Genomic DNA, 123,722 nt, shown 5'->3' on the forward strand with positions numbered 1-123,722 from the left:
CAGAGGCCGATGGCAGCAAATGCCCAGCCCGGTCCGTGGGGCAGCAGCAGCAGCAGGGAGGGACAGGGATCCCCAGCCCAGTTAAACTGGAAACGCTGGGAAATGCAGCAGCTCCCGGGAGTCCCCTCCCGGTGCCCCAGCAATGCTCCACTGCCCGAGGAACCGGGAACATCCCTGCTTCCAGGGGCCTGGGTTAGGGATCTGGCTCGTTTTCCCAAATTGTTGCTCCAGAGAAGAACTTTCACCCTTTTGTGTCCCAGCACGAAGGACCCCAGGGCACTGCAGGAACCAGGACGGCCACTCTAGGGTCACCAGAGCGTCCCATTCCCTGTCCCCTGAGCTTTTGTCAGAGCTGGGGGTGCAGTTTGGGTGGTGGCACGGAGCCGTGCAGGGGCACACAGAGCCCCCCAGGACAGGAGCTGCTATCTCGTGGCCCCAGGACCCGCAGAACCTCCGTGCTGGCAGAGATATCTGCACTCTGAAAAGAAAATACCAACCCCCCTGCCGGAGGGCAAAAAAAGGAGAGCAAATTCCAGGAAAGAAGGCAGCAGATAATGGCAGCTCAGGCTCCTGGAGCATTTGGTCCATCCTGCAGGAATGACCTGCCTGGGCCCCTTCCCAGCCACGGAGTGGGACACAGGACGTGTCCCCTGTGCTGGCACACGAGGCACATCCGTCCATGGGCTACAAAGCAGTTTGAAATTTAACTGAAATGTAATTGAAGCTAAATAACTGGAGTTGAGAAATGTTTTTTCACACCTGCACGAACCTGTGGAAAAAAGGAGATTGTTCTCCTCCCCCTTTAATTAATTTTTTCAGCTGATTTGGCACTTGAGGGGAGGGGCCTTGCAGTGCCATGGAGCAGTTCAGTGGTTTGCCAAAGGGAACATTCCCTGTTTATAATGCTGAGTCCATTCCATGCTTCCATGCCCTCAGGGAAGCTTTGTGGGGTTTATTAAAATGGCCAGAAATTCCCACAGATGTTTGCTCCGTGTCCCAAGGATCTCTCCCTGTGGAACAGCCACAAACCAGGGAGCAGCAGCTCCCCAAATCCCTCAGGAGCCACAGCAGCAGATCCTGGACACCTGCCCTGGAGGAGGGGCAGGAGGGAACTGCCTGAGTCCCAGGGAAAGGTAAATCCATAAATCCATGCTCAGATCCATGCTGGGAATGGCCCCAGTGGGAAAGGTGGGCAACTGGAAATGCTGTGGGTGCTCCAGGTGAGGGTGCAGTGACAGGAGCAGGACAGTGGCAGCCAGCAGAAGGAGGGGCTGGGGGATGCTGCCACCTCCCACACTGCAGGAAAGTCAGAAGGAACAGCAGGATCAAGTTCTAATCCACAGGGAAACTTCACCCTCCGGGTGGTTATGAAGCAAAGCTTCCAGAATCAGAAGTGTGTGACACTAACAGGAAAAAAAGCACAAGGATTTGGCAGGAATTGTGCCCCAGAAAAAATCTCCTTGTTCTAGTCCAGTCCGTCAGCTCCAAATTCTTTTGAATTAATTTCAGCTTTAATGTTTATCAACACTGAAATGTTGAATGAAATTAATTTCTGGAATAGAAATCTAAACTTGATCCTTAAGAAAAAACCAAAACAAATTTAGGACCCAGAAAGCAACACTTCAGTACAAGAATCTGTTTTATTTTTACAGTGCAGTGATTGAAACAATGTAGAAATTCAACTTGCAAAACTGAATTTGTATCACAACGTCTCTCAGAAGGCAATGCAGATGTGTTGCTTCGAATCACAAAATATTCCTCTGGACACCAAAAATTACAAACTCCCAGCACTATACACCGGGCTTCCTTTAGAGACCGATTCCTCATAATTTAAATCTATCTTATAAACAATTTCTCTTTTAAAAAGAACACATGGAAGATAAAAACAACTCCGGTACAAAGCGCGAGGCGTTGCTGGTTGATCAGCTCGGGCTCAGCAGGGCTGTGTCCCTAGTCGGGCTCGGTGACGCACTGCTCCACGATCTCGCGCAGGTTCGGGTTCTCCATGGCTGCTGCCACCCTCTCCTTGTCATTGATCTGCTTGTTGACTGCAAAACACAGCACGGGGCTCAGGGGCTCAGCAGGAAAGGGCATTTTGAGGGGCATTGCTGGGAAATGGGGAACCAGGCAGAGACAAGAGCAGTCACCACAAAGCAACCACGGGAAATCATAATTCCTGTCACTTTTCCAGCTCAGGAAAAGGGTGTGAGGTGTTCCAGTGGCGTGTCCCAAACCTAAGAGTGAAATTCAGGGTAAATGAGTGGGCCAGGTTCAGTGTGCAGCTCCTTAACCACAACATCCCATTTCTGGCAGGCACTGAATGCTCTGGGCACTGCTGGGCTCTGGCTGGGCAGAACACCCAGGTAGGTCATGCCAGCTTTCCTGCAAAACCTGCCTGAGAAACCTCCAGACTTGGTGTGGGGAGCTGAGGACAGTGGGGCCAAGAGCTGAGGCAGCTCCTCATGTCAATTACTCAATTTTTGTTACAAACACCTGCCAGAACTGGGGGGGTTTGTTATGAATCCAAAGCAGCAGCCAGCAGGTGGTCACAGAGCCACCACAGCCCTGGGGACACCGTGATGCCACTGGGTGTGCAGGCTCTGACAGGGGATTAGTTCCTGGGGAGGCAGGGCAGCACAGGACAGGGCACAGGAGGCTGAAGCAGCAGCATGCACAGGCTGTACTCACTGTCCTCCTCCGTGGAATGTGTGCCCTCAGAAATGTAGATTTCCAGCTGCAGGAGAGATCAGCAGTGTTAGGGGCAGCACAGCAGTGGGACACTTCCCTCCTGGCAGGAAAACCCCGTCCCCACTCACACAGGGCTGTCACCCTGCTGCCCCAGGAGGGGACAGCTGCCAGGAGCTCCCTTTGCAGTGCTCGGCCGGGAGCCTGGAGCAGCTACAAAACCGGAACCACCACCCAAAAACCAACTGCAGCCATCCTCGGCTAATTACTGTGTTCTTTACATTATTGGGGTCAAGTCTCTAAAGGTCTGTGTTTAATTTAGGGAGGCTGCCATTCACTGATGGAATTTAACACAGGCTTCAAACCAGGCACTTTACCTTGTGTCTAAAAGGCAAACATCTCTGAAGTTTTATTCTTAAACAAAGGCCTGTTCAAAGAGAACACAAAAGAGATTTTCCTGTAAAATTGAAGGTCTGAGGAGCATTTTCAGAGAATCCATGTTTAATAACCAGTGTAACTAACAGTGTCCTTTTGTACTTTGAGCAGCACAAGCCACAGAGGGAAAGGGGACAAGCAGAAATTGTATTTTTTTTTCTTTTTAAAAGTTTAAGAGTTGACAAATTCAATTAATAACATTACTGAAGTAACTTGGAGAATACACAGAAGGAATCCTGTATCACTTCCCAGCAGAGTTTTGAGAGATTCTCTTTGAAGAGATTCCCTAACATGACACAAACACATGGGAGTCCCCATTTCTCTGGATTTGGGGTTTTTTTGCTCGGTTTGGTTTTTGGTTTGGTTGCACTGGTGTTGGGTTCTTAAGCTGCAATTCCTGATCAAACCAACACAGGCAGGCAAGACTGAACCTGCACTGGGACTGGTGGCATCCAGACAGCCCCCAAGGACCCCGAGCTCTTAGTCTGCGATCTCATTAAGGGATCTCACCGATGAGAGTGGCCAAGGAGCAATGAGGTACTGTTGGTGTAAACCTGATGATGACCAGATATTCATCCTCCCCTATCTCCTGCACTTCCACGCAGTTTTCCGTCACCACTTCCAGTTCTTCCAAAGTGTTTGGCTTCTCCGGGTCCCGGATAGTCCGGATTATATCTGAGACAAGGGGCACAGTAAGGAATCTTCCCTGGGATTCAAACAAGGGATTTCCACGAGCACCCCTTCCAGCACTGCTGATGCTGCACTCTTTGGCAGCCACGAGCGATCCCGAAGAGCCAAGCGGGCCCCTTCTCCCTGCCCAGCCCCTCGGGGCCCCCTCAGCGCTCCGAGCCCCTCAGGACCCCGCGCGTTCCCCCTCAGCCCCCCAAGGGCAAACCGGCACCGCTCCCGGGGCTCCCCCGCGGCCCCCGCGCCCCCCGGCAGTCACCGTAGACCTCGATGGCCCTGTCGTGCTCCATGGCGCGGCTCGGGGGCGCATGGCGGGCGCTACTGGCGGGGCTCCGCCACACCCGGCCCAGCGCCTGCCACAGCAGCGCCAGCGCCAGCGCCATGGCCGCGCTCCGCCATCGGCCCGCGGGCCGCCGCGCTTCCGCCTGGGCGGGGCGGCGCCGGCCAATGGCAGCCGGGGGCGGGGCCGGCGCCGGCCAATGGGCGGGGAGGTACCGGGAACGACGCCCATGGGGGCGTGGCCTCGCGTCCGGGGTGGGGCCACAGGGAGCTCTCGGGACACGGAGAGACCCCGGGACAGCGAGTGGGGACACGGAGGGACCCCGGGACACGGAGAAGGGACCCAGAACACGGAGTGGGGACACAAAGGGACCATCCCGCGACACGGAGTGACCCCGGGATAGCTGCGGTACACAGAGTGGGGGCACAAAAGGACCCCTCGGGACACAGGGAGACAGCTCCGGGACATAGAGGGACCCCCGAGACAGCCGCTGCCGCAGAGTGGGGACAGAAATGCCATGGGGATCCATCTGCAACAGACATCAGAGAAAAGACACGGAGAATTCTACTTAAAGATAAAGAAAACTCCGCTGCAGTTGCCAGTCGGGGAAAACTACAGCTCCCAGCGCGCATTGCTGCGCCGCGATGCCTGCTGGGGGCTGTAGTCGGGCCCGGCGGTGCCCAGCTGACCGGAACGAGGGGCGGCCCCGCGGGGATGGCGGCGGCTCGGGCCGGGCGCGTCGGGCGGCGCTGAGGCCGGGCCGGAGGATGGCGGCGGCCGGGACCCCGGCGGAGCTGCGGGTGCTGCTGATGCCCCGCTCGGAGCAGCCGCGGGGCGCGGCGCGGGTGCGGCTGAGCAGGGCCCGGCACGCCCTGGGCACCGTGCTGCTGGCCGGCGGCATCCGCCTGGAGTCACTGGGGGCCGGCGGGACCGGGCAGCGGGGCAGCGTGCTGCCGGGAGCCTGGGCTGAGTGAGTGCGGGCCGGGGCAGTGGGGCAGGGTCCTGCCGGGAGCCTGGGCTCAGTGAGAGCGGGCCGGGGCGGCGGGACCGCAACGGGAGCGCTCCCGGAGCCGCGGCGGGGCCGGGTGGTTTCTGTCTGTCCATCCTGCCGGGTCGTGTGTGTCTGTCTGGCCGGGTGGTGTCTGTCCGTCCGGCCGGGTGTGCTCGCGGCAGCTGATCCCAGAGCAAACAAGAAGGGTTTGTCTGTCTGTCTGTCTGTCTGTCGCGCCGTTGCTTCACGCCCCAGAGCCTCCCCCGCAGCCCGGGGCCAGCCCGGGTGACACTCGGCGGTCACATGGTGGCTTTAACACGTGGTGGCTTTAGCGCGTGGTGGCTCCAACATCTGCCTCGGCAGCCTCCGTGCCGAGCCAAAAGCACGCCTTAGTTCTGAGCATCTGCGGTGTCCGGCAGCAGCAGCCGGACGTCCTGTGTCACGCAGAATCCCCAGCTGTTTCGGCTGTAAGGGACATTAAATCCCACCCAGTGCCGCCCCGGCCGTGCCAGGGACACTGCCCCTGTCCCACGCTGCTGCCAGCCCCGGTGCCCAGCCTGGCCTGGGGCATTCCGGGGCTGGGCAGTGTGTCAGTGCTGTCGCAGGGCTCTGCTCTCTGGTTTGCCCTGCCCCGTGCTGAGCTGGTCGCTCTGTCCCCTCCCCATCACCGCGGAGCCGATGTGACACACCTGGAGGGGTTCTCAGCCCAAAAACCAGGGGAAGGTCTGGAATGGACTGTGTGTTCTGCTCTCCCTTGTGCTGGTGCTCTCCTGAGGCAGAGCATCCCTGGTGTCCTGGCTGCAGTGGAGAATGCGGAGGGTGGAACCCCTTTATCCTGGAGAGGAGGAGGAGGAAGAGGAGCTGGGCTTCCTCAGGCTCTGCCCTGCCAGGGATGAAGCAGCTCAGTGCTGGGGGCCCAGGGTGGCAGCAGGGGTTTCAATGATGAAGTGAAGGTGGTGTCCCCAGTCAGTGCACACCCAGAATGGTCAGCCTGGGAAACGGGGACAGGGAATAAAGCCATAACCTCCCTGAATGTTTCCCCTTCAGCTTCCTGTGGGACAGCTCGGAAGATGATGGTTCCCAGTCCAACAAGACAAAGCTCCTGGCTCTTGCTCAAAGCCATGACCTGTTTGTCTATGAGTTCAACGTAGAAGATGGGAAACACAACCCCAATTCCCTGCACAGCTGTGAGGCAGAGACGCTGAAAAGGCTCCTTGAAGATAAAAACATCAGTGAGTAAATTGCAATGTGTGGCATGTGTGAAATACTGCAGCTCTGGTTCTGCTGCTCCTGGTGGGATGGAGCACCAGGGAATTTCAGGTACCTCCCCACTGCTCCAATGGGATCAGCAGGATTCACGGGCTTGAAAAATAATGGCGACATTTCTGTGTTCAAAGGTGACATTGTCAGAAGGAGTTAAACTCTTGTAGGGTCGTGTTTGAGTGATACGAAGTTAAAAATGAATTTTAATAAGATATATGCGACCCTGCTCTCTCAATTTTGAACTTTAATATTGGGACTAATGGAAAGAAAAGGGAGACAAGGCTCATCAATCACCCTGCAAAGACTAATTAAACATTTTACCATGTATTTTATGATTAGCAAACATAGTGTGCAGTTAGAGTGAGCCTTTGGTGTTTTACATGTTCCTAAACAGTCTCCCTTCCTAAAATATTTTATTTCCAAAGTTTGTAGCTTTTCTTCTCAGTGCTGACTGAAATACTATTTTGTGTTGATTTTTTTAATGTTCTTCACAGCCACATAAAAAATTTTGGGAAATGGTTGTAGAATTAGTGCCCCTGGCACAGAAAGTGAGATTTAAAACCAACCACCTCAACTTCTGTTAGGATGGGAATTGGGGCAATGAATTTGAGCTGTCATTTTCTTGGGATTCCTTTACGAATCAAAAGTCTGTCTGGATGTAATCTGAAATTTAAATATCTTTAAATTTACAGGTCTGCCTTCAATTTCTTCTGTGAAGATTCTGTCTTTTGGAAACAACAAGTGCAAACTTCTGCTCAACCGGTTTCTCCTTGTGCACCTGGCCTTTCCTGGGGAAGGCTCGCCCCCAGAGCCCTGTGGCTGCTTCCCCCTGGCCCTGCCTGCAGGAGCTGTGGGGAGGATTGCAGACTCCCACTTCTGCAGGGGGATCCTGTTCCTGTTGGACAGTGCTGGCTGGATTTGTATCCTTTGCAGGAGAGATCAGGGAAGATCATCTGGAAGAGCAAAGTTGCTTTTCTCTGCTGTCAGGGCTGAGCAGAAATTTCTTTACAGGCATTTAAGTGGTGCCTGCAGAGAAGGTTGTGCAGCCAAATCCTGGTTATTGTAGAGAAGTGCCACAGCTGTGTGTGCAGGGTTCCCCACTGCATATCTGGATTTATGGCTTGGATTCATGGGTCTGTGTGTAACAGGCTGACTTCTGCTGTCACCTCGTGGCTGAATTAAAACAGAAATGATCTGCAGGCTCCCAGGGAGCCTGGTGTTGGGATGAGCAGGGGCTCAGGCCCGTCAGCTCCACCAGCTGCTGGCATTGACCTGTCCCTGCTCATCTCCCCTGGCACATTAGAGCACAGGGAAGCCAGCTTGCCTTCCCTGCTCCTGGAGCCCAAACTCAGCACCTTGCCCTGCTGTGTCACTGCTCTGTTGTTCCCTCCAGGCCTGGCCTTTTCCTTGATGCTGTTTGCAGACATATTTGACTGCTGTGATGGTGCCAGCCTGGGGAAGGTGGGTGTAGCCCTGGGGGCTGGGCAGGGGCCGGGCCCGGCCCCTGTGTCCCCCCTGGCTGCCCTGGCAGTGTCCCCTGACCTCAGCACGGCCGTGGTGACCAACAGCTGCCACCGGGCCCTGGCTGTGCAGCTCAACACCTACTTCAGGTACAGCTTGGGGCTCTGGGCTCCCTGAGCCTCCCGGCTCCTGAATTCTGGGCCTGTCCTCACCGGGGTGCTGGCAGCTTTTCACTCTGGCTTCTGTGCTAGAGCAGAAATTCCCTCTTTGTTTAAATATTGTCCTTGCATTGCTTGCTTTAATTTATTCTCTGTCACAAAGGATGCTGTGTCTATAACATCTCTTTATTTTAATCTGTCTGTTAACAAGCAGATAAATAGTCTTGCCCTTCATGTTGTTTCCAGGAAGATGAGGTGCTCTCAGTGCCAGGGGTATTTAGAAATACCGTAGGATGTGGAATTATCAAACTGTGCTGGTACAGCTGTACTGATTTAGCTTGATGAATTAGGGCCAGCTGGTAATTAAGAGGTAGAATCCACCTCACAGGAAAGAGCATCAGGTTTTGATGGCTCACCTGTTACCCTGAGAGAAAACTGCACCCAGAGCTGCTGGAGGAGTTAAACATGAAAAAAAAACATCTCAAATCATCAGCAAGGTGAAATTTCATGTTTATTTCTTTACAGACACTTCCCTGAACATTTGTTCTGTAAGAGAGATCCTGAAAATCTGCCAGTGAAGCCTGCAGAGGGGCTGGATGAGGATGAGCTGGCCAGTTCTGAGCACAGCATGGAGCTCCTGCCGCTGCCCTTCCGCACAGACAGGTACGGGGGGAAGAGCTCCTGACACAGGCTGGCCTTTGCCTCCTTTGCATCACTGGGAATAAACTGCTGGGCTGTGTTTTCACTTGTAGTTGGGACAGGTAAAATCAGCCATTCTGCTGTAAATGTTTTGAATTTGGGGTGGACCAAGACAGCTTTAGGTGTGGCATTGGACAGCTTCCAAACAGGAATTGCTGCTTGGGGGTTACCTGTGAGTCTTAGAGCATTGCTACTAATAAAGCATGTCAGTTATAGCTTGGTGTATAGATGAGAAAGGTTCAGTTCCAGAGTTAATTCTGTTAGATGGTTGTTTAATTAATAACTATTTGTTATCAATTAAAATGTAGTAGAACATTTATATATAACTATCTATAACTATAATCTATATATAACTATCTATAACTGCCTGTTCTGCTATTTTTTACTTGGCATTTTCTGTGAGGAAAAGAAAACTTTTCATTAAAAATGCTGGACGTGGATGTTGTCAGCTGATCCAGCTGTGGTCACTCAGCTTGGCTGCAGGTGGTATTTAAATACAAATAAAGAGGCTGTGCTAAGGTTAAAATGCAGGATGCTGGATGGATTTTATGAGGTCTAAGTGCATTTTGTCTAACTGAGAAAGCTTTGCCTGCCTTGTTCCTGGGGTAATACCTGGTGTTAAGGTGACTCTGTCCCCTTGGCAGGTCCTGGAAGGCACACCTGTCCTCACTGTGGGACAGAGTCAGGAGGAGAAGAACACCAGGCTCTGCAAATTTGGTGAACGACCTGAATTTGCCTTGGTATCAGTTTTTGACCCATCTGGAAGATCACGATCCTGAAGTTTGCGAGGATCCAGAGAGGATGGTGGCCTTTGTCCCCCGGGCTGTCACTTGGGCAGCTTCCCCAGCACTCCAAGGGCAGCCTGGGGGTGCAGGACAGCAGTGGGCACAAATCCCCGTGGGAGCAGCCCAGGGCATGGTGAAACTGGAGTGCAAGCTGGTGACTGGAGCCAAGGCAGTGTTCGTGGTGCAGGCACAGCACACGGGGCTGTCTGTGGCGCTCTGGGATTTTGAGTCCCAGCAGGTGACGTGTTCCCACTTTGGCAGGAGCAGTGCCTATGTGGAGTGCGGTGCAGAGCTGCCACTGTGTCTGCTGCTGGCAGGTGAGGGCCCATAAACTGTTCTGAGAGCTGCTTTGGGGGTTTTAGTGTTTTACCTGGCTGCTGGTGGGTGACTTCCATTGCATTCCTGCTTGGGGAAATCCAAAGGGAGCTGCTGCAGCCTTGCCTTGCTCTTCTGGAAGCAGCAGTGGGTAGAAATGCTGCTGCCAGAAAGGGGCTGCTCTGTCTTTAATAATGCCTTGGTCGTGTCCTTCAGAGCGTGGTCTGTCCCTGGTGCTGTTTGGGGTCACTCAGGAGGAGTTCCTGACCAGGCTGATGATGTTTGGCAGTGCTGGGGTTGTGGATTCCCTGTGCCACCTCAATGGCTGGGAGAGGTGCTCCATTCCCATCCATGCCCTCGAGGTGAGGAAAGCTGCCTGTCGTTTGCAAGCTGTCCTGCAAATAACAAATCCTGTATTTCAAACATTGAATGCTGTTTAGCAATGCCAGTGTGGGTTTAGACACAATTAAAAGCGTGCCTCAAACCTAGGGGCAAAAGAAAGTGGTTTAGTTATTGAATAAACAGCAAAACCCCAAGCAGATGAGTAACCCAAAGGAAGAAGTACAGCAGCAAAGTGAATGCACATTAATAAAATAAGAGAACAAAGCAGTGCTCAAAATTCCCTCTTAATTGGACTCAAAAGCAATTTTGCCAGCAGTTTTTGTCCCCTTGCAAAATGTTAAATATGAAAAGAAATCCTTGTATCTAGATTTCTGTGTTTATTGTGCTGTTCTTATAAAACAGCATCCTGATTCTCACAGTATTTACTTCATACTGCTGCAATAACATTTTGTGTGTGGAGATCCAGGGCAGGGCTGGAGCAGAGGCTCTGTGCAGGTCCCCTTGTTACTGCAGGCTGCACACAGAGTTTAAATCCCCTCTGGTTTCTGTGTCACTGAGGCTGGAGTAAGTGCATGGTGTATGGGTGTAAATCCATGCTTAATTGTTGTGTTTGTGTTTGTCCAGGCAGGTTTGGAGAATCGCCAGCTGGACACGGTGGACTTGTTTTTGAAAAGCAAAGAAAGTGTTTTCAGTCTGTCTGCAGCCTGCCCTGGGGCTGCTGCCTCGCAGTCCTACCTGAGAAGTGAGTGAGGAACCTCAGGGGTTCATTTCATCCCTCTGTCCATGGCTCAGTGCAGGATGCTGATGTGTGAGCTGTTTCTGGAACCATTGCAGGTCTGGAGGAGCTCAGGCCAGCTCTGAACTTGCTCTGCTCAGCAATCCAAGACAATGATATGGAGCCCCACAGCAAACCCTTCTCTGAGCAGCTCCTGAACCTCGCCCTGGCTTTCCTCACCAAGCAGCTGGAGGAAATCTTTGTGCACACAGAGGGTAAGAGCACTCCTGCTGGTCATACCTAGTCGTGTGTCATCATTTAAGTAAGTAAGAACTGCTAATTCTTTTAATTAAAAGCTTGAATTTGCTTGGGATTAACATAAAGATACTAGAATTAAGTGAGTGAAAGATGTTCATCCCTGTGTTTTAGATTGGACTTACCTAATGAATAATTGGTGGGATTAATAGAAAATTTCAGTTCTCCTTTACTGGTCCCTGGGCAGGAAAACCCCTCAGTGAGGGCAGGGAGCTCTGTGGGGCTGGGGCTGTGTCCTGACAGGGTGCTGAGAATGCTGGGCTGTCACTGCCTGCACAGGGGACAGAGTTATGTGCTCTTCCCTCTGAGGGGTGTCTGCTTATTAATCATAACCAGCACATTTGTTAATTCAGCATTGCTAAGCATTAAAATCCTGCCTGTTCATTCCCATTTAACTGAAATCTTGGATGCTTTTGGCAGAGCCTGATGAGTTCCTGCAGAAGGCTGCAGATATTTTAACTGATTACATCATTAAGCTGAGGAAGTTCCTGAGGAGATACCCTCACCCAGCAGTGACCCCAGGGCAGGGAGCTGAGCTGGATGAGGACCTGCCTGAGATAGAGGAGAGCCAAGAATGGGAAAAACTGACTCCAGAGGTAAAAACCAGCAACCCAGGTTTTGCTACTGTGATGAAGTTTATATAAGGAGATCATTTATGTGGAAATATCTTTAAGTACTGGGGAAGAAAATCAGCACAGGGATGATCTAGTTTGTTCCATGTTTTTCCCTTTAGGAAGTCATTGCTGAGGCCATCCTAAGCAACAAAATACCCGAGGCCCAGATCTTCTTCAGAAGGCAGAAACACCCTGCTGAGAGTCTGCAGGAGTTTCTGCAGACAGGCTTGAGCCTGGTCTATGACTGCCTGCTGAGGGGCAGCACCAGGGAGGCCTCAGAGCTGCTGAGGAACATGGTGAGAGGTGTTTGGGGTGCTCACTCTGCTTTGGGACTGTGCAGGGCGTGGGGAGCCTCAGGTTATGCCCCAGAAACAGGGGGGATTGCAGTGGGAATGGCTGCTTTGGGGGAGCCTGGCTGGGGCTGTGTGCTGGCTGAGCAGCAGAGAAAGGGTGGCTCTGGAGAGGGGTGACAGGGTTTGGGGACAGCAGGGACATCCCTGGGATGGGGCCACAGGGTTTGGGGACAGCGGGGACATCCCTGGGATGGGGACACAGGGTTTGGGGACAGCGGGGACATCCCTGGGATGGGGCCACAGGGTTTGGGGACAGCGGGGACATCCCTGGGATGGGGCCACAGGGTTTGGGGACAGCGGGGACATCCCTGGGATGGGGACACAGGGTTTGGGGACAGCGGGGACATCCCTGGGATGGGGACAGCGGGGACATCCCTGGGATGGGGACAGCAGGGACATCCCTGGGTTTGGGGACAGCAGGGACATCCCAGGGATGGGGACAGCAGGGACATCCCAGGGATGGAGACACAGGGTTTGGGGACAGCAGGGACATCCCTGGGTTTGGGGACAGCGGGGACATCCCTGGGATGGGGACACAGGGTTTGGGGACAGCAGGGACATCCCAGGGATGGGGACACAGGGTTTGGGGACAGCAGGGACATCCCTGGGATGGGGACAGCAGGGACAGCCCTGGGTTTGGGGACAGCAGGGACATCCCTGGGATGGGGACAGCAGGGACATCCCTGGGATGGGGACAGCAGGGACATCCCTGGGTTTGGGGACAGCAGGGACATCCCTGGGTTTGGGGACAGCAGGGACATCCCTGCAGGAGCTGGGGCAGGGCTGGCACAAGCCTGCTGTCAGGGCTGTGTGCTTTGGGGGAAAGCTGCTGCGTTCATCACTGTGTGCTTGATGTGAGCAGTGCATTCGTGGGCCCCTGCTGCAGTGGGTGTCTCTCTGTGGCAGGGCTTGGACGTGGAGCAGGAGCTGCACAAGATCTGCTTGCACACACAGGACAGGCACGTCAGGGAGCTCCTGGTGAGTGCGGCGAGGGCTGCCTGGCTCCAGCCCTGCACCCTTGCCTGCCTTTGTGCTGAGGGAAGCTCTGGGAAATAGAAAATTATAGAAAATTTTCAAAGTTTCATGGAAGGCTCACGTGGTGTGCGTTTGTATGTAAACTTTGAGATAAGGAATGCTGGCTTAGAGATGTTATAGAACAGGACAGACATTGTTGAGAGAGAAACGGAACTAAAAACAAGTTTCAAAGGATAGTCTTATAAATAAGACTAGATGTTTTAGAGAAATGGAGCTATGAAAGATGTATTGCAGTAGGACTTACAAGGGGTAATTTTAGATTATTTACTTTAAGGTATTTACAGTATACTGCGGTAAAAGCTGATAGGCCAAGAAACGCTTCTAGTGTCATTAGGAAATAGTTGGCTTCTGATTGGGATAGCATGAATTATAACATCTGTATTGTCTCATCCTTCACATGAGACTGAAAATGGATTAAAAGTTATTGAACACCTCTCAGTTGCCCCATCTCTGGGTCAGAAAAAAGCTTAATCTGACAGTAAACCCTGACTGCTGTGACCTTCAGAGCAGAGACAGCCAGGGCTTGTACCTGCACCCTCCTGATGGCATTCCTGCAGCATCCCTGTCCCTTTGCACCTGCAGTTCAACCACAGAGCTGGTACAGTGTCATTCATTGCTCTGGTCTGCTGCTCTCACACCATCTGAGTCCTCTTGTCATTTAAGTGCATTGCCCTCTGCTTCCAGAATTATCTCCCTACAGTTGGTTAATTGTTTGCACTTGCAGGATCATTTACAACTTGAATAGATTAAAGATAGATAAAGACTGGGGGGAATTGGAGGTAATATTTTAACAGGTGGAGGTAACGCTTTAATTTGAATTAAAGGTGAAAGTCTTACAAGAAGAAAATTACTTTTCTGAAAAAGAGAAGAAAATTATTGACTTTGTGCATCAGGTTGAAAGCTTCTACTCAGAATCCTTCCAGGAAAACAAAGAGACTCAGTCTCTTTCCAGGTAATGTGGTTTATTAATTTTAATTATTAATCAATAGTATTAACGCGGTTTAAAATGTGCTGGATTCTACATTCGGAGAGATTTACTGCACTAACAAATACAGTCTTTGATTAATTTCACACTGGTGTTCACTTGCAGAAATCAGAGTCAGTGTGCGGACTGAGTCATTTTCTCGTTTCTGTGGCAGTTGCTGTCATGTTCTCTCGTGACACACTGCTGTGTGAGTCGTGACAAACCATTGTGGGGGTGACAGCTCTCCTGCTTCAAAGGAAGCATTTTTAATAATAATATTAGAATTACCACTCAATTATTCACGTTCAGGTGTTTGCTCTGGTTTTGATCTATGATGTCTTTAATACAGCAGGCCAAATAACCTAGAAAATAATGTTACAGCTAAGTGATGGTAAAACTGTTATGATACCGATAATTTGTTGGAAAAACAGGCAGTTCTTTCTGAAGCCTTGAGCTCAGCTCAGTCCCTGTGGCACGCTGTGCTGGGGGCTTTGCTGAGCCCTCCCAGGTGCTGTTGGCTGTGCCGAGCGCCCTGAGCCCAGGCCGGTGTTGCAGGTGCAGCAGCTGGAGGAGGCAGCAGGAGCTGGCTGGGCCCTGGGCAGTGCTGGGCTCCCAGCTGGGCTGGGGCAGCCCCGGGGCCCCCCGGCTCACCCTGAGCTTCAGCTGGGCCCTCTGCTGGGAGCCCCTGCTGCAGGACATGGTGCTGCTGCCCTGGAGAGCACAGCAAGGCAAGTGCTGGGCCACGGGGAGCACTGGCACCGGGGCACGGCCACTGTGTGTGTCACTCACAGGGGGTGCCAGGGGGCCTCACCCTGTTCCACCCTGGAGGGGCTCACCCTGTTCCATCCTGATGGGGTTTCACCCTGTTCCATCCTGATGGGGCTCACTCTGTTCCATCCTGATGGGCCTCACCCTATTCCATCCTGATGGGGCTCACCCTGTTCCATCCTGATGGGGTTTCACCCTGTTCCATCCTGGTGGGGCTCACCCTGTTCCATCCTGGTGGGGCTCACCCTGTTCCATCCTGATGGGGTCTCCCCCTGTTCCATCCTGATGGGGTCTCCCCCTGTTCCACCCCTATGGGGCTCACCCTGTTCCATCCTGATGGGTTTTCACCCTGTTCCATCCTGATGGGGCTCACCCTGTTCCATCCTGATGGGGTTTCACCCTGTTCCATCCTGGTGGGGCTCACCCTGTTCCACCCTGGTGGGGCTCACCCTGTTCCATCCTGATGGGCTTTCACCCTGTTCCATCCTGATGGGGTTTCACCCTGTTCCACCCTGATGGGCTTTCACCCTGTTCCATCCTGGTGGGGCTCACCCTGTTCCATCCTGATGGGGTTTCACCCTGTTCCATCCTGATGGGGTTTCACCCTGTTCCATCCTGGTGGGACTCACTCTGTTCCACCCTGGTGGGGCTCACCCTGTTCCATCCTGATGGGGCTCACCCTGTTCCATCCTGATGGGGTTTCACCCTGTTCCATCCTGGTGGGGCTCACTCTGTTCCACCTTGGTGGGGCTCACCCTGTTCCATCCTGGTGGGGTTTCACCCTGTTCCATCCTGGCTCTGGGCTCCTCCTGTGGAGAGGGGTTTGGAGTCAGCTGGAAGGGACTTGCCAGGTGTGAATGCCACCCTCTGCCACCCTCTGCCACATCCTGTCCCACTCCCTGCCCTGGGGAACTGCGTCCAGCTCTGCCAACGTGAGGCTCCAAAACCTGGAACAACACCCTTGATTCCATGGCTACTGTTCATTGAAAATAGATACCTGGAGGGGCAGGACACAGGGAATGGCTCCCAGTGCCAGAGGGCAGGGATAGATGGGATATTGGGAATTGGGAATTTTTCCCTGGGAGGGTGGGCAGGCCCTGGCACAAGTGCCCAGAGCAGCTGGGATGGGGTTTGGATCCCTGGCAGTGCCCAAGGCCAGCTTGGATGGGGTTTGGAGCCACCTGGGACAGTGGGAGGTGTCCCTGCCCATGGCACTGGATGCTCTTTAAGTTCCCAGCCCAAACCATTGCACAGTTCTGTGTAAGAAAACACCAGCATTTCCCTCAGAAGTGTTTGTGTGTGCTGGTTCCATCCATTTGCCTTTTGCAAACACAGAGCTCAAGAGCTGCAGTGCTGAGGCGCTCTGGATGCACGCGACAGCCCAGCATGACTGGCTGAGGATTTGTTCCTGGATTGAGGAGTCAGAGCCCAGCCAGGCTCCGTGTGGCAGCGCTGCCTGGCCCCCCCTGAGCCCTGGCATCGTGGACAGGAGCACTCTGTGCAGCCCCTACATGAGACAGGACATCCTCAACAAGCTGGCCAGGTAGGACCCCCAAGGCTTCACACTCTCTCTCCTTCCTGTGTGAAACCAAAATCAGAGATAAAATCCTTGATAAATATTAGCTTTTATACTGCTCTTTTTGGAAGCAGCATGAATCCATTGATAAATGTGATTTTAGTCTCCTGCTTTCAGTTATCTGCCAACAGTAAAAGCCAGGAGCACTCCTCCCTCAGCCCTTGGATGTGTCAGGGGTTATATTCCTGCTGCCCACTTTAATGCCAGGGAGGGAATGCTGAGCATTTCCCTGCTCTGGGCAGTGCCCTGCAGTAGCCACAGTGTTGTGGGGTGCAGGCAGGTGGATTTTGGCACTCTGTGTTTGCCTCTGCAGGAAATTAATCCCTGCTCTAATTCTGAGCTGGAAACACCCATCAGGACTTGTCAAAGAGAGCTGTGTGATCAGTGTCTGTGCTTTTTCCTGACAGAAAGGGAATTTTTGTCCCTTCTGAGCTGGAAGATTTCGAGCTGCTGCTCCAGAGGCTGTCGTGCCTGGGGGGAGTCCTGCAGAATCCTCACCCTGTTCCAAAGTACAGCTCTGCCAGTGGCCTGGACTTCCATGCTCAGTTTGTCCTGCACTGCCTGGAGCACAGCCTGCAGTACCTGCTCTACACTTACCTGGACTATTACAGGTAGGAATGCTTCCCATCCCTCAAACCCCACAAGGGATCCCAGATTTAAAGAAGGAAACACAATTTGAACAGTTGGTGGGGAGAGTTTTCCTCAGCCCTGGCAGTGTCATTCCCCAGAAACTCTGGGGCAATATGTGAGATTTTAAGCTGTATTTTGAAGCTTTATTCAGATTGTCTTAATATTAATTTGTGTGTCAGTCATGAAAGGAAACAATTCCATCTGTAATTAGTATAGTGCTGTAAGCAGTACAATCCTAAATGAGCCAAGTTAAGTTACTCTTCAGAAACTCAGAATTTACAGAATTCAGAAACTCTCTTGAGCACAAGTGTGAGCTGACTCCTGATATGTTCACAGATAAGGAAATTGCTGATTTCCACCTAATCTAGGGTTAGTTGGGGTTTGAAGGTGGTACCAGCAGTAGCTGTTGGAGCTATGTGAATGCTTCCCACTTAATGGATACTTGGCAATTAAAATTTCTGAGCTGTAACTCCAGTCTAACACTGGAATTAGCAGAGATGTAGAAGTCGACCAGAAGGAAAGCCAGTACATCATTTCCTGGTTGTTTGTCTAACCACTTTTATTTGGCACTAACACCCATGAGATGCTCCAGTCTTTAATGCTGTGTCACAGCAGTGGTTACCAACGCTGTATTTTCACCATGCTGCTCATTTATTTGCAGTTTAACCCCTGCAAACTGCCCTGTGCTGGGTAACAAGGAGCTGCAGGAAGCACATCCCTGGTTTGAGTTCCTGGTGCAGTGCAGAGGGGTTGCCAGCAATCCCCGAGGTAGGAATTGCTCAGAGGGGGCTGATGTTCCTGCCCTGCCCAGGGCTGGGCACAGCTGGATTGAACCTCTGCTCTGCTGCAAAGCCCCTGTCCATCCATCACCTCCTCATCTCTGAAATCTGGTGTAGTTCCTGCTGGAACTGTGCTTGCAGACCTGGAGACTGCTCAGGAGTGAGAATCACTCTGTGTGTGACCATCCTTCCCTCCAGCTCAGTTACATTGCCAACAGCTTGAGCAGAAGGAGAATTCATAGGAAAACACACATCCCATTAAAATGAAACCTTCCTCTAGTCCCTGTGGTGCATTTTGATTTCCCTGCCCTTGGATTGTGTGTTTGCTTCACTGAAAACCAAGAGAGTTTGTGGCCCTAACTCCTTGCACTTTTGAAACATTTCATCTTCTGCAGAGTCACACATCAACAAAAGACAAAACTAATCCCAAGTGAAAGCATGCTCAGTGTAGGATAAAGAATTAAACCACTGCAGTGCTAAACTGTGGGGCTCAAGCCCAGCCTATCTGTGTGGGCAAAGCTTGGTAAACCTGAGCTTATCTTCTCTGTGTTTATAGGCAAAGTGAGGGAAACCAGTATGGACAACAAAAAGTAGAAAATTCAGCATTCTTCCCAGTCGGAGGACAGCTGTAACGTGTGATTGATGGTTTAACACTGGTTTTACATGGAATTAAATGTCACTTTTTTTTCCTTTTAAGATCCCAAGATGATTTTCCAGGCCAGCCTGGCCAACGCTCAGATGCTGATCCCCAGCAGCCAGGGGGGTGTGAGCAGCATCCTGCTGGAGGGCAGGACCCTGCTGGCCCTGGCCACCACAGTCTATGGGCCTGGGGGCATTGACCAGGTACTGCCCGACCCCCTGTCCTGCTGCTGCACTCCTGGCTGTGACAGAAAAGTGTCCCCTTTGATAGAAAACTGCTGGAGCAGAGGGGGTGACCGGAGTGTCACGATCCACAGCACAGTCTCTGCAGCATCAGGTGCTGGGAACGTGGCTCTGATGCAACTTAAAAGCATTTTACAGGAAAAAAGATGATACTTTCTGTGTTGTCAAATTGGGGTAGATTGGGACACCCCAAAATTGGTTTGTTGCTATTGAATGCAGTTTCCTCCTAATTATTTTTGCTTGCTTGCAATGTAGGTCCTTCAGAATGAAGATACAGAAAAACCTCTAAAGAAAGTTGATCCACAGCTCTTGAAGATGGCCTTGACCCCTTACCCCAAGCTCAAGGCTGCTCTCTTTCCCTCCTGCACTGCTCATGGGATTTTGCCTCCTGACATCTCTCTGTACCACCTCCTGCAGGTGCACAGGGTGCTTTTGGCAGGGCACCAGGACAGAGGGGTTTGTTGGCAGCTAAAGCTGGGCAGGGGGGGCAGGGGTTGCTTCTTTGGGATCCTGGATGTGCAGCTGAAGTTCACAGCTTCGTCCTGAGCTGCTTTTTCAGGTGGTCTCTGCACCCTGTGGGTTTGCAGTGCTGGAATGTCAGAGAGGGATGTTCTTGCAGTGTTCAGTGGGCAAGGTGTTTAATAGTGCAGAAATTGCAACATTTCAATTTTATGATGTTTGTAATGGTAAGATAATTAGAAATTGAGAGTTTCAGGACAGTGATGTGAAATTCTTAAGCTGCCTCAATTAATTTTGTTTCTGATCTTTCAGTCATTAATGCCCTTTGATCCCAGAAAATTGTTTGGCTGGCAGTCAACAAACACTCTGGCTGTGTCAGGTATGTCCCTTGCCAAGGTCTACATGCTTTCCTAGCCTGAGCACCTAAAGTAAATTACTTTCCAGGGGAATTGTTTGGCAGATAAATTTACTCTAAATGTCATTTCTTTCACAAAAAAAATAGCGTAATCTACTGAAATTCTGTTTTGAACTAGAATTCTAGATTTTCGCGTTAAGCTCTTCGCAGGCAGAACTTTTTCTAAATATAGAAAAATTATCTGAAGTATAAGATAGAAAATTATCGAAATATAAGCTAGAAAACCATTGTTTTCTTTTCCAAGCAGGCTGAGGTGATGGAGCTCTGTTTTCCCAGGGAGGAGTGGGATTTCAGAGTGGTTTTGGGTGTGACCTAGAGCCCGAGGAGCGCGGTTGGCTCTCCCCTGAGGCTCTGTAGCTGAGCCCTGCTGCTGCTGTGCCCTCAGAGTGTCCCTGACCGTGCTGCTCTGTGTCCCCAGATGCCTGGAGCCAGCTGCCCCACTTCTCCAGCCCCGGGCTGGTGAGCAGGCACGCCGTGCAGGAGAGGCTGCATTTCCTGTTCTACCTGCGCCACGGCCGGCCCGCCTTCGCCTTCGGCACCTTCCTGGGCCAGCAGCTGGCCAGGAGCAAAGCCCCCAGGCTGCTGTGAGTGTGCCCAGCGGGGCAGGGAGCCCCTGCATCCTCCCCAGCAGCACAGGGAGAGTGTCCCCAGCAGGGAACCGGGGGTCCCAAGGGTTAGAAATCAGATAGCGCTGAAAGGAGGCGAGCTTGGTTTGGAGTTACCTCAAGAAATCCGCACAAGAGAAGTGAAGAAAAGATCCCTAGTTTGATCAAACATGGGTGGGCTCTTCTTTTAGGAAATTGAGCCTCTAGTTGAGTTTGTAGGAGCATGATGCCCCTTTTCTGTGACATTTCCTAGTGGTGATACTTCTTCAGTTTAACTAGTAAGGCAAGAAATGCCCTGGGGGTTGATGGAATTAAATGTCCTGGCTGAAGCTTCGAAATCAGGTGTTCAGTCAACTGACACATCTTGCTTGAATACTGAAATTTGCTGTTTAGTGTGGGAATTAGAACAAATCACTTTGTTTCTGTCTGGTTTGTGTATTAGTCACTGTTTGTTTCTCTCCATCATTTCCACACAGATTGGTTTCTCTTGTGTAAACAGGTAAAACTGGGGCAAAAAGGGAAACACATTAATGTGAAGCGATGGTTTAACAGACAGTCAGGGATGCAGGGTCATTGCAGTGACTGCTGTGGGAAAACCCTTTGGGTACATTTTTCTCTTAGCACCATCTGCAGGTCAGACTCAGGTTCCTGGTGCTGCAGTGGGCTGCAAACTCTGCAAGGGCTCTTTCTGCCTTTCTCAGCTGCTGAGGGGGTGTTTGTTAATTATAGCACAAATTCCACTACTTTTAGTTTTGATAAAGGTACTGAATTGCAAACTGTGCTTGTCACGTGTGAGCCTTCATTCTCATCCCCACGTTTTTCACAAATAACTTTAGGCTCACAGTTACCTCCGGTGCTGATGGCTCAGAGTTCAGCAAACCCCACAGTGCTTGTTTGCCCGGGAGGGAGTTTGGGGGGTGGTCTGGGGAAGGGAGGCTGGCTCCCCTCACCCAGGGAGTGCCAGCTGTGTGTGCCCCTTGCAGGATGCAGCGGGCGGCTCGGGAGGCCCAGCTGCTGGCTCTGAGCTGCTTTGGTGTCCCGTCGGTGGCTGCAGCCTGCGTGTGCTTCCTGGAGCTGCTGGGCCAGGACAGCCTGGGGCTGCGGGTGGCCCTCAGGGCTGCCAGCCTCGTCTCCAGCCACAGCCCCACCAGGGACTCGCTGGGTAAGGCTGTGCCTGTCTGCCCTGCCTGGGTGCCTGGGGAGGGAGGGCGCGGGGTGCTGCCCGGGGCTCGGCAGTGCTCTAAAAGCGTGGAAGAGCTTTTTGTTGTTTTGTTCCTGTTGCTTTACTCATTCTGAAAGGTGCATTTTGATCCTGTAGTGTGAAATAAGGCAGGAGGGCTGATATAGGCTGTATCAGGATCTAACAGGCACTGTCCAGCAGCTGCCTGAGACTGATATTAGTGAGGCTCAGCTGTAATAATATTACAGGGAGTTAAACAAAGTCCATTGCCAAATCTCCTCTCTCCTTCCTGTCGTATACCTGCAGGGAGATCAGGTGTTAAAACCTGTAGGGAAATTCAATTTATCCTAGAAATAACTTGAGAAAGTTGAATTTCTAACTCCAGGGCCACAGGTATCTGCTTTCCCAGCTAGGGAGCTGCTCCTGAAAGTGCTGCCCTGGCTCTGATCCCCATAGCACCTCGGGAATGTGTTGTTCTTTTAACCAGTGGAGAAGTTAACAAGGTTGGCTGATGGTGACAAGGCAGCAGCAGCAGCAGTTCTGACCTCCTTGGAAGAGGCCTTCTGGGATAACATTGAGCAGCAAGGCATAAAGAGGTGAGAGCAGCCCGGTGTGAGGGCTTGCCTGGGCAATGAGGCTGAGCACTGCCTTCTGCTGTGTGTGTGTCAGATAAGCCCAGGAGGGCACACGGGACAGTGACCTGGTGCAGGGATTCCTGGTGCTGTGTGCAGGCAGCCCCAGGCTCCCCTCAGAGCTGAGCTCTGCTGCCAGCACTGCAGCCCTCTGCGTTCCGTGCAGGACATCCAGTGACTGCAGCAGGCAGTGGTCCCTGGTCGTGCAGTTCTGCAAGCTGCACGGCCTGGAGCTGAGCACGTCCTTCCTGAGGGAATGTGCCAAAGCCAACGAGTGGCTGCAGTTCCTGATCCAGAGCCAGCTCCACGGCCACCAGCCTGCCCAGGTGAGCTCCCTGTGCTCTAAACTGGGTCCTGAAGCAAGGGAATGCCCCAGTGTGCAGGCAGCGGGAGCCTCAGCAGTGCTGGGGTTTGGTTCTCTTGGGATCTCCATACCCTGGGGCTGTGGGAGCCCTTCCCTTGTAAATTTAATTGAAACTCAAGTAGTTACTGCTTTTTTTTTAATTGGAGACTTGCCAGATGTTCCGTGTAAGTTATAATAAAGCCGCTCATCTGTCCTTTCAAAACTCAAATTGATTTTTTAGTAAAGATACTTAAACTTTTGAGAATCCAAATTTTCCATCTTTGGTTCTGAATGTGATTTAAAAATGAATAAAACACTCCAATAAAAGCAATTGGGAGAAGTCATGTGAAGAAGCTAAGTGGGAAATTCCAGGTGAGATGGTGCTTAGCAGGGCAGGATTTTAACTTGGATCTGCCTGTTGTTTTGTAGAATCTATACCTCCACAAAAGCACCCGAGTAGACTCTTTTCAGCTCTGTTGTACAAGAGAGAGCAGAGCTGAGGCTCCCTAGGAGACATTTGAGCTTTGTGGAAAAGGATGAGCTCTCATTACAATAATTCACACCTACAGAACCCCTTTTCCTCTCCAGGTCTCCAAAGCTGTTCTAAAACTGAATTTGGGGAGCGTTTTGTCTCTGTGTGTTCAGTGCCTCCACCCCGCCCTGTCCGTGTGGCCTCACCAGGTTCTGCGCTGTTCCCCGCAGGTCATTCCCCTGCTGCAGGATTTCCCTGCCGTGCTCCAGGATCACCTGCAGCTGGCCCTGGGGCGGCTGCTGGCAGCTGGGGCCGGTGCTGCTGCCAGGGCCCGTGCGGGGAGCCTGTTCCACACCCTGCTGCAGTGCCAGGAGCAGCCCAGCCCCTGCGGGTTCCTGCTGGCCGAGGGGCTCAGGGCACGGGCGCCCATCCTCGGCGTGCTGGCAGCCTGCTGCCCCGTGAGTGAAATTCTGTGGGGATGGGTGGTGGCACAGCTGGCCGTGCCCCAGGGCTGTGCCAGGCTCTGCTGCCCTGTGAGTGTGTGTTTCTTGTTCTGTTTGGATGGGTGGTGGCACAGCTGGCTGTGCCAGGCTCTGCTGCCCTGTGAGTCTGCACTGCTGGGCATTTGGGGGTGGGTGGTGGCACTGCTGGCTCTGCCACAGGGCTGTCTGCAGTGACATCGCAGCTGCTCCTGTGTTTCTGTGATGCTGTGCCCACCATGCCCCCTTCCAGCAGGAGGGGAGGTGCAAACCCCTCCTTTTGGCATTTCCAGGGTGCCAACCTCATCTCCTGCCTCTGTGTGTGGATGATCACTTCTGTGGATGATGCCACCAGGGCTGAGGCCACTGCCCACACGCAGGGCAGGGCAGAGGGTCCCCAGTGGGACCTGCAGGACCTTGCTGTCATCTGGAAAGTCTTCCTGAGGAAGCAGAAGAGTAAAACACTTCTGAATGGCTTCCAGCTCTTTTTAAAGGTGAGGCTTTGTGGTTTCAGGGGTGTATTTGATGTGTCTCACCCTTCTGGGCCTGTAAATCCCCCTCTGTCTTGCTTTGTGCCAAGGATAACCTGGCTATCCACTAAAATTCCCAGTCAAAGTGGAAATTTTCCAATTATCACAGATTTTTAGATCCTACATCAACCTTGCATGCAATTTTAATAAATTAAAGCTTCATTGTTCTGCTGGTGAGGGGGACAAATTCTGCATTTATTGAATGAAATAATAGATTATTTTTAAAAGTATGATTTATTTATTGGGTACTTCTGGGAATTTATTATGATCTGGTTTTGTGTCTTAAAGGATTCCCCTTTGCTGCACATCCTGGAGATGTATGAACTCTGCATGAACTGTAAGAAGTACAACGAGGCTAAAACCAAACTGGACAAATTTCAGGAAAGCCTCACAAACGTAAGGAAATCAATTTTCTCTGAATGTCCTTGCTGGGATTGGGCAGCTGGGCCAAGAGGAGCAGTGTGTGCAAACACTCTGTCTCTCAATGCAGATGCTTTAACAATTCTTCCCTTTCCATCCCAGTTTCTGTTTCCCTGCTGACATTATTCCCTGTCATTCATGGTATTCTCTCCTGGACACTGGGCTCAGGTAGCTCAGTTCCCTTCCCCAGCAGTGCCAGGGCTGTTTGTGTAACAATTAATCGTACCTGGTCCTTGCCCTGCTCAGCCCTCCCACCTCCCCGTGGCTCTGAGCAGCACCTGCAGTGCGATGTCCTAGCTCAGCTCAGCACACCTTGGGGCTGGCAGCTCCCTGTGCCCTGAGCAGGGGCACAGCTGCTGCCCCTTCCATCCCCCCAGGAAAGCCCCCCCTGATCCTGAACCCCTTGTTTTGTTTCCCCAGCTGGGGGCTGCAGGGGGAGCGCCCCCCTGATCCTGAACCCCTTGTTTTGTTTCCCCAGCTGGGGGCTGCAGGGGGAGCGGCCCCCGCGGTGCCGCTGCCGTGGCTGCGCTCGCAGGCCCTGTTCCTCCTGGAGCTGATGCTGCAGCAGTGCCGCACCGACTACGAGCTGGGCAAGCTCCTGCAGCTCCTGGCTGCGGCAGCGAGCCTGCTGCTGGATGGTGAGCACGGCCTGAACCCCAGCCCCGGCAGGGCTGGCTCCTGAGGGAGCCCCGGCCTGCCCTGGGCCGCAGCCCCGGCTTTGCTGAGCTTGGTTCTCTCTGCCAGGTCCCCACCTGAGGAGGCTCCGTGCCCTCAGCGAGGCCCTGAGGGACTCCTCCGTCCCCATCAGCCGCTCCATCCTGACCCCCTGCAGCCTGGAGGCCTTCCAGGGGCAGTGCAGCTCCATCCTGGAGCAGCTGCAGGAGAAGGGAATGTTCAGCCTGGCTCGGGAGGTGGCAGCCCTGGCTGAGCTGCCCGTGGACAGCGTGGTCATACACGAGGTACGGTGCACGTGGCGGCAGTCACCTCTTCCTGCTGCTGCCAGGATGGAGGATGCGACTTCTCAGCCTTCCTGAAACATTAATTTTTTTATTAAGTAATTTTTTACTTTAAATGCAAGTGCACCCAACACACAGGCTGTAAGTGCTGAGCTGCAGAGTGCAGGACAGCTGTCCTCATTCTCTTCCTGGTTTTATTTTTTATTTGGGGACGGAAATAGATGGGTTTGTCCATCAGGGAGTGTAAACAGATGATCTTTAAGACCCCTTCCAACTCAAATCAGTTCTGTGACTGGTTGCATGTTGGGGCACTTCCCTAAATCCAGTATTTCAGTGCTGCCCATCCTGTGTGAGCTGGAGTTTTCTTTCTTGGAATGAGCATTGTGATGAAACCTCTGTGGATTTTACAGGTTCTGAGGGATCTACATCATTTAAGAGACAGTGGCCAGTGGCATCAGAGCCAGAGCAGAGCAGAGTTCTGGCAGAAGTGCAACGACACCTTCAGTAGACGTTGCATCTGCAGCCGAGCCGCAGCACAGTTCTTCCTGCAGCAGGCTGACAGCGTGTGGGACGCCTCGGGGCAGGAGAGGACGGCCAGCCTGATGGAGAGGCAGCTGCTGCTCACGCTGGCCGGGCACTGGCTGGCCAAGGAGCCCGGGGTGGCCGTGCAGGAGCTGCAGGAGGTGGAGAAGCAGCTGTGGCAGTGCCGCGTGGCACAGCGGGCGCTGCTGCCCGAGGGCTCGCGGCCGTGCCCCGGGGCACGGTGCTTGGGCAGGCTGGCTCAGCAGTTCTCCTTTGCCAGGCTGGCAGCCCTGGAGGCGGCCGAGCCCCGCGGGCTGCGGGCGCTGCCAGCCCGGGCGGCACCGGGGGTGGCACCGGGGGCCGCGGAGCGGGCGGCGCTGGGGACCCTGCTGGGCACCCTGCTGGAGCAGGGCAGCGTGCACGAGGCCGCCCGCGTGTGCCGCTACTTCCAGCTGTGGCACCGGGACGTGGCCCTGGTGCTGCTCTGCAGGGCCCTGGCCCTGGGCGAGGCGGGGCTGGAGCAGCTGCAGCCCGAGGTGCAGAGCCTGCTGTCGGCCGAGGCCAGCGCGGAGCCGGGCGGTGAGTGGCTGCTGAGCCCTGTCTGCCCTCCCTGCAGCTCCCCTCAGCTCTGCAGAAACATCTCCTGCTGCCTCCTGTCCTGCAGCTCCCCTCAGCTCTGCAGAAACATCTCCTGCTGCCTCCTGTCCTGCAGCTCCCCTCAGCTCTGCAGACACTCAGCTCCTCCTGCCCTCTCTCCCTGCTGCAGAACTGCTCCTCTGAGGGCAGTCTGTGGCCTTGCCATGCGCGTGTCCCTGTGTGCTCCTGGCAGTGTTTTCTGTGTACAGTTTCCATCAATCCTGAACCCTTCATTTGTCATAGCTCTCAGTTCTGGCCCAGTAAGCAGCACTGTGCTTTATCCCTCTAATTCTAACACTCCACTAATTTTTTTCCTGTAGCTGAATCAAGGAAATGCCTTAGTTAATACATTTTTCTGACACCTTTGTGCATTATGAAGGTTTTGGTGTTTCTTGCTTAGTAGCAAGGCTAAGGCTGAGAATGTTTATCTGTAAAGTTCTCTGCATGTCTGTGAAGTCTGAGTGAGCAAGTTTCAGCTGGAACATCCCTTTCTAATACTGATGTGTAAAGCTGAATAGATTCAGAAAAGCATAAATGAATCCTAACCCATCAGGAAGGCTGCAGAACCCCTACTTAATCTTATGCTTAGAAATTTTATACATGAGATCTTATCAAGGATATTTGAGTTCTGTTGCGTTGTTTGTACCCTGAAACAAGTGTAAGATTTGAAAAATGACAAGAGCTCAGTTTTCAGAGTCTGAGGAAGTGTTACAGAATTGCTGCAGGTTTTGGGAGCCTTGCCCAGGTGTAAGGGAGTTGTCTGCCTTTATGAGATGGGAATTGATGTTTTTTTGTTTCCAGCATCCAGCCTGGAGGACTGGACCCCTCTGGGGTGTGGGGATGATGCCGTGGTGGCAGCACTGAAGGCCCTGGCAGAGGAATGTGTCCATGGCAGGGGTTACTGCAGGCAGGTCCTGTGCCTCTACGAGCTCTCCAAGGTAAGCCAGGGGCCGGGGCCTTGGGCCAGCCCTGCTGGGGCTGGGCAGGGCAGGGTGAGGGGGTGAAGGTCTCAGCAGGAGCTGCAGAGGGTGGAATTCCAGCTCTTTGTGTGGGAAAAGGGCAGAGGCTTCCTGGGCGTGAGGTGCTGAGCTGAGCTTGAGCACAGCTGATCCAATTCCAGCTCCAGGTGATGCAGTCCCACCCTCCCAGGTTGCTCTCCTCAGTTCCCTGTTGCTTGCACTTTTTGGGCCTGAAGATTTAATGCTGTCCTTGGTTCTGGGGCTGGAAAAGGATTGTTTGGTGTGACTGAGCTGTGAGGAGAACTGCTAATGCTGTATATGAAGTTCAGTTATACATCAGTGCAGTACAGAATCTGGAAAATAGGAAAGCTGAAACTTAAGGAATCACCTGGGGTTAAGGGGAGGTGCCGTGGGTGGGGATGCCCTGATGGGTTTGGGTGCTGCTCCTTCGGGGAGGTGCCACGGGTGGGGATGCCCTGATGGGTTTCGTGCTGCTCCTTCGGGGAGATGCTGTGGGTTAGGGATGCCCTGATGGGTTTGTGTCCCCAGGAGCTGAGCTGCTCCTTCGCGGAGGTGTCGGCGCGGGAGCCTCGCGAGGTGCTCGGGGCCATCCTGGCGCGGCGGGGGCCGGAGCGGGGCCGCAGGGCCCAGGCCTTCATCACCTGCCAGGGGCTGCCCCCTGCCACCGTGGCACCGCTGCTGGCACAGCAGATCACCCACGAGCTGCTGGCCTCCGCCCAGGGAAAAGGTGGGCACAGGGGAAACGTGGGGACACGCCTGGGCTGTGCTGGGGTTTGGTCCCTGCACAGGGAACACACCTGGGCCGTGCTGGGGTTTGGTCTCTGCACAGGGGACACACCTGGGCTGTGCTGGGGTTTGGTCTCTGCACAGGGGACACACCTGGGCCGTGCTGGGGTTTGGTCTCTGCACAGGGGACACACCTGGGCTGTGCTGGGGTTTGGTCTCTGTGCAGGGGACACACCTGGGCCGTGCTGGGGTTTGGTCTCTGTGCAGGGAACACACCTGGGCTGTGCTGGGGTTTGGTCTCTGCACAGGGGACACACCTGGGCTGTGCTGGGGTTTGGTCTCTGCACAGGGGACACACCTGGGCCGTGCTGGGGTTTGGTCTCTGTGCAGGGAACACACCTGGGCTGTGCTGGGGTTTGGTCTCTGGGGGGATTTGTGTGTCCCAAAGCAGCCCCTGCACTCTATCCCTGAGGGCTCAGCTTTGCTCTGTGAGCATTGTCTGCCTTGTGTGAAGTTCTGTATTCATTTGCAATTATTCCTGTGCCCAGTGTGGTGTTGCAGTAGCTAAGGTTGCATTTTTGTGGACATAATTTTTTAAAAAGGATTTTTAACCTTGCTGCCCCACATAACCTGATTTGCAAATATCATGTGCATTTCCCTGTGTGAAGCATGACAACAGGTTCTCCCCTTCCTTTTTTCCTTTGGGAAATGAGGGCAGCTGTATGGTTGTCCACTAGGATTTTGTTGGGTTGAACTGGCAAAAAAGTACTTTCTGATCGTTATTAAGCAATAACACCCTAAGTGTCTTTAGGGTTGTAGTCCCACGTCCTTAGTCAGTCTGGAAGATACCAGATTGGTTTGTTTGGGGTTTGTTAATTAATGATAAGAAATAACAGGAGTTCTCTCATGCACAATCAGCAGTGGTGACAGAATTCTCTCTCTGGCCACAGGGCAGAAGCAGGCTTGGAACCCTGCAGTGGAGAGCCAGGAGCTCCTGCAGCTTGCCAAGCTGTGCCAGGATCACACCTTGGTTGGGATGAAGTTGCTGGAAAAAATCTCCTCAGTCCCCTGTGGGGAGCTGTCGTGCAGTGAGTAAATGGCAAATCCTGCCTGGTGTAACCTGTGTGTAACTAACGTGGCATTGTTGGCTTCAACTCACAGCTCAAAGGAGAGGCTCTGCTGCTGATCTCAAATGTGATATTCAGTTAGTAGGGCTGAGGATGTGCACAGTAGATAGGGGTGTTGCTTAAGGGTTTATTTTCCAAACAAAATTCAGATTTTTGTGCTAAGCAAGAAGTGGGAAATGCAGCCAGGGAGTGACCTGAACTGTTGTGGTGGTTTGTTACAGAAGGGGCATTGTGACTTTGTTCATTTTACCACAGTTACAAACTGAATGTTTCAAACCCAAATGGAAAACTCGTGCCCTTCCTTTCGCAGTGCAGGGCTGGCAGGCAGGGCAGTGATGATGTGTTACACATTTGTCAGCCTTGGCTGGGGGGGGCTGCAGCTTCTGTGCTTGTGTGCTCTGTGTTTTCTGGAGAGAGGCAACAATTCACGATTTCCTCAGCCCTTGAACTGAAGTGCCAGAGCCCTTCTGCTCCTCAGTTACAGAGCTGCTGATCCTGGCCCACAGCCTCTTCAGCCTGACGTGTCACATGGAGGGCATCGCTCGGGTGCTGCAGGCAGCTCGGCTGCTCACCGAGGAGCACCTGGCTCCCAGGGAGGAGTACGGGCTGCTGGTGAGTGTTCCCGGGGCTGGGGCTGCTCCAGGGCTGGCTGTGCCTGTCCTGGCTGTGCCTGCCCAGTGGTGATTCAGCTGCTGGGGAAATGTGCTGCTCTGTGGCACTGGGCATCTTTAATTGCTGCCTTGAAGGATCTCCTGGAGCCTGGGACGTGCCCAGTGGAATGGTGTCAGTGCTGAAAGCTTCACAGCCTATTTTTATGAGATAAAATGATGCCCTTTGAGCTCACAGCTGCAGTTTGGGCTGGTGTAGGAGTACCCCCATGGCTCCAGGGGCACACGTGCAGCCAGGGCTGCCCTGGGAGGGGATTGTTCACTGCCCTGGAGCTGCTCAGGTGCCCTGGTGTCCCCAGGTGCGCCTGCTGACGGGCATTGGCAGGTACAATGAGATGACCTACATCTTCGAGCTGCTGCACCAGAAACACTACTTCGAGGTGCTCATGAGGAAGAAGCTGGACCCGGTACGTGAGGGGCAAACGTGCAGGGAATTTACACCCAGTTTACACAGACTGAAATTGTCTGGGCATTTTACTTCCTGAGTAAAATTTACTTATTGAATTGAGAGTCAGGTTTCATAGAAATAAGTTATTGCTGGGATTTAGTCTTATTTTAGTTGAACCATTATTTCCTAATTAGTTCAGTGCTACAACGACAGCAGCGTTGAAACTTAAAACTTGGCACTGTCAGAGTTTTAACATCCTGCTTTGCTTTTATTTGCAGTTAAAGTTTCATGGGGGTTTTAAAAATCACAGATGCTCATAGGTTTGTTTTAAGTAAGCCATGAAGAAATGTCACATGTTGACGTTGGTACGCAAAGAAGCACCCGGGTGCTGGATTTTCATGCCCAGCTGAGCGCGGGTGGGGGGCTGCTGTTGGGTTTTGGGTCCCTTTAGGAACAGGGTGGCCTGTGGGTGCCCAGGGCTGTGCTGAGGGTGCCCTCTGTGCCCAGAGCGGGACGCTGAAGGCGGCTCTGCTGGACTACACCAAGCGCTGCCGGCCCGGCGACAGCGAGAAGCACAACATGATCGCGCTGTGCTTCAGCATGTGCAGGGAGATCGGCCAGAACCACGAGGCTGCCGCCTGCACCCAGCTCAAACTCATCGAGTGCCGGCCCTGGGGTGAGCGGGGACAGACGGACGGGGCGGGCCTGGGGTCCCGAGCAGCCCCGGAGCTGCTGCTGATGGGAGGCTCCTGCCCTGAGCAGCCCCCGGGTGTGCGCAGAGGGCCTGGCACGCGGGGCTCTTTCCTGGTGTAATGTTCCCGTGGAGTGGGTACAGACGCAGCCAGGTTTCCCTCAGCCCACAGGATGTGACACGGGGGCCTTGCAGGGTTTGTGTCTGTGAGTGTGGCACCCACAGGGTGAGCTCTGCAGCGTGGGCAGCCAGTGCTGTGAGAGCAGCGACACCAGGAGCTGTGCCAAGGGATTTCTGAGTGGCTCTGGCAGTGGTCAGTGCTGGGATCTGCCACAAATGTGTGGCTGGGCTTTCTTTCCAGCCTCCAATCACTCAATCAGGCTCCAGCAAAGCTTTGAGCCATTAACTGAACAGGCACTGTGTTCCTTCCCGCTTTTTTAATACATAAATTGTGGTTTAGTTTGTTGGTGCTTTATGAGACAACACCAGGGACAGACTTGGCACTGGGAGGGAGTTTTAAAAGTAACTTTGTCACCTACATAAATAATTGGTTATTCCTTCTTTTTTCCCGTTTCAGAGGAGTCTCTTCAGGATGTTGCAAATTTAAAGAAGCTGCTGCTGAAAGCTGTGACTCTCTTCATTGATGCAGCAGAGAGTTACTCCAAGGTACAGTGAGATGGAATGGAATGATCTGTGGAGCACGTGAGGAGTGGGCTGGGCTGGGAGAACACACCGAGCTGCCCTGGGGAGGGTGTGCAGGGCCCAGTGCAGAAGGGATCTGTGTCTCTGCAGCCCCCTGGCACCAGCAGCATGGCTGTATTTGAGTGTGCTGTGCTGGCCCCTGCTCAGGCTTTAACAAACCCTGAGTTACAGGTGTGTTCCCCACTGTCAGGGCAGGGACCATGAGCTTAATGAGCAAGGGTAGAACAATTACAGCGTTTAAACCCAAGCGTAATTATGGTGCAAGTATTTGTGGGAATGAAGCTTTGTTTAATGCCGATGGAATACGGTGAATGTGAAGCTGCAGTGCTCTGTCACTGCTTCAGGCCCTGCAGGGCCCTGAGCTCTCTCAGGGATGCTCCCAGGCTCCCTGCAAGCTCTTTGCTGCTCTGTTGCAGGACTCGTGTGTGCGGCAGGCGCTGCGCTGCCGCCGCCAGACGCGGCTCATCACGCTGCAGCTGCACTTCCTGGGCTCGGGGCAGAGCACCAGGATCATCAACCTGGGCAGGCAGGAGCTGCCAGGAGCCATCCTGGCCTTGCCCAGGTTCTACCAGGTGAGCTGGGCTCCCTTGGGGTCCTCTGTCAGGAATGACTTGGGCGCTGCAGTGCCCGAGTGCTCAGCTCCTGTGGGATGGAGAGACAGGACACAGGGAATGGCTTCCTGAGGGGCTTGGATGGGATAATGGGAGAGAATTGTTCCTGGCAGGGTGGGCAGGCCCTGGCACAGGGTGCCCAGAGCAGCTGTGGCTGCCCCTGCATCCCTGGCAGTGCCCAAGGCCAGGCTGGATGGGGCTTGGGGCAGTCTGGGATGGTGGAAGGTGTCCCTGTTTAGGGGCTGAGGAAAGTTGTTCACAGTGCTTTGTTCCCTGTATTTCTCTGCTGTATTTGTTACCCCGCGTTTCACAGCAGCAAGGGCTGGGTTGAACAGAGGCTCCCCAGTACCAAGTTCTCAGTGTGGAGCGCTCTGTGCCATCCCCCTCGTGTCCCTGCTCTCCCTGCAGGCAGCCATCGTGGCCGAGGCCTACGAGTTCCTGCCGGACTGGGCTGAGGTTCTGTTCCAGCAGGTGATCACCAGGGGGGACTTTGTGTACCTGGAGGAGTTCCGGCAGCAGCGGCCGCTGCGGCCCGGCCTCTTCGAGGAGGTGGCCAAGAAGTGAGTGAGGCTCTGCAGCTCTGCCTGCACAGGGCCCCTGACAGGGGGGAAAGGGGTAAACTGTCCAACTGTTATGGATTTGAGATAGAATTCCAGAGTGGTTTGGGTGGGAAGGGACCTTAAAGCCCATCCAATGCCATGGCAGGAACACCTTCCACTGTCCCAGGTGCTTCAAGCCCCACTGTCCAGCCTGGCCTTGGGCATTCCAGGGATCCAGGGACTGCCTCAGCTGCTCTGGGCACCTGTGCCAGGGCCTGCCCACCCTCCCAGGGAAGGATTTGTTGGTAGGCTTGGTTCCTGGCACAGCATGGAAGTCACTCTGATCCAGCCTCGTCCTTGAGCTGGACAAGGAGGGAGCTCAGGGCTGGGCAGAGCAAATCCCTAAAATGAATCAGAGCAGGTAAACAACCAGGAGATTCAAGTGTAGGTGTTGAGTACGACCTCCTGTTGAAATGCCACTCTCGCAGGCCCAGAGCAATTCTCAGGGGCCTGGGGAGGTTCTGTGTGTCAGTCCATGTGCAATTGTTGCAGGGTCAAACAGCAGCACCCCCCTGCTGATGCTGCCCTGAGGAACCTGAAGCGGTTCCTCACCCACTGTGAGGACATCTACACCTACTACAGGCTGGCCTACGACCACAAGTTCTATGACGTGGTGAACTCCCTGCTGAAGGACCCTCAGACTGGCTGCTGCCTCAACGACCTCTTATCCAACTGAACTCCAGCTGAATCCCAGCCCGGAGCGCAGGCTGCAGCTCACTGCTGATTTACACTGATTTTATCCATGGCCTGCTCACAGGGCTCTGCTGCTCTGTAAAAATTACTCCAGAAAACTGCACAAGGTTGTAAGTAGTTAAATGCTGACTGTGTTAACCTAAAATTGTGTTATGTATAATAAATCTTATTGTTTATAAATTACTTGAGTCACCAGCAAACACTGACTAGCCCAGGTGGGGGGTGAAGCAGAGATCCAGCAGCCCTTTAAATCAGGGGCAGGGGGAGGGAGCAGCCCAGGAATTGTACCCAAAGAGGCTGAAACAGGTGTGCAGAATGGCCAGGCAGCGGGGGTGGAATGAGCAGAATCACTGCAGGTTTCAGGTACCCAATAGACAAATGCCTTCTTTGAGTCCAGTCTGATTTCTAAAATCTTGTACAGCCTTAAACAGCCCATTCCTAATTCTGCTGTCTTGGAGTAAAAGAAATAATCAAGTGCAAATGAATTTTTACAGTTATTAAATATAAATTCCTTTCCAGGCCCAGGCCATGGGTAGACTCCCACCACACCTCAGCTTTGCAACTCTCCCTCTTCAGGTATTTTTCCTGTCAGGCCCCAAAAAGAACTCTGCTCCAAGGCCAGCCTGGTGAAGTCCTCAATAGTGATTTTTATTAAATTAGTTGCTTTATAAAACATTGCAGATGTTGTAATTGTTAACATAACAATTTGCCCAACTGTAGGAACTGCTGCAGTTTGCTAAGCAAGTTTGGTTTTTAATGAAAGAAAACGGCCGAGTTGTGAGAGACCCACCACAACCCAGGAGAGCCCCAAGGAATTCATGTGGCTTGGTTTTTTCTTTTACACTTAACCCCTTAATTAACTGTTAAAGAACACCCAACCCAGACAGCTGCATTAGTAGAAATTTAAATGACTGGAACTAAATAAACTTCATCCTCGAGACACAAGTGGGTTTTACCTTGCTCTGCCCCAGCAGGTGCTGTTCAGGTGTCAGGCTCTGGAGCAGTGGCTGTCCCAGGGGACAGGCTCCCAGGTGCAGTATTCACACTGAAGTTAGCAGTTCCCTTCCCAAAATACTGAAATCCTCAAGCTCTAACTCAAGACAAAGCGACTGGAACTCTACGTGCACACCCTGCCCTTGCTGCAAACTGCTCTTGCTCAGCCCTGGCCCTGGAGCAGGGACAGTTAAGGCCATGTCATGGAGCTGTGCTGGTTATAATCCTTCACCTTGTTCCAATTCCTTCCCGATTTAGTGGCTGCTGCTATGAATAGCAGCAGTGCCCATTATCAGAATTTTGGGTTTTTAACTGCAATTTACAGACCTTTTCCATTCTACCCCGCCCGGAGCTTCCGCCCGGACCCGGCACCTCCAGCCCCAGCACACAGATACTGCAATTCTGATTGTAGCATTTGGCAGAATTTAGAGGAAGAAAGGTTGTGCTACATGTTTAAGGGATTATGGGCAACAGAAAGACAACAGAAGAGAGATAAATGTCACATGAAGTCTTCAAAGTCTTGTACGTACTCGCCGTCGTAGCCGCCGTAGTCGGCCAGGTCGTCTTTCATGGTCGCCTTCAGCCCCCCACCAGGCACAACACCTTTTTTCTTCTTTTTGGCTTTATTCTGTGCCAAGGGGACAAGGGTGGTTATTGCACAGCCCAGAGCTCTGCCATTACCCCAGCCAGGCCCAGCCCAGTGGCACTGAGCAGCCACAGCCCCTGCACTGAGCGTGGCCCTGCCGATGGTTTCCACCCCGCACGTTTTCTCTTCCTAGGAAAGCTGTGACAGTTCCAGGTGTCCCCAGCTCCCTGCACCACAGCCCTGCCCCCCTTTGCCTTTCGTCCTATTTCCCCTGGACTCTCAACAAGTAACTAATAAATGCAGGGGAGCCCCAAGCAGGGGCTGTGATCCCTGAGGAACAGCCCCAGCCTTACCTTCTCTTGTTTTTGTTTTTCACTGCATAATACTGTCAGAGTGTTTGTGATCTTTTTCAAATCATCCACCTCCACTGCATCAGGGAAGAAAAAGGAAAAAAAAAAAAAGATTCCTTATCAATTTTGTTCTTATAAGGCAGTTAAGTAACATTCACAGTCTCTAAAACTAGAAATAAGCATTAGTGTAACTATGGGCAATTACTTGATTTAAATCAGCAGAACACAGAGTGGGTGGTTCTGGTCCTTACAATCCCAACAAGGATTCCAGCTGGTTCCTTGGAAGCCTGAACCTTGTTGAAGGTAAAACTTGCAAATAAAGTTACTGAACACAAGAGTCTTACAGAGACATTTGAACAGTTAAATCTGGAGACAGTAAGATACAGTAAAATGTATTAAAAGTAGCACTGGATTAACAATAAATTATTCTGTTTATCAATAAATGGTGCGAGAGGCTGGCAGTCCCTCCTGTTAGGAGCTCTGCAATCCCTGAGATGGAAGCTGCCAGCTGGGATGATGGATGTAGCCAGCTCCTCCTGGGATCGAGTTACCCCTCACTGAAGGACAACTGGGTACAGGACAGAAAGCCATCCCAGCCACTGCTCCAGCCACCAGGGCACTGGGAATAGGAGTTTAAATTACTTCATCTCTGTAGAGTTACATGCTGAATTCCAGAACAGTTAATCTGCAGTTCCAGAATTACATGATTTTGTAATAGTTTCCCTCTAAATGAGGTACTCAAAATTATCTGCCTCAGAGAATTTACTCTTATTATTATTTTAGAAATGGCTTCAAGAAAAACATGCAAGGTTTAGATCAGCATCAAAATTCACACATTTAAGAGAACTGTCTCTAACCAACGTGCAGAAAGAGCACTCTTGCACGAGGAGAGGATCCTAGGTGGAGTTTGTGGGAATGGAATCAGGTCAGTGCCTCATTTAGTCCAGACTCACAGAGCAATCCCCTCTGAGCACTATCACAGCACGTTTCCCACTCCAGCTGCAGCCAGCAGAGCTGGGCTGTCTGCACTTACAGGAAATACAGACGTCCCGAAGCAGCGCTTCCAAAAAGCCGGCGTAATGTAGGGACTTCTCGTACTGTGTGATCTTCTCCTTGAGCAGCTTCCCAAATTCCGTGAAGTCATCTTTTGAAGAGGGGTTCATGGCATCTATTCCACAAGTGCTATTTACACCTGCAGGACAGGCAGGGGTGTTACAGAGGCCATGAGCTGTGAGCCCTAAAAGGGGCCTGGCTCCCACCTCCCTGAGCTCTGCTCCTCCACAGCCAGGGTGATCCCTGCCCTCACAGAAGGAAGGAAGTTTGCTGCAAAACTCAGAAATTTCATAGAATCCCTGAATGGTCTGGGCTGGAAGGGTTAAACCCTATCCAGTGCCACTGTGGCAGGGCAGGGACACCTTCCACTGTCCCAGGTTGCACCAAGTCCATCCAACCTGATCTTGGGCACTGCCAGGGCAGCCCCAGCTGCTCTGGGCACCCTGTGCCAGGGCCTGCCCACCCTCACAAGGAACAATTCCTGCCCAATATCCCACCTAACACTGCCCCCTGTCAGTGGAAAGCCATTCCCCCTTGTTCTGTCACTCCAGACCCTTGTCCAAAGTCTCTGCCCAACAATTTCTGAAGCTGAGTCCAACTCAGTAATTTGACCCAGCTATTCCTGTTCTCTGGACAACCTGCACCAGGAAAGCAAGCCCCTTTTCCCTCAAATAAACAATTCCTGCCTCAGCCTCCTGAGTGCAGAACTCAGCTGGTTCTTTGCAGCTGTGCACACCCCCCAAGCTCTGTGACAACCTCCCCTGAGCAATGAGCTGAATCATTCACCATAATTAAGGAAACTCTTCCAGTTTGAGGAATGCTGCTGTGCATCAGCATCTTTGCTACTTCTTTGTTCTCAGTGCCACAACTCTGCGTGCTGAGAGCCAAACCCTGCCCATGCTTTGCAGGGTCCCAGGGGTTTATTTATTTCCTGCTGCTTTCACTCACCAAAGGTTTCCTTTGCCAACTCCAGGTCTGACTCCTCTTGCAACTTCTTTAGCCGTAGTTTGTCTGCCAACTGTTCTTCTGGTGTGAGCTCCTTCTGTTCCTCAGGTGCCTCTAACTGCAGGGAGGGCACACAGAGAAGGTGGCACGTTAAAGACATGGTGCCTTCTCCAGAGCCACTGCATCACCCGCTGCTGCCTCGACTCAGGACACGTGGAAAACCTGGGACCCACTCCCTGCAGTCCCAATAAATTGTTCATTTCACAAGGAATGGGAAGAGACACAAACTCCCACTCCTGCCTGTTCCATCACTGCTGCACACAAAGGAACTGGGATAACACTGATCCAATCACTGGTTAAACTATGCAGGAATTAAAGCTCTCAGCCCCAGACGGGATCACGTACAAGACCTAAGTTTGGTTTATCAGATGAGTCAAGACCTTTTCAGATCTTGCTCAACCTCCAAAAAACCAAATCAAACCCGCCCTCTGAATTTTATGTGACCCAAAAGAAATCAGGAGTTACCCTTTTTTTAAGCTCCTCTTGCTTTTTCTTTTGTAGCTTTTCTTTTTCTTTGATTTTTTCTGCTATTTTCTTTTTTTCTGAAACTTTTGGTTCTGTAAAGAGTGGAATAACAAACACAGCTCTCAGAAATCTGATGATTTTTTCTCCCTACACAACCACAAACACTGGAAGCTCAGTTCCTGGGACTGAGCAGAGAGTTACAGACATTTCTGTTAAACCCAGCCCCGCTCAGGTTCCATCCTCACACACCCCAGACACAAGCAGTGCCTGTTCCCATGCTGATACAGAGCCAGGGGTTATCTTCAAGTCTCACCTTGTTTTACCTCTGTCTCCTTCACCTCCTCCTCTTCCTCCTCATCATCCCAGTTATCCTGCAAAACAGTGAATATCCTTTTACAGACACCTGTCGCCTCTTCCAGAGCCCACAAACCCACTGATCTGGTATCAGAGTGAGGGAGCCATGGGAGCTGTATCTCAGGGGTTTTTGGAGCTGTCCACCCTGGCTGGGGCCAGTTCTTACCATGAAAAAGGCAGGTTTTGGTCAAACAACCATCTTGTGTCAGTAATTACAACAGCCAGGTCACAAACAGTCAAACACCACTGGCACAAAGAGGACTTTATTCTCATTTCTGGCATTTTGAGACACTGAACATCCCTGAGGGATGGGCACAGCACAGCCCTGCTGGAAGCCCCCAGCCCAGCTGAAAGCACTCAGAGCAGCACAGGCCGCTCTGTCCCACAGCACCAGGGCCCCTCTCCTGGGCTGGGCAAAGCTTCCATGGCTGCAGGGATTTTCTGGGAGGCCCCAGCAGAGGCAGTGGTGCAGAGCCCCACGCCGCACCGGGACGTGCTGATCCAAGCAAGGAGACACCGAGTCCTTCCACAGCTCACCCCAGATAATTGGCACCTGCAGGGGACTCGGCTTCCCTGCCACATTCCATGGAGCTGACTTGAATTTGGAGCAGCATTATTTTAGCTCACATCTAATTAACTGTGCTACACCCACTGCTTAAACAGCTCCACTCAGCACCGAGGAGCTGCCTCAGCCCCAGCCCGGCCAGGCTGACAGTCAGGTGCAAACTGCAGAGGAAGGGCAGCCTGGCCATGAGGGATTCATCCGTGGCACTGGGATGGCTGGGACACTTCACAGAGGGCACGGAGGCAAGGACTCTATGTCATGAGATGTGCCTCAACCCCATCCTGACAGCCAGGCCTGGTTCATAACCCAGGGAATTCCAAATCCTGACAGCCAGGCCTGGTTCATAACCCAGGGAATACCAAATCCTGCCAGCCTTGCCTGGTTTATAAACCCAGGGAATTCCAAATCCTGCCAGCCAGGCCCCCTTTGTAAACTCCAGGGAGCTCTCTTGGAGGAAGAGCCAACTGCCCCAGTGCAGTGTCCTTGCAGTGATACAGTAATTCCCAGAGAACACATTCATTCCCCAGTATTTCAACACTGTTTCTGTGTCCTTCACTGCCCCAGGAACATCCTCCCTGTGGCTGGGCCTGGGCACTGGCTCCCAGCTCCAGCCGAGCTCTGGGATGGAGCAAGCACTGCCCTGCTCTGGCTGTGCCAGCCCTGAGTCAATAGATGAAAATTCCTGGCAGCAGGCCTGACTTCTGGGGAACATGTGCTGGGGAACACTGAGAGGAGTTTTGTTACCAAAGGTGCTAATTTTAAACCCGGGAAGTTGACGTTTCCCAAATTAACAGTTACTGCAAGTTCATTACTCAAAAGCCCTCCAAAACATAGATCTGCAGATACAAAGCACATTCCACAATGTGAGATGCCTTAGGAAAGCCATGGCCAGAAAACATTTTGTGTGCTGCCACTTTAGACCACGTCATCTCCCTCACGTGGGGATTTCCCCATGTGGGCCCTCGCAGGGGCCTTTGGAGTCTGGCAGGAAGAGCAAACCAAAGGAAAACAAACCAAAATAAACCACCTTTCCTTGCTGGATCCTCTCTAGATGCAGCTCTGGCACTAAACCCATAATCCCTTGGAAATAGTTAAGCAACTGCATTAAACTATGTGTAGATGTAAAATGTCTTCCCAGTGCCAGAGGGCAGGGATGGATGAGATATTGGGAAGGGATTGTTCCCTGGCAGGGTGGGGAGGGACTGGGATGGAACTCCCAGAGCAGCTGTGGCTGCCCCTGGATTCCTGGCAGTGCCCAAGGCCAGGCTGCACAGGGCTTGGAGCAGTGGAAGGTGTCCCTGCCATGGCAGAGGTGGCACTGGATGGGATTTAAGGTCCCCTCCAACCCAAACCATTCTGGGATTCCACGTGGGGAATGTTTGTTCCTTTATTAAACAGACAGAGACCCCTCAGGTGGTTCCTGGAGAACCTCTCTGGTCCAGTTCTCCTGGACATATTCTATCCAGCAAGAAAGCTTCTCACTTCCTGAGGAAGGAGGAAAAGCAAATGTCACAAACAGCCTGAGCTCCAGGTGTCTGTACACACCTGTCAGTCACAGAGCTGTCAGTCACACACACCTGTGTCAATCACACACACCTGTGTCACTTCCACGCTGCCCACACTCATTCCCAGTGCCTGGAGCTGCTGTGAACACACCTGTCCTTGTCCTGCTGCTCTAATGTCACACCTGGGACACTGGGCTGGGGCTACTATTCCATTTAAGAAGGTAAGTTACACACAGAATCACAGAAACCGGGTAACTTCAGGGTTTTTAAAAGATTAACTACTTTTTCCGTACTGTTTATGGGAAGAACTCCACCCGAGCCCAAATAAAAACTGCTGGTGCTTTTCAGAGATTCTGGTAACAGTGTCCCCAAAACCAACCCTGAGTCCTCACCCAGTGTTACAATGTCCCAGGACTGGAGGAAACAAAAAGGTCTTTTGTAATTGCCTTATTCCACTGACAGAACCCCGGGATGGTTTGGGTCCACAGGGACCTCAGAGACCTCCCAGCTCCACTCTCTGCCCTGGGCAGGGACACCTTCCACGGTCCCAGGCTGCTCCCAGCCCGGCCTTGAAACCCATCTGGTGTGCTCCTTGTGCATTCTCGGGCAGCCCTTAGCACTATCCACATGAATATGGAGGTTTCTGTGGCACCACCAGCCTGCCAAGGGGAGCCGAGCAGGAGCAAACAGCCTTTGAGGGAGCTCTGCCTGCACAAGCACCAGCAATGATCATCCACACTTTTTATCCCACTGCCGTGCAGACACCACGCTGAAACGCGGCAAGATCCCGCCTCGTGGCGCGTGGAGAAGCAGGAAAATCGGGTGGTAAAGACGTGCTGGCAGAGCACAGAAGCTTCTGGTGAGCAGCAGAAGCACCAACGCAGCACAGCCGTCATTACCCCCGTCCCGGCGCCTCACCAGCGCACCCCGCTCCCAGTGCCGGGCCCGGCAGGCTGCAGACAGCGGGGCACAGTGCCCCACAGCCGGGGAGCAGCTGGAGAGCAGCAGGTGGATCCCCAGCGAGCGGGAGGCGCCGCTCCCGGAGCGCCTGTCCGACCCTCCGTGCGCCGCCCGTCCCGGGGCAGCGGCACCGGCTGCGGCCGGGGCGGCTCGGCGCCTCCCGCCATTGCCACTTGTCACCGTGACCGAGCCGGGGCCGTTGCCGCGCGGGCGGAGCCGCCGTGCCCGGGAGCCCCGCGGTGTCCGGCCCGGCCCCGCCGCCCGCCGAGGCCCGAGCCCGGCCCGGGGCCGCGCCAACCCGCCCGGCCCGGCCCGCCGGGGCCCCGAGCCCCCGCCCCGGCCGGGCCCGCGGCCCCGCTCTCGGCCGCCATACGGCAGCGGCCCGCCCGCCCCGCCGCCCCCAGAGCGGCCCCGCGGCCGCCGCGCCGCGGGGTCCCGGCGGGGCCCGCCCGGCCGCACCTTCACGTCGTCCTCCTCATCCTCGCCGGCCCAGCGGTCCCCGGCCACCCCCGGCACCAGCCGCTTCGCCACCGGCTCCACCACCTCGAAGCTGTCGGCGTCTGTGGGGAGAGGAGCGCGGGTGAGCGGCGGGCAGCGGCGCGGGGGGGGCCCCGCCGGCCCCGGGCCCCGCGGCCCCGCCGCACCCACCCCACGAGTCCGCCGCCTCCGCCGCCATCTTGCCCCGACCGCGGCCGCCGGGCAGCGCCGCGCGGGGCACGCCGGGACGGCGGCGGACTGACCCCGCCCCGCCCCCGGACACGCCCCCCGGAGGCGGGGCCTGAACCAGCGCGGGAACGGGGCGGGAACGGGGGAGAGGGGGCGGAGCCGGGACAGGGAGCGGGGTCGGGAACGGGATAAGGAACGGGATAAGGAACGGGATAAGGAACGGGATCGGGAACGGGATCGGGAACGGGATCGGGAACGGGATAAGGAACGGGATAAGGAACGGGATCGGGATCGGGATCGGGAACGGGATAAGGAACGGGATAAGGAACGGGATAAGGAACGGGATAAGGAACGGGATAAGGAACGGGATCGGGATCGGGATAAGGAACGGGATAAGGAACGGGATCGGGATCGGGATAAGGAACGGGATCGGGAACGGGATAAGGAACGGGATAAGGAACGGGATCGGGATCGGCCCTGGGCCCGGCATCCCGCTCCCTCGGGCCTGTCCCGGGGCAGTGCCCGCCCGGCGCTATCGCGGGCCGCAGCCGCGGGAGCCGCCCCGGCCCCGCCGCACGCCCAGCCCGGGAGCGGAGCGCAGGGAGCCGAGCCGGGCCGGGCCGGGCCGCGCTCCGGGCACCATCCCGGTACCATCCCGGCACGGCTCGGGCACGGCACGCGCGGGTTTACCCACACCGGGCCGCCAGGCTCTCCTTCCCTCTGTCCTGGAACATGAACAGAGGAAGGCTGGAATTGTTCACCTCTGCACTGCCCGCTCCCAGCTTCTGTGACAACCCCAGGAAGTGGAAAAGGAGGATAGATTTTGTCTGAAGGTATTAAATTTAAAACGTGTCTTTCATACACCTAATCAATGATCTCTGTATACGCCTGTACAAATCACACACGTGTCTAGGAAAACACAAAGGAAAAACAGAGATATCCAAATTTATCATCCCTTTCCTGTTCTTCTCCATTTTCCAGACAATATAAATAATAACAGACGGCCCCAACAATGTCAATGCTCAAATAAGTGATATCCTCACCAAATCTACAGTTTCACAGCCTCGGGGTGCTGTGGAGATAATCACAAAATTGCCAGGAATTGTGCAGTAATTTGGAATATGTTAATACTGGAATACGTAATTTGGAATGCTAAGAATTTACACAGAACATTTAAATTTTTCCTTGACAGTAAAACACAGACACGACTTCTTCCACTTCAAGGCTGAAAACTGACAGGAGCAATGTCTTGACTTACAGAAACATGAGGCTCAGTGAAGGATGAGATCAGCTAAAAATCATAAAAACAGAATCCAGAGCATAAGCATTTAATTAAATCTTTGTGCTTCTGCGGACTAGAAACGATTGTTGAAGAAACGGAAATCCATAGCACAGGGCTTCTCTTCCCATGGGTATTTTACAAGATTGGGCCCCATCAGTACAAATGACATTTTTGCAAGTACCAAGAACAAAATCTCCTCCTCCTGTGCGGGTCCCTCCTGCCCCGGAGCTCGGTGATTTCCAGCGGCCCCACTGCAGCCCTGGGGCTGCGGGGCTGGCAGGGCAGGGACGGGCAGGGCAGGGCTCTTGTCACCCCCGCCAGGCTCGGTTCCACACTTCAGGGCTCCTCCCGAACGCCATTCATCCCTTTGACGCCTCCCGATGGCAGCAGGGTGGTTTGGTGGATTCCCACTCCCGTCCGGGCACATTCAGCCTTCCTGCCACATCCAAAGCCATGGAATCGCCAGGTGGGCTCAATCCGAGCTGGGGCAAGCAGGAACACCGAGGCTGGGAAAGCAAAGGCCTGAACAGGTACTGCCACCCAAGGGCTGGGAGGGGTGACATGGAACGGAATCCACAGGGACACAGAATCCACAGGCCACCAAAACCCGGCACAGACCACAGAGGAAATGGTTCAGAGCTTTGGAAATAGGATGTGGTGCTTTCCGCAAGGACAAGACCATACTCCATAAGGAATCAGTGATCCTTGGGGGGCACAAGCCACACTCACACCTGCTGAGCCCCCCAGGCACAGGGGGATTTGGGGACACAGCCTGACCCAGAGCTGGGCACAGGAACAGGCAACTCCCCCTGGAGATGAGCAGGACAGAAATAAAACCTGTGGATGGAAACTGCCTCACAGCAGAGAGGCAGGAGGCAGAGGCACTGCAGAGCTCAGTGATGAACACCAGGCTGGCAGCACAGGAAAATATGAATATTTTATATGTTGACCAAGCGCCTCTGTCAGTCCCGTTGTGCACCGCTGCAGAGCACATCCCCTCGTTCACATTCGGGTTTCCCTCGCGGCTCTGATGGGCGCAGCACACACACAGCTGCAAAGTGCAACATGCCTTTGGTGTCCTCAGCTCTGGAAGCACTGCTGGCATGGCTGGAGCCACAGAGGACCTGGGGATGTCACTGGAACACTGCACATCCCACCACAGCTGGAGATGTCACTGGAACACTGAACATCCCACCACAGCTGGACATGTCACTGGAACACTGAACATCCCACCACAGCTGGAGATGTCACTGGAACACTGCACATCCCACCACAGCTGGAGATGTCACTGGAACACTGCACATCCCACCACAGCTGGAAAAGGCCGTGAGCTAAAGCTGGGCTCCTTCTGGCAGATCCGTGAATTTCACAGCACTTCTGTGATGTGGAAGAACTGGGAGGAATCCCCCGTTAGGCAAAGCTTCACCAGGGAACTGAAACCCCTCAGACTGAGATTTACATTGCAAGGAACAAGGGAGAAACGGCTGCAAAGCAAGGGGCAGCTGCACACAAGCTGCCCCTGCCTTCCAGAGTCCATCCATCCATCCATCTCTCCATCAGCTGCCCAGGGGACACGGCTGCACCAAGCAGATGTAAAGGTAATGTTCTGTACATTTTATTTCAATAAAGACATAAGACAAACAGCGTAAAGATGCCCAGATGCCCTAAAGATAAATACATTTAAAAGATTCTCATTAAAATGAATCTGTAGTATTTCTTTCCTGCAAGCAAAATACCTTTCTTTAAATACAAAAAAAATCAGTATTCTGAATTGCAAATGTTTTCACTTTTTTTGCAGAAAATCTGCCATGATGATTTTGTTTTTAATGAATAAGGATTTTCCACAAAACAGGCTTGCTCTACATGCTAAGTTTTAACAGTTCAGTGACACCATGTGCTAGCTACATACACAACAGATAATATAGTAAGAAAACACTCAACCTGATGAAAAGTTAAAATCTTCATTAATACACTGGAAAAAGTTGACATAACTCATGCCTTTTAAAATCAAAAATACAAAAATTAAATGTTTTGCTAAAAAGATTTTCCTTATTTTAAGGACTCATTTGAAAATGAAGCTGCATGTAATTTGTACAATAAAATTGTACAAGTAAACAGGTAATATACATAAAAAATTAATTGACATACTTCTCAATTATCAGCTGTCCACCTTTAATTTCCAATACTGTACTTTCTTATCAAGCATACAAAATAGCAAACTTCTCTTTAGAAAAAGTGCCGTTCTGTGACATCTTTTACACAAAACCAGTCCGAGCCTGTGGCGTGGTAATGCAGTCGAGAGGCAACGCTTCCTAACTGGTACAAATCCTACCTTCCGCACAAAGCCTCCGGGCACAAACATCCCTCCGGGCGCTGCATTAGGGGCCAGGGCCGGGCTGTTCCCCCCAAACCAGTGGCACGGCAGGGCAGCCCTGCCCCGAGAGGCCGACTGGCAGCAGGAGTGTCACAGGAGCCCTGCCCGGGGCCGCCTGGCACAGCTGCCCGTCCTGCCCTGCCCCTGCCCCTGCCCCGGGCCGGGCACGGCAGAGGGTGAGGTATTCCTTGTCCATCGTGGTGCCACTGCCAGCTGTGCTCTGTCCAGAGGACGTGCCATCGCAATGGTTCAGGGTATTCCCAACGTTAGTCGTTCTTATCTTCGCCTTATCTAGCCAGTCTCTTGATTTTTTTTGAAAAGGTTTTCGACTACAGTAGAATATTACGGAAAGAAAATATAAATGCAGGGTTTCTTTTTTTTTTGTTCTTTCTAAATGAAACTTACGTGGGCTAAAACTAGAGAATATTTTTAAACAAATATACAGGATGCAGGCAGACAAAGCAGGGAAACGGCCAGCCAACTGTTTAATAAAAAACTAACAAAATTTGGCTATTTCCAGAAAAACTATGAAGCGCCTCAACTAAAAGGAATGCATAATGAAATTCTAATCTAATACAGGTCAAAAATGTAAAAAGGTTATAAACCTTAACAGGAAAAATAAAACAACTTTTACTGGCCATTCCTGTTGAAATGAGAATCTTAAAAGTAACAGAAAAGTGGCTACAAACCCACTTAGAGCACCGAACAGAGAGAAAATCCGAGTCCGTTTTCAATCTCTGTTGTATCATAAAATCCTGTGTTTCTACAGGTCAAACTGCTGGTGGCAGAAACAGAATTTTCTTTATAAACTGCAGATGTCCTGTACATAAAAAATTTCCTTGGAGTTGCACTAGTTCTAAAGACTTTTCTGTTCTAGCCTCCCTACTGCGGGTACTGGATTGTACTGATGGCGGCAACCTCAGGTGTAGAAAGTCTCTTTCTGTAACCCTTGATCATTGTTGGGCACCAAAGATAAGAAAAGCAAGACGGGGTACAAAAATGCAAAATTTCAACAGTAATGGCAATGTTTTGTATTAGTCCAACAGGGTCCTGCATTTCCTCCCCTCGGCAGCGAGAGCACAGGCTTTAATCGGGGGGTAGCAAATCATGCAAGCGAAATCTGTCTCTGATGTGAGGTCGGACGTCTTCGTTCTGTGGGGGAAAGGGCAGGATTAGGAGAATGAGCACAGCCAGAGCCCCACTGCAGCAGGGCTCCTGGCCTGACACCCCTCTCTGAGCACACACACAGAAACCAGGGAGGATGCCACTGCAGAGAGCTACAGGAACAACCCCATAGCACCCACAAGAGTTCAGGAGAGATTTACTGGCCTTTCAGGAGACCTACAGGAACAACCCCACAGCACCCACAAGAGTTCAGGAGAGATTTACTGGCCTTTCAGGAGCAAACACACACAGCACAGCCAGCAACTAGGGCATCCAAATGCTCAGAGGTTCCCAATTTCCTGATGACTGATGTCACAATCCCACAGCCCTGCATTTTCAGCACAGTCAGCAGTGACAAGCCCCCTCTCTGCTGTGTGAACACGTCCCTGGATCTTCCCCAGCCTCAACCTCAGTGACTCAGAAACCCTTAACAGCAGGTGAAAATATTAAAGGAACTCACTGACAGTTCTGGGAAAAGCCAAGAAAGCAAACACTTACCAGCTCTACTAGTTTCTCCAGAAATGGAATCAACTTTAGGAGTTCATTATCATTTTTATCCATGAACCAGCTTTCTATAGGAATTCCATTGGAAAGCTGAAGTTAAAATACAAAAAAAATTAATCAACACACAATTTATATTTAATTTATCTACAAATACGACTTGTGAAATAGCATTTGGGGGAAGAATGTTTCCCAGTTACAGACTGCTGAGTGTTTTCCCCACAGTCTGGTTTGCAGACGTCGATACCAAGCCCCAGACTTACATTTCCCTGTCCCCCTCAGGAAGTCCTGCCCCTGAGGGGTCCCCTGGCCCAGCCCCTCACCTGGTAAGCAAAGGCTTGCGGTGAATTGTCAATGATGATGGTTTTGGAGAGGTCTCTGCCCAGGATGTTCAAATCCTTGATGTAATTCCCTTGTACACACACACAATGCTCACGGAAGAGTCGATGCCTGTCGTTAAAGGAAAGGACTCATTAATGAGGCCAAAGACAGCATCCACACTGCACCAGCAACATGCAGCTTTGCCAGCATTATCCAGTTTTTTTCTCTTCCCACCTCCTGTTAGAAAATTGTGCCCCTTTTCTGTTTTTTAGACCTTTTTATTGGTAAAATGCCCAGTTCAGGTGATTTTGCACTAACCCAGTTCCGGTTAGTTCCTTTCCCATTAGGGCCAAAACATCCCATCACCTCCTTCCTTTGCCATCAGCCTGCTCCTGTGTAATTCATGCCAGAAGGAATGGATGGATTGACTAAAAGGACTCAGACTGAAAACCCAGCAGAATAAAACTCCCATCCCATGGCATACCCACAGAACCATAAATTGCCAAGTAGGCAGATTTGGTGCTGCCCCACTGCAGAGCAGCCCCTCCAGGCTGCTGTGTGTTTAAATGATGCTCGGGAGCTACACACAGTGTGCCTAATTCCATGCAGGAGCTGAGCTGCCCACGTTGCCATGGAGGGGAAGGAGCTGCTGCACTTATATATAGAGTGTGAGTCACACGTGTGGGGCCTGGCAGGCACTGGGGCTGGTGGCAGAGCTGGGCCCATGAGCGCAGCCACAGCAGCCCCAGACAGAGCCAGGCAGCACAGGAACACCCCTGCAGGCTCCCTGCCTGCTGCTGGAGCCACTGGCCCTGCCCTGTGCCACGAGCACTCCCAGCCCTGCAGGTGGATCAGGGTCTGCAGGGAGGTGTGGAGGGTGAGAAGGTGTGGAGGCACCATCCTCTGGGGTGTGCCCACAGGGAGGCCTTCCCTGCCATGGAGGCACCATCCTCTGGGCTGTGCCCACAGGGAGGGCTTCCCTGCCATGGAGGCACCATCCTCTGGGGTGTGCCCACCAAGGAGTGCTACCCTGCCATGGAGGCACCATCCTCTGGGGTGTGCCCACCAAGGAGTGCTACCCTGCCATGGAGGCACCATCCTCTGGGGTGTGCCCACACAGGGAAAGCCCTGAGCAGGAATCAGTTTGGGTCCAGTGACAGGTACAGTCCCCCTGCCAGGTGACAGTGACAGCATCTCATCCCTGGAATTTCCTTCTGCCCATCCAATAAAAGCCAAACACTTCCCGACAAAGATCACTACTGAGAAATGGAAAACCAAACCAGCTCCAATACAAAACCAGCAGACAAATGACGTTGTGATTGAATGAGAATTAAAAGGATGCTGATTGCAAAAGCTATACAAGTCACAACTGATAATAAATAACTCAAGTTATTAAGTTTAAAAGCAATCAGGCACTCATTTAATTTCCTTTATTTGCAGTGGGTATTCCAGAGCACATTTTTGATTCCCAAGAGGACATTTCCCACAAGCCAGCCTAACAGAGACTGAGCAGGGACAGGTCTTGGCCTGGGGTTATTTTATCACAAGGCACCAATTCCATCACTTCAGTCCATTTTTCCCCCTCTCTTAGCCCAGGCAAACCCCCAAGGGATCAGTCAGGGAGACACTGCAGTAAGTGGGCAGGCACAGGACTCATTGTTCACAACATTATTCTGGTTTTACCTGACCAGCTGCTTTTTGGGGTCCAGGATGTTCAACAACTTGTCTGCATACACCTTCTTAGAAGCAGTAAACAGAATAATCTGGGGATTGGAGGGGAAAAAAGTCACCACTGGAGGTACAAGGAAGTGGATACACTTTAAAAATGAAATTGAAAGGTGGTTGTGGGAAATGAATTTGTAGAAAAATTTTAAAGTTTGATAGAAGGTTCTTATAGTGTGTATTTGTATGTAAACTTTAGGATAAGAAATATTAACTTAGAAATGTTATGGAATAGGATAGATATTGTTGAGAGAGAAATGGAATTAGAAATAAATATTAAAAGGTGGTTTTGTAAATAAGATCAGATATTTTGGAGAAATAGAATTATGAAAGATGTATTGTAGTAAGATTTATGAGGAATAATTCTAGATGATTGGTTTTAAGGTATTTATAGCACGGTGTGGGTAAAGTTGATAGGTTAAGAAATGTTTATAGGGTATTGAAACTAGGAAATAGTTGGTTTGTGACTGTAATGGTGTGAATTATAACATTTGTATTATTTTACTTTTTATATGAGATTAAGAATAGAATAAAAGTTTTAAAAATATTTTAGTTGTTTTACTTTTGGGTTATAAAAGGGTTTGATCTCTTAAATTGGTGTTTAGTGCGGGGAAAAAGGGTCTGAGAGTTGAGAAGTGCCAAAGGGAGAGCTGGAGTGCGCCAGCCTTACCTCGTAGATCTGAGACATGCGCTCCAGGAACTCGCGGAAGAACGGCCTTAGCCGCACGTACACCTGCACAGAGAGGGGTCAGAAAAGGGCAGCTTCCAGCCTCCCCAGGGTGAGCATCACACACACAGAGGGGCTTCAGGAATGGGGCAGCTTCCACCCTCCCCAGGTGAGCACCACACACAGAGAGGGGCTTCAGCAAGGGGGCAAGGTTCCAGCCTCCCCAGGGTGAGCATCACACACAGAGGGGCTTCAGCAAGGGGGCAGCTTCCACCTTCCCCAGGGTGAGCATCACACACAGAGGGGCTTCAGCATCCTGCACCCTCCCACCAGCACCACACAGAGGGGCTTCAGGAATGGGGCAGCTTCCACCCTCCCCAGGTGAGCACCACACACAGAGAGGGGCTTCAGCAAGGGGGCAGCTTCCACCCTCCCCAGGTGAGCACCACACACAGAGAGGGGGTCAGAAAAGGGCAGCTTCCAGCCTCCCCAGGGTGAGCACCACACACACAGGGGCTTCAGCATCCTGCACCCTCCCACCAGCACCACACAGAGGGGCTTCAGCAAGGGGGCAGCTTCCACCCTCCCCAGGGTGAGCACCACACACAGAGGGGCTTCAGCAAGGGGGCAGCTTCCACCCTCCCCAGGTGAGCACCACACACAGAGAGGGGGTCAGAAAAGGGCAGCTTCCAGCCTCCCCAGGGTGAACATCACACACAGAGGGGCTTCAGGAATGGGGCAGCTTCCAGCCTCCCCAGGGTGAGCATCACACACAGAGGGGCTTCAGCATCCTGCACCCTCCCACCAGCACCACACAGAGGGGCTTCAGGAATGGGGCAGCTTCCAGCCTCGCCAGGGTGAGCACCACACACAGAGGGGCTTCAGCAAGGGGGCAGCTTCCAGCCTCCCCCCAGGCTGAGCACCACACAGAAAGGCTTCACCAGCCTGCACCCTCCCACCCTGCCCACAGGGTCGGCATCCCAAACAAACAAACAAACAAACAAACAAACAAACAAACAGCAAGGATCAGGTTCCTGCGCAGCAGCACCCCATGGACACCAAAGCTCCAGCAGCTCCCAGCCTGAGCAGCTCAGAGGGAGCAGTAACACACTGACAGCAGCCTGAACATTCTCATGGAAAATTGGGTGGAATTAGGGAAAAAAAATGAATAAAATACAGATGTTGGATAATCTCTATGTTATAAAAATGAAACTGGTTGCTTTGACCAAACACCCTGACTTGGCTCTCACCAGCAGGGCAGCACCAGCTCAAGCCCTGGACACAAGATATAAATCCTCTTCTGAATATCCACCCACAACTACCTGAGGCTGGGGATGCCAGAGTGATTTAAAAAAAGGCTCCAGCTGTTTGTATAATTGCATAAACTCAAGCACCACCAGCACAGAACTGCACACACAGAGAAGCCATTCCCTGTGAGGAGCTGTGGAGTCACAAGAGCCCCAGCCAGGAGGGCTCTGCCTCCCTCTGACTCCAGCAGAGGATTTGGGCTCATGGGCAGGAGCTGAAAGGGGAACAGCTTCAGTGAATACAGAATTTCCTGCCAGAGCTGACACCACAGCTTATCACCAGACAGGTGTAAATGCCAGGCTGCTGCTTCTCCCTCTTCAAACAACTGCACACAGCAAGGAATCCCACAAAACAAAATCAAAAAAGTTTGTGTTTCTCTATTTACCTGGTAAATGACATCTTGAAAAAGAACTGGAAAAGTGAGTGCAGCATCTTCTAATTCATTTAGACTACAGTGCACTAATGTTTCATCCTACAGAAAAAGTTACATAAAAGAAAGAAAAGAGTGTGAAAAAACAATGTGGAAAATAGAAGTTGCTTTCTGCATTTTATGTTCATTTTAAAGCAGGTTCATTTAGAATGGAAATTGTACTTTCATGCAAGTGCTGTCAAGATTGAAGAAAATTCTAAGGATGAATTAAACATTTCATTATTCTTGTAATCTTTTAAAATTTTCAGTAAAACTGCGTGCTGGGGGTGCAGTTATAAAGAGATATTTTATTTTGTAGGCTCTTCTCTCATTCAGTTCCAGCCTGTATCTTCCAGTGTGAATAATCCACCCATCCCTATGATCACAGGGATGGCCCAACTGGTGCTGCTCAAAAAATCACACCACCATTAACAGGGCCTGAAACAACTTTCAAAACAGAGACACTGAAACAAACCATCATAAAGACAAATATATCTTATAGAGTATTTCAAAAAGTGGATTTGTGCCCTTTAAGAATGTTCTAAAAAGTAAAAGTTTAATTTTTCATCAGTCTTGATGAAAGGCACTCGAAACTGAATTTTCCTATTTATTCCATCTCATTTTTCCCATCCTGGATTTAGGGAAGTTCTATGGGGACAGATAAATGTTTGAGATGTAAAAACTGTAATGCTTTTCTTTTTTTAAAAAAAGCAGGATGTAAGTATTTGACAAAAGCAGCTCACATTCTATTCCTATGACAATTAATTCTTTTTCAACTATTTTTAACTAAAATTATGCAACATTCAGCAGTCTTTGTTTAAAGCAAGCATAACTTGATTTTCACAATGAACAAAATAAGGGAAATGCTCCATTCCCCTGCTCTGGTTTGTGTTTATAAAGGTATTTACCAAGTCTAGAACTAATGAGAACTCTGGTGTGCTTCTGGTTTTCAGTGGGAGAGCTGGTTTCCTGTTCAGCTGCTCTTCTGTTAGTGGGGGGACATGTTTGATGAAATAGTATCTGAAAAGAAAAAAGATTTGGCTGTAAAAATGTATACTATTGAACTGCAATGTTGCAGCCTAACTTAATATTTGAAATATTTAAGGTACCAGAAGTAAGTATTTTAAATTGAAATAAACCCCACATGAGCATACACATTTTTTTTAATTTAAGCTCAGAGCTTTTGGAGTTCGTTATCATAACATGAAAATGATCCAATTTAAACAGAAGTATCTTAATTCAACACCCCAAATGATAAATTTACTATTTCTAGCAGAAACACTGGCACTTACGGATCAAAGACTTCCCAGTCCTCTTCATAGGTGGCTTCTGCATGAGCTGATGAGTAGCCACTGTCTGGAGATACTGGTGCTGAAATTCAACGAAAATGACCAAAACAAAAAATAAAACAAAAAACCACAAGAGCTGGTCTTATTAGTGCAGTTCTTTAAAGTGACATTTGGACTCGAGACTCCGGGCAGGAAAACAGGGGCACAGTCTCCCTGCAGCCCCAGCTCCCTGCTCAGAGGTCACATTCACCCTAATGCAAAGCTGCTCATCCAGGACAGCTTGGAGGGTCTGGGGAGGGTTCAGTTCAGGATTTGATGCTGCCCATGCACACAGAAGCTGAACTTTTCTCAAAAAAAGATGTTGTCTTCTGAAGAAAATAGGGAAAATGAATGGAGGATCTGTGTGTTTCTCATTTACCACGTGCTTCTAATATAAGACATCAAAATGTAGCAAACATCTTTGGAGATCAGCAAGTTCAGAGTGTGCAAGTCCAGTGTTAATAGCAATTCCTTTCCTCTGGAATCTCTGCTTCCATGGGAAGAAGAGTTATGAGGCCACCTGAGTTACACCAGGAACAGCTAAGCCCTGCCAAAACTGTGTCTTTGGTGCCTAAACCAGATCTGCCTAGCAACCACAAAAATCAGAATTAACACTGTCTGCACACCCCAAGGGAAGGTGAGACAGGAGTCCCTGCCAAGCACAGTCCCTGCCAAGCTGGATTTCTGGGATCAGCCCTTCCCTGTCCTGTGGTACAGGCACTGTCCCCTGTCCCTTACCCAAGGACAGGGGGGACAGGAGTCCCTGCCGAGGCGCTGCCCCCAGGATCACCACGTCCCCCCAGGATCCCCGTGTCCCCCAGGATCACCATGTCCCCCCCAGGATCCCCGTGTCCCCCAGGATCACTGTGTCCCCCAGGATCACCATGTCCCCCCCAGGATCCCCGTGTCCCCCAGGATCACTGTGTCCCCCAGGATCACCACGTCCCCCCAGGATCCCCGTGTCCCCCCCAGGATCACCATGTCCCCCCCAGGATCCCCGTGTCCCCCCCAGGATCACCATGTCCCCCCCAGGATCCCCGTGTCCCCCAGGATCCCTGTGTCCCCCAGGATCACCATGTCCCCCCCAGGATCCCCGTGTCCCCCAGGATCACTGCATCCCCCCAGGATCCCTGCATCCCCCCAGGATCACCATGTCCCCCCCAGGATCCCCGTGTCCCCCAGGATCCCCGTGTCCCCCAGGATCCCCGCATCCCCCCGGATCCCCGTGTCCCCCCGGATCCCCGTGTCCCCATGCCCGTCCCTTACCGGTGAGCGGGGGCAGGTCGCGGTCCCCCGGCTCCTCGGGCTCGCCCAGGCCGTTGTTGAGGGCCCTGCCCTGGCCGGGCTGCGCGGGGAAGGCGGCGCCGTTGGTGGACGTGGCCGTGCTCGTGGTGATCTCGTCCACCTGCTCCATGTCCAGCTGCTTCACGATCTCCTCAGCCTCCACGGCCTGGCCCGGCGAGTCGGAGCCCGACGTTCCTGGGGCGCATTGCAAACACCCTTACCCTCGGGGGCACACTGCAAACACCCTTACCCTCGGGGGCACACTGCAAACACCCTTACCCTCTGGGGCACACTGCAAACACCCTTACCCTCCAGGGCACACTGCAAACACCCTTACCCTCTGGGGCACACTGCAAACACCCTTACCCTCGGGGGCACACTGCAAACACCCTTACCCTCGGGGGCACACTGCAAACACCCTTACCCTCTGGGGCACACTGCAAACACCCTTACCCTCGGGGGCACACTGCAAACACCCTTACCCTCCAGGGCACACTGCAAACAGCCTTACCCTCGGGGGCACACTGCAAACACCCTTACCCTCTGGGGCACGCTGCAAACACCCTTACCCTGGGGCTGAGCTCCCAGCACGGGGCTCACACTCACTACAAACCGCACACACACACGCACCAAGTCTCAGAATAAATAAAGATACCTGACTACAGAGTCATGCCACAAAAATAAGAACCCAACTGAAGACCATGACAATGACTTTAAAACATGTCTGGGACAAGGAATGTAATCCCTTTGTTTTTCCTTCTCCCTATTTTCTTTTTTAATGAAAGGTGCACCACTAAATACACCTATGAAATAGATGTTCTAATGTTTGTAAGCTTCTTTCACCAACCATCAACCCATCCAAGAATGAGGGAGCCTTTTTGCCTGCCAGCAGTAACTCTTGGTTTGTAAGCCAGAATGAAAAGTGTACTGTCACTCAGAGCAGCTATTTCATACAAAACTCTATCACTCTCAGCTTTAAGCTATTGGCTTTTTGAATAATACTCACCATTTTTATTTGCTGGTGAAAAAAAATTGAAAACAGGAGAAAATATGGTTCCCAGTAACGTTGTTCGTGGAGGACTGCCTGTGGTGGGGTTATCTTCCAATTTTCCATTTTGCTTTACGTGTTGGTTCGTCATCTCATAACTTCCAGCTTCTGGAAAAGAAACAATATGAGTTTTAACACCACCCAGCTGGGCTTCAGGTGCCTCTGTTCCTTTATGATCAGCATTTGCATTCTAGGGGTGTACTCTTGTTCATGGCTCAGCTGGGTCCATGAGAGTCAGCAACTTTCTACCAGCACAAACCTAAAATGTCCACTCTCAACACCCTCAGAAGCTTCTCTGCAGATGGGGCAGCAGCCCCTGCTCACAGCAGCAGCAGAGGTGGAAATCCTGGCAGAGATTCGGTGGAGGCAGCCCCGGAGCTGCCAGTGCCAGGACTCCACTAGAGGGAGGCACCAGAAAGGGTCACAACTCCCTGGCTGAGCCTCCAGCTGCTCCAGAGCCTGAGATTTGTTCCACTCCACACACACACAGAGGCACGGCCACAACTTGGAGGAGAAGGAATTGTTGGTTGTGATCACAGATAACACAGGACAGAATTAAATGAACATCCACGTTCCAGATCTGACACGTAACAAGGGCGATTTCTCATCCCACAACTCAAATCCCTATCTCACAACTCTGACAGAAACCTGTGTTTGACAAGAGCTCTCAGCATCTAAAGACACCTGCTTATTTCCACAGAAGTCAGGAGCTGGGAGGTCATGTTTCCCTCTTATTTGTGAGAAAACAGAAGAGCTAAATCAAATTATTATGGGACTTTTGGAATAATAATTAAAGCCAAAAAAAAGTTAAATTAGTTCCAAAGCAGCAGCTGCTGATCCAAACTGTTCTCCCAGACACAGTGGAAGGTGGAAGTGTCTGGAAGTGTTGCTCACCCTGGAAATCATGTTTGGTTGTGATCAGCTCAGCCCTGCTCTTCCTGCAGGCAGCCAGCGGCGCAGTAACCTCCCCACTGCAGCAGGGCCCTGGGTCAGTGCCCAGCTGGAGGGGCAGAGCTGCCCTGCCCTGCAGTGCCCAGTGTGCCCACGGCCCTGGGTCAGTGCCCAGCTGGAGGGGCAGAGCTGCCCTGCCCTGCAGTGCCCAGTGTGCCCACAGCCCTGGGTCAGTGCCCAGCTGGAGGGGCAGAGCTGCCCTGCCCTGCAGTGCCCAGTGTGCCCACGGCCCTGGGTCAGTGCCCAGCTGGAGGGGCAGAGCTGCCCTGCCCTGCAGTGCCCAGTGTGCCCACAGCCCTGGGTCAGTGCCCAGCTGGAGGGGCAGAGCTGCCCTGCCCTGCAGTGCCCAGTGTGCCCACGGCCCTGGGTCAGTGCCCAGCTGGAGGGGCAGAGCTGCCCTGCCCTGCAATGCCCAGTGTGCCCACAGCCCTGGGTCAGTGCCCAGCTGGAGGGGCAGAGCTGCCTGCCCTGCAGTGCCCAGTGTGCCCACAGCCCTGGGTCAGTGCCCAGCTGCAGGGGCAGAGCTGCCCTGCCCTGCAGTGCCCCACAGTGCCCTGCCCTGCAGTGCCATCACCCACCTCCATTGAGCTGACTTTTCCGCCGCACGCGTGAGAGCTGTTTGTTGGGCTTCTCTCCTGCCTGGGGCGTGGAGGTGATCAAGTTGTTATCGATGTCCCGCTCAATCCGACTCCTCTTGGGGGGATTTTCTCTTTCTTCCTTAAAATACAAAAGAGGGGAGGAACAAACGTGCTGAGTAGTGCCTTTTGCCACGGAACAGACCAGAGAATGTCATCTCCTGGAGAAAGTTCACCAAAGATCCCTTTGCTGCTCCACTTCCAGGTGCAGAACGTGCAACAAGGGGCTGGCCAGCTGGGATCTTATGTGAGTTTAAACTAAGTCAAAGTATGGGGAATGAAAACTGTACATGGAGCTGCTGTAGTAGAAAAATTGTCTTTACAGTCAGGCTAAATATTCCAGTGCTGCAGAGGCTGGGAAATGCAGACAAAGCAACTAAAATTACCTGAAACTTGATTTCTCTGCCTGCTAAACACACAGGAAGTGAACTGCCCAACAATATCCAATGTGACAATCCATATCAGTACAGGGCAAAACTGAGCTGTGAAAAATCCAAGGATTCTCCTTACCTGGGAATAAGTGACTGCAGCACTCATGGCAATGAGACAGAACCAAACAGTTCTGCACATCTTCTGTGCATGGCTGTATGTGCAGGCATATGGCAGGTTTATGGCAGGTTTCTTACCCTTTTCCCCCAAAACACCTACGACAAGTCGATAAAATGTTGAAATTTTATCAGATTTTTATTTATCACAGAGCTGATCTGGGATACATTGTAAATTAGTTCTGACTTCCTGGATACTCTTCTTTCGAATCTGCAGTTACATAATGGCAGTATCTGAACGGCTGGGATGGATGGATGATGTGGGGTTTTTAACTGGCCTCCATCTAGAGAAAAAAAGCCAGTTTTTGAAGTAATTGCAAGGTTACATTCAGCCTTAAAAGTTTTTCTACATAAATTTATATTTTAAATTTATATGTGTGTGTGTGTTTGTGTATATATATTTTCCGCCCTCAAATATCCATGCAGCACACACAACAGGAGCTCCCATCTGCAGATCAGTAAAGCTCAGCTCTCTAGCTGCACCAAGATGTGAGATTTTGTGGTTTTCCCCAGCAAAACCTGGATGTGATGCTCCAAGCAGGGAAGTGCTCACTGCAGGAATCCCTGAGCAGCTGCATCAATTCCATGGCACTTGGATTTGTGAGGTTTGACCCTCATTGATTAAATGACTCCTGAACAATCTTGAACAAAATTGCCAGAAACAGTCAAGAAATGAATGCTTACAAACTGCCTTTTCTAAGTTGTTGGTACTGGTAATTCCTTGAGTTTGGATCCAAGGAATCGTTAAAGTAGAAATGAAAAATGTACTGCATTTATTTGACATTTTCACAAAGAAACACCAGGCAATAAAGCCTGTGATTTATTGGACTGTTGAATACACCTACAATTGACTCCTGAAGGTTTCAAAGTCAGCTTTACCTGACACAACTCACAGGCACCTGTTGCCTTCCAACTCTTTACATTTTGCTTCCACCACACGATTAACTCTTAACAGAACTGGATTTCAATCAAACTTGAGGTGATTATGACCCACTTGAAAGCAAAGCAGGGCCCTGCAGGCGGCATACCTTGGGTGTGCTTCCTTTAATGAACTTTTTGATCGAGGACAAGAGGCCCGTCTCATTTTTGGGTGGCTTTCCCCCGCCGCCAGCTAAGGGCTCCTCCACCTCCGAGTGTTTCCGCTTGGCCCGCAGCGCCCGCTGCGTGTGGAGCTGGTTGGACTGCTGGGAAGCTTTCCGTGTCCTCAGCCTCATCTTCATGGGTACCACATGGAAAGCTGCAGGGGGAAAAGGGGAAAAATCCCTCACTGAGGAAACGTAGTAAAGCCGCAGCTCCCGAACCTCAAGGGTGATGTGAGGCCGGTGGTGCTCCTGGTGTATGGCACACTCCAGCACGGAGCTGTGTGCTCAGGAGGGCACCACGCTGCCAGGGGAACAAACTGTGGGATCTGCCATGGGTACAGCACCCAGCACATCCATGGGTACAGCACTGGGCCTGGCACAGCCCTGGTACAGCACCCAGCACATCCATGGGTACAGCACTGAGCCTGGCACATCCATGGGTACAGCACCCAGCCCATCACTGAGCCTGGCACAGCCCTGGTACAGCACCCAGCACATCCATGGGTACAGCACTGGGCCTGGCTCAGCCCTGGTACAGCACCCAGCACATCCATGGGTACAGCACTGAGCATGGCACAGCCTTGGTACAGCACTCAGCACAGCCCTAGCACAGCATCCAGCCCATCAGTGAGCCTGGCACAGCCCTGGTACAGCTGGGACAGGCAGGAAAGCCCGACCTGCTCAGAATGACAGGGCTGTCTAGGGTGGAAAGCACCTCTCAGGTCACGGAGTCCAACCTGAGAACAATGACACCTTGTCAACCAGCAGGGTGTCACCTGCCCTGATGAAAGCGTTGATTGTAGGGTGCCTGTTGTCTCCAGCCCCAAATGACTGGACTCTGTGACCCAGGAAGTTCCTTCCTCTCTCTGTTCCTCAAAATCCTCCACTGCAAGTCTCCACATTACACTTGGGATGAGGCACAAATGTAAATTCCTGTGGAGTCCCCAGAGCAGGAATCACGAGCCTGTGCACTCAGTGGGTGAGGACAGGGCAGCCCTGCAGAGGAACCCAAACTGAGCTCCAGCAGAGCTGAGTCTGGGAACCACACCAGACCTTGGGAACACTCCTGCAAGGGCAGCATCCATTAAAGGCCATTCCAGGGAATGCACCCCATTTATCTCCAGCCTCCAAGGGGGCTGCTGGTACTGTCACACTCAATGTCACTGTTCTCCGGGCTGGGGACGTGCCCTCTGCAGCTGCCTGGAGCTGGGCTGCGTTGAAGGGGACTCCTCCTGATTAAAATCATGCTCATGATGGATCAGGAGCAGAAAAATGAAGTAGCAAGAAATCCATCTGAGGTGCAATGCACAGAAATACTGGAAATAAAGTAATTTGCCTTTCCTAGCTGGAATCATGACAAAACCCAGGTTTTTATAGAAAATTGTATGGTTATCATTACAGGAATCAGTGCCTGCCTTTCTGGAGTCCATTTAGTGTGGATCTGATTGCTGCAGAGACAGAATAAACAATCTGCAACATTTAACACATAGGCACTGTCACAACAGGTATGTCGCTCAGGAAAAGGCAATGGTGGCACTGGGTGAGTCACAGACAGGGAAACACGGACAATGTTTTTGAAAACCTGTTACACAGCAGTGTTTGTTCCCAGGTCAGTCTCAGTGTCAGTCTCACACAAGGGTGCTGCAGCTAACGAGGAATGACCCGAGCACTGACACTGCTGCCAGGCTTAGCAAGGAAAGTGCTCTGTGGGTATCGCCAAGGGTGAAACACGGTGTTACACAGAATCACCGATGGAATATTCACTGGCACTGCCAGCAAACACGGGGCTCATTTCCCACAGCTCCATGCTCAGCACTTCCATCAGTGGCCAGTCCAGTCCAACTGTCCCCAGCACTGCAAGGCCACCACTGTCCCAGGGGCCACATCCACAGGGCTGCTAAATCTCTGCAGAACAGGGTCCCCAGCACTGGCCTGGGAAGCCGTGCCACGGCTGGACAGCCCTTTCCATGATGAAATTTTCCTTGATATCCACCCTGAGCCTCCCTTGGCCCAGTTCCCTCTGCTCCTGTCCCTGTTCCCAGCCTGATGCCCCCGGCTGTCCCCTCCTGGCAGGAGCTGTGCAGAGCCACGGGGTCCCCCTGAGCCTCCTTTGCTCCAGGCTGAGCCCTTCCCAGCTCCCTCAGAAGCTCCTCACAGGATTTATGGTTCAGACCCTTCCCCAGCTCTGTTCCCTCATCTGGACACGCTCCAACACCTCAGTGGCCTTGCTCCTGCTCCCTCCTCATTTCTTTCCCACACTTACTTCAGCTCCTGTCTCCTCCTCATAGACCTGAGCAGCTCACCGAGATAACAGGGGAAATCCCTTCATTTTTACACCACCAAGCCAGTCTATAAGGGGAGCCAGCGAGCATCTGAGCAATGCAATGGAGTGTCCGTGCCACAGCTGGACATCCCACAGCCGTGGGGACGCTGGACAGCTGGACAGCTGGACAGGACAGAGCCAAGGACAGCAGCGGGGAGCTTCAGGGGGCTCCTTTGGCAGAGCACTCGCTGTGCTGCAGCCCTGAGCTCAGGAGCAGCCCCTCACCCTGCAGCGGGCTGGGCAGTGTGTGTGGGGCCATGGCACACGGAACAGAGCCAGCTGGCCTCTGTGACCTGCCCGTGATGTCACGGAACCATGAGAACACCCAGCCCAACGGCCCCCAGCACTGCAGGGCCACCCCAGCCCGTGTCCCCAAGTGCCACATGCACAGGGCTGTTCCACCCCTCCGGGGATGGGGACTCACTCCACCGCTGCCTGGGCAGCTGTGCCAGGGCTGCAGAACTCCCAGTGAAGGAATTTTCCAACATGAGCTCCCCTGGCCCAGCCTGGGGCCGTTCCCTCTCCTCCTGTCCCTGTTCCCAGTCCAGCCCGGCTGGCTCCTCCTGGCAGGAGCTGTGCAGAGCCACAAGGGCCCCCTGAGCCCCCTTTTCTCCAGGCCGAGCCCTTCCCAGCTCCCTCAGCCCCTCCTGGGGCTCCATCCCCTGCCCTGCACACGCTCCAGCCCCTCCATGTCTCTCTTTCTGGGAGGAGCTCAGAGCTGCCCCCAGCACTCGAGGTGCCCCAGCAGTGCCACCTCAGGGCACGGGCACTGCCCTGGGCTCTACTGACCACACGAAACAAATGTGTGCAAAAAGGAATTAAAACCGTAAAACACGGAAAGGAGACAGACACTAGTGAAATTCCAATGTGGGAATGAAAATATCACTTCAAATTTGTTATACTATAAGTTGCCTGATTTTTCTAGAACTGAAACAAATATCAGTGGGACAAAGGATGAATCAATTAAATACTTGTCAGTGGTGAGGACACATTTATGCAGCAGGGAAACGCTCAGCTCCTCAGTGCAGCCCTGCCAGGGACTCCTTGGGCTCACTGCTCATGCTGGGTATCGAGCCTGGGGTTGTAAATATCTCTAATGGACTTAGCAACAGGTACCTACAATCCTCTCAGAGACAGGAGTTTGCTTTCCTAGCCCTGGATCCAGATGGGAGGAGAGTTTTTATTGAATTATAGTCGTAGTTCTTTCCTGAACCAGGCTACAAAACTTAATGCAGTCAAAATAATCAAGTCTAAACATGCAGGAGAATTTCCTTCCTCAGACCTGCAGGATTTGGATTTCATCAGCATGTGCCATCCCTGGGTGACCAAGGACTGAGCCCGGGCTGGCACTGCCACCTCCACTGTGCCAGGGAGTTTGCCCAGGGAAATCAGCTCCCAAAACCTCTCCTCAATTACTTCCACACTTACAATAAACCCAGAAAGAGTGGGGGAAAAAAGGGAAAAACCTTATTCTTCAAGAGAGAATTACACGGCAAAGAAGGACTAAAAGGAATATCCACTCAATAATTTGTGGGACAGGAAAATAAAATGTAGGAGCTCTTTAAAAGCAGCAGCCGAAGGTGCTATGGCTGCAATAAATTCCATTTTCCTGAGTTCACACACAGCAAGTGTCAGGCTCCCTACCTTGACAATACTGTTGTTATTCCAGGGCCCAGGTACACCGTACTTACAGGAAAGAAATTCCTGTGAATGACTCATGTTTCAAACTGAGAGCACACCTCCACGGGATCTGCACTTAGGGATGGTTTATTTCCCACCACGTATGACACTGCTGTTTTCTCTGCTTTCCCCCAAACTATTAAAAGGAAAATTAGGTGAGGCACATCTAATTACAGGGCTTAGGGCTTTCTGATACAGGAAAAGGTTGAAGATGGTAAAAGAACAATGGTGAAGAACAATAGGCAGAGATAAGCGACAAGAAAATTCAAAACTCTGGTGTTGAACAAATTCTCCATTCAGTTTGGCACTCAGGAATAACACTGAGCTGCCACCACAGAAATCAATCCATCCCAAGCCTCCACACCGCAGCAGCTCCAGAGCATCCAGACAACCTGAACGTGTCCAGAGTGTGACTTTGGTGACAGCAACACAGGAGGTGCAAAACTTCTATTTCTTTATCTGTGGTTTTTCTTGAAACATTTTTTACACAAAGCCAAGAAAGTAAATTTTTTCAACAATTTTAAAATTCTGAGCAAGAGCATCAACACATGGTGTAAAGAGAGATGGAGACGTGACCGAGCGCACAAAGCTGTGACCTGTCCCCACATTTCACAGCTGTGACAACTGAGGGTTGGAGGCTGAGGGAGCGGCAGGCTCGGTGTCCCTGTGCCCTGCCAGCGCAGCTGCCACCACCTCCCTGCTGGGACTGGGATCTCTCGGTCCCTGCTCGATCAGCAGCCACAGCCACGGGAACCGGGAGCAGGAATTTTGCTCAGTTTCCTCTCAGACAAGTCACGGCAGAGGTGTTTGTCAGCACGTTCCTCGCCTGTGGAGTGACCCAGATCTCAGGGTGAGGAGCAGCCCAAGGAGGAGACGTGCTCCTGCCTGGCTGGGATCCATCCCCACGGTGCTGGGATGCTTCCAGGAAAGCCAGAGCCCGAGCTGGGACAGCCCCGAGCCACAGGGGAGGTTATGTTGTTAATATTCTGTTATTGTTATGTTATATGTGCACGCTGGCAGGGCTCTGGGGACACAGCAGCGTGGGCTGAGCCGTGGTGTGCCCCCAAAGGCAAGGGCAAGGGTGGGCAGCCAAACCTGCACCCAGACAGGCCCCAGAGCCCCTCTCACACCTCAAGGAAATACTCCTTGTTAGCTCAAGATGCTGAGACTCTTCCCCTCCAATGACTCTTGGTCTTTTTTTAACCAACTTATTCTCCTTCCCCAGAAAATTACAGCCATTTCATGTCACTCCAGCAGATGTATTTCATGTTTTCCAATGTACTGCACTACTTGTCACTCTTCTCCAACCTTTAGCGTGTTTTTCTGCCAGTGCAGAACTGAGAGAGCAATAAACCAGGAAAGCCTGACTCAAAGCAGTCTGGAAGTGATGCTAGTCTGGGGTAGGTGAAAGCAAAATGAAAAGGCACTGATTTATTAAAAGAGCAAATCACCCAATACATACTATTCAGCTGCTGGTGCTGGGTTATGAAATCTGGATAAATGTATAAAGCAAGCACAAGTTCCACCAAAACAACAGTAAGGAATTACAGCTATCAAAGGCACCTCTAAATTCTCCCTGTTTCACTGAAAGCCCATTTTCTGCTCCTCCCCACCTTCCAGGGCACCAAATCACTTCCATCTGAAACAAAACCCTGTTTGAAATCCTTGCTCTTCAGTCACCCTGTTCAAACCCTGATCCCTCAGCACACCTACCTTGTGCTCACTCCTACTCTCCCAAAGTCTGAGTATGTCCCCTAAAACAAGCCCATCCTCAGAAGGATTTGCCAAAGAAGGACGACAGCTTTTTATAACTGGCCTCAACAGAAAATAGATCTTCTGTTCCCTTCTTTTTCTGCCCTAGCCATCGTATTTCTGTTTTGCCGTTGCTTTGCTAGCGAGGCTTTGTTTTGATTATACCAAATGCATTTGGAACTGAAAGTTTATTCCCTCCCAGCCAAGATATTTTTCTCTTTGCGCTGAGGGTACACGCTGGTAATTAATTCAGGCTTTCCAGTTTGTGTCACACTAAGCAAGGAGGAAACTTGGAGAAGTGGGGTAAGCAAAGCTCAGAGCAAACCCCAAAAGCTGCTGCAGAAAGAAGGGCCTATTTCCAACCTCTGGTGCTGCCAAGATGACAATTCCACATCAGCACCTCCAGATCTTGTGGGGCTCCTGAGAGGCTGGGAGAGCAAAGTTTGCAGAGCTGGAGTTGTGGACGAGCAGGAACAGATTCCGCAGAAGCAGCACTGCTCCTGTTGGGGTTCTGGGAGGGACCAGCTGTCCTCAGGCTCTCTGGACATTTAATCCACGCTGCCAGGCACACAGGGAGCCTATTTATGGAAGTCAAGTCCCTCTGTCAGGAGCCGTGGCATGGACAGGTTGCAAACACTTCCTGAACACAACCGGGATGTGGTCTGAGCACAAAACAATTCCGAGGACTTCCTTGTGCTAATTGTTCGGCTCACCCATACCAGTTATCTTTTCCATTAAAAACCAACAGAAACAGCAGATTAATGAGCCCGAGTAAGTCTGGGCTGGACTATGGAAGCTGTGGAGCAGCTCCTGTGTTTGTGAGGGGAATCCGGGAATTTCTGCACGGCCTGTGCAGCAGCAGAGCTGCCTTTTGCTCAACTTCAGAAAACCTAATCCTGCTCCACTCCACCTGAATCCTCCAGGGGATCACAGCCACAACCGTGCATCCCACAGGACCTTGTCAGGCTGCTATCTTTTAAAGGGACAGATAAGGGCTCTGGCCGCTCCTTTGGCCTCAAAAATAGCAGCCTATTTTTATTGCAGGATAAGGACTCTTTAAATGATAATATGATTCTCATTGCCCTGGCAAACACCTTCCTTGGTACAGTGAACCCCTTCAGAGCCTTTCACAAGAGGTGAAACTCTGCTCTCCCCTTTGCACGGGGCTGCTTTCATGCTCTCCCCGCACCTGGCTTCCCCGATTTACAATAAAAAATCAACCAACTCTGTTGTTAAAATGGGGAAAGTTCCAGCACAGTCAGGATTCATATTACTCAGTGTCCAGACAAAATTTAAACGAATCATTTTCCCTTATGAATACATGCTGAATTAATACTGACTCTTTCATAGCCCATCCTGGCTTCTTTCCTGCATGGAAAACTTCATTCTTACAAAATTGCAAATCTGAGATTAATTTGTGCCTGTACCTGAGTTAAAACTGACATGAAAATAAGTTCTAAAGGTTTAACAGCTGTACTCACTTGTGAGTGATACTGTGTTTTTACCCTTAAAATATAATATTGAGACATGATGAACTTTAAACTTATCCAGTCCCAAAAATTTGCCTGAAATGAATTTCAGGGACCTGCCTGATTCCATCACAATGAAGTTATTTTGTACATTTTATTTCATTCTCTTTTTTTACTCCCTGTTTTATTTTGGGTGAAAAATCCACAAGGAAAAAAAAAAAGAAAAAACAACAGCAAGCCTTGTTGCCTACTCAATGGAAAGTTATAGGAAGTTTCTGCTCAATATTCCAATAATACAAAGTATAATAAGCACAAGCTACCATCGACAACAGAAATTCTGTAGGGTGAAACCGCCCTGCATCCACACTGTAAGGTTTCCAGTCGATTTCACCCTGAATTTCAATTATTTCTTTCACAAGACAGTCACCTCCGGGTTGGTCTAATGTATCTCTGTCACTGTAAAATGCACAACATGCAATGAAATAAAACAAAACTTTCTGGCTGTGCAGTGGAGCTCTGGCTCTGCTGAGTGAGGAGAAGGTGCCTGGCTCTGCCCTGCTTTGGGAAGTTCTGTCTGAGGGGCTGTGGAGCTGGGAAAGGGGGGTCCTGCTCCTGTACCACAGAAATCTGCATGGGTGAGTGCCCTGATCCCCATCCACACAGCAGCTGAAAATCTGAACTGGGGGTCCTGAACCACAGAAATCAGCAAGAACAAGAAATGCTGGTACCACCTGGGAGCTTCCACAGTTGTTGGGTTTGTTTCCAGCCATTCCCCAGCATCAGGAGTGAGCCTGGCCTCTGATCAGAAATCCCTACGATGGAGAAAGCACCAAGCTACGTTCCAAAGCAGCACAAGTGGTTAATTTATCACACTGCAAAGCAGCTACATTAGGCTTTGGGGAAATCTTCCAGATCCTGAGGAAACCTGAGCTAACTTAAATAACAAATTTCATTCAAGTTACCTTAAATACCAAAGAAATACTTGCAACAAGTTAGCCGCCACCTGTGTGCCGTGTGGCATATGACAGAGCACACACCACTTCTCACCAGCAGCGCTGAAGAAACAACTCAGCAAAACTGTGGGAGAGCAGAAATGTTTTACTGGAGGTGAAAGGAATGCTTTCTAATTCCCATTCCTCCTTTCCCCACATCCCTTCCAGCCCCACAGCTCCTCTGTCCTGACCCTCCAGCCAGCCATGTCTTCAGGCTGCAGCGCTTCCACGCGGGAATAAAACATGTAACCCCTGGCAGGGAAAGGACAGCTCCAGCACGGGTTTCCTCTGCTCACTGCACTCTTTGATGGGCTCTGTCCTTCGGCACAGAAACACTGGCCAGCTCTTCCTAGAGAAAATGGGGCTTATCCAACAGCAAGTGTCTGTGTGTCCGTCAGTCCTCCCTGGGAAAGGCAGAGCCCATGGACCAGCATCAACCCAATGTCACAGAGGAACAGAAATTTAAATATATAAATTAAGTATATAAATATATAAATTAAATATATAACAATTAAGTCTGACATCTCTTCACCTGAACCTCTGCAGCCCATTTGTCCAACTGAGCTCCCAAAAACCTTTCTCTAAAAAAGTACCAATGAGCTTCCTAGTCCCTAAGCAACACAACAGTAAAGCACTCTAAACCCAGTAATTACAGTTGTTTAGGAATATTATTTTAGCTATAATGAAGTCCTCAAAAGTTTCTTCCAAATCTTTAAGATCATAAAAGCACCAAGATTACACTAACTTTATTTTCTCCTGTAATCTTTGTAATTTCTGGCCTGATAAGCAAAATAAACAAGCTTTTCCAATTGTATTTAAATTGATTTAACTACAACTGCTTGGTCTTGACACAGCTCAAGGTGTCAAACTGAGGTAGGTAACTCAATCAAATATACTGCAGTTAAATCCCACATTCACAATGCCTGCAAGCACCTTGAACATTCTTGTAAATATTCCTGCTATTTATCAAGCACTTCCTTTACTTTTTGCACGCTGTTTTCCCCCTCTGAAAACAAACCTTAAACCTGCAGTTCACACTCTGCCTTGCTTTGGCAAGCCCCAACCCAGACCTGTTGCACACAGAGCTCACAAGGAGCTGGGTATGCCTGTCTGATTCCCTTTCTGAGCTCCTGACCATCACCCATGGGTTCCCAGCTGCCCCCAGAGCTCACAAGGAGCTGGGTATGCCTGTCTGATTCCCTTTCTGAGCTCCTGACCATCACCCATGGGTTCCCAGCTGCTCCCACAGCCCACAGGAGAAGGAGCTCAGCCCTCACCTGCAGGATTCCCCTCCAGGTGATGGACTGGAACTGGGTACCAGGCATCACCCTGCAGCCCAGAGCATTGCTCCATGCAAAGAGAAGCCTCCTGGCCCTAAATGAGCTCCCCTGGGACGGTAAAATGAGAGAAGCTTCGGGGATGGGGAGGAAGGAGGAGCGGTGCCGCTGCATCCTGTGGCAGGGAACTGGCGGGCGAAGCGAGGACACGGGACAGGTCCCAGGTCTCGCCCGGAGCCAGAGCACACACAGCAGCGCCGGGAGTGAACCAGAGCACAGCACGCACAGCAGCCCGAGCTCTGCCCGGCCTGGGGAAGGAAGCCGCGCCAGGCGGGGCCCAGGCCAGCAGCCTCCCAGGCAGTCCCAGCCGCGGAGCGGGGAAGGGAAGGGAGGGGATGCTGCTGCTCCCCAGGCAGGCTGAGAGGCTCCGGGGGCACGGGCACCCAGGAAGCCCAGGGGGGCTCCCCTCCAAGCAGGCCGCTGCCGGGGGGCCAGGGAAGCCCTAGACTGAATTACCTCCCTTCCACTAATTAGCACCTCCTAAAGCGCGGGGTGCATCAAAGCAGCCGTGGGTTAGAATGGCCTAGGGTAAACTGAGTTATGATTTACGCTGAATTGGTGCAGCACAGGCCAAACTGCTCAGAAGAACTGCTCTGATTTGATCGGAGCTCTTGCTACTTTATTAACTTAAATTAGCTATTCCCAAACACAGCCTAAATAAGGACAGGATCCCTCCCTTCCCTGGGAGGCTTTGAGGATGCTAATGAGCCCTGCAGCATCAGCTGCCTGGCCCTATTCTGCTGCTAACAACACTCTTGTTTATACATATAGGGTAATTAATTTACAGGTAAGTTCTAAACCAAACGCTCTAGAGCCCTAGATTCTTTTCTCCCACTTACACCTGGAATATTGGCAATGACTAGCAGGATGTATTTTTTGTAACTATGCTCCTTTAAGTAAGTATCCATACTTGAGTAAGTATCCATAGTTTATTTTCCAGATGCCGTGGAGTTAACAGCTCCTTTTAGTTAAACTTATTTTCACGACAGTATTATGCTTAAAATTATACTGCCACACTAAACACTATGGGCACAGAACTAGAGGTGTTTCATGCATACTAACCAGACTCCTCACCCACCAAGAAGGAATCCTGAATTCAGACAGGTTAGGACTGTTAGGGACAATTTCTATTTCCATCATCTCTTTTCTAGGTAACTCCAGCAGAAGCATCACTTGGTGGGCAGTGGATCCTTGCTGGACCTAGTACAGCACAGGCACTTCCCAAATGTTGGATTTAGGGTTGTTTTTAGCAGGATGCACAGAAATCTGGCTGATGGGGCTGGACTCTGAAAACGTTCCCCATGGGGAGCTGTATCTTGAATGTCCCGACAGAGCAGAGATCCATGTGCTGCTGAGTTAATCCTGTCCACCAGCAGCTGCACAACTCCTTCCCTGCAAACACTGACCCATCAGACAGGGAAACTGAGGCAGCAAAGGCTGTATCTCCTCAGATCCCACACGGATCCACAGTGCTGGCAGAGGTGGAAATGCAGTGCAGGCTGTGCTCAGCTCCCTGTTTTCTTACAGCACATTGTCCTGACAAGGGTTTTCCCTGGATCACAGGATATGATGAGAGAACTTATCATTTGAGAAGTTAAGAGCACCTTAATCAAAGTAATTACTGAAACTGATCTGATTGGGAAGTAATTTATTTAGAAAAAGTTAGGACTGCCAACTGGGAAGCTCCGACCCAACCCCTGAGCTGATTGCTTTAGATGTGGATGATTTCCCACTTAATTTTTCAAGTGCTATTGAAAATGTCTTCATCTGTGAATGTCAAATATTTATTTTTCTAAAACACTAAATAATGGCCATCTAGGCATCTCAACATGTAAACAGCATGTTAGATAGGCTTTCAAGCACCCTGGTGTGTGTGGGTTTCTCTGAAGCAATCAGAGCTGCACCTCACTGGTGGCACTCCAGGGAATTCCCTGGGGATGGAGCCCTCGTAGGGCTGGCACTGCCACATCCTGCCTGGGAGAGCTGCTCTTCAACCAGCTGCTGAGAGCTGGCTCTTCCCTCCCGGATCCCAGCAACGATCCCATTGAACAGTCTGCCCCCGAAAATCACAACCCATCGTGGATTTGATTAATCAGCTCTGCACTTGTGGCGCGTATTTGCATTTTCTGAGGATTTAGCTGGGACGTACAAACATCAAATCACAGAATTGTAAAACGGTTTGGGTTGGGAGGGACCCTAAAGCTGATTCTGTTCCACCCCCTGCCATGGGCAGGGACACCTCCCACCATCCCAGGGTGCTCCAAACCCCATCCAGCCTGGCCTGGGACACTGCAGGGATGCAGGGGCAGCCCCAGCTGCTCTGGGCACCTGTGCCAGGGCCTGCCCACCCTGCCAGCCAGGAATTCCTGCCCAATCTCCCATCCATCCCTGCCCTCTGGCAGTGGGAAGCCATTCCCTGTGTCCTGTCCCTGCAGACCCTTGTCAAGGGTCTCTCTCCATCCTTCTTGCTGGTTCCCTCAGGTCCTGGAAGGCCACAATGAGATCACCCTGAGGGTTCTCTTCTCCAGGCAGAACAATCCCAGTTCTGCCAGGCTCCCCCCACAGCAGAGCTGCTCCATCCCCCTGATCACCTGGTGGTCTCCTCTGGACTCAGCCCAACAGGTCCATGTCCCTCCTGTGCTGGGAGCAGCACCCCAGGAACTGTTCATGTACAGCAGACAAAAACCAGCCTCCTCTTTGAAATGTACAAGAGATGGTGACAACAATTCGGGTGCCAGCAAATGAAGGGATCTCATTCAGACTTGGTCCTTTGCTTTCTGGGCTCTGAGGAGTAACAATCACCACATCTGATCTACTGTGAGTGAAGAATGAGAAAGGCACTTGTGCAGAGGAACACTCCTGAGGAATTACAGAGTAAGGATGCAGGATAATCTCAGTGGTCCTGCACTGACATCACCAAAGTCCAAAACCCAGCACACATCAGAGCTGCCTTCCCTAGGGAGACCAGGCTGAAAGCACACGGATGGGGCACAACTTGGACAGGGCACAGCTGCACACCCACAACCTGGAAAAGGCACTTTTAGGGTTGTCTGATTACTTATCCAGCTGTGATCCTGAAATGATCACAGTGATGCTCTGGAACCCCAAGGCACTGTCCCAAAAGGGCAAGAAGTCTCAAGCTGCTCTCAGAGCACACACATGTCTAGAAATACACAGGGATTTTAAATTTATGTCAAATTCCAGCCCTACTTCATGCATCCTGCTTTTCTAGACTCCCAGAATGGCTGAGGTGGTAGGAAGGTAACTCTGGAGTTTCTCTTGTGCAATCGCTCTGCTCAAGCTTTTCTTGCAAGTTTTTGCCAAAATAGTTCAGCCTGACTTTCAGAATGGTTTTTACAAAAACGTGCAAGTGCCCCAAGCTGTTCTTCCCCTTACACCTGTGGAAAAGTTTCTTCCACGGGAATGAAATATGTGCACAGAAATCTGTCAAAAGAGCATATGTGATTCCCAAAGTCTCCTGCAAGCACGATTTCTGCTGGTGTCACCTCACGGCATTACAAGAGATCAAAGAGGAGCCAATGCAGTATGGAAAAACTTGGGAAGGTGAAGACTCAGTTTCCTTTTGAATTCTGACAACTTTTCCTGGTTTTTCAACTGCTTAATGCCACCCAGCCTCTGATAGTGTCACATCCTTGTGCTGGGGAATCACCACCCTGGAAAGGGTGCAAGGCTGGGGATGGAAAATCACCTTTCAATTATGAAATGCACGCACGGCCCCAGCATACGTGGAATGTTTACATCCTTAGAAAAACGATCCAACTGTCCCATTCAATCTCCAGGGCAGACCGACAGGGGAATTTTAGTTTAATAAAGAACTTTGATGGAACAGGAATGTCAGCTTTGGTGCACACTGCACTGACTGGAACAGGATCAAAACTGAGTTCCACACAATGTTTTCAGGGGAAAAGAGGAGAATGTTTCATGGAATTTAAGTTGGGATTTGGCTTGCATCCTAGAACATATATCTTGTTATGAAAACTGCTGAAACACTTTTAAGTGGGCAAGCCATAAGTGTCCTTGGAGCTATCCAGTCAACTGGAAGTCACACAGGCAGAACCTCCTAAAGTAGAAAAGCCTGAAATTGGGAGGGGGGGGTGAGGGAGGGGCAAGTAATCTTGGAATCCTATCTGTTATCCAGAACGGCTCCCTTGTGCCTACAGCATGAAGTAGTTACAACTTGTTTTCTGCTATTGTCACAGATCCAGGACGTTACTCTGGCTAAATCATAATCTCTTCCTGCCTCAGTTCATCCATGTGCAAACCTTGCTCACTAACTCTTACCTTAATGTGTCATGGGGCTTAATTAATAACACTTAGGTCTTTTAAGTCCTCTACAAACATTAACTACTTCTTGTAACAACTCTCCAAGGTATTATTATCCCCATTTTACTCATGGAGAAACGGCAAAAGAGGTTGTCACTTGCCCAAGGCAACAGAGTAATAGTTATACTTCGAGATCCTCTTCACGGGCTACTCTAACAGCGGAAACACATCAACAAAGGCAAAGACGACAACGACAAACCCGAAGTTACTTTTCAAAGTGCACCATAAGCATCTGGAAGGCGATGGAAAATCCCTCCCAGAAACAACAGGCTTGGGACCAGAAGCAGCATCACAACTGTCACCACAGAGAACGAAGCTCCTGGACGGACCCAGGCTTGAGCTCACCCAAACAGCCTGACACAAACAGCCAGACCTGTCCTCTCGAGCGCTCTTAAGTACCATTAAATTGAGCAACAGGCTCGTACAGTGCTCTCCAGTAACACCGAGCGAGCAGATAATCAATGTGGTATGCAGCATGCTAATTCCTTCCGCCGCGTTCCCAGCAGGGACCGGCAATGCCAATAACGGCCCCGGACGGCGGGGGTCCCGCACGGTGCCGGCGCGGCCGCCGCCCCCGCCGCTCACGGCGACAAAGTTGGCGTCCCCCGCGCCCCGCGGCACGGGCATCCCCGGAGCCGCCGCCTGAGCCCTGCCCGGGCAGCGGAGCGCGGGGCGGCCGCCCCCGCCGAGCCCGTCCCGCTGCCCCCGGGGCCGCTGACAAGCGCGTCCGGCGCTGCCGCCCCGGCGGCGACAACACGGGCAGCAACAGGCGCGTCCTGCGCGGGACCCGCGCGGGCACGGCCCGCGATGCGCCCGCAGCGCTGCGGCTCCGGCCCGGCCCCGGGGCGCGGGACGGGCCGGCCGGGCGGGACCCGCCGCAGGCCTCGGCCTGGAGGGGCGGGCGGGGGGTGTCAGGCGGGGTGACACCGCTCCGCCGCTGCCCGCGGCAGGGCCGGCCCGCCAGGGCTGCGGCCGGGGCTCGCCCGGGGCTCCGCGGCGGCCGCGGGGGGCGAGCGGGGGGGACGCGGCGCGTCGGCGGGCGGCGGGCCCGCCGCGGGCAGGCCCCGAGGGGACATCCCGCCGGTCACTCGGAGCGGCCACCCCGCGCCCCCACCTGATCCCGGGCTGGGACCCGCGCGGCTCCGCCGCGTCACTCACCTGCGGGAGCGGGGGCCGGGGAGCGGCGCCGCGGGGCCGCGCTGCGGGCGGGCGGGCGGCCGGGCGGGCGGAGGGGGCGGGCGGCGGCGGCGGGTCCGCGCTCCGGGCGCTCGGCGCTCAGCGCTCAGTCGCCATTTCCCGCCTACCGACCCGCTGCACCGCACCGAGGGACCCGGATGGCAGCGGGGCCGCCGCGCAGGCGCGCCCGGCCGGGGGAGGGGGCCAGGCCGGGGCAGGCCGGGAAGGAGGGAACGGGGCCTGGCGCGGCGGCGGCGCCGGGGCCGGCGGCAGCGGGAGCGGCAGCGCGACCGGCAGCAGCGCCCGGCGCCCGCGGTGCCCCGGCGGAGGAGGCGCGGCCGCTCCGGTGTCCTGGCGCCGGGCCGGGCCGGGCCGGGCCGGGAGGTGCGGGGAGAAGGGCAGCTCTGAGGGCGCGAGCGGGGCGGGGGGCGAGCGGCGAGCGAGTCCCGGCCCTGCCCTGCCCTGCCCGCGGCCCCCGGCCCTGCCCGCGGCCCCCGGCCCTTCCGGCGCTCCCCGGAGCAGCAGCGGCAGCGCCGGGCAGCGCTCGCCGCGGACGGACGGACGGACGGACGGACGGACGGACGGGCAGCACAGCCCCGCGCCGGCCCCGGCTCCGGCCGCTCTCTCCCCGCTGCCCTGGGCACCGCCGGGCGCTCCCCGCTCCCAGGCCGGCCCGGCTGGCTCGCCCTCCGTCCCATTCCCCAAGCGTAGGGCAGCGCTGGCTTGCGGTTTCGCTTGCTGTTTTAAGTCGCCTGTGGAGAGTGTTGTGAAGTTTTATTTCCGCTTTCTCTTTTTTTTTTCTAGGCAGCCTCTTTGTGTGGGAAATGCTGAGGATGCTGCGTGCTTTACTATTTGAAGGGCTTAAAGAAGCAGCTTGGCCATCTCTTGCAGTACAGCAGCATGTAGTGAGGTTACATTTCTCATCTCAATGCTACTGAACTTGGGTATCTTAATTTTTCTTTTGATGATCACTTTTACTTACCAGTCTTTATAACAGAAATCAGTTCTCAGGTTCCTCAGTGTTATGACATGATGACATCCCAAGGTACTGCCCGGAGTGGAAGGTTTTCACAGGACTATCTGGCATCTAATTTAGCAGTGAAGAAACTTACACGGGTGTTGTGTTTCCTGGTACCTGTTGACTCCCTGCTTAGCTTTTGAACGTGGATCAGATTATAGAAGTCCCAGCTCTCTAGTCACCTAAAATATTCATTGGCTTGTTAAAGAGAAGTACATCTGCTGCTGTGAAGCCAAGATTTGTTTTAGAATTCTGTCACAGGACTCTACTAGTCTGTCTTTAACAGAAGACACTATAAAGCTAATTTTGCCATAGAAAAGAGGTTGTAGGAAGGCAGTGGAAACACATTCAGAACAGGGAACCATATTCCTTTAGAGCATTCAGGTATTTCTTGTGAATATTTTGTGAATGATCAGCTGTGAAAAAGGTTGGTTTGGGCATGTTGGAGCCTCATTAAGATGGTTTGGCAGTCCCTGACGAGGAACCTGTATGGCAGGATAACTGTGTGATGTCTCACACTGTTACCCCAAAAGGACAGTCACTGATACTTAGAAAGTGGGAGTTTTGGGAAATGGTGAGTGCAAATACTCTCTCAAGCCATGTAATTAAAATTAAACAAGCGGCCAGAGGAGCTGATCCAGCAAGATTCAAAGCAAGCAGGTATTTGTGTGAGCACCAGCATACCAAAAACACCGACAAGAGATCAAACATGTGACTCAGGGTTCAAATTGATCTTTATGGCAAAGAGAACTGCCCTTTTCTGTGTAACAGGATATCAAAATTTGTTTTTCACAGTACCTAATGCTCTCCTCGAGTTCCCTGGTGCTGAATTAGGGAGAAGGGGCTGGACTGGCAGGAAAGGGGATGTGGAAAATCACCTTGCTGATGGTGTTGCTGTGCAGGGAGCAGTTCAGATGTGCCCTGCTGTACCCTGCTCCCCATGGAGCACAGCCTCAGCCCCGTGTGGGCAGTGTGAAACCCTGTGCTGGCACAGAGAGCTCAAATGCGTGTTTGGGCCAAAGATAAGGCTGAGCTGGCAGCAGTGGGCTTCCCCTGGCCAGAGCATCTGGGCTCCTGAGACATTTGGGGCTTTGAGGAGCACGTTTGCTTCACTTCACAGAGACACTGAAGGGGAAATGTGCGCCTGTCAGACCATTCCTGCACTGGACCCCAACTGCTCCTGGAAGGCATTCCTCAGGGTTTAGGATTTCCTCCCAGCTCTGTCCCCGAGCCTTGCAGAGCTCTTAGCTCTGTGTTTGTACATCACATAAACTGACGTGCTCCAGAGTGAGCTCCCTGGTGGTGCAGAGCTCATGTGGGGCAGGTGTTTGCAGCATCTTCAGCTCAGGACTGGGTGGGGTTTATTCCAGTTCCACTTTCAGTTGAACTGCAGCATCTGGCACTTCTCAGCAAATTCAGGAGTCTTCTTTGGTTTTGTGTGTTACAATTGCCCATTTCCAGTGTTTGCTGTGCTGTTGCCTTTCTGAAGGGGATCAGTTCTATCGGATAGCTGACCACCAGAGTTGAGAGAAGCAGCTCCCAGGCTGTGCTGCTGCTCCATCCCCGGCGTCTGGGAGCCAATCTGGCTGTCCAGGAGCAGCTCCAGACTCGCTGCTCTCACTGCAGACACTCCAGCTGACAGCACCAGGGATTCATCTGCTCCCAAAGCCCGCAGAAACACATGGGAATGAGCCTTGTGTTTGATCTGGCACAGTGCAGCACCAGAGAGTGGCATGAGACATTCCTCCAGGGATGGAAATGCACAGCCACCAGTAGTCAAACCTGGTTTTGGGAAGTTAAACTGTAGATTATCCATCCCAGTAATCCCAGTGTGGCTACACAGGGTTTCATATAGGTTGAGGAATTGGAGTATTATGGTTTCTATATTAGCATAAAAATGTTCAGGCATAAATATCACTACTCTGTTTCTGGCTGACTTAAAAATTCCACTGCACTCTCCTAAATAGGGAGAGATGGCCCCGGTTGGTTTTGTGGGTTTGTTTTCCTGTTTTATTTAAACTACAGAAATCTGGTCTCAGTGCTGGAGCCAGCTGGAACAGCAGGGCACTGCTCCTCCTTATAAAGTGCCTAATCTCACATTTTCTAGTTCACTGCAGCAAGATTTGATGCTATCAAGTATTTTGGTCAATCTCCTCAAGGAAGGATCCCAGGTTACTTCAGCTGGAAGTTCTCTGTGTGGGTGCCAGGTTACTGAAGGCTCCGTGTATCTCCTGGAGCAGGGATTGCAGCTGGCAGATTTATGGCATGTGAAAATTCTCCGTAATAGGGATAAAGGAGAAAGTTTTCAGATAGAGAATTTCTTCAGAGATGTGTGTGTACAGGGAAATGGGTCCTGCTGAGAGCTCAGGACCTCCAACCACCACATGAATGAGCTTCACTCAGTCCATTGTGCAAACTGTGAAAAGGCAGTAAATAGATTTATAGAGAAGAAACCTTTTGTACTTTCTGCATGTACTACTGCAGAACACTCACTCACTCACTCACCAGCTCTTCCATCCTGCAGGCTTTGGATTTCCCACTGTTGCTGTGTTTGCATGTCTGAACATGTAAAATGATAACATTTAATAAAATCCACAAACCATTATCTTGTGTCTTTTTGTTTCTTGTTACTTCAAAGTATCTTCAGCTCTTCATGGCTACTAAAATGCTGAAAAATATGAGGGTTTGTTTCATCTAGAACTGGGTTTGACCTTTTGGCAAGATCCTGCCCATCAGTTTGATTTTCCTCATTTTGAAATTAAAATGGGTTCACCAGTGATTGGTTGTTTTTGTGGGATTCATGTGACTTCGGGAAAGCTTTGGCAGAGTCTGCTTGCTGAAAACCTCCAAATCTGGGCAGCGAGGACTGGCTGGAGTAACTCAGTTGTTTCTCTGGCTGCTGGGTGGAGGTGCCTGCATTTCTGACACTGCCTGAACTCATCCCTCAGCCCTGGCAGTGGAATCTCAGCTCCCTGCTGTCTGAAACGCATTGCCACGTGGATGCCAAGGCATTTGGAAGCGGAGCCTCGGACCCAGCAGCGGGTGTGCTGGTTGAAACGCGGGCTGGCCGCGGTGGGCAGAGGCTTTGTTGGGTTTCTGCCGGGGGGCTGCAATGTGAGAGCCGGTTTGGTCGCAGTCTGTCAGCGTTGTGTGTGCTGCATTGCCATGGCGACGGGAGCAAACGGCACGGGGTGTCGGAGCAGCATTTCCAAACAAACCGAGCTGGTTTGTGCTCGGAGCCTGCACAGCCCGGCTGCAGGGGCAGTGTGAGCCCGCCCCTCTGCGTCTCCTGCTCGGAGAGGGGCTACGCACCCCTCAGCACCTTGCTGGCCTCCTGCACCCTCACCTTGTCCTTCCTGAGCTGTGGAGCCCAGGATTGAACACAATGCTCCAGGTGTGGCTGCACAAGGGTGAAGCAGAGTAATCGCTCTGACAGAAAGAGGAAAAAAAGAGAAAACATGGAATGCAAGAAAAAGAAAAGGCGGAGAAAGAACATGGAGCAAGCCACCTTCAGCACAGGGGCCCAAAAGGGATGGTCCTGGTGATGCGCAGGGAAGGGAAAAGCAGCTGAAGCTGAGTATAGAACGGTCTCATGTCAACATTTCAGAAGTAGCTCTCTGTTTAGGGGTCTCCCAAGCTGTGCCATGTGATGCTGCACTAGTTTGGAGAATGTGGGCTTCAGCTGGAACCAGGACACGGCGCTGAGCTGGAGTTCCACTTTTTAAATGCAGAAACTGGGGGGAATTTTATTTTGCATTGACACTTGAAGTAATAATAAACTGTCTTAAAAACCCATAATTGTACAAGCATTGAACTTTATTTAAGAGGTTCGCTGAGCTGCTGAGGAGCAAACCTGACCCATTACTTCAGCCCAGCACCAGAGCACAGGGATGAGTTCAATCACCCTCACCAGGGCCATCAGCCTGTGTCCTGGGGGAGCAGGGGGGACAATCCCCTTCACTCCCACCACTGCAGAGCAATGGAACCATCCCCATCAATTCTGAGTGTGAATACAGAATACAGAAAAGGGTCTGACTTACAGGTCTGATGGAGGAAACCAAACCATGGGATGTGCTGGGTGTTCAGGATCAGGGCATTGAACTGGAAATGAACTGGAGTGGCTGGAGCTGGGATGGACACTGGGACAGCAAACCAGCATCCACAGCATGTTTACCTGGGCACAGGCTGGTCCTTCCATCCAGGGGCTGACACAGCTGCTGGAGAGGTGTCTCACTGACACACTTACCCTCTTTAACACAAGGATTTCCTACAAGCTGCAAATTATTTATATCACCTTTTAAACTGAGCTATTAGTTGCACAGCTTTTTTGGGATGTATCGAATTATTCAAGTCCTACTACAGATTTGCAGCTCTAGCTATGAGATGTGGTCACTGCACAGGAGTTCAGTGGGATGTAGTGCTGGGTTGCAGTGAGGAAGGAGCAGTTACTGCACCATTCAGTTCCCAGTCCCTCTGACATGCCATTCTCACTGCTGTACAAGCCCCAGCACTCGGGAGCAGCAGCTCTGCCACACAGGTGGGACTGTAGAAAAGGAGTTCTTGGCTGTACATGGCTTCCACAGTGGCTTTGTTACATCAGGTACAAACTGTACAAGTTTTCTGGGTTCCAAGTGTTCTACGTGGCAGAAACAGTTCAGCCTGTGTTTATAGACTGGGTTTAAGTGTAGAGATTATTACAGGTAAGGACCAGGCTGAGTAACCAGCTCCATCTAACAGCAAAGATGTGGGTTTAATACAACCTGCAACAGTACAAATATGTACATATGTACAGAGGGGGTCCTCTCCTCCTGCTGCTGAGCACCCTCGGCACTTGATCCTCAGCTTCCCTGGAAGCGGGAAACACTGGAGTAAAACAGGTCCAGTTCTGCAGCACCTCAGGGTCCTGGGTTGAGCTCTCTGTGCCCGGGGCCTACAGGACCCCCTCGCTGAGGCGGGACTTGCTGTAGTCCCCCAGGTCGTTCTGCAGGTCTCGCTCCTCGTCATCTGCAATTACACATTGCAATTAGATCACTACTGAAATGCTCGGGTCAGATCTCATGTGGTATCACTGAAAAAACACCCGAGTGCAGTTCCCAGGACATGCTGCTAAGGGCACAGGCCTGAGCTGGCCAGGGCAGTGCCAGGATGTGTCCAGCCCAGCTGTGAGTGCTGCAGGGGGATCTCTGGCTGCAGGGCAGCCCCAGCTCACAGACTGCCTGACTGCAGACCCTGCAGCACTGCCACACCAGCTGCTGGCTTTGGCACTGCCTATCAAGCTTTCAAACTCCCTCACTAAGCCCAGCTCCAAGTCCCATGCCCAGGGCTGACACCATTCACAGAGGGTGGGAACCTCAGGGACTGGCACAGGGCCCTTCTTTACCAAGGGCCTCCTTCCCTCAAAAAGTGAAAAACCCTAAAACTTCCATTTGCTCCAACTAATAAGCTTTTCCTGCACCTCAGAGCTACTCCTTTCTATCAGGAAAGACTCTTGTTCACAGCAAAAGAAATCCAAGTTCAGCTCCCCCAGCCGCACCTGGAGCTCTGCACACCTTCCCACCCAGCACCCCGGGAGCCAGGCAGGGGCCTGGGGGGCTGCTCCAGCAGCAAAAGGCTGGAGTTCACTGCACGACACAGGTTTGTTCCACAAGAAAGTGCCACCACAGCACCTGGATGTCCTGGAGTTACCCCCCTCCACCATCCAGCCATCACTAACAGACATTTTAGAAGCTGCCACCTTCAAACATCCCCTTGCCCTTCAGCAGGTGCCTGAGAGCAGGAACCAGGCTGGTGCTGCCCTGCCCCAAGAACATCCCCCAAACTGGCTGCTTCCCCTGGATAATTTCAATCTAAGCCTGCACATTCCTGGAGGCAAGAGAAACCATGTGGAATCCAGTGGCTTTGCAGCACGTGCCACAGGCTTTGTTCAGCCTGACGCAGACCCGGGTGATGTTTACCTGACAGTTTTTAGACAGAAATTCTCGTTTCTTTTTTCTCCTCCCTAAACAATTATAACCACCCTCCCTTCAACCCTCCCCTTCTGCCCTCTCCTGCCCTGCAGACAAATCAGTATAAAGCCTGAAGCAGCCACTTTTTTGAAATACTGCCCCAGAAGCTCCACCAGCCACACTCAAATCACAGCTCAAGCCAACACGACAAGTTATTGAGGAACAACAGAACAAAGCCTGGGAAATGTGGTTTGAGGTAGTAACACATCTGTTCAGACGATCCCACAGGAAGAAGCTTTCAGAAGTCACCCTTTAACCCTAGCTCTTAATCCAGTCTGTCTATACAGAGACAAAGAGGGGTTCATCAGCAGAAGGACCTTCCCCAAGTTCAAATCCCAAGCCACCAGAGCAGGGACCTTGCAGGGACCCCACCTGGCAGGGAAATGTTTGATGGGGTCATTGTCAGTCAGAGCTCTGTTCTTCCAAACACCACTCACACTGCAAGTTACACAAGCCCAGTCTCTGGGGTTTCGCATTTTCCCACCACTCAGAGCTGTATCCCACCCACCCTTTCCAAAGAGCACTGGGGAATGCTGCCCCTGTCAGTGCAGCTGTTCAATCCCTGCTGCCCCAGCACCAGCTCCCCCTCAAGACCCCGCAGCCGGGTACTCACTGATGGAGCAGCACCGAGCTCTGTGGGATGGGGACAGGGACAGGCTGTGGCATCCCTGCCCCGTGGGGCAGCCACCTACGGTCTGGCTCTGCCCCCAGGGAACAAGGACAGGACAGGAGGGAACGGCCTCAGGCTGTGCCAGGGGAGGCTCAGGTTGGATACTGGGAACATTCCTTCACAACAAGGGCTGTCCAGAGCACGCAGGCTGAGCGAGGCAGATGGCACCAGCAGCACAGACTCGGCTGCAGTCACAACCTCCACAGCTCCATCCTGAAGCCCAGGAAAGGAACTTCTGCAGTGAGGAGCTGGGCAGGACCCACTGAGGGCTCAGGGACACACAGGAGACCCTGCACTCCGTGCCCACAGCAGCCCAGCACCCTCAGGGGCACGGCTCCCATGGCCCCAGCACGGACAGGAAAGTGCCATGGCAAGGGACACCTGCTACTGGAGCAGGCTATTCTGCATGCCCCTGTGCCTTTGTGCAGCTGCCAGCCCAGGGACACCTGCCAGACACACAAACCCCCTGCGAGTCCTGAGCACGAGGGGCACACAGCAGCCTGCAGCTGGAGCAGCAGGCACTGCGGTCCATTGATAAGTTAATCAATTGGCACAGGTTCTGGTCCATCCCATTCCTTCACTTGTGCACGAGTTTCAAACTGCCAGCCCAGCCCAGCCTGCTGACACTGCACTCAGCTGCATGCTCACACGGTCAGCTGCTCTCTACTGGCTTTGCCCATTCATTTTGCCTAGATGCCAGTTAAATACAGTGCCTGAAAAACCTCCAGCTAAAAACTTATTAACTTATATAACTTATGAGGGTCAAAATCAGGGGGCCTGTAGGATTTTTGTTTCCTATTTCCCATTTCCTATTTCCCCCCCTCTTTATTTTACACTTCCATTTAACTGGAAATACTCTCTGTTTACCCAACATTCTCACCCTGCAGACATGCAGGCCTGTCCCAAATATCCCCCAAGAGCTGGATGGAGAAGGCAGACAAGGCAGGCAGAGGCAAGCGAGGGAGGCGATGCAGGAGCTGCATGCAGGACAGGGAATGGCCATGCACACACAGGTGTTAGGCAGCACTGGATCAGGAGCTCCAAGGTAGGTTAGCAGAACACCACAAGCCTGTTGAATCTGTGTATAATGCACAAAGGGACACCTGGAATCACCACCTGAGGCCTCACTGCACACCAGCCCCAGGCAGGCGTGACAAGAGCAGGAATCAAACCACTTCATTCCTGTATTTGACAATTTAACAATGTCAAGGCCCAAAGCCCTCCCAGCCAGGAACCAGAGCTGGGGGGTTTGGGTAAAACCATGTCTGGAATTTGGACTTGCTTTTCCTAGCAGGAGCTATAGACAACTGCAGTGAGGTGCCAAAACCCTCTCTCTCAAGACTTGCATTGCTGCTGTCCCACAGAGAGCGAGACCAAATCTCAAGCTTGTTTGTTCTGTCTGAGCAATTTGTGATCAGCTGAACCAGAGAGGCTTTACACAAATTCAACAAGTAACTCAGCATGGATTTATCACAATGGGATGGAGGTAAGGCCCAAGCTCACCTTGGACGTCTTCTTCTCCACCATCACCATCCTCTTCCTCATTGTAAGCCAGCTCGGCCTGTTTGTCTGCCTCATACTCACCCACGTTCCCATCATCCCCATTATAATCTGCCAGTTTAGAACCCTGCTGCGGGTCCACAGGGGATTCATTCTCATCAAAGAACCGGCCTGTGGAGTAGGAAAGGAGTGAGTCAGCAGCAGAGAGGAAAGAAACAGGGAGATCCTACACGAGAGCAGATCGCAGGGGGAGGCAGTCAGGTCTGTGGTAGATCCAGCTGGAGAGAAAGGGGGGACAAGGGAGAGGGCTGAGGCAGGGCTTGGACAAGGCTCCTGGAGCACCTCTGTGCAGGTGACACCTCTGTGTGACCCTCGTGACACCTGACTGTCCCACACTCCTCTCTCCACAGGAAGGGCTGAGTGAGCACCAAACAGCTCCACCTTGGATTGCCCACAGGCACCGACACAAGAATCCTCAAAAAGCGCAAGAGCTCTCACTCTTGGAAGGGTCAGTAGCCAATTTGCTGAGGCCTGGCATTTTGCACACCCTGGAGCCAGCCAGCGCTGCCCTGGTGCCCTGCAGAGGGTGCCCTGCTGGCACGGGAGGGAGCCCAGCACAGGCCTGCCCTCACTGCCCGGCTTGGAAACTCTAGCTGGCTTTACACTCTGCCTCCCTAGCAAGCTGTGACCGTTTCCAAAATGCCCCAAATCCAGTATTTTCGTCTCCCAACAAAAATTTAAGAATGGTTTCAGATCCTGAAACAATGCAAAAGAAAAACAGGAATCAGCTGGAAATACAGAACGAGCAGGCAATCACCCAGGCACACGGTGAGAGATTACTGGTGAGATGTCAGCTCAGAGCTGGTGTTCAATGGGATACAGGGAGATCTCCTCCAGCCCAGTGCTGGACAGAAGCAGCTCTGAGTCTGCAGAGGTCACTGGCCTGGAAGACTCTGTGTAAATGGGAAAAATGGGATTAAAGTGTGATACAATTCCTGCACACTGGGCACCAAGGCTGCCAGGGCAGGTGATGACTCCCAGTGCAAGCAACTAATGGAGAAGTAAAACTGGAGCATGATTTCAACATCAGGATTAAAAATGGACAGATATAGAAGTAAAATTATTCCCTAAAATAAGGTGTATGTAAAAACTAGGACAGAAGCAGTACCATCCTGCTTTTCTATATGGGGAAAAGCAGCAGAATCACACGTAGCACAGCTCGAACGTACAGGAGCACCAGTTTCAGGTATTGTCATAAAACAAGCAAGAAAAACACCCACGATCTGTTTAGAAATCCAAAGTTCCATACATTATTCATTGCCTGTTCATGTCTAATGGAGTGATCCTGTTGGTATTTTTGACACTGCATTATATACAAAACCGAGGTAGGACAGTGGGATTTGCACATGTTAAACCCAAACTGAGCCATGGAAGACAAGGGCATGTACCCAACTTCCAGCAAAGCCAGCCCATGGGTAGCCAGAGACAGTGTGACAAATGAATTGAAGTTGACAGAAGGAAAGGTTGGAGTTGATGAAGAGATCCCAGGAAATGCAGCAGGCCCACAGGGGCTACCGACTGAGTTCAGGGAGCACAGTCAGGCTGGTGAGCCCCTCCAGTGCCACCCTTGCCATGGCAGGGACACCTCCCACTGTCCCAGGCTGCTCCAAGCCCCATCCAGCCTGGCCTGGGGCACTGCCAGGGACCCAGGGGCAGCCACAGTTGCTCTGGGAATTCTATCCCAGCTCCTGTCACCCTCAGAGGGAGCAATTCCTTCCCAATCTCCCATCCATCGCTACCCTCTGGCAGTGGGAGCCACTCCCTGTGTCCTGTCCCTCCATGCCTTGTCCCAGTCCCTCTCCAGCTCTCCTGGAGCCCCTTCAGGCACTCTAAGGTCCCCCCAAGCTCTTCTGTCCCCCAGGCTGACCAGTCCCGTTCTGCACCCTCTTCTTCACAGCCCTCAGTCACCAACACCAGCCAGGCACCTGCCCACGGTGGGAGCTGCAGGGCTGGGCCACAGCTGGGCTCCTCCATACCAGGGGTGAGTTTGTCCCCAGTGGACCTCTCTGACCATCAGGACAGACCCTTACACAAACCTGGGTCAGCTATTTCTTTCCATGATAAACTCTCTCCCTCATTGCACTGTTAAAGCCTACAACCAGAGTTATTCCAAAGAGAAGACACTAAGTGGGGAAATTCCTGACTCTCAGGTACTCCCTCCCAGCCTACAATGGAGACATTTCCTTCCCAGCTCCAACTACCCCCATCATTTCATCCGTGACCAGGGAAGAGAGACAATCCATTAACAAACCCAACCACTGAAATGAGAAGTTCTCACTCCAGAAGTTTCTTCCAGAAGCTGCTTTGATAAAATAAGGAGCCTTGCACACCTCAGGATACACACAGTGGAAGCCAGGCCTGCCCAGGTTCTGTGACAATTTGTAATACACTTGTCCCTGCTCCATCACAAAGTTCCATGAGTGATATTAAAACAACGAAAGTTTTCTCAGTTTTGACTGAATTCCTACAATAACGTCCAAAAAGTGTACTGAAGTCAAGTAATAAAGTGAGTAACTCAGCATCCTGCATCTATTAACGTTCTGACTTAACCAATTTAACTGTGCAGCAATTTCCAAAAACATCTTAAATTCCGATAAGGAAATAATTTTGTAAAATAACTGAATGTACATGTGAAAAATAACACAGTAAAGCCTATCCTTTACCGAGGAACACATTATATTCCTTCTCAGACTCCCTCTCTGAAGCCACCCTCTGCAATGGCCCCCATTTTCCAGACAGGTACTTACACAGATAAAAAATGAAGGGATTTTTTTAATATACTGAAGTGTGTGATATTGGCCAACTTACTTTGCTTAATCTTCTGCAAGTCGCTAACTCGGCTCTTTGGGATTTTTATCTGGTCTGGCTCAACCTTGTGCTCTTTCTGGGTGTCCATATTTTCTTCAAAATTCAAGTGCTGGAGAGAATTTGGAGGGATCTGCTTGGCAATGTCAGCGTTTCCATCGCTGTCACTGGGCAAACCTACAACGGTGAAATGGGAAGTTACACTCAGAATTTCAGCAGGACAGGACTGGAACAAGCCACCTGCAGTGCAGGCATCACCTGATATTCTCTGACCTTCAAGTGACTTGATCAAACACGGAGTTTATTTTCTTTGGGTTTGTCTCTCTTCTAACTGCAATTCCTTCAAACCCTGTCACTGCAGGACTTTAAGTTCTCACCTCCTAAACCTTCCCCGTGTCACCCTCAAGTGAGCTGTTCCCAGGGACAGGAGGACACTGAGCAGGCAACAGGAAAATCTGATTGTGGCTACCAAGAGATCAACAACCAACCCCTAATCAGTACCCTAAGGAGGAACATGCATTTAAATTACTCTGTCCACTTGAAGCACTTATCTTTCAAATTTTTAACTCAAATTTAGGTGTGATTGGTCAAAAGGCTCAGAAATTATTGGTTTGGAGGATACAAGAAGAGATCATACAATAGCAGCCCAAGAATCTCAGCCAGGTGAAAACACAGGCTTGGATCCTGCAGAAATTTATCCTTGGTTTTCTTCTTGTAACCAAAATACTGTCCCATCACCTGCTAACAGGAATTTTACCTGGTGCCAGGTTTGGAGCATGGGGCTGTTCAGTTGGAAGACTGATAACAGGCTGATGCCCTTCACTTTTAGGAGCTGAAATAAGTGGCCTCTTTAAAGCTAAAACAGAACACAGGGACAAAAGTATTAATGTGAAACAAACACACTATTTACCTGGTCTTGCTCTAACAATCCTGTAAACTTCTATTTTTTTATAATTTTCTAAATGAAAATATAAAAGGTAAGATTTCAGGAGGGGCATTATCCAAAACATTCCATTTTGAGAATTCAAACCTCTAAGGCACAGTAGAAATGATCTGATTTTACACCCCACTTGAATTTTATTACCACAGAGAGACTTTAAAAGCTTGCACTCACTGTGAACCACATGGTGTTCACACACAACATCTACATCACCAAGACCCAAATGTGAAAGAATGAAGAGTATTTCTCCTAACCAGTGGGAGTATCTTCAGCTTTAGCAGGGTCATTATCTTCTATTTCAGGCATGCCTGCATCTCCTCCTGGTTTGATTTTCTCTGCAAGACAAGAAAAGGATATTCTGCCTTACTAACCCTTCAGTCTGAACTGTGAATTTCCCTCTTGTGGAAAGCTCTAATTTAGAACAATCACTGCAGCTAATAAACGTACCTGAGCCAAACAATTCCTCCTTCTGCTTCAGAGAAATGCACAGTCTGGAGGCTGGCAAAGGATGCAACCCAACTGGCCCATTCTCTATCACAAATGCCCAAAAAAGGAAATACCTTTGCCATTTGCAACATGTTCTGAAGGCTCCTCATTCTTCACTATGTCTTTATCTTCCACCTCTGCAACGGTCTCAGGGATTGCCTGCTCACCATTGCTGGGGCTGACTGCAGTGTCTTTACTAGACTGAACTTTTTGTGTGGCCTGCTAGAAAAAATAGAGAGACAACATCAAACACTTCCCTGGAGATTACAAAATAAACATCCTCAAATTCAAGATTCATTTGGGTCAGCAAAACTGCATTTATGAATTCAGTGATCACCAAAGCAAAGAGCAGAGCACTCTATGCACAAAGCTGGACCCTGGAAACACAACTGAACAGAAAATGTCCATCACAGCACAGCTGCAGCACATTTCTACTGCCATACAGAGGTGTTAAGCACAACAAAAACAGGTTAAGGTAAGCCTTAAGCCTCAGGTCAGAGCCTTGAAACAATTCCAGACTGTGAGAGAAGATGTGACAAACTTGCTCTCAGTCTGCCCTATTGTTTGAGATGTTTATAGATGAAGTAAGGACACAAAATTTTAAGCATCTGTTTGCAGAAAAGAGGCCCAACTCTACTGGCAGCCTGCTTGATGTAATCACACACTCAGATAGCATTCCAGCACCATCACAATTTGCATCACATTAGCACCTGGGGCCTCAGCAGAGCTCAGGCTCCCTCTGCAGTAACCTGGGCAAGGCTGTGAGAACACAGATCCCACCCTGGAGAGCTGAACAGAGATATCGATGTTACAGGCAACAACTGAAATCCTCAGCAGTGACATCATGGAGCAAGACTGGAGCACAGCAGAGAATTTGGCTTCAGCTCCCAGCTCAGTCCACTGGGTGAGACGTAGGCAGGTTTCTTGCACTAACACCCACTTAGGGCTGCTCAGGGAGATCCTGAACACAAAGTTAGGGAAGAAATGTCCCAGGCCTCCACATCTCTGAGGCAAACAGCAGGCTTTGGGCTCTTCTCATTCAACACAAACTTTTTTGGCATTACCTTTTGTTCCCGAGCAATTTGGTCCATTAATTTCTTGATATTCTCTTCATGCTGCAGTCTCATTTCCTTGATCTGCTGCCCACACTGCAGGCTTGAGGAGAAACACATCATTAGTTACACTTCATTTGTTGGAGCCGCTCTCCCACAAATAAAATAAGGGGAAATATATGAAGTGGCACAAAAAGCCAAACCTGAGCTATAACTAGAATAGTCTGTCCAAGAAGCCTCGTCCTGGCATGTATATGGAGTGGGAATGGACTGAATACAGTAATAAAGCAGAGCTGGAAAAAAATAGGCACAGAGCCGAGAAAACAGTAAAATAAAGAGAATGGCCTTGAATATACTTCCTCCAGGAGCTGGAATGCAAACAAAAGGTCAAGCTGCACAGTTAATCTGTCCACAAATATTAATTCCGCTGGGAAAGCAACGTGTCTCCCCTGGCTGTCAACAGAGAAGGTGCACGCGTGCCACTATCAGTTACTGCTCCCAACTCAAATAACACCATCTGAATACACAGCCAGCTGCCCCAACTTCCCCAGCAAGCCACAACATCAGCCCAATCACCAAAACTCCCATGTCCCACAGACTCTCAGCACAGCACAGAACTTTATGAGTGTAAAAGTTTCAAACGCTTTCTCAAGAGTTAAATCTTCCTCACTCCTCAGAGCAGGAGTAGTTGTTCTCCCCGTTTCTCTATCAGCAACTGAAAGGGCTGAAGTCAACTTAAAATTTCAATCTACACAAGGTGCTTTCAGCTTCAGTTGAAACAAATGAAACTACACTGCTAGAAAGGCAGCAATTAGCAATGCTGGTGACACAGGACTGTGTCCTTTAGACTCCTTCATGTGTTAATGAGCAAAATCTCCATGTTATAAAAAATACATTGACTTAAAAATGCAGAACGATTCCACTAAGTCAAGATTCTCCTTAGCTCCTATCTCACGTTGGGGGAAGGACTACAACATCACAAAGAACTTGAAAGTCAAACCTTCAGCTCAGGTGCATCACCAAGTGATCACACTTGTGTTTGACAATTAGCAGACACGAGACTAATTAGCACTTTTTAGTAAATCCAGGTCCCACTCACACACACCAGGCTGCAGCTGCCAACACTCCTGAGGACATACCTGTCATACTCCAGCCTCCTTGTCAGGTACGTGTTGTTCTTCTTGTACTCGTGCAGCTGATCTTCCTGGCGGATGAACTCCTGCCGTAACTCTGCCAGTTGTTCTGGGCCGAAAGAGCGAAACCACCATGAGTACAGAAAGATAAGAAAAAATGCCCCGTGGCAGATGGCATTTCCAATATTGCTAAGTAAGTAAGAAATTGCTCAAGTTTCATGTCTAGACATACTTTAAAGGTTCTTAAACCGATCTGAGGAAGATGCCACTTTACTCATGTATGCCAGATGGCAGCATGAATTAGAGACAAATTCTTCTGATATTATGCCCATCTCCCTAAGTGTTTCTGCACCTCTGCATTCAGAAACCTTGCACAATGCTATTTTCCTTATCTGCTGGAAATGTCCATAATTTCCTGAATGGCTCTGTCACTCTGAGTAACACAGAAGTGCTGCCAAGTTGCTCCAGGCAGGATGCTCAAACACTGTTTGTGGCAGTGAGTGTACAAAAGGAGGCACCTTTCTGCTACCCGTAAAGCAAACACAGATTTCCTGTCTTCATAACTGCTCTAGAAGCTCTCCCTGCTCCTCAGGCTAGGAATAATGAAGCTCCCTACTACTTTAAGCTGCAGCTACATGGATACAGGCAGAGCCCATGTGTGTTGTGTGCAGGCATGTTCAGATGTGATCACGTTCTGGCTCCCTCTGAAGTGCTCTGAATAGAGCAACACCTCAGGCATTATAATCATGTCTGCACAGAACTGCAGAGATGCGTCCTGGACCTTTTCTAACCTGGCACAACAATCACAGTGTTTCTGATCAAACTCTGCTAAACTGCGTGTCTGGCCATGGAAATGATTCTACTGTCATGTAACTCAGCAGTGCCAGAACACACATCCTTTCTGCAGCAAGGTGAGAGCCAGCTCTGCACTTACCCACACCAGGTAACAAACACAGTGGGATTTCCCATTATGAGAAATGTGAAATTACGAGTTCCAGCATCACCAGATCCTTCATTTATACTGCATTCTGCATCACCTGGGCAGCTAAAATGCACAACTTCAGCCTGCCAAGTGACTTTGGCCATGAGTCCCTCACCCTTTAGCCGATGTATGTCTGCCATCTGATACGAGATGTTGTTCTGCAGCTTCATCTGGAAGGAAGAAAAGGATTAATAAATACAGGTGACCAGCAGGTTGGGGAGGGTTTGAGCTGTGAAGACTCAGGTGTGTCTGTTTGCTTGGTGAAGCAACGTATGGACAGGATTATCAGAGTGACGTGCACAAAGTTCCTGTAAATCTGAGAAATGTGTATTTAGTGAGTGTAAGTGACATCACCAAACTAAACACTGTGTTCAGGCTTTGCTAACAAAGGCTTAAATTTTAATTCCAGAACATATTTATATCAAAAAAAACCCTAGATTGTCTCAACTAAAATAAACATGCTGCATCCTGATATTGCAAGAAGGACAGTAAACAGCCAATGTCAAAGCACAGGTGGATAAAAATAAATGCAGCATTAACAGCAAAACCAACTTACCTAAGATATATAATAGAATTGTTATATTTAAATAGCTCTTTTATATGCTGCTATCTAACATCCTAACACATTTTATTTTGAGAGAGAATCTCACACCAGTAAACAACAACAGCTTTTAATTTGGCATTTTTAGTAAGGAAAAAAATAGTTACAATAAGTAAGAAATGCACCTACACAAAGTCCTGAAGTAAAGATGCTTTGTTTTGTCATTACATAAAGACAAAAACCAGCAGGAACAAAGAGAAAGATGAATGTGTGGAATATTCTAAGAAAGCAGGTAAAAATCCCTGCCTGCCCTCAGGCACCTGGGGTGCTGTGGCTGTTTTTGTTGCAGTTTCACAGTGACACAAAGGGTAACTGCAGGAAGGTGCTGAGCAGGGCTGTCACGCGTGGGTGACAAGGTCAGCATCACCTCTGGGAACAGCACACCGCAGTGCCAGCACAGCCCCTTGGCCAGGACATGGTGGGACACACATGGGGACACACCAGGACACAGGGGCTGTTTCAGTGCCCCCCACAGTCCCTGAAGTGTCCGTGTCAGTCACCTCCGTTTCCTGCCAAAAAACCCCAAAACACACCTGCCCTGTCTGTAGGGCTTCCTCCCTGCACCCGAGCCTCCCTTTTATCAAATTATCCATTCTGTATTTCCCGTTGTGTCTTTGTTGTTACAAAAGCACTCCGAGCAGGCTGATCCCTTTGTCCCGTGTGGGTATGATCAGGCATTGCTGCCTTGGCCCCCAGCCACGCAGGAACTGCAGCGATGGTGCTTTCCTGCAGCACAGTGCACATGGAACACCCCACAGCTCTGGGCACACAGCAGAGGCTCCAAGGGCAGCAGAGCTTTTGTGCCAGCCTGCAGGATCCTGGCTGACCCTGCCTCACCCCTGGAGCACAGGCAAATCCTGACCCACGCCCAAAACAAAAGCCAAGGGGGCTCTAGAGCCTGGAGAGGCACCACCACGGCTCCCACCTATCACAGGACACAGCACTGCTTCACCCAAGGCTTTTCCCAAAAAGGAAAGCAAGCAGAACTGGACAATTCTAGACACAGAGCAGAAAAACTAGTAAAATAAACAAAATGGCCTTGAACATATTTCCTCCAAAGCCTGGAACATAACTGAAAAGTCCAGCTCCACAGTTAATCTGTCAGCATTTATTAATTCCACCAGGAATGTGATCTTTAGGTAACCTGAGCCCTCTGACCACAGTGCTCTGAAAGAGGGACAAAATTACTCCCCAAAGGAACACCTTGGAGCCTCCTGGCACGTCAGAGCCACGATTGTCTCATGCTCTGCCCACCGAGGCATTCAAGGCCCCCTCACAGGATGCACAAAGCAACACCTCACCAGGGCCAGCCTTGTAGAGCTGCACTTCAAATGCACAACCCGCCCTGCAGTGGGGACACACAGGGAAGGGGACACACAGGGAAGCAGAAAACACAAGTCACCACCAAGCCCCTTCATCCACTGGGCACCCACTGTGCCAGCTGCCCCTCCAACAGGGGACAGGGGAGCAGGTGCACCCAGTGATTTGTTCTGTGAATGAACAAGTGTCTCCCCCTCTTGCAAAGCCACAGGCAATAATCATATTTTCCTGTATTCCACTCTAATGCAGTTATTCCCCAGAACCCAATAAATCTGTGAACAAAGGAGATCCTGGGAAGTAGCAGGGCCTGTTTTCAGACCCTCATCTATGAGAATCCCTCACACACAAACCCTTCCCACTGGCTCTTGCTGATCCCATAACCATGTGCCTGGCTGGGGGAGGGCTGCTGTCTGTGAGCAGGAGCTGCATGGAAATGTGCAGCACTTCTATCACACAATCTTTCCTTTTGGTGATTTTGAGTTTCAGAGAGAAGTGACAGAATTTATATCCAAACCCGCTCAGCTGACAGCAAATGTCCCTCATCTGAAGGACAGAAAAGGAGGAAGCTTTTTTATGATTCATGGGATCTGTTCCACCTACACATGCAAAACCCACAATCCATGAGCCGTGGCGCAGGTCCAGCTCTTCCTGGGCCCCATCCTCCTTTGGTCTGGACCTGTTTGTATTCCGGAGCTCTCAGGGGCTCCTCAGGGCCTTTCCAAGCACTTGGGATGGAGAAAATAAACCCTCAGCAGCCCAATGAGCCCTGCACAGGAAAAAAACCCACCAGAAATCCCATGCATGGTCATGTGGCAACCCTCCAGTGAATCCTGAGCTGTGAATCTTGCGGTGTAACAACTCCACATTGCTGCTGTCAAGCTACAGCTTTGCAAACTGAGGAGTTACCAAGTTTTGGCAACAAAGAGCAGAGCCAGCTGCTGCTGGGGATGTTTGACTAAACAGTTCATTACCTGCTGCATTTCTGGGCAGCAGGTAAGGGCAGGGCAGTGTTGCAGAGCTGGCAGGGCCAGCAGCAGGCAGGGAATGAGAGGTGCACTGGGCGCCTGCCACCTGGAAGCTCTCCACCACAGCCTCCTGCCAGTCCCACGGCAGCATGCTCACAGCAAATGGATGTGCTAAGCCATGGAAAAACCCCAAACCCAACGGCATGCTGCCAAAAACCCATGGAATACCCAGGGAGCTGGCGCTACCTGAGCATGCAGCACCTGCCCAGCTCCAAGGTAGGCATTACCCCTGCTTGCCTCTCACAGGGCGCTTCAAATGAGACCTCCTTGTTTGTTCCAGGCCCAACAGACCCTCAGGAGCTCACTGCAGGAGGGGAGAATTCCCAAAAATTAATGTTTTCCTTTTCTTTTTAAACACAAGACACACTCCCATATTTGCTCCCAAAAGCAAACACCACCCTGGTGCAGTGTGATGGGCTCGTTCCACAAGCAGGGGACAGAGGGGACAGCCAAGGGTTTGGCCTTGACTCCAGAAATCCCTGAGCCAAGAGCAGGCTGCTGCAGAAACCAGGGCTGCCTCAGCACTGGAAAGGCATTTGATTTATGTGACCACAAGGCAAAGAACCTCGGCTGAGGACAAAGGAGCACAAAGCACAACTGACGCTGAGACTCTCCAAATGAGTTTTCCTTAAAATGAGCCTGACTTTGTTGTGATCACTTGATACCAATGCTGGGGTTTTATTTCAGCTCCTGCATTTCACAAACAGATTAAGATCACAGGTAATGAGCAGTTGGATCAGACAGACTTGCTAAATTCTATTTTGAGAGGGAAAAAATGATTATTCAAGCCTTTTTTGGTCAGACACTTTACATCTACTACTGTTTCCTTGCGACAGACTTTCATTCTCTAAAACAAAGCTTTACTCTCTACTGTCACAGAAGCAGTAGTCCTTAAAAAAAGTAATTTAAAGGGTTTTAGGAAAACAATAAACACTGTTGCCACTGAGAAAAGAGTGGCTTACATGGGAGGAAAAAAGGCCAGTGAGTGGTTTTTGATAAAATCCTGCTCTTCTGGCCTCTTAGGGCACTCTGAACATTTTGAACACAAGAGAGAGGATGTTCAAAAGCTACGAGCTCACACGGCCTTAGCTGGCAGCTTCTGGAACAAAGGAGAAAGACTCACGGCACACGCTGCAGGCAATTAACATTAAATTTAATTTGGCAGGTGTACTGGGCAGGTTTCTCTGGCTGCCCTCCGGCCCTGCCCTGTGCAGTGTCACACTCAGAGTGTCCAAAGCCCAGGCAGAGGGTGGGCAGGCAGGGGCAGCCAGCAGCAGCTGCTCCTGCCCCTGGTTCCAGTAACCAGTGCTGCACCGCCCAGCTCAGACCTACATCTCCTGCCCCAGTGTCCCACAGGAACACATCACATTATCCAAAATAATACCAGTTCCTTCATTAAAAGCCCCCCTTGTCATGCAGCCCAGTAACTGATCCCAGAATCCCTGAGGCTGGAAAAGCCCTCCCAGACCATCCAGCCCAACTTGTGCCCGACCCCCTTCCTGACACTGCCCAGCCACATCCAGGAATTCCCTGCACACCTCCAGGGATGGGGACTCCAAACCTCCCTGGGCAGTTCCAGTGCCTGACCACCCCTTCCAGGAAGGAATCCTTCCTGAACTGTGCCTGACAGCTTACCTGAATCCTGCCAGGGCAGTTTTACACCCACAGGCAGTGACACTAACACACCAAACAAGCTGACTGCCCTTTTGCAGACAGAAGGGAAAGTATCTTGGCTAAACCCCAACTGCTTTAGAATCACTGAATCACTGAGGCTGGAAAACACCTTTAAGATCAGGGAGTCCATGTCATATCCAACTGGAATTTTCATTGCAATCTAAGGAAAAATAAAAATTAAAAATATGCTTGTTGAACAACCAAAGGGCTTAGCTTTAATGGTTCAGTAGGAAACATTAATACAAACTTAATCAGTTTAAGGGAGTCTAACTCTGGAATGTGATGTGTACATATTCGGATTTTTCTGTGACAACTCAATGCATTTTCTGAGGCTGTTCATCCAATGTGCAATAAGAAAGGGCCAGAAAACAAACCTAGCCGGCACTAACCCTGGAGAGTGTGGCATTTCCATAAATCCCACTGTGAGAACAGTGTTCAATGGGCAGAGGGATGACCTGCATGCAAATACACCCCACACGCCCCCTGAGCAGGACTTGCGTGCTGAGCCCCGGGAACTTCCCCGTTCAGGACGGTTATGAAAGCACAACAGTGAAAGTTGAACCATTCACTCATCTTCCACAACAAAAGAAATCCCCAGGCCACCCCCACTGAAAGGGCAAGCTGAATTTTCAATGAGCTTGGCTTCTCCAAGCCAAGGAAAATGACACGTTAGTCAGCAGCAGGGTTTGTTTGGATTTTTTTTTTCCCTCAAGTACACGCTGGCAGCATAAAAATCAGAGTGTGCTGTACCAGGCATTCCAAGAGGCAAGCTCAGGGTGCTACTGAACACCACACTGCTTTCATTTCCCTTGAAATGTAGTTTTTGCGTCTGGGTTCTTGAATGATCACAAGAGATCAAATATTCTCAGCAGAGACAGAAAGCTAAAAAACAATAACTAAATTTGAAACAGCCGTCCGGAAAGGAGCGATCTCTCGGGATTTTCACTGTTCACAGGACATCTCCAGCTCTTTTGGGGGACGTTTACAGAAAACAGAGAGCGCTGCAGCTGTCCCAGCAGCACCAAACCCGAGCCTCGGGGCCCGGTTCAGCGCCGGGCTGCAGAGGCTGCGGGGACACCTCGGGCAAGCGAGGGCCGGCAGTGCCCCGGGCTGAGCCGCCCCCTGCCCTTACCTTGCCGTCCTCGCAGCGCTTCACCTGGCCGTCCCTGGCCTGCAGCTGGCTGCTCAGGTGGGTGTAGTCCGCCTCCTTCTGCTCCAGCTGCTTCCTGTGCGAGTCCACCTTGCCCAGCAGGTCCGAGTTGCGGCGCTCCAGGCGGCCCCGCGCCACCTCGGTGCGCTGGGCCTGGCTCTGCAGCTCGGCCAGCTCCTCCCGCAGCAGGGCCTGCCGCGACGCCGCGTTCCAGCAGTGGAAGGCGAGCACGGCGATCACGGCCAGCAGCGCCACGAGCACCAGCGAGGGCAGGCGCCCGCCCCGGCGGTTCGCCCCGAACCCCACCATGGGGCAGGCCGCGGGCGGGGGCTTCAGGCGCGGCGGGGAAGGCGCTCAGGAGCCCTGAGCGTGCGGGGGATGTGAGGGGAAGGGGATAACCTAGGGGGGAAAAGAGGGAATGGCCGGGGGCAACTGGGGGTCCGCGGGGAGGGGGGTGAGGTGGGGGGGTAAAGAAGGGAAGAGGCCCTGAGGGCAGCGGGCTTGGGGAGCTGGGAGAGAACGGCGGGAGGGAAGAGCCCGAGGGGAGCGGGCGCTGGCCGGCAGGGCTGTGCCTGTGCCGGTGCCGGTGCCGGTCCAGCCGAGCCGCCGCCGCCGGGCCGTGCGGGACCGACCGGCCGAGCCGCCACCGCGGCGCCCCGCCCGCCGCCCGCCCCTTGCGGCTCTCGCGAGAGGAGCCCGCGGAGCGCTCGCGAGAGCCGGGCCCGCCGGCCCTGAGGCGGCGTGTGCCGGTCGGTGGCGTGGTTGGATGGTCAGCGTGGCGGGGGTACGCTAAAGGAGATTAAAACCTGTCCGTGTCACACCGTGCCGTGCGCGGGGAAACGCTAAAGGACATTAAAACTTGCCGGTGTCACACTGTGCTGTGCGTGGGGAAACGCTAAAGGACATTAAAACTTGCCGGTGTCACACTGTGCTGTGCGCGGGGAAACGCTAAAGGACATTAAAAATCTGCCAGTGTCACACCGTGCTGTGCGCGGGGAAGCGTTTCACAGTCCCAGCCCTGTCCAGCCTGGCCTTGGGCACTGCCAGGGATCCAGGGCCAGCCCCAGCTGCTCTGGGCACCCTGTGCCATGGCCTGCCCACCCTCCCCGGGTAAAATCCCTGCCCAGCATCCCATCCATCCCTGCCCTCCGGCAGTGGGAAGCCTTTCTGTCTTGTTCTGTTCCTCCATCCCTTGTCCCCAGTCCCTCTCCATCTCTCCCGGAGCCCCTTCAGGGTCTGGAAGGGGCTCCGGACCCTTCTCCAGGCGAGCACCCCCAGCTCTCCCAGCCTGGCTCCAGGGCAGGGCACACTGCGGCAGGAACCTCACGGGCTTCTCAGCCCACACCTGAGAGGTGTTTCCTGAGGAACAAAGCGTGTCCTCGGGGTGAAGTGAGGGCGTGGATCGTTCATTTTGTAAGAAACACTCACATAACGCATTTACTCCTGGGGCAGATCTTCACACCCCGTTAATGTTACGGTGCCGCTGGTTCTCACAGGGGAAAATGGGATACTGAGCTGGGCTGGAACATGGAACCTGGACTAAGTAAGAAAGGAGATTTTTCTCCTATTGAATGCCTTTCTTAAAAATCAGCTTGGGTGGGAAAAGCCCAGAAGAGTCACAAAGAAAAGCGTGCAGTTTTATCCACTAGTCTGCAGGCAGAGCTTAGGCTGGCGCACGCACGAGAGTATCGGCTGCTTTGGCTCAACATTCGAGGTCCTGCTTCTAGCCGACATCTTTTGGAGTTAGGGCGAGAGTTAAAAAGGGTCTTAGCGGACACTGAATTCTGCTCCTTACGTCTAGATATCATTTCGATCCCTCAATTCCGTGTTGGCTCGTTGTTTTGAGGGGTTTTTGCTAGGTTTGGTGACGGGCTTCTTCATTTGCATGCCGACCCCGATGTCTTCTCCTCTTCACCGTCTGGGTGCCATCCTCCAGGAAGCAGCAGGGTGTTGCTCGACAAAAAAGGGGAATTCCCAACCATCAACAACAGGTAGTTAACGAAAAACTATTAACAACAGGTGATTGCAACAACAAACAGTTAGAACTCCACCCTGGCAGCAACTGGCCCAACCTGTGAACTCTGCAATCTTTTTAAAAAATAGGCAACTTTTCTACTCGTAACAGAACCAGCTCTGGCCGTGGCTGCAGCCCCTGCCTCGGTGTGAGGAGAGAAAGATGCCAGCAAAGTCAGGGTTTGGTGTAAGGGGACAGAGGTCCCAGCAAAGTCAGGGTTTGGTGTAAGGGGACAGAGGTCCCAGCAAAGTCAGGGTTTGGTGTAAGGGTCAGGGATCCCAGCAAAGTCGGGTGCACAGGTGTTCACCCACACAGAGGCTTTGGGCTTGGCTTTGCTGCCTGTGATGGGATTCAGTAACACTTCTGCTGCGCTGCTGTGACCAAGCACCTCGGGCAGCAGAGGGTCACAGGAGCTTCTGGGCACAATCCCAGTACCTCCAGCTGCAAATGGTGTGAGGAGCATGCGGGAGAAACAGCAGGGGATCAGTTTTCCTCCTGAAAGGAACAAAAAGAACAATATTTAAGAAATAAAGTATAAAATACCTTGCTGAGACACAGCATACATTGTGCAGAATTGCCAGCTGTGACAGTGATGTCACAGCTTTCTCCTTCCCACCTGATTCCATACTTTACATACCAATAATTGCACTTTGGCAATTTAATTGCTGCTACGCTGATGGCCCATTAATTACCAGCCTACTCTCTGCAGATGGCAGTGCAGATTCACATTCCAAATCCAGCGTTACAAATTTTCCCTCCTTGTGAAGTGGATGGTTCCAGGGTTTAAGCTTCCCTGTTCAGCTTGTTCCTTCTGGCTGCACTTACTCTGTGCCAGCCTGACCGCTGTGAGCCAGGAAATGTTTGTCTAAATAATGGAAATACAGTATAAATGTGACCAATTTGAGCTCACAACTATATCTGGGTTTGTTTTATTTAATCTAGACCTGGGTTTCACACACTTTGGTTTTGTACTAACCTGTAAGAGTCAGCTCAAAAATCTCTCCACGTAGTGCTCAGGTGCTGGCCCCTCTCCTGTTTCAGCTCTTTCTGTTGGAATTTGTTTGATTTCCCAGCTCCTCAGAGTTCAGGGTCAGAACCTGCCCCTGCACAATTTTTTGTGTTCCCTTTGCGTATCTGGGAACTGAGGCAATGCCAGGAAGTTTTCTTTTTGCAATTAATTTGCCATTTAATTTCATCTGTGTTCCCCACCCTGTGTGTTCTTTTCCTGGTAGGAAAGGTGCTCCTGCTGCCTCTCCCTGGCTGTAACCTTACACTGTGTGTTGGAATGATGTATCCCATGGCATGTTGAGCTCAGCCTCTGACAAGATCTTGGCTGATCCTTGGCTGCTCTGCCCACGACCTGGTGAGAATGAGGATATCACTGCCCGGGGCACTCAGGTGTTTCATCCTGAAACAGAACTAAGCCTTAATCCCTCTGCTTACCGTGGAGAAAGTGAAGGATCCAAAGAAGAAAATTTATTTGGTGTTGTACTAAAACCTTCCAGATCTTCCCGTGCATCTTTTCCATTTGTCTGCCACTAATCTGATTAATATACACAAAGGTTATTTAACAAAATAGTAATGAACCAGCAAACTCTTGTATCCACTAATGTAATCAAGAAGAAGTAACCCAGCCAGCATTTATGGACCTTTTTCCTACATCACAGAGAAGAAAAACTGATGTAATTGAATGACTTTTCTGTTAGCATTACCAGGGTGTCATAAAAATGTGCAGAAGTTTGATAATATAAAATTACAGTGGTTCTGGAAGGTGTTAACATTTTCCAAGGAAGAATGCTCAGGACTGGTGGTGCTGCAGCATAAGCAGCAGCATGAGAGCCCTTATCAGCAGAGAAAACACACAAAAGAGCCTCAAAAACTGCTGCTTCAACCCTTGTACTGTTGCAGCCCAGGACAGGGCATCCTCCTGGCTTGGTTTTGCTGATGAAATCCATCACATACATTTGATTTTCTTCTTCCCTTCAGACATTCCACTTTGCGAAGGAATTGCTGATTATTTGCTTCCTTTTTCTTATTATTTTTTCCTGCTGTGAGGTTGGAAAGTTTAGGAGCTCCACATGTGGTATTTTTAGAACCAGGGTTGTATTGTTACTGCCATGGCATTTTTACCAGTTAAAGCAATAAAAAATCTGAGGTGTTGTTCCAGCCAAGTATTTTGATCCCTTCAGAATCCAAAGCAGGTTTTTAAATGAAGGATAAGTTTAGCCATATTTTTTTTTTGTGCATAATTTAACTCAAAGATAAGAAGACAGTCTGATTTAATAATCTATTCAGCAGTACAGAAAATTGGTGATTTTAAAAGCCTCTGATTAAAGATTCTAGGATTCCTTTTCCTTCCACAGTAGCAGAATAAACCTTTTTTAAAATCCATTACAAGTTTGTGTTTTTTTACAAACATTCTGAACACAGAACTCAAATTATCCCAGACTTTTAGCATATCCTTAAAAACTGATTAACATACTCCATCTGTTGGTATGCCAAGCAACTGTCCAAATGAGCAGCATTTCCATGGAGATTTGTAAAACTCCAGTTAAAGTAGGAAAACAGCTCTAGCAGGGGGATGGCATTGGAGGGGTTTTATTGGAATGTGGTTCTTGCACTGCTGGGTGAGGCTGATGCTCAAAGTGCTGTTGTCCTGCAAGGTGTCCATCTCCTCATCCCAGAGCTGTGTCTGTGAACACTTTGGGTGCTCACTTGCAGGAAGAAAGGTAAAAATAATTCCTTTCCATTTCAGCACATTCAATGAGTACCCACAAGTGGCCCTCAGTGCTCTGAGGGTGTCCCTCTCCCATCTCTAATGAAGTGTGACTTGGGCTGCAGCAGCCAGGTAAGGCCTGTTAACTTCTCAGGAAAGTGTTTGCTGTATCTCTGAAATGTTTGCCATCTCTGAAGCTGGCACTTGAGCAGCTGGGGAAGGACCTGAATGGAATCCAAACTGGGGTTTGGAGCTGAATTGGGGTTGTGTTTATTTACGGGCACCTGAGGTTTGGAAGTCTTTGTGAGAATAAGGGCTTTGGAGTGAGGTATCAGAGTCAATCTCCCGGAACATGCTGCTTTATGAAAACAAACCCAGGAGCATCTGGGATTGGCTCAGCAAATGGCAGCCCAAAGAGCAGACCTGTGCCCAGGGAATTGTGCTTGGCCTGAAGCTGCAGCCCAGCCCGGGAGCAGGGAGCACATCTGTTCCTGGGAAGCAGCTGGGGAGGCTCGGTGCAGGCTGGCATTTTCCAAAAAGGTGCTTTCTCTCAATGGTATTCCATGGAAGGAGGTTTGTGTTCATTTTTAGTAGCAGCTCCGAGGGGTTGGTGGAATTCCTGTAACAGCAAATGACATTTCCAGCAAGGATAAAGCCACAGCTGCTGGCAGGAACTCCCATAGGTTATTGTGGATAATCACTGAAAAGGCAAAGCATTGATTTTGGAGTGATTCTTGCGGGGAAGCGTCTGTGAGGGAATGAAGAGTGAATGGTGCTCTGGGAATGGTTTTGTCTGAGATTCGGAGAGGAGCTGACAGCTCGGGGCTCACGCAGCTCCTGGGGATGCAAACCAGGCTGGGAATGCCCAGAGTGGCCGTGGGGGGATCAAAATTCCCCTGTTCCCTGCAGCAGGAGTGGCTGCAGGGGTGGGAAGGCATCGCTGTGGATTTCCCTGAGCTGCAGAGGAGCAGAGCTGCAGCCAGGGCCGCACAGCAGCTGCTGAGGAAGGCGACCTGGGCAGCAAGGAGTGGAGCAGAAAGGAGAAAAAGGAGAATATCCCTGGAGATGAGGTAGCCGTGGCCCCAGAGTGGGGCAGGAAGCCTGTGGTGATTCCCTGCCCCTGGAAGGAAAGGTTCTGTGTGCTGGAAAGGAGCTCAGCCAGAGTGCAGACAAGTGTTTCGACACAGGGAGCTGAGGTTCTGTTGTCTCATGTTGTGGTTTCACAACACATCCACCTCAATTACTGTTGCTTTGTTGCTGGGGAGCACAAGCAGAGGAGGAAAATAATAATTTAAATTTAACTCTGCTAAATATACATGAGATTTCCTGGGACAAAGAAAAGACTTCTGTAGCTTGAGGGGGTGTTGCTGTGCCAGATTTCAGAGGCTCTACTACAGCCAATAACATTCTTGGAACAGCTTAGTTGGAAGCATTTTCATAACATTTTTTGAGGCAACACAAATACAGCCATTGCCTCCAGGAGTGGATGGGACTGCTCTGGAAGTCACACCAAGTGTGTCTGTGTGCTGCTGATTGTTACTGGGTTTATTTGGGGGAATTAGAGAGAGTCCAGGATGATACAATTTGTAGATCATACCCTTGAAATGTAAAGAAAATGTTTAAAAATATGTGTTTGGCCTCACTTTCCTCAGATGTTTATGGCCACAGTATGGACATTCAGATATTCTAAGGGCAAGGGCTCTGTGTTTTCACTCTCCCCAGGACAATGAAGCCTCAACTCTTGGTGCTGAAACTGCCTTATAATGAAGATTCCAGCTGCCACATGGTGCCAGTTACAGCAGATCTAAGATAACTACATTTCATGGTCAAACAGGTAGTAGGCAATTCTCCAATAAACATGCCTTATTAAAAAAATCTTCTGTCTGGTGCATGGTATTCTTCTGAGGTACTTTCTGATAAATGGGAATTGGTTGCACAAAACATCTTTTTAAAAACCTTAATTTGATAATGTGAGCGCTGTTAAAGTAATTTATTTCAGAACTGGTAAGGATGATGGCAGTTTTATGTTGCTGCCTATTCTAAATTTGATAGCAGCTTGAGGCCAAGATTTTAAGGCATTTAAGCATCCCCAGCTCCATCAGGGAATTTTCTGCTCCATCCACCGAAAACCCCAACAGTTTTGCCATAATGTGTAAGGGTTCATGTGCAGTGTCACAGGACAAAATCTCACCTTGTCCTGGTTGTGCTCTGGATTCACAGCTGGGAACTGATGTTTTTGTTTTAATAATTGAATATCCCCGAACTCACATTAAAGTAACAAAGCTCATCATGCTGAGGCACTCTCCTCCTTGGGGGTGAGATGGTTCCACAGGGAGGGGGTGGATTTTTGGGGGCTCAGAGCTCAGGCAATGGGCCTGGCTGGGAAATGCACTTCACCCAGTCAGCCTTTCCTCTTGGGACAGGGGCTCCATTGCTGAGTCCTCCTGCAGGGACAAGAATATTCTGAATTGTACAGCCTAAACCTCTTGTCAGGCTGGAGCGAGGTGGGCCTGGCCCCCTCCCCACATTCCTGTCCCAGGGGCCCCGTGTGTACCCAGGGCAGTTTGCCCGGGAGCTGGGAGAGGGTTTTTCACTCTGGTTGCTGAGCCCTGCTCTGACCTGCACTGGCTGCTTTACTGAGATGATTTGGGGTTGGATACCGTGATCCTTGGGGTGCATTCCATGTCAGGATATCCTGTGATTCCACGATCTCAGGCCGGGGTGCCCGTGCCCTGTCCCAGCCGGGCATCCCAGCGCTAGATGGTGCCAGGCACCGCCGTGCCATGCTGAGGAGCGGCAGATCCAATTGCACGGGCACCGGAGCGAGGCAGAGCCATAAAACTCCGCTGCAAACAATGTTCATCAATTATGGCATAAGTACTGGGCTGCGATGAAATCAGCAATTAAGGCCAAATGCTTATTAAGGATGGAGAGATTCAATGAGAGCTCACTGGGCCGTGAGCAGCGGTGCTGGAGCCCAGCTGATTCTTCTGCCTCTCCCAGCTCACACACAAATGGCTGCTGCTGTTTACTGCTTGCTCCGGGAGACAATTGGGAATGGCAATTCCACAGGAAGAGCTCTAAAAGGCTGAGTAATTTGTTTCAAGCAGGTGATGATGGTTTCTGTACGTGAGTGCAGGAATCTGCTGTCTCAATAGCCCAATTCCTTGTGCTGTTTGTGCCCGCTGGTTAGGTCACAGTTATCATTCCTGGCCTAAGTGGCTTCTGGGTTTTTTTCTTGTAGACTAAGACAGCCACAAATTGAGCATCAGAGATAGTCGGTGTGTGTATCAAACCCTGACATAAGCTTGGAGCATGCTTTTGTATTCCCAAGTATATTTTAAGAAGGAAAAAAAGGAAAACAAACTATTATTGCAACACCTGGATTGAAAAGCACTTTTCATCATACTTGGGAATCTCCTGTGGTTTTTTTCTGCCTTCAGAGTAGAACCCCAGGATTTGATTAGTAAACTCCTGGTCACAATTTAGGCAGATTTCCTTTATTGCTCTAGAGGAATTGTCATTTACATGTAGGAAAAGTAGCAGATTGAGCTGAGAACTAGGAGAGCTCTCTGTGCGCATTGTGCATTAGCATAGTTTCAATTATATATAAAGTGTGCATTTCTAATTCAATTTAGGTGTCAGTGAGACGGCAGCCGTTGAACAGTGGATATTTACGGGCTCTCCAGCACAGAGCTGAGCCCGGCCCCACTCCCATTATGCTGGTCACATCAACAGCAATCATCTTCCCTGGGACTTCTCTGGGAACCTTCCAGAGGGTGCTGAGGGCTCAGAGAGCCTGTGCAGGGCCCAGGAGGGGTGAGAGGAGACATCCTGGGCTGTGTCCCTGTCCAGTGCTGGGTGTGGGTCAGGGACGTGGCTTACAGCAGCCACAACACCTGGATGTGCTGGGTCCTTCCTCAGCAGGACGCCAGCTGTGTGCTCTAGTGTGGGTTGGGTGAATCCCCAAGCCCATTGCAGGTCTGTTATCCACAAATCACTGCAGTGAAATCCTGTGCTCCAATCTTAAAGGAAAGTGAAGCAGACATTGTGTAGATGCTCCCGCAAAGGCAAAAGGAATATCGAGATATCGAGCCAGCTTAAGGAAAAGCTGACTTAGGGCAGAAATGGGATATGTTTTCAAGAGCAAATAATTCCATTAAGTCCAGGGAAGAGGTTGTGTCCTTGGAAGTCGGAGCTGGCCTGAAACACTGTGTCCATCCAGGGCACTCAAAAACTGAACAGGCCGTGATGTGCTAAATTAGGTTACAAATCATTTAAACAATGCTTCCAGAGAAAATTTGTATTTCCCTGTCCCCCTGACTGTGGTCCTTCCCCTTCTTGCCTTTGCTCCTCGTCCTCTGCCGCACACCCGCTACAGAATTTTTGTTGTTCTCTGAGTGCCAAATTGCTTCTGTCCCGTCACTGGATTTTTTCTAATGCTCAGTGCAATTAAGGCCTCGGAGCCAAGGCGTGCAGAACAAGGGGGTCAATTGTGCTCCCACTTGCATGGTGCGAGCCCAGAGCGGCTCTGTGGAATGCTGCAGTAAATTTCCATGAGCCTGGGCAGAGCCGCTCCGCCGGGCAGCTCAGGGGGAGCTGACTCAAACCTCCAGAGCGCCAGGAGGGCACCAAAGACAATCCATTAGCACGGGGAGCTGCCACACTGCATGGGAATGAGAGAGGAGAGAGCTGGGAGGCAGCCAGGCTGCCTCATCCCGGGCTGTCCTTGGGAGCTCTGGCAGAGGGAGAGCAGGCTGGGCGGGCATGGGGAACATCCTCGGTTTCCCCTCTCATCACAGTGGCACAGAATCCCAGGATCACCGAGTTGGAAAAGACCTCCAAGACCACTGAGTCCACCCTGTGACCAGCCCCAACCTTGTGGAGCTTTTCCCAGCAATTGGTTTCCTTTCCTGCCTTCTAGATGCGTTTCCCACAGGACAGCGGTTGGCATCAGGAGCGTTCCTGTGGGAGCAGGGAGATCAGGAAGGGGAGTGGTTGTCAGGGCTGCTTCAGGGATGGGCCCAGTTTAATGGGATGGCTGCGACCCAGGCTGGGGGTTGAGCAGGGAAATGATGCAAGCCGGAGCAGAGAGGAGAGGTCACGTAAATAACATCACGCAGAGTGTTTGCTGTGAGCAAGCAGAATGTGAGTCGGGCAGAAATCTGTCCCTGTCAGGGACTCCTGCCGATCCATTTCTCCATGGATCAGCTGCACGTAAACTTAATCTGCTTATGCAGCAGCTGAGAGACTGAGATGCCCTCAATGCCCTCATCTCATCCCTGCATCCACACTGAGTGTCCAGATCCCAGGGGAGCAAAAATTCCATCTGCATTTGGCGTGACCACCCCTCATGCCTCTCCTTTCCCCCTCTGCAAGGCACTGGGTGGGACAGGACTGAGCAGGAGTCACCTCTGAGGACACAGCTCATGGAAGGTGTCCCTGTCCATGGCAGGGGTGCAATGAGATGAGTTTTAAGGTCCCTTCTTGCCCAAACCATTCCATGATTCCATGATTCTGTGGGCTGGGGTGGAAGCTTGTGGGCTTAGAGCCTCAGTGCCACTTCAGATTGTCCTTATCTCTGTCATGGGTGTTCAGGGCAATCACACGTGTGTGTGTCCTCCAAACCTCCATCAGTGGCTCCTTGTCCTCACCAGCAGTGTCAGCTCCAGGCAGTCTGCTCTGCCCAGTGTGGTTGTGCAGCCACAGGAGCTCAAATGCTGCAAAAAGGAAAAGAAAATCTTTATTTTGTCCTATTTTAAACTCAGCCAAAGTGTGTAGGTTGGAAGATTCAGTTAATGTTTGTAAACATTAGTGGCAAACATTAGTGGCAAATGTGTAATTTAATCTGCATCTTATTTTATTTATTTAATTTACAGTATCATTCATAATACCTCATCCTGTATAACATTTACAGTCACATTGCAAGGGCCCACCAGAATTAATCTGTGACGCTTCCCTCTGATTCATTTCCAGGTAGAAACCCTGGAAGATAATTTACATTCAGTGCAGGTGTTCTCTACCACTTTGGACCCGTGTTCCTTGTCACCTGCCTGGTGGGTCAGCACAGTCCCTTCCCTTTTCCATGCAGTGCTGCCTCCAGGCCTGGCTGCCCCACGATCCAAGGGCTGGTGGGTTCCAGAGCACTCATCCATGCCTGCACTGCTGTGCTTTCCTGCAACAAGCAGAGCAAGGTCGTTGCTGTGGGGATGGCTCACTCCTGGTGCTGCTCCTGCAGAGCTCTGCGGCGCCGGCTGCACGTTGGGCACGTTCCAGTTGCAGCGGGGAGCACCTGCGTGGGCACACGGCCCTGGGCAGGGCACTCCTTTTGTGCTGCCTCACTGCAAGGCAGGGAAAGCGCTGAGAGAGCTGTGCTTCCGTGGGGAAGGGCTTGGCACGGGGAAGGGCCGGGCCTGCCTGACCACATCAGCGTGCAGCCTTGGCCTCCCTGCTTCAGCTGGGTTTCTGAGGCCCCAGCCACACGCACCCCTTTGTTTGGCTTTATTCAGCTTTGTTCTCTGCAGGAGACCACAGAACTCTGAAAGTGCTTCTCCCCGATTGCTTCCCTTCCCAGCTGCATTTTAGCAGGACAGCGGGTCAGACAGCAGGACCTCCTGCACTTTGAACTCTGTCCTAGGAGCATCATCTTTCCAAGCCCCCTCACCCTCTCTGGGATTTCTGTCCCTGCTTAGCACCACGCACAGCAACAATCCCATTCTCATCACCTGAGCACCTTCAACAGATTCTCAGTTTCAACAAGTTAATTAGATTAGAGTGTTTAAAAAAAATCACTTTCACTGTGAGACACGAGCAGAAAGCAAGATGCTTCTCTTCATCTAAGAGAGCAAGAGCCATGTATTATATCAGTTAATTGGTTCAGCTGAAACTCGGATAATTCAGTTCCTCCAGAGTGAGTGATTTCATAACAAACCCTCCAGTTCAGAGCAGCCCAGCAGTCGGGGAGTGTGAGGATGTGCAGCAGGGCTGTGCCAGCAGGGCTGTGCCAGCAGGGCTGTGCAGGGGCTGTCAGGAGCTCCAGGTGCCTCCAGCCAGCACAGGCACCAAGGGCATGAACCTGCCCGGATGAAGGGAGGAGCGAGCAGCAGGTGCCCAGAGAGCAGTAATTATTCCTGGGGACCTCTCGACAAAGGTCATCCTCAGATGGTTTTAGTGCAGCCTCTTCAACCTGCACCTCAAGGCTGTCTCTGTTACAGTGATCCACATTTTCAGCCCAGTTTTCCCCAGGATGAAGCGTTGCAGTCACACCATCTGGCTGCCTGCACACCTCCCGCCCAGAGCCTTTGACATGTACTATTTGGTAGGTTTTACCAAATTGCATTTGCTATACTTTAGTGTTTTTCAAAAATTAACACTACTAAAGTTTGCTTTTAAAAATAATTACCCCAAAGACAGTGGGGAAAAGGCTCCCAAGTGGTATTGAACATATGAGATTATGCAGGAAAATGTGTTTCTCAATGGGGAATTTTACATCCACTTAGCTGCAATCACAATACAATTGTGTTCATCCCAAAACTGAGTCCTCACCTTCAGTACCTCCCCACAGGACAGCTAAAGCTTAATAATTGCTGCAAACATTAGTGAGGATTGAAATTAGATGATTTTTAAGGTCCCTTCCAACCCAAACCATTCCAGGTTCATTCTGCACCTGACCATGACCCCAGGGGTCAATGGAATTGGTGTTTTTTGACTTCTTGGCTGTTCTGTCCTGGTTGAGAGTAAAGTGAGGGGGGCCCTTGGGCAGGGCTCTGTCCATACACCCCCTGCCCCTGGAGAGGGTCAGAGTGCAGAGAAGCTGAACATCCTCCTTTGCTGGGCTGGGCTGGGCTGGGCTGAGCTGAGCTGAGCTGGGCTGGGCTGGGCTGGGCTGGGCTGGGCTGGGCTGAGCTGAGCTGGGCTGAGCTGAGCTGGGCTGGGCTGGGCTGGGCTGGGCTGGGCTGAGCTGGGCTGGGCTGGGCTGGGCTGGGCTGGGCTGAGCTGGGCTGTGCTGGGCTGGGCTGAGCTGAGCTGGGCTGAGCTGGGCTGGGCTGAGCTGAGCTGAGCTGGGCTGGGCTGGGCTGGGCTGAGCTGAGCTGGGCTGAGCTGGGCTGAGCTGAGCTGAGCTGGGCTGGGCTGGGCTGGGCTGGGCTGGGCTGGGCTGGGCTGGGCTGGGCTGAGCTGAGCTGAGCTGGGCTGGGCTGGGCTGGGCTGGGCTGGGCTGAGCTGAGCTGAGCTGGGCTGGGCTGGGCTGGGCTGGGCTGAGCTGGGCTGAGCTGAGCTGAGCTGGGCTGGGCTGGGTTGGGCTGGGCTGGGCTGGGCTGGGCTGAGCTGGGCTGGGCTGAGCTGAGCTGAGCTGAGCTGGGCTGGGCTGGGCTGGGCTGGGTTGGGCTGGGCTGGGCTGGGCTGGGCTGGGCTGGGCTGGGCTGGGCTGTGCTGGGCTGGGCTGGGCTGGGCTGGGCCGGGCTGAGCTGAGCTGGGCTGGGCTGGGCTGAGCTGAGCTGAGCTGGGCTGGGCTGGGCTGGGCTGAGCTGAGCTGGGCTGGGCTGGGCTGGGCTGGGCTGGGCTGAGCTGGGCTGGGCTGGGCTGAGCTGAGCTGGGCTGTGCTGGGCTGGGCTGGGCTGGGCTGGGCTGAGCTGGGCTGGGCTGAGCTGAGCTGAGCTGAGCCGGGCTGGGCTGGGCTGGGCTGTGTGCCTGCACTGCCGGGCAGCAGAACACCAGCACTGCCTGAGCCGTGGCTCTGAGCCACAGCCCTGTTCCCTTCCAGCTCTATTGAAGTGCTTCTCCCTGTCTAGACTGTTTCGTGTCCTTCTCAGTGCCTTTTTTGTGCCCAGAGCTTTATGGCAGCAGCCTGGGAGCATAATTCCCTTGCCCTGGAGGAACAGCCATCAAGGCAAGGGCAGTGCTGGGGCTGTTTGTGCTCTCCTGCAGCGTGGTGCCCCCACAGAGCAGCTCCTGCCTTCCTCATGGCATCTGCTCTCTGCACAGTTGATGTAAATATCCTCAAAGCCATTTTATATCCAGCAGCTAGCAAATCTACTGGAAGTATATGCACACATTTTCGACCTATAGCTCATGGAACATGGAGTCAGGAGCGTTAAGTTCTTTGTTTGGTAGAGGACATGCTAGAAACTGCTGCTTCAAAAAGATTAGGCACAGTAATTAAAGCATAATTGCTATTAATAGTTGTCTTCCTAATCAGAATTATCTCTCTATTGCTCCTTACCTCAGAGGATTTTTTTCTTTCTCTGTGTTTTTCTGGGAATGTGTTTGTTGTGCGGGAAACAAAGCGAACCATGGCCATAAAGCTGTGGGTGAATGTGTGTAATTCAGTGAGCCCAGCACACGCCGGTGGCTCCTCGGGTGGGAGTGGATCTGTTCTCCTCACCTGCCCTCTGTTTAGCAGCTGCTGGCACTCTGGCACTGCCTGCAGCCCCGTTTGGAGCAGTGCAGCGGGTGGGTGCTCCCTGCTGTCCCTGGGTGCTGTCCCTGGGTGCTGGCAGGAGATGCTGCACTGCCCGGAGTGCAGGGCAGGGAGTGCTCCATCAGTCCTTTCTCTGCTTCACTTTGTGCAGAGACAACACATTTTCCTCCTGTCTTGGTTTTCTCTTTCCTGCACTGTCTCTATCCCACCCCTCTGTGCTTCCCCTTTCCTGCCATCCCCATTTCCACTCGCTCCCTCCTTTCCCTTTTTTCTTTCCCAGTATTCGCATTGCCCCCGAGTGCAGCCGTGCAGCTGCAGGAGAAATCCCCAAACAATCTGGCAGCCCTTTGAAGAAGGGTTGTGTTCTTCTGTGTCAGCTTAATTGCTGTGTCCCACTGAGGATGCCAGGGCCTCTGGGGAGGGAGAGCAGAGGCGGCTCTGAGCGCTGGATTCAGGCTGGGAGTGTGCTCCCGTGGGACACTGCCTGTCCCTGCCCTCTGGTCACCCTGCCTGTGCCTCCAGCAACTGATTGTGCTGGATTTATTACGGGCTGCTTCTCACAGACCTGTCCCTCAGGCGCTGAGCTCCTCACCTGTGATCTGGGAAAGTGCTGAGCACAGTGCTCAGGAATAAGCACTTTATATATATATATATATAAATAAAGCACTTTATTCAGTCACTGCGCTGGGTCAGAGCCGGCCTGCACTGCACCACGCAGAGGGGAAATCAAACTGCACAGTCCCTCAGGACTCATGACTGCCCTCCCTGCTGGCTTCTCTCCCCAAACCTGTGGATTCTGCTTTTCCCACACCCCAGGTTCTGCCTCTGCCCCTCCTACTTGGTCACTGCCAATATCGACAAACTGAGCTGCCCAGAGCATGAGCTTTGCAAGAAAATCCACATATTTCATGGCTCACCACCTTTCCTGCCCAAACACTGTGATTTCCTGGAAACAGTATCAAGCTGTTGTTAATGGGCCTGATCCCATAAGCTCACTTCATTCTCACTACTTCCCCGGCAAGCGAATATATTCATTTACATTCATATAAAATACAGTAAATATAAAATAACATGCTAAATTTATCACACAAAATTAATATATCAATTTACATTTTTATTATATAAATATTCATATATTCATTTGACTTTTGCAGCCTGCTGGCACGTGTCTACCCTTCTTATGAGGACTTGCTTTAGCAATGGAGAGAGGCAATGGAAGGGATATACAGGATTTGGGCCAGGCTTATCTTATTCCCTGTCCCAATCAGTCAAAACCAGAGCACCAGAACCAGAACCCTTCTGGAACCTCACAAGGAACCTGCAGCTCTGGTGCCACCGAGCTGGAACCCCAGTTGTTTTTCAGGAGGGTGTTTTGGGGTGGCCTGTGCATGCTGTGTGCATCAGCCCAGCGTGTTTCTGGAGCAGACAGGGTCACATCAGCGCCGTGCTTTTTACAGAAATAGCTCCCAGATGTAACCATTGTGTCACAGCACATTTATGGAATTTGGCAGAATTGCAGGATGTGTGGGGTTTGTGTGCGTGAGGGTGAATCTGTGCTCCAGCCTCCTCTCTGACCTGCAGATGAGGTTTGTCCCAGCTCTTGGGCTGTGTGTCCTTGCCTAGCGTGGGACACAATAAACAGCCCTGGATGGTGATAACACAATGACAGGGCTTGAAATCCAGCTTAGAGCTTTCCTCAGCTGGTGGAGATGGACATGGAAGTAGAGTCAAGGCATTTCCAGTCTCCAGTGGAAAATGAGAACAGAATTACTTCCCTTCTTGCATCTATTGGCAATTTTTCATGGCTTTTTAATGCCCTTAAATGTTGTGAGAAAAATCCAAGCATGAGTGAAAGCAAGACTGGTAAATGCTTTCATTCCTTCAGCTGATGGGCACCAAACATCTCCCACTGCCTATTTCTGTTAGACTGTAATTAATGGTTTGATGAATCTGTGAAAGTGGAGAAAAATAACCCTAACCCCATGTAGACAGCTTTCTTTGCAAAGCAAAAGGTCACAGAAGAAAGAGGGCATCTCAGGTTTGCTCCTGGTCACGCGTTTCCAGCCGTGGAGTCATATGGAGAATGATGAGCAGTGGCAGAGTTCAGCTCCACCCAGCCTTTCAGGGGGCTTGCTCACAAAGCTGCAGTAAGGAAGGTTTTTCTCCTTGTGGGAGTCAATAAAGGATCTGGCAAAGGCTTGGGAAGCATTTTCAGTGGGGATCCCTGGAGCCCTCTCATGGGGTTCCCACCTCACCAGCTCTCACCCCAGCGTGCACGGGACACATAAAGGCCAGAGCAGGAGGGGCAGAGTGCCAGGGGCTGTGCCACCAGCCAGGGTGACAGGCAGGGCACAGCCAGAGCAGGACGGACAGAGTGCCAGGGCTGTGCCACCAGCCAGGGGCTGTGCCACCAGCCAGGAGCTGTGCCACCAGCCAGGGGCTGTGCCACCAGCCACGGGCTGTGCCACCAGCCAGAGCAGGACGGACAGAGTGCCAGGGCTGTGCCACCAGCCAGGGTGACGGGCAGGGCACAGCCAGAGCAGGAGGGACAATGTGCCAGGGGCTGTGCCACCAGCCAGGGTGACGGGCAGGGCACAGCCAGAGCAGGATGGCTCCCGTGGCCCCAGGGCTGTGCCCGCTGGCACTGTGCCCCTCAGGCTGTGCTGGACAGCAAGGCAAGGCTGTGCCACTCCAACCCAGGAGATGCTGGTCCCCAGTCTCGCCTGGCTCTGGGAGGAACAGATGTAACCTACTTGCTGGATGTCTGAAGGGCACTAGGAAAAGGTCAGTGGCTGGAATATGGATGACGTGCTTCAAAAGTGCATTAAAATAGCACAGCTCATTAAACTCTGAGGAGCAGAATGTTCACAGTTAAGGGGGGAATTGCCTTTATAATCCTCTTTGTGGCCGTTTTTGTGTGGAGGAATTTAAAATAGTGTCATATAGTTTGGCATAGGGGTTTTTTGGCCTTGTTATGAAATACTCATAACAGAACTGAATCAGGCCTTGCAGTGTGCTCCTGTGACTGGCATGTATCCCCATGCCCTGCCCGTGTTCCTGTTTTTCCCAATACACACCCAACAGTGGAGCAAACACCAAGCGTGTTCCCTGCCATTGGGAAGCCATCCTTGGCAAGAACAGATTGCCTTCAACAATTTGTCTTCAACAGATTGTCCTCAGCCTCCTGAAGGAGGAGTGGATCTGCTTCTCCAGCTCCAGATTGGAAACTCTGTCCCTGAGCCATGAAAGCAACGGCAGAAAACAGCTCCCTGTGTTCCTCTGGGAATAGAAGAGGGTCACAGACAAAGCCAATCAAACAAACGAGGCAGTGGTGTGATGAGAGTGGCCCAGGGAAGCAGCTGTGCCTCAGGAATGCTCTTTGCTGGGTGTCTGTCCCTGCAGCCCGAGCGGGCAGGAGCCCCTCTCTGAGGGTGTGCCACCCAAAGGACGGGGACAAAAGAGCTCATCCAGTCTCCAGCACCGTCAGCGTGGCCAGCACAGCCATGGCCAAGCCTTTCCTTGGGCCACGCCGGAGCTCTGGAGCTCTGGGCACCCACCTGCCCCGAAGGAGCCCTGAGCAGCCCCGAGCCGGGCCGGGCGCTGGAGCACACAGCCCCGGAGTCCCTTTGGCCCTGCTCCGAGCGCAGGCTCACCTGGGTGCCACCCGCGGGCTGCTGAGCCCTTTCTGCTCCCCAGGAAAAGCTGTTTTGAGTGATTTTAGTGATTTGGGGTGATTTGAGTGATTTGGAGTGATTTGAGTGATTTGAGTGATTTGAGTGATTTGGAGTGATTTTGAGCGATTTGAGTGATTTTGAGTGATTTGAGTGATTTGAGTGATTTGGGGTGATTTGAGTGATTTGAGCAATTTGAGTGATTTGAGTGATTTTGAGTGATTTGAGTGATTTGAGTGATTTGGGGTGATTTGAGTGATTTGAGTGATTTGAGTGATTTTGAGTGATTTGAGTGATTTGAGTGATTTGAGTGATTTGAGTGATTTGGGGTGATTTGAGTGATTTGGAGTGATTTGAGTGATTTGAGTGGTTTGAGTGATTTGGGGTGATTTGAGTGATTTGAGTGATTTGAGTGATTTTGAGTGATTTGAGTGATTTGAGCGATTTGAGTGATTTTGAGCGCTTTGAGTGATTTGAGTGATTTGAGTGATTTGAGCGATCTGAGTGATTTGAGTGATTTTGAGCGATTTGAGTGGTTTGAGTGATTTGGGGTGATTTGAGTGATTTGAGTGATTTTGAGTGATTTGAGTGATTTGAGTGATTTGAGCGATTTGAGTGATTTGAGCGATCTGAGTGATTTGAGTGATTTTGAGCGATTTGAGTGGTTTTGAGCGATTTGAGTGATTTGGAGCGCTTTGCCCCCGCAGCACCTCCCCAGCAGCAGGAGGGTCCCGGGTACCCACCCTGTGCCCGGAGCCCACCACGAGCAGGGGGAGGCTGCAGGGCCCTGCTCTCACCTGGGTGCTGCTGCTTGGGAAACCACTCCCTGCTCTTCTGCTTCTGCCTTCCAGAAGTGATGGAGCAGCCCCAGGGACAGCACAGGTACAACAGAAAGCACAGGGAAGGGATGGAAATATTCCCGAATGTTTTGTGAGAACAAGAACCTAAAAATATTTGTGTTTTCACGTGCAACATCCAGGGAAACAGACATGGAATGGTGTGGGGGTGTGCTCCAGGCTGCAGCCTGCTCCAGGCCAGGGTCTGCTGGGCTCTGAAGGTGAAATTCTGACCCCACAGCTCTCAGGGTCTGAGCTTTAACTGTGCTGTGAGTCCTCAAGGAAAAAATTGGTCATTTCAGTCAAAATTTCTTTGCCTTTTCCTGGGAGATCCCCCTCTGGTAAGCAGGGCATTAGTGTGTTTTTCCAGGATTCAGATTTTCAGGTGGGCTGTGTGGTAGTTCATCATGGGAGCCTTTGGATCCTGCAGGTCACTCAGCTCGACCTTCCCTTTGAAATTGCTGCCTGATCACAAGAACTGGCACTTTTTGATATTCCTAAAAGATGACATTAATCATTTGCTATTTCTGTTCACTCTGTCAGAAATATTTGATAAAGCCTTTTTGTTTCTCTTCCCCTCCCAGGCCCCTTTCCAGGCACTCACAGCCCCCTGCCCTGGGCTGGGATTCTCCTCTCTGCCCTCCCAGCTCCGTGCTGAGGGATGGATGGGAGCGAGCAGAGTGAACAACCAACGTCTCCACGAGCTTCTCTGCTCCATTCTGCAAATAAAACAGGTTTTAAATGGCAGGGCTGTGCCTCAGAGGAGAGCTGGGATGGCAGCAGCTCTGCCAGGCTGCCAGGGAGCGGCTGCATGCGGGGCAGAGCTGGGTGCCCAGCGCCAGCCTCCCCATCCACCGCTAACGTCACTTCGATCTGACAGAGACAGAAACATCTCTCTGAGCTGAGGCTCCTCCACCCCGTGCTCCAGGACACTTAATTACCATGCAGCCAGTGCGTTTCGTGGTGCCGTTACAAATAATTCAGCTACAACGATATGGCAGTTTAATTTGCCTTATTTATCTCAATCATTTTGCGTGAGGGAGATGAATGCCTCAGCAGGAGTTCACGTGGACGCTCCGTCTCCTTTAATGTGGTCTCAGGCACAGGCTGCATGGCACATCCCTGCACAAAAATTAATCTTGCAGGCAACTGGCCTGAACTGAAACACCCGGAGCAGGTGGGCAGAACTTTGGTGGCTCTGAGCTGTGCCAGGGCTCTGCCGTGAGCTGGTTCACAGGTATCTTACCCCGGAGCCCAGGAGAGGGGAGAGGCAGCGCAGATCCCCCTCAGCCACGTCCACGGCATCCTGCTGAGCACGTACTTTGCCGCTTCTTGCTTTTTTTAGTTTGGAAATGTCAGCACTTTCCGTTCCCATGGGAACGCTGCCTTTTCCCTTGGCACGGTGCTGCGCTGGGAGCTGCCGGGCTGGCGGGGCCGTGCTGCTGCTGGGAGCGTGTGCCAGCCATCCCTGGGGTGTGCCAACCTTTTCCTGGGCGTTCTGCCCCTCCAGACCCTGAATGGGGCTGTGGTGCTGCTGGGAGCGTGTGCCAGCCATCCCTGGGGTTTGCCAGCCATCCCTGGGGTGTGCCAGTCATCCCTGGGTGTTCTGCCCCTCCAGACCCCAAGTGGGTCCGTGGAAGTGTGTGCCAGGCATCCCTGCCCCTGGCCAGCACAGGGGGATGGTCCCCATGGTCCCCAGCCCTTCCCCAGGGTGTTCTGCCCCTCCAGACCCCGAGTGGGGCTGAGCCCCAGCAGCTCTGGGCTTCCAGGAGCAGCCTCAGCCATGGTAAAAACTCTTATGAGTGTAACCTCTTAGTGCAATTATTTTGATTATTCTAACTCTCCATGGCCATGTGGGGTCAGGCTCTGGTTCCAGGGAACAAGGGATGGCGGGGAACAGCCTCAGGATGTGCCAGGGAAAGCTCAGGTTGGACATCAGGAGGAATTTCTCCATGGAAAGGGAGGTCAGGCATTGGCAGGGGCAGCCCAGGGAGGTTTGGAGTGCCCATCCCTGCAGGGCAGGCCTGGATGTGGCACTCAGGGCTCAGGGCTGGGCACAAGGTGGGCATGGGCACAGCTGGCACTCCATGGGCTGGGAGGGATTTTCCAGCCTCAGTCAGTCTGGGATTCTGTGTTTTGTGAAGCACCCAGGGAGCTCCTGGCAGGGCAGGGGGTGTCCCCAGTGTGGGGGGAGCCTGGCAGGTACACAAGCACTGTGCTGGTGGTGAAAATCACATTCTTGGTAAAAACCTGATTTTGCCACTGTTGCAAACCTCCAGGTTAGAGGGGCCCATTTTCTTCTGAAATCGTTTGTGGTGTGAATAAGCAGCAGCAGCAGCAGCAGCAGCAGCAGCAGGTGTGCTGGGGTGCTCAGCGCTCCTGGGGGCACACTCTGGAATACATTGAGTTAATTCAGTTCCCAAACACGCCGAGTTCACTGGGGTTAGGGGTGCCACAACCATCACCTTCGCTGCTCAGTTTTCAAGCGCTGCTGCTCAGAAAAGCTCCTTCCAGAGCAGTGGGACGTGCGAAACAATGCCGAGCTGCTGACAGGTACCATGGCAATGGCTGTGCCAGGAGCTGCTCTGCTGTCGCCTGAGCTCATTCCCACTCCATATTTATGAGCATTCCCACTCCTGAAGGGTGCTGCCAGCTCTTCCCTGGGCTGCTGCTGTCGCGGGCAGGGGGCTGTGGGCAGGGGATGTGGCCACAGCTCTGTCCGTGCCAGGGGGGTCAGTGGCCCTGAGGTCAGGGTCCCACCTGGGCTGTTCTGAGGCTGCACTCCCACCCTGCTGTGCCATCCCCATCCCAGCGGGGCTGTGCCATCCTTGGTGCCATCCCTGGTGTCCTCCAGCCCATCAGAGCAGGGCTGTGCCATCCCTGGTGCCATCCCTGGTGCCATCCCTGGTGCCATCCTTGGTGCCATCCCTGGTGTCCTCCAGCCTATCCCAGCAGGGCTGTGCCATCCCTGGTGCCATCCTGGTGCCATCCTGGTGCCATCCTTGGTGCCATCCCCGGTGCCATCCCTGGTGCCATCCCCGGTGCCATCCCCGGTGCTATCCCTGGTGCCATTCCCGGTGCCATCCCTGGTGCCATCCCCGGTGCCATCCCTGGTGCCATCCCCGGTGCCTCTGCAGCCCATTCCAGCCGCAGCAGGGGCCGCTCCCCTCCCAGTGCAGTGTTCCAAGCTCTGGAGCCAGGATTTCAGAGCAGGAAGGTTAATTGCTATTTGCGTTCCCAGCCTTTATCTCCTGTTTAACTCCTCTCACTTTCATCTTGCTCTCTGCCTTTTGCAGAAGCGCTTTCAGAGAAGTGCTCCCAGGCTCCGCAGCCGCTGCAGGCTCAGGTTCAGGCCAGGGAGAATCGGCAGAGGAGGCTCCTCTGCAGGCTGGGCTGCTCCTGTGCTGCTGACAGTCGCATTTGTAGGAGAAGCATTTAGGGGTGTGGGGAGTCACTGATCCCGGGGGTGGCCTGGCCTGTGAGCCCCAGCTCCCTGCTGGCCCCGTCTCTGCCTTTCTGTGAGAAACAAAAGCACCATCAGGTGCTTTCCCTACCATAAAGATATTTACACACTCCAATAAAGGCGGCTCTCAGCATTGCATGAAGTTAAGCAGATGGAGCTCGTGGGGTGTTTTTGCAGCCTCTCAGGGGTTTTACTCATTCTCTCTGCACTTGCTGCACATCTCTGCTGAGCACTCAAACTCCAAACCTGAACGCGGATCTCCAGGGCAAGCCTAAACACTGGGTAATTGAATTTTCCACGGGCAAGTTCACTGCCCTGCTCTCCTGGCTGCGGGCCTGGTTTGCCAGGGCACACCCTGGATGCTCCTGGTGCGTTGTTTCTGCCCCCGTGCCCTCCCAGGGCTCTCCTCCAGCCCCCCAGGCCTGGGCACGGCCGGGTCCTGCCCTCCCCTCTCCAGCGGGTTCCAGGCCCTCTGCAGCCTCTGTGCTCGGACGAGTGCAGTGTTTGGGAGCTCTGTGTGCCTCAGCTGCTCTTCCTTGTTAGTGCCTCTCCTGCCAGGCTCTTAATCACCCATATGTTTTATCAGCAGTGATCTTGCATTTGCTAACAATCTGCAGATTAGGAAAAAATTATCCCCAGTCCCTGGCGAGCCCCTGCACAGGCCGGGAGTGCCGGTGGTGCTGTGGCACGGGCACGGCCCTGCCAGCTGCCAGTGCCACCCCACCCCGGCCTGGGGCTGCTCCCGTCCTGCCAGCCCGTGCTGGGGCACACCTGCACCGCACACTGCCACCGGGCAGGGTGAGATGGGATGCTGGGTGTGTGATATGGGATCAGATTCCTCCCTGGCAGGGTGTGAGGCCCTGGCACAGCTGGGGCTGCCCCTGATCCCTGGCGGTGCCCAGGGCCAGGTTGGACATTGGGGTGGGAGCAGCCTGGGACAGTGGAAGGTGTCCCTGCCATGACAAGGGTGGAACTGGACAGGCTTTAAATCCCTTCCAGCCTGAGCTATTCTGGGTTTCCTTGGTTCTGTGAATTGCACTGACCTGTGATCTTATCAAGCAGTGGAAGCACATTTATTTGACAGACTCTACTGTCTATAAAGCTGTATTAGCAACAGCTGTATTTTTGTCCCTTAACTCTGTCTCAGTTTTTCCATTACTTTTCCTGTCTGGAAATCTGCCAGTCTGCTTGATTCTCACTACAGCATCAGCACTTTCTTTCTGATTTCCCCCTGCATTCAAAGGTGTATTCAAAATCAACAGCACAGGGTCAGCTCCCTCTTTTTAGATTCTGCTGCTCCTGACTGTGGCTCTTTCACATCAATGGCTTTTTTCATCAGTTTTCCTCTCCCTCTGTTTTCTCCCCAGTCTCTCTGTGCCTAATTCAGCTCGTTAGAAACAAGAAGTGAATAAAAGCCTGACCTGTGTTAACGAACCTGCCCAGTGAATACCTGTGTTTGCTGGTGGGTTTAGAGGGGCTGCTTTCCTTCCAGCTCATACAGATGCCAGTTGCTTTCCTAAATGTGCTTCCACCAGGGTGCTTTGGGCTCCAGGAGCTCTCGCAGTTCTCCTGCACATCCCCACTTTTTAATTTCTTCTCTGCAGCTCGGCAGAGGCTCCGGCTCCCAGACAGCTCTCGGGGATCCACGGGGATGAGAGGATTTCATATTGACTCTAAATGAAGGGCAGTGCTGCACAGAGGAACAGGCATATCCAAACAGAGCAGCAGCCATTGCCCACAAGTCTGGATACACAATGAAGATAATGGAGCAGTAAATATCCAGCCCAGGCTCTGCAAGTTGTAGCTGCAGCAGCGTCCCGGGAGTCCATTGCTCAGACAACAGGGTTCTGCGAGAAATATTTGGAAGAAAGTAATTTTAAACATATTTAAGAGAAAAATAAAAGCAATTTAAGGAAAGCGATGCCCATTGCCTGGAACACCTCCAGGAAAATGCATTTCCTGTGGTGCCCGAGCACTGGGTTTGGATGCTGAGGGTGATGGGCCTCCCCCATCAAACATTGCTCAGATGTGAGCAACGAGGCTTCCCTGGGGTAAAATGGGTGCCCTGTGCTCCGGCAGGTCGGTGGGGCACGCTGTCCCCCAGTCCTGCCCCGCCCTGCCCCGCCCAGTCCTGCTCCACCCAGTCCTGCCCCGCCCTGCCCCGCCCAGTCCTGTCCCACCCAGTCCTGCCCCGCCCTGCCCCGCCCAGTCCTGCCCCGCCCAGTGATGCCCCACCCTGCCCCGGGCAGCTCCGTGTGCCAGGGAGCCAGGGCTGCTCACCCACAGCCCCTCCAACCACGGCAGGCATCGAGCAGAGGCCAAAGCTGAGATGCCAGGAGTGGTTTAGATTAAATCCAAATTAAATCCAAATTAAATCCAAGGCTTGTCACTTGCGGCCACCTTCCCCTGCATGAAATGCCACCTGGACTCCTGCAGTGCCTGCGGCCTCCCATCACCCTCCCACTCGTTTTGGGCTGTTTGGATGCTGGCTGTAGCTGGCAGGGCTTTTCTGTGGCCTTCCGGTGCCCCAGGAAGTGCCAGGACAGGAGCCCTGCACACACGAGGGTTACCATGGGCACTTAAAGGAGGGGGCTTCAGCAGAGCTGAACAGACCTGGGCCCCAGATCTTGTAGGATTGGGTGCCCAGATCTTGTAGGATTGGGTGCCCAGATCTTGTAGGATTGGGGCCCAGATCTTGTAGGATTGGGTGCCCAAGTCCTTCAAGCATCCTTCAAGCATCAATGTAAATGAAATCTTTATTTACAGTTAGATTCCTGCACACACATCAGGGCCAGCATGAGCAAATCCAAGCCTGCAAATCAGGAGCCAGGGGTGCAAAGCCTGGGATGGAGAGTGAGAACCCCAGGGCTGCTGCTCCTGCTGTCTTATCTGTGAGCCCTGCTGAGCACCCTCTGGGCCATCTGCCTCTCACATTTTCCAGCCTCCTTTGACAATCAGCAGAGAGATTTTTATTTTTATTGTTTTTAACAGAGTCTGTGATTACTTTTCATGAAGAGCAGGAAGTGGGACTTTGAGGAAAACACCACTAAATGTCACGAGAATGATGAAGGAAGCGCAAGTGCTGGATGCTGGTGCCCAGCTGTGGGTCGTGGCAGAGCTTCCCTGGCTGTGCTGGGCACACACAGCCCCAGTAATGTGCTTTTATGACCCCCCAGTCCCCAGCAGAGTCCCCAGAGGCAGAGAAATACAGAGATACCCTCCTCTCAGCCTGTTACAACATTTACAGAAACAGTCTGTAAATAGAATTATGGGAGTGTTTTAAATGGATTTCTGAGCTGGATTCAGAACTATTCCCTGGTTGCATTCCCTAAATATAAACCAGAGCTTATCTTGCTGGCACAAAACTGCCGAGAGTGTCTTTCAGCCTTACCTCTGCGAGCACCCGAGGGGGCTGGGAGCTGGATTTGCACTTTTTAGGGACTGCTGGGGTACAACTGCAACTCAGGGAGGGACTCAGGGAGAGGAGAAGGCCCTGAGCCCCATCCAGGCAGGAACAGGGATGGAGCATCCAAAGGGGAGAGTGCTGTGAGCACACGGAGCAAAGCTGGTCCTGCACCCTGATCAGCACATGGAGCAAAGCTGGTCCTGAACCCCTGAAAAACACACGGAGCAAAGCTGGTCCTGCACCCTGATCAGCACATGGAGCAAAGCCTGTCCTGACCCCCTGATCAGCACATGGAGCAAAGCTGGTCCTGAACCCTGATCACCACATGGAGCAAAGCCTGTCCTGCACCCTCATCAGCACACGGAGCAAAGCTGGTCCTGCACCCTGATCAGCACATGGAGCAAAGCCTGTCCTGAACCCCTGATCAGCACATGGAGCAAAGCTGGTCCTGCACCCCTGATCAGCACATGGAGCAAAGCCTGTCCTGAACCCCTGATCAGCACATGGAGCAAAGCTGGTCCTGCACCCCTGATCAGCACATGGAGCAAAGCCTGTCCTGAACCCCTGATCAGCACATGGAGCAAAGCCTGTCCTGCACCCTGATCAGCACATGGAGCAAAGCTGGTCCTGCACCCTGATCAGCACATGGAGCAAAGCTGGTCCTGAACCCTGATCACCACATGGAGCAGAGCTGCTCCTGAACCCCTGATCAGCATATGGAGCAAAGCTGGTCCTGCACCCTGATCAGCTCTGCCAGCAGGGAAAAGGGCTGGAGTGAAGAATACCTGAACAGTAACACTGTCTGTGTCCTGTGTCTAAGTGTCTCTGCTGTATTTCAGAGTAAAACCAGACAATTACAAGCCTTAGTGTGGAGTTATTTGGTGCAATAATGGAATCATAGAATCCTGGAATGATTTGTGTTGGAAGAGACCTTGAGGCTCATCCAGTGCCACCCGTGCCATGGGACACCTTCCTCTGTCCCAGGTGCTCCAAGCCCTGTCCAGCCTGGCCTTGGGCACTGCCAGGGATCCAGGGGCAGCCCCAGCTGCTCTGGGCACCTGTGCCAGGGCCTGCCCACCCTCTCAGGGAACAATTCCCAATTCCCAATCTCCCATCCATCCCTGCCCTCTGACAGTGGAAACCATCCCTGTGTCCTGCCCCTCCAGGCCCTGAGCTCTGTCCCTGCTCCTTGCTGGGCTGTCCCCAGCCCTTCCCCATCCCGAGAGCCTCTCTGGTGCCTGCAGCTGCAGGGCAGTGCAGGGTGGATGTGGTCAGCTCCTCTGACCTGCCCAGCAGCACAGGCTCTGTAATTACTGCCTGGAATATCTGCTTCGAGCCAGAAGTTGTGTGCTGGAACTGGAGGAGCCTCTGTCTAATGAGCCTGTCCCTGGATGTCAGCAGTAATTAATGTGCATCGCCCTGCAGGTTCCCACCTCCTCTTAATAGGCTGAAATTTTATCCTCTGGTTATAATTGCAAATTATGGTTAAAATTTTACATGGCTGGCAGTCGAGAAGCTGGATGCTCCAGCTCATTCCCCTGTGGGTACACGTGGGGATGTTGCTGAGAGGGTTCCAGCCCCTCCCTTCACTCCTGGCCCTCTTACACTTCCATCCTCATCAACCTCTTCTCCTCTCATTCCTCTTCCCTTCTCTTCCCTTCTCTTCTCTTCTCTTCTCTTCTCTTCTCTTCTCTTCTCTTCTCTTCTCTTCTCTTCTCTTCTCTTCTCTTCTCTTCTCTTCTCTTCTCTTCTCTTCTCTTCTCTTCTCTTCTCTTCTCTTCTCTTCTCTTCTCTTCTCTTCTCTTCTCTTCTCTTCTCTTCTCTTCTCTCTCTCCCTTTGTCTCCTCCTTTCCTTGCCTCCTTTTCTGTGTCTGAGGGGCAGCGTTTGAGCCCAAATCACTGCAGCTTACTGACCTCATTTGGCAGGAGGAGACAGCTCAGCTGCTGGTCCAGGCGCTCCCCGTGGCCATCAGTGCCCAGCTGAGGGTGAGGATGCACAAACCCTCACTGAGGGG

General features: G+C 51.8%; 5 protein-coding genes across 8 annotated transcripts; 1 reads left to right on the forward strand and 4 right to left on the reverse strand.

Moving 5' to 3' along the window:
* Positions 1-1,621: 1,621 nt before the first annotated feature.
* Positions 1,622-4,239, reverse strand: CIAO2A (cytosolic iron-sulfur assembly component 2A). The gene is made up of 5 exons (XM_058811539.1): positions 4,067-4,239; positions 3,631-3,795; positions 3,063-3,112; positions 2,689-2,734; positions 1,622-2,048 (listed from the first exon to the last, which is right to left on the reverse strand). The coding sequence occupies exons 1-5, from the start codon at positions 4,188-4,190 to the stop codon at positions 1,951-1,953; spliced, it is 483 nt and encodes a 160-aa protein (XP_058667522.1). The 5' UTR covers positions 4,191-4,239; the 3' UTR covers positions 1,622-1,950.
* Positions 4,240-4,854: 615 nt separating this feature from the next.
* On the forward strand, positions 4,855-33,815 carry SPG11 (SPG11 vesicle trafficking associated, spatacsin). The gene is made up of 40 exons (XM_058811262.1): positions 4,855-5,057; positions 6,126-6,310; positions 7,034-7,261; positions 7,765-7,951; positions 8,486-8,623; positions 9,304-9,761; positions 9,976-10,121; positions 10,726-10,843; positions 10,936-11,091; positions 11,552-11,727; positions 11,865-12,041; positions 13,005-13,076; positions 13,958-14,085; positions 14,653-14,825; positions 16,201-16,408; positions 16,849-17,052; positions 17,733-17,839; positions 18,548-18,693; positions 18,988-19,149; positions 19,504-19,570; positions 20,025-20,190; positions 21,195-21,373; positions 21,879-21,987; positions 22,190-22,349; positions 23,069-23,296; positions 23,611-23,811; positions 24,136-24,243; positions 24,746-24,905; positions 25,012-25,226; positions 25,634-26,324; positions 27,183-27,319; positions 27,890-28,088; positions 29,038-29,175; positions 29,693-29,826; positions 30,182-30,289; positions 30,778-30,946; positions 31,539-31,627; positions 32,080-32,235; positions 32,683-32,834; positions 33,366-33,815. The coding sequence occupies exons 1-40, from the start codon at positions 4,855-4,857 to the stop codon at positions 33,547-33,549; spliced, it is 7,122 nt and encodes a 2,373-aa protein (XP_058667245.1). The 3' UTR covers positions 33,550-33,815.
* Positions 33,816-34,193: 378 nt separating this feature from the next.
* EIF3J (eukaryotic translation initiation factor 3 subunit J) lies at positions 34,194-42,120 on the reverse strand. The gene is made up of 8 exons (XM_058811263.1): positions 42,051-42,120; positions 41,862-41,962; positions 38,332-38,389; positions 38,019-38,110; positions 37,497-37,611; positions 36,529-36,687; positions 35,499-35,572; positions 34,194-35,187 (listed from the first exon to the last, which is right to left on the reverse strand). Exons 1-8 carry the CDS (start codon positions 42,076-42,078, stop codon positions 35,059-35,061), a joined length of 756 nt encoding a protein of 251 aa, XP_058667246.1. The 5' UTR covers positions 42,079-42,120; the 3' UTR covers positions 34,194-35,058.
* A 2,710-nt stretch (positions 42,121-44,830) lies between these two features.
* CTDSPL2 (CTD small phosphatase like 2) lies at positions 44,831-73,815 on the reverse strand. Its single transcript, XM_058811404.1, has 13 exons — positions 73,745-73,815; positions 58,636-58,844; positions 57,006-57,144; positions 55,435-55,584; positions 54,411-54,623; positions 53,109-53,187; positions 52,725-52,836; positions 51,793-51,879; positions 50,103-50,165; positions 49,394-49,473; positions 47,713-47,839; positions 47,387-47,482; positions 44,831-46,876 (listed from the first exon to the last, which is right to left on the reverse strand). The coding sequence occupies exons 2-13, from the start codon at positions 58,825-58,827 to the stop codon at positions 46,811-46,813; spliced, it is 1,404 nt and encodes a 467-aa protein (XP_058667387.1). The 5' UTR covers positions 58,828-58,844; positions 73,745-73,815; the 3' UTR covers positions 44,831-46,810.
* A 4,780-nt stretch (positions 73,816-78,595) lies between these two features.
* GOLM2 (golgi membrane protein 2) lies at positions 78,596-96,791 on the reverse strand. 4 transcript variants are annotated; one of them, XM_058811411.1, is made up of 10 exons: positions 96,166-96,791; positions 90,529-90,583; positions 89,438-89,540; positions 88,311-88,401; positions 87,321-87,465; positions 87,015-87,095; positions 86,578-86,676; positions 85,824-85,997; positions 82,959-83,126; positions 78,596-79,784 (listed from the first exon to the last, which is right to left on the reverse strand). In XM_058811411.1, exons 1-10 carry the CDS (start codon positions 96,490-96,492, stop codon positions 79,711-79,713), a joined length of 1,317 nt encoding a protein of 438 aa, XP_058667394.1. In that variant the 5' UTR covers positions 96,493-96,791; the 3' UTR covers positions 78,596-79,710. The 4 variants fall into 4 exon arrangements, with proteins under 4 accessions (XP_058667394.1, XP_058667393.1, XP_058667396.1 ...); XM_058811410.1 differs by having other exon boundaries at positions 87,321-87,468; positions 96,166-96,788; XM_058811413.1 differs by lacking the exon at positions 82,959-83,126 and having other exon boundaries at positions 96,166-96,788.
* Between the last annotated feature and the right edge of the window lie 26,931 nt (positions 96,792-123,722).

The sequence above is a fragment of the Ammospiza caudacuta genome, chromosome 10 (assembly GCF_027887145.1).
Source record: "Ammospiza caudacuta isolate bAmmCau1 chromosome 10, bAmmCau1.pri, whole genome shotgun sequence".
NCBI classification, from domain to species: domain Eukaryota; kingdom Metazoa; phylum Chordata; class Aves; order Passeriformes; family Passerellidae; genus Ammospiza; species Ammospiza caudacuta.

Excerpts from the sequence above, each read along its gene's own strand:
- CIAO2A (XM_058811539.1), bottom strand. The coding sequence starts at position 4,190 with ATGGCGCTGGCGCTGGCGCTGCTGTGGCAGGCGCTGGGCCGGGTGTGG. Across the intron at positions 3,113-3,630 it reads CTCCTTGGCCACTCTCATCG|GCCTTTGTTTAAGAATAAAA; the intron begins GTGAGATCCCTT and ends CTCTTTGAACAG. Across the intron at positions 2,735-3,062 it reads GTTTGCCTTTTAGACACAAG|CTGGAAATCTACATTTCTGA; the intron begins GTAAAGTGCCTG and ends TCTCTCCTGCAG.
- SPG11 (XM_058811262.1), top strand. The coding sequence starts at position 4,855 with ATGGCGGCGGCCGGGACCCCGGCGGAGCTGCGGGTGCTGCTGATGCCC. Across the intron at positions 24,244-24,745 it reads TTCAGGAAAGCCTCACAAAC|CTGGGGGCTGCAGGGGGAGC; the intron begins GTAAGGAAATCA and ends TTGTTTCCCCAG. Across the intron at positions 32,236-32,682 it reads CCTTGCCCAGGTTCTACCAG|GCAGCCATCGTGGCCGAGGC; the intron begins GTGAGCTGGGCT and ends CTCTCCCTGCAG.
- EIF3J (XM_058811263.1), bottom strand. The coding sequence starts at position 42,078 with ATGGCGGCGGAGGCGGCGGACTCGTGGG. Across the intron at positions 36,688-37,496 it reads GTTGGCAAAGGAAACCTTTG|GTGTAAATAGCACTTGTGGA; the intron begins GTGAGTGAAAGC and ends CCTGTCCTGCAG. Across the intron at positions 35,573-36,528 it reads TCGGGACGTCTGTATTTCCT|TGGAGGTGGATGATTTGAAA; the intron begins GTAAGTGCAGAC and ends TCCCTGATGCAG.
- CTDSPL2 (XM_058811404.1), bottom strand. The coding sequence starts at position 58,827 with ATGAAGATGAGGCTGAGGACACGGAAAGCTTCCCAGCAGTCCAACCAG. Across the intron at positions 51,880-52,724 it reads TCTCATTAGTTCTAGACTTG|GATGAAACATTAGTGCACTG; the intron begins GTAAATACCTTT and ends CTTTTTCTGTAG. Across the intron at positions 46,877-47,386 it reads TGGAGAAACTAGTAGAGCTG|AACGAAGACGTCCGACCTCA; the intron begins GTAAGTGTTTGC and ends TTTCCCCCACAG.
- GOLM2 (XM_058811410.1), bottom strand. The coding sequence starts at position 96,492 with ATGGTGGGGTTCGGGGCGAACCGCCGGGGCGGGCGCCTGCCCTCGCTG. Across the intron at positions 87,469-88,310 it reads AAATTGCTCGGGAACAAAAG|CAGGCCACACAAAAAGTTCA; the intron begins GTAATGCCAAAA and ends TATTTTTTCTAG. Across the intron at positions 83,127-85,823 it reads CTTGCAGAAGATTAAGCAAA|GCCGGTTCTTTGATGAGAAT; the intron begins GTAAGTTGGCCA and ends CCTACTCCACAG.